This window comes from Gopherus evgoodei, chromosome 20, assembly GCF_007399415.2.
Source record: "Gopherus evgoodei ecotype Sinaloan lineage chromosome 20, rGopEvg1_v1.p, whole genome shotgun sequence".
Classification (NCBI taxonomy): domain Eukaryota; kingdom Metazoa; phylum Chordata; order Testudines; family Testudinidae; genus Gopherus; species Gopherus evgoodei.
The window spans coordinates 8,075,620-8,193,151 of record NC_044341.1 but is presented as its reverse complement, the minus strand read 5'-3'; the positions used below and the strand labels follow the sequence as shown (position 1 = coordinate 8,193,151).

General features: G+C 47.9%; 7 protein-coding genes across 13 annotated transcripts; 4 read left to right on the top strand and 3 right to left on the bottom strand.

The window, feature by feature from the left end:
* The first annotated feature begins 5,969 nt into the window (after window positions 1–5,969).
* On the top strand, window positions 5,970–23,563 carry CNR2 (cannabinoid receptor 2). 2 transcript variants are annotated; one of them, XM_030539021.1, is made up of 3 exons: window positions 5,970–6,157; window positions 8,341–8,552; window positions 20,876–23,563. In XM_030539021.1, exon 3 carries the CDS (start codon window positions 20,944–20,946, stop codon window positions 22,009–22,011), a length of 1,068 nt encoding a protein of 355 aa, XP_030394881.1. In that variant the 5' UTR covers window positions 5,970–6,157; window positions 8,341–8,552; window positions 20,876–20,943; the 3' UTR covers window positions 22,012–23,563. The 2 variants fall into 2 exon arrangements, with proteins under 2 accessions (XP_030394881.1, XP_030394880.1); XM_030539020.1 differs by lacking the exon at window positions 8,341–8,552.
* Window positions 23,564–25,251: 1,688 nt separating this feature from the next.
* On the top strand, window positions 25,252–31,923 carry FUCA1 (alpha-L-fucosidase 1). Its single transcript, XM_030539019.1, has 8 exons — window positions 25,252–25,622; window positions 26,702–26,836; window positions 27,344–27,481; window positions 28,024–28,129; window positions 28,576–28,776; window positions 28,968–29,158; window positions 29,977–30,076; window positions 30,761–31,923. The coding sequence occupies exons 1-8, from the start codon at window positions 25,267–25,269 to the stop codon at window positions 30,899–30,901; spliced, it is 1,368 nt and encodes a 455-aa protein (XP_030394879.1). The 5' UTR covers window positions 25,252–25,266; the 3' UTR covers window positions 30,902–31,923.
* Window positions 31,924–32,736: 813 nt separating this feature from the next.
* Window positions 32,737–43,255, top strand: HMGCL (3-hydroxy-3-methylglutaryl-CoA lyase). Of its 3 annotated transcripts, none has more exons than XM_030538909.1 (9): window positions 32,737–32,831; window positions 34,187–34,270; window positions 35,836–35,943; window positions 36,651–36,746; window positions 37,822–37,970; window positions 39,223–39,286; window positions 39,797–39,985; window positions 40,801–40,926; window positions 41,598–43,255. In XM_030538909.1, the coding sequence occupies exons 1-9, from the start codon at window positions 32,745–32,747 to the stop codon at window positions 41,697–41,699; spliced, it is 1,005 nt and encodes a 334-aa protein (XP_030394769.1). In that variant the 5' UTR covers window positions 32,737–32,744; the 3' UTR covers window positions 41,700–43,255. The 3 variants fall into 3 exon arrangements, with proteins under 3 accessions (XP_030394769.1, XP_030394771.1, XP_030394770.1); XM_030538911.1 differs by lacking the exon at window positions 32,737–32,831 and adding an exon at window positions 32,916–33,149; XM_030538910.1 differs by lacking the exon at window positions 32,737–32,831 and adding an exon at window positions 33,168–33,188.
* A 1,014-nt stretch (window positions 43,256–44,269) lies between these two features.
* On the top strand, window positions 44,270–55,402 carry GALE (UDP-galactose-4-epimerase). 3 transcript variants are annotated; one of them, XM_030538831.1, is made up of 11 exons: window positions 44,270–44,442; window positions 49,162–49,288; window positions 49,421–49,536; window positions 50,275–50,388; window positions 51,522–51,698; window positions 52,285–52,398; window positions 52,516–52,582; window positions 52,728–52,813; window positions 53,313–53,390; window positions 53,690–53,804; window positions 54,168–55,402. In XM_030538831.1, the coding sequence occupies exons 1-11, from the start codon at window positions 44,308–44,310 to the stop codon at window positions 54,221–54,223; spliced, it is 1,185 nt and encodes a 394-aa protein (XP_030394691.1). In that variant the 5' UTR covers window positions 44,270–44,307; the 3' UTR covers window positions 54,224–55,402. The 3 variants fall into 3 exon arrangements, with proteins under 3 accessions (XP_030394691.1, XP_030394693.1, XP_030394692.1); XM_030538833.1 differs by lacking the exon at window positions 44,270–44,442 and adding an exon at window positions 45,283–47,221; XM_030538832.1 differs by lacking the exon at window positions 44,270–44,442 and adding an exon at window positions 47,263–47,700.
* Window positions 55,403–55,407: 5 nt separating this feature from the next.
* On the bottom strand, window positions 55,408–71,172 carry LYPLA2 (lysophospholipase 2). The gene is made up of 10 exons (XM_030538834.1): window positions 71,012–71,172; window positions 65,283–65,389; window positions 63,842–63,873; window positions 62,869–62,934; window positions 60,465–60,512; window positions 60,138–60,208; window positions 59,764–59,837; window positions 59,318–59,419; window positions 58,867–59,043; window positions 55,408–58,169 (listed from the first exon to the last, which is right to left on the bottom strand). The coding sequence occupies exons 2-10, from the start codon at window positions 65,358–65,360 to the stop codon at window positions 58,119–58,121; spliced, it is 699 nt and encodes a 232-aa protein (XP_030394694.1). The 5' UTR covers window positions 65,361–65,389; window positions 71,012–71,172; the 3' UTR covers window positions 55,408–58,118.
* Window positions 71,173–73,753: 2,581 nt separating this feature from the next.
* PITHD1 (PITH domain containing 1) lies at window positions 73,754–82,619 on the bottom strand. Its single transcript, XM_030539041.1, has 6 exons — window positions 82,403–82,619; window positions 78,719–78,765; window positions 78,403–78,480; window positions 76,016–76,120; window positions 75,314–75,422; window positions 73,754–74,681 (listed from the first exon to the last, which is right to left on the bottom strand). Exons 1-6 carry the CDS (start codon window positions 82,595–82,597, stop codon window positions 74,580–74,582), a joined length of 636 nt encoding a protein of 211 aa, XP_030394901.1. The 5' UTR covers window positions 82,598–82,619; the 3' UTR covers window positions 73,754–74,579.
* Window positions 82,620–88,054: 5,435 nt separating this feature from the next.
* Window positions 88,055–112,059, bottom strand: ELOA (elongin A). 2 transcript variants are annotated; one of them, XM_030538786.1, is made up of 11 exons: window positions 111,885–112,059; window positions 104,504–104,560; window positions 101,541–101,659; window positions 99,268–100,477; window positions 98,572–98,686; window positions 97,807–97,959; window positions 97,032–97,129; window positions 94,408–94,588; window positions 93,727–93,838; window positions 92,756–92,907; window positions 88,055–91,080 (listed from the first exon to the last, which is right to left on the bottom strand). In XM_030538786.1, exons 1-11 carry the CDS (start codon window positions 111,954–111,956, stop codon window positions 91,019–91,021), a joined length of 2,331 nt encoding a protein of 776 aa, XP_030394646.1. In that variant the 5' UTR covers window positions 111,957–112,059; the 3' UTR covers window positions 88,055–91,018. The 2 variants fall into 2 exon arrangements, with proteins under 2 accessions (XP_030394646.1, XP_030394645.1); XM_030538785.1 differs by having other exon boundaries at window positions 97,807–97,962; window positions 111,885–112,056.
* Between the last annotated feature and the right edge of the window lie 5,473 nt (window positions 112,060–117,532).

Sequence of the window (117,532 nt, the reverse complement as noted above, 5' to 3'; positions counted from 1 at the left end):
CAACACTCTGGGGCCCTTAGGTTAGTGAGTTCTAATTTGGAGGGTGGAATGCCCCCTACTGGATCACCCACACTTCAGCTTACATCACAAAAGTGTTCACTGGAAGTCCTTAATTCAATCACTGAGACAGCTCAGTTGCTGTTCATTTGAGGCGGTCTGATATGATCACAGAGCAAGAGGTTTGCACTTTTTGCCAAGAGTCTATTATAAACATCAGAGGTTCATGCCTTGCTCACATTTTTTTTTGACAAGCTTGGACAAGTTGCCTAATTTAAACTCCTCCAGTCTGGTGCAGTATATTCAGATCTTCTTTCAGTGCCATGGTTGCCCTTATGTATAGCACTATTTTGTTCATTTCACTTCCGCTGGGCTACAAGCGGACAGAAAAAGCAGAACCTGCTCTCTGTGAGAATGTCAACATTAATAATTAATTTTAACCTTTTGTCTCGGGGATGAGGATTTTCCAACACAAGCCTCTTGACAGACATGGTGGCTGCTGCTGATGCCAAGGGGAAGTTCATACAGCCTCAGGTTTTAAATCCAGAACAAAAGAGAGTAGAAAGAAAAAGATGATACAATCAATTTATAAGCACTTGCTTCCACTCTGGCAAGACAATTTTACTTTATACCAGATGCCAGAAACCCTTATTAAAAGGCATAGTGTTGTCTCAGTTATATTCCTGATATAATAGTGTTTTTCTCTAATAACATTCATTCTTTTGTCAGAAACTATGATTCTTTTTGCAAATACAGGAAACTTTGTTTTATGGTTCAAAGAATCATGCTGGAAATAAAGACGCAATCTAGCAGGGATTGATTTGGGTTCAGATGCTGGCTTTCAAACTGAGGACCAGCTGCATTACTCTGGAGTCAGTCTATTCTCTCCTTGCTGTGTTTAGCTCCCTTTAATAATTATTGTTTATGTTACAGTACTGCCCCAGATGTGCTAAGTGTCTTCCAAACAGATAGGAAGAGACAGCTAAGGTTGTTACCAACTCACATTGCCAGGGGATAATTTGTAGCTCTTAAAGTTAAGATGTTTCCTAGTGATCAAGTGGGCTATTATTACCGTTCTGAAGCAGAGGTTTAGAGTAGTTCTAGGAGATGTAGGAAGTATAAGAATATACCAGGAAATACTTTACATCAGAGGGAGACAACCTGCGGCCTGTGGGCCACATGCGGCCCATCAGGGTAATCTGATTGTGGGTCACATGATATTTTGCTGATGTTGATCGTCCGCAGGCATGGCCCCTGCAGCTCCCAATGGCCTTGGTTCACCATTCCCAGCCAATGGGAGCTGTGGCAAGCGGCAGTCAGCACATCCCTGTGGCTTGCTGTTTCCTGCAGCTCCCATTGGCCAGGAATGGTGAACCATGGCCACTGGGAGCTGTTGGGAGGAGTGTCTGCGGACGGTCAAAGTCAGCAAAATGTCTTGTGGCCCGCAATCAGATTACTCTGATGGGCTGCAGGTTGCCCACCACTGCTTTATATTATTATAATATATTTGTCCTGGATGATCCCCTTTGATAAACTATGGATCTAATCCTGATCCTCTTACTCATGTGAGGTTACTCACATGAGTAGTCCCATTGAAGGCATTGACACTACACAGGGCAGGATCAGGCCCTGTGGGCCATAGCACACCATTGATTTTCAGCATAATTCCCCACTGAAATAAGTGGCATGTGCTCCTTAAAAATCAAGGACACTGAATATCCCAGTACGCAATACACACTGGAATCACTCTACCACTGAAATGCTCCCACCTCTGGAGTGCAAGGAGGCCAACAATTAGCACCCTGCACATAATGAGACGTGAAGCTAAAGTCCTGAAAATTGGAGATCCTTAAAGATCCTATGACATGTTTCTCAAGAACTGGGGTAGGTTCCCTAGTCCCTTGGCCATACTCCAATTTAGAACATTATACTGACTACCTACATTCCCAGCCCAGTTTCAAATGGATGCAATATTCTTCACTTCCTGCCTTAAAATGCTGTTTAGCATTGTATGCTGTTAAACACCTACAGGCGTTCCACTCCAGAGGTGACCTCATGTCAGTGGGTGAAGATATGACTGTGTTTGTAAGCCCAATCCTACAGGCTGATCTGCATAGGCAGCAGATCCGTACACCCACCTGGTCAGCTGAGGACAGCTCAAAGAGAGACAGGAATCCTGAAGAGTGGGGAGGGTTACAGAAGTCTAGGAGTTCTGTGAAGTGAGATCTCTTACCCTGTACCTGGGGAGAAGGTAAAAGCCTTACGTTGTGGGACACAAGCACACATCTAGCATGGTGTTGAGCTTGCCGAGGATTGTGTGAGGATTGTTTACAGCAAGGTGTGCAGGGGGAGGGAACCCCATGCTGTTACACTCCTACTGAATTCATGTTTATTGGAAGAGTATGACAGGAACATTTATTTATACCCACTGCTTAGGTGTCAGGCAATAAGCCTCATGATTACATGGCTACCAAGCTATTAGCTGATTTATTGGTGGACATGCAGTGGAGGGCTTCCGAGAACTTGGCCAGAGTGAGAGGCAGCTCTAGCCAGTCTCAGTCACCTGTGCTGACCGTCGGGAGTCCGTCCCAGAGCACTCTGCAAGTGTCAGGATCGGTCAGATCTGGGGAGAAAAGGCCTGCTGAACAGGGCAGGTGGAATGTTGAAGCATCCCTAGAGGCAAAGGTATTTCTGTGGGACCAGTCCTGCAAAACCTTGCTCATGCAGTTATCCCTTACTTCTGCAAGTAATCCATTTGTAAAACCAAGCCCTTATTTTTAATCTGATCTGCTGATTTTTCAAATTTACAATAACTTTCTTCATCAGGTTAATGTTTTTACCTCAATACAAGCAAAAGTTTGCCAAAAAATTATTTAAAATGAGAAAATCAAATCATGTTTCTTCTGCAGGAGGGCAGGGGGATTACATATTTGGAGTTTGGGAAAGGGTTTATTTTGAAGCCGCTCGTATGGTTTTAGAAATTCATGTAATAGTGTGTATGTGTGTGTGTGTGTATGTGTAGGCATCCGTAAAAGCTGAGTCCATCTAAAATAGGAAATATTGAATTCCACCTTCATCTGTTTCATAATGTAGTTTAATTTCTCTGCACAGATTACAGATAAATTGTTTCACAAAACCACATCACAGGAACTTTCATTTGGGGAGGGGGCTGGTTATATTTTTACTGCAGTTTTAAAAAATAATTTCCTGGCAATTTGATAATAAGCAAAACCCAGAAATGTTTGCCTCAGCTACCTCGACACATCAAATAAAATCCTTACTCAGGTAAAACGCAGACAAGAGGTTCAGGATTTTGGCCATGTAATATATGAGTAAGAGCCCAATGTTTCTTGATAATGTGTTGAGGAGAAGTTAACTATTCCAAATACTCAGGACTATCAGGCCCAGATCCACAAAAGTATTTAGATGCCTAACTCCCCCTGAAATCAAGGCAGGCCTAAGTGCCTGATGCTAACCTGCTGAAGTCTATGGGAATCTTTCCTCTGACTTCAACAGGCTTGGATTCAGGTCTTAAATCTTGTTCTCTTTGGCCGTTCACATAATTTTCCTTTTTCATGGCTATCACTTAATTGAGCAGCTTGAGCCTCTTAAGTTTGCTACATCCCTGGGGACCTTGTCTGCATATCCCACTTGTCATTGTTGATTCAGGAAAGGCCATGTATCTCTCTGCTTCATTAGCCCTGCAGGAGCTCAGCCCTGCTCTTATGGAGGTCAAAGGATTTATTTTATTTTTTGCCTGTCCTGGGAGCTGAATTTAAGGTGAAAACCTTTGCTCATGGGTTGCTTCTTACTTAACAGTAGGTTTCATTCCAGAGAGTCACTAAGGAGCAGCCAATCCTGTGCCAGGTTTTTAAAAATGTTCGGCACCCAGCAGCTACCACTGAGAATGGGGGAGAATAAGCTCCACATGCTCCACAGCTGAGAACCATGGGAGGTGCTCCTGTATTTGTTATTGCTTCTCAGGCGGCTCTCTTTCAGTATCCATACACTGTCACTCAAATAAATTTGTTAGTCTCTAAGGTGCCACAAAAGTACTCACTCCTGTTCTTTTTGTGGATAGATTAACACAACTGCTACTCTGAAACTCCCCAGTAGGTGGTAGCAGAGTACAGATAGATCTGTGGCCTGGATATTTTTGATAGAGGAAGACAGAATCATAGAATACTAGGGTTAGAAGGGACCTCAAGAGGTCATCTAGTCCAACCCCCTGCTCAAAGCAGGACCAATCCCTAGATTTTTAGGCTGGTTCCCCAAATGGCCCCCTCAAGGATTGAACTCACAACCTGCGGCTTAGCAGACCAGGGCTCAAACCACTGAGCTATCCCTCCCCTTGATAATAAAGGATCTCAGACAATCAATAGAAAAAGGGGGGGCCAAGCCTTATGACAGAGAAGGAAGGATGCAAAGGAAAGTGAGCAGCAAACAGGGATGTCAAGAATCCCATTTTTCCCAATAATGATCCATCAGTCAATGAATAGTGATGATTAGAATCCAAAAGCTGCTGAATCAATGTGCTGGTAGTCATTGTGGGCAGCAGAAGTTGGAAGGGAATGGACTCTTGCTCTCTGGCAGCAGAGAACAAGGCAGTAACAGGGAAGTCAGGAGGGCATGTCTGGAGCCAGGTTTATGGCAATGAGGAGTTATGCCAGTGGATGGGAGCTACAGAAAGGTCCATAGTGCATCCAAAGTGGTTTCTGTCCCATGGCAGAGGCCATTTTAGGGACTTGGGGAGAGGATTAGAATCCATCTACAGTAGAACCCTAGAGTAATGAACACCTTGGGAATGGAGGTTCTTTGTAACTCTGAACAAAACATTATGGTTGTTCTTGCAAAAGTTTACAAGTGAACATTGGCTTAATACGCTTTGAAACTTTACTATGCAGAAGAAAAATGCTGCTTTTAACCATCTTAATTTAAATGAAACAAGCACAAAACCAGTTTCTTTACCTTGTCAAATCTTTTTTTAAACTTTCCATTAATTTTTTTTAGTACTTTACATTTAATAGAGTACTGTACTGGTTTTTTGTTGTTGTTGTTTGGGTTGGGTTTTTTTATTTTATTTTTTTGGTTTCTGCTGCTGCCTGATTGTGTGCATCTGGTTCCAAATGAGGTATGTGGTTGACTGGTCAGTTTGTAATTCTGATGTTCATAACTCTGAGGTTCTACTCTATATACAAAATATTGGTAACAGTAACAAGTAACAGATCAAGATCTTCCCAAGCGTTACATGTGGCACTTACGAGATTTCTGCTTCAGAGCTGCACGTGAATTGCCCACAAAAAGAGGGGCATACATAACCTCCAGAACTAGACAGTGTCTGGAGGAGAGCCTAGTTCTGAAACTGACTGCTCTAGCAGACAAAGCACAGAATTAGTAATCAGGAAATGTATGTTTGATTTCCCCTTGCAGCATGACCTTTGGTAAATCACTTTCCCTCTCTTTGCTTCAGTTTTGCCATCTGTAAAATGAGGCTCACATATAGAGTTTGTTCAGAGACTAGTTGTTTGTACAATTTGTAGGTATAGAAGGATATATGTTGTTATTGGGACAAATAAATAGATCAGCAGTAGTTGTCTGACCTTGCCATCTGCCTACACATAAATATATATACAGATGCATCAATATTTTACATGCTGGTCATGTCCTCCCCCCGACCCTAAAAATCAGGCAAATGAAGCCTGAATGTTTCTTTCCTACAAGAAAAGAAATGAAGCCTGAATGTTTCTTTCCTACAAGAAAAGAAATGAAGCTTGAATATTTTTTTACGCTTGGAGAAGACTGAGAAGAAAACTCTCGCCAAGCAAATTGACTCCCTGCATCTGAGACAGGTTTTAAACATCTGTCACTACAGTTCTTCTAATGACCAGAAAGGCAGAGCACAAAACCCAGAGAGGAAGTGGGGTGGGAAGGAAAAACTTATTACATATTTTCTACCAAGAGAACATGAAGAAGAGTGAGAGACTGGGGAAAGGACTAACACAAACTTCTACCCAGGGGAATAATAAGCAGAGCCAGTGCAGGAGTCAGAACAGGGGAGAACGCAGCAGTCACCAGTGCACAGCTGTACAAGAAACACTGACAGCTGGAAGGCTGCGAAGTCCCTAAGGCACCTTCCGCCTTGACACCCAAGCAAAAACAGGTGAGTAGATTTCATTCACTAACGCGAAGGTATATCTTTCATGCAAGGTTCTTTTTTTTCCCTCCTTCCCACAATAAAGTATGCCACGCCTTAAAGCAGTGGTTCTCAAACTTTTGTCCTGGTGACCCCTTTCACATAGCAAGCCCCTGAGTGCAACCCCCTTAATAAATTAAAAACACTTTAAAATATACTTAACACCATTATAAATGCTGGAGGCAAAGCGGGATTTGGGGGTGGAGGCTGGCAGCTCGCGACTCCCCATGTAATAACCTCATGACCCCCTAAGGGGTCCCAACCTCCAGTTTGAGAACCCCTGTCTTCAAGTTCAGCGGTGTTGATACACACACAAGCTCTGGCAGAATTTTGCTGAGGGTTCGAAGAGGTGCATTATCATTTGGGGAGAGGGCAGAATTCACCTTAGATTGTTTGATGGGCTCCTTTTCCTGTGTTGTTTCAGACACACTGCAATGGAAAGTAACGCTTGGGGTGGGAGAACTGATGTTTATGTGGAATGCTTTCTTAATGAGAGCATTAAAGGTAGCTCTTCAAACTGCAGAGTTTACACTGGCTTGTTTTCCTCTTGTCTTATGAAGAATTACTTTAGAAACCTCAGAGTTGTTGCCAGATGTCACCCTATCCAGTTAGAAGCACCAAGTATGGTGTATGTTTGAATAGCTCTCTGAAGATAAAAAGTATCCCACAAAGGCTAAGGCTTATTATACTTCAGTATGTGTAGATTGTTGTGTAATAACAGAAGTGTTACTTTGCAACGCTTTATCGCTGTATTTCCATTTGCAATGCTGTTCTTCTACCTACATGGGACCTGAGCTTTTCTGTAAATCTGGCACTCCAGGGTCTGAAGTCAATGGGAAAACTCCAAATGACTTCAGCAGAGAAGAAGGGTGACTTTAGGCAGCTTGTCCCACAAGCTTCAAGGAGGTAGCCAGCTAGGTAATTCAACACCCTGCTGTATGCTGCCTCCATCAGTTCCTCTTCCGTATATCAACTACCTCCTTCCCAGCACCCATAGCACAGAGATCATATCTCAGCAATACTGATGGGAAGATCAGCGTGTGCTGGACAACATTAGACAGATTTTTTTCCCCCACTAAAAACATGCTGCAGTTTGGCACTTTACCAAATGAAACATTTTATAATAGCATTTCGCCCTTCTAGTGCTGTAACACTGAATATCTCATGTTAGCCTCACTGCCTCTCTGTGATTTCCGTGGTGATATCTCCATTCTACCAAAAAGGTAAATGAGCCACAGGCAAGAGTACAGCAAATGACTTGCCCAAACTCATACAGCAAGTAATATAACCCATTCCTTTTGACTCATCACACCGTTTCGTCAACTGCAAGACCATCTTTCGGCTTGTTAATAAAAATCTGATTGCAAGTTCTTTTCCAGGAAGCTCCCATAGTTCTGTAGGCTCCTCACAAAATAAGTAGTGAAACTGTCATCCTAGTAGAAGTCATTTTTTAGTTGATTTAGAAACATTTGGGGACTGGTGCCTGTATTGTGAGTCCATCACAAAGGTCCGGCGGCCTTAATTTTGCTTTTCTGATACACAATACGACTTCCATTCTCTGGATCAGGGGTCCCCAACGCAATACAACACTGGGCTCTGGGATCCAACCATACTTTAGCTTGTGTGGATTCGAGGTTCCAGAGGAATCAGTGTTGCCAAACAATATTAAGGCATTGATAGTTATAGCTGCATTGGAGGCTGAGAGGGTCTCCCTAAGAGGATGTGAGTTGAGTGAGACTCCTCCTACACAGATGATGAAGCGATTGCTTAAGGGAGCCAGCCGCAGAGATATTAATGGGGAAAAAATGATTTCTCAGATAGAAACTTCTAGGCTCCTTCCTTGTGTATGGATTGCCTTTTCCTTTTATCATAGGCCTCTGACTGCTTTCAACATCAGATTGAAATTTCTCACCCTTACCTGTAACACCCAGCACAGCTTTTCCTACCTAGGTTCTAGTCCCAGCTCTGCCATTCCCTTGCCTCAGTTTCCCCATCTAACGTCTGAATTTTTCCACCTGTGTAAAGTGCTTCGAGATCCACGGGTGAAAAACTCTATATAGGTAATAATAATAACTAATGTAATTACATCTCCTCTGTAATTGACCCCTTCCTCCAGGATTCGCCAAGTCATTTCCCTTTGCCTATTCCAGGGGCGGCCAAACTTACCAACTCTGCAAGCCATATACAACAATCTTCAGATGTTCGAGAGCCAGGGAGCACCTGCTGGAGCTTCAGCTGCGTGAGAGGCATCTGCTGGGGCTCAGGACTTTAGCCCTGCTCCAGCTGATGTTCTGAGACCTGGCAGGCGCACCCCCTGGGGCTGAAGCCCCAAGAATCCCTCCCTGCTGGGGAGAAGCCAGAGGTGATGTGTAGCGCCATCTGTCCCCTCAGTTTTTGCCAGGGTTTGAAGGCCCCACTTGGTCACATTGTGCCACCGGGCCCCCCTCTCTGCATGGCAGCTGCTGGAGCCGGCCAGCTGGGAGCTGCAGCCCTGGGGAGGGGCAGCAGCAAACAGCTAGGAGATGCAGGGAGAGCTGCTGCTTTTGCTGCTGCCTCTCTTTGAGGAGCCTCTCTTCCCTGCAGCTCCCAGCTGCTTGCCGCTGCTTCTCCAGGTGGCGCTAACACCAGGGAGCTGCAGGGAGGGGCCGCTGAGGTAAGAGGGGGTGTGTGACTCAAGCAAATGGAGAGATCAAACCTTTAAATTGTGCCCCCCAACTCTCAGCAGGCACCAGTCGTCTCTGGCAGATGCTCCGTGCCCCATCACCCCGCCGCAGGGTGGAAGCCTCGAGCTCCCCCCTGCTCCCAGTCCGGTAAGCAGAGAATGGAGGGGAAGTGGTGGTCTCTGTGAGCTGCACTTTAACTGTAAAATAGCTGCGTGATGTGGCTCACGAGCCGCAGTTTGGCCACCCCTGGCCTATTCCCTATTCTCCTTCTTCCCACAGTGTCCCTGTGCCTTTGCATGCACCGTTGAACACTTGCTGTGTCTGTACACCTTCCACGAGACCTGCGCACGGCCTGTGGCACTGTTTCAGCAGTGACTGTGCTCACAGAAACCTGGGATGCAACGAAGAACGCTGAGCGATTATCTTGTTGTTTTTGAAAGGGTCTCAGTCCAGCTTTTTCAACTGGCAAAGTCTGATTTCCTTCAAAACCACCTGTCCCTGAAGTTGCCTTTTGCAGCCAATAAGAGGGGACACATTCGTCTTGTGGAACGAACGATATGTACCCCGTTCTGGTGATTGTGCAAAATGTCCTGCACGGGCTGATTTGTGATAAGGGTTGACTTCTGTATTCAGAACGTTTGAAGATAACACTCCGGCCCCTGTTCCTTCAGAGACTTACCCACTTATTTAACTTGATGCATGGGAACATTCCTGTTGACGTGCTTAAACATGCATAGTGCATAAGACTTTGCGGGGTCAGGCCCTTCCCTTTCACCTGCATCAGTCTGTCTCTCGGCACAGCGCTCAGCGGCACTGATGCTTTCCCCAGAATTTTACTGGGCCCATGTGATATAGCTATTTCCTTTACCAGTTTTTCAGGAACAGGTTCCTTTCTAGTTCTGCGTGGGAGCTGCTGGGGAAACCTAATGCAGCTCAAAGCTCCAAGGGTGATAGGTTAAGGCTAACTTGGCACCCAAGCCTGCCGCCTTGGACCTCATTGGAAGTTTTGCCATTGATCTCAATGAGGGATCAAGCATCAAGCCCCAGTGTTTGTAGGGTAAATATCTCTGGACATGGGCTGAGGCAGGGAAGTAATGGCCCCCAGCTGTAGGAACCTCTGCTAGGGAGGATCAGCACTTATCTGCTTTACATCAGGCCTTTATTAAAGCTACGGTTCTCTTGTAGCTCCAGCTCACCGCCTTGATTTGTTACTAGAGTCTTGGGGTTATTTTATAGCAGGGATAGTCCTGAAACACGGAGTTCAGATCTGGGCCCAACTTCCCCAGACTATGGAGGGTGTTCGGATCTAGGGACTTCGTTCTGGGTCCATCTCTGCGTTGTAACTTTAGCTAATCCCAAAACGTCACAGGCTTTATTCTTCCCGTTCTGCTTCTGTGAATATTTGGAGCCAAATCCTGAGTCCCTGACCCAGGTTCCATGCAGGATGAAATCCACCTGCCTGTAGAGATGTCCAATATAAGCCCTCCTGGACTGTTATATAGGCCTTGTGCTGGGCCTCTGCTCAGAGTGAATTTCACCGTTAGTCCTTTCTCAGGCAAAACTCCCATTGTTCTCCCAGAATGGCAAGGACCCTCCAACCATGCCTGGACCCCACATGGCTTGACCGTCCCTCCACCATGCAGGGATGTGCAAGGAGGTCCCACAAAGCTGGGCTCTGTCCAGAGTGGCATAAGCTCTCCACAGCCTGCTGCCTGGGATGGTTCTGCTGTGTCAGGAGCCCTCTGTTGGCCCCATGGTATTTACGGGCTTCAGATACTCACTGAAGAAATCTCTGTCTACTGTATTATCTTCTTGTGTGTCCAACCATCCAGTTGTCCCTCCTTCCACACTCTTCATTTAGCCAACATATTCTTATTTGGCTGTTTTACTCTTTCTTTATTCTTTGGTCTATCTGGCCCCCTAATCACCCGGGTTACTCTCCTCAGCCTCATCCCTTCTACACCTCTGCACTTGACAGCTGTATGCTGTGGGCCTTGTTCAATATCCCTTGAAGTCAACAGATTGTTCTTTTAATAGACATTGGATCAGGCCCAATATAAGACTGAGTTGGATGGACGACACCTAATAGCATGGTGTGTCCTGCAACCAAAGCAACTGCAGCGTTTAGTGTGACAGGGGAGGCAGGGGTGAAAGAAACATCTCGGGATGGAAACTGCAAATCACCCGTCAGTGCTGAAGTCTTTGTGTGGAAAGGTCTTCGAGACCTTTTCCATTGTTTTCCATCCTCCCCCTGTTTGCTGCCTATGGCTGCTGTAGTCGTCTAACCGAAAACGTCATTGAGGGAGATTGCATGGTCGTCAGGCACAAATACCTGAGACCTCCAGCAGTTCATGAATCCACAGCAAACGCTGCTGAGGTCCTCTCACTCTGTGCAGCATTTCCCAACCCCCTCACTTTCCCCCACCATCAGCCTTGTTTGTATCTGTAGTATTTTGCTAGGTGTTGCAATGGCTCTTGTCTCTCCTGTGGCTTAAACTCTTTGGGCATTTCCTCTTTTCAAAGAATATTGAGGGTGTTTAGGGCCTGGGGATTTTTAGCCCCGCATGAGAAAGATGCAGCTGGTGCTTTCAACTTGAAAACATTTTCCGCTAACAGCTGAAACTCCAGTGTTCAGGGCTGGGATTCAGGGCTGCAACCATCGATGGAGTGCTATAATGACGGTGATTATTGCCATCTGAAGGCCTGTCCACAAGGATCTGGAGTGAAACCCACCAACTCACTGTGCTTAGACTGACAGACACACACATCTGATGGTCTATGCCTGTGCACAATAGATAACAGCTTTTGGTCACTACCAACATGTATTGGATGTGGTAACCTTGAAGCGAAAGGCTCCATCTCCCTCTAACAAACCTCAGAACCACCCCTCTCCTAAACCCCTTTCAGCTACTGTTGGATAATCCCTCAAGCAAGCTGGAGAATGCTCTTTCCATGGGCAGTTAACAGTTTTTCTTCCTCTCAGAGGATTTGGTCACAGCCAGCCAGGACAGTGGCTTTGTAGACTAGATAATCACAGTGGTCCATGCTGACCTTAAAGTCTATGAGTATTTCTCTTGATTGTCTTCCTGGAGATGTGATCGCTGAGTGGAGATGGAGATAACAGATCACCTAGTGACAGAAGTGGCTGTTTGAAAGTGTGAAGACATTTTACTCTCTCTCTTCCTCTCACTCAGAAACAAGCCACCAGAGAGAAGAAAGGGAAGTCCCTAAGGCCTAGAGTCTTAAATGAAGAAGTGGATTTGCTCACGTTTCCTGTTTTTGAGAGCATGCATCTTGTGCTAGAAACATTAGCCACCTTTTGGGCTGGTTAATAAAATCCAGCCATGGTCCAGCATTTTGGTGTGACCCATTATGAAGAATCTTAGAAGTGCAGCACTGGAAAATATCTAATTTCAATCTCCCCCAAAGTTCAAGGCTGCCCAGATTTAGGTTTTGGGGGCCAGATCCTGTAAGTGGGCATCATCCCATTAATCTCAGTGGAGCTACCCTGATTAACCACAGCTGGAGATCAGGCCCATAGTTCCTGTGTCCCTTTGCAACTGGAGATATGAGAGGCCTCCTGTGGGTTTGGTGCTTTGCTCCTCCTCTGTAGCCTCTTTGTCCCTAGTAGAGGCATGCACAGCAGATTTACCTGTCTATAACATTCATCCAGAGACTTTTTCAAATGGTCCTGTCAAATGCCCCCTGCAGCTCCAGGCAGAAATTTAAAATTCTCTTTCAGCTGCTCACAGCCAGCTCCAGGGGTTCTGAGGTCTCTCCAGGAAATAGATTTTACAGCCCATTCGATATTGACATCAAACTGCTTTCTGCCCACAGGTTCCTAATGTGTCAGCTACATCGTGAATAAGCGGCTCTTTGTGAGGGTGGTGACAGCTGAACTGGCTTCCTGTCTCTTACCACATTAAATCCATGCATTACCATTGACCTATATTGCCATTGTCCCCATTGCATCTCGGCTCTCCTTTCCCCCTTCTCCCCGGGGAGCTGCCCTGTAATCGTTTGATCCCGGATGTTGGCCTGGTTATTGGGATGTTTTCTGTAGGATTGTCGTGGTTTAACTGGCTAGATGTGTCTGTAAAGACAGGTGGCCTCGCAACAAACACTTAGCAGCTGCTAAGGGGCAATGCCTGAACGATTCACTTTGATTCTGCCTTTGTCTCCAGTCAACCTCTTGGAAAAGGCCCAGGAATGCAGGAGAACAAAGAACCATAGAGAGGGTTGTAGCGGGGTGAACAGAGGGTTGGGGCTGGGCAAGGGAGTAAAACACCGGCTGATTGGGGGAAGTGGCTGCAGCTGAGACCACAACCCAAACTAAGCCACTGGGCCTTATAAGAAGGCCAGGGAAGCCAGAGGGAAGGAGTCTTTCTCTGACTTGAGAGGTAGACAGGCCTGGCTGCTGGGGAACTCACCTGGGGACCTAGAGGGGGGAAGGGCTAGGGAAAGGCCTTAGGAGCTGGGAAGCCCTAGGCCAGCAGCTCCCTAGGCTGCAGGGCCTAGTTCTACACCTCCTAGGTATTGGGCCTGCAGACGGGCAGCCGGAGGGTGGGTAAAGGCAGCCAGTCCAAACCCCTGGTTGCCTGTGATGATCGGCTGATATGCCGCAGTCTGCTCTAGGGGGCGGGGGCAGGGACTAAAGGGAGACCAATAGTAGCCACGACTGAGGTGACGTGTTTGGGGGGTTCCCCTGGGGTGGGGTACTGCAGGAGGCAGCACCCTGAGATAAGGGCACCAGGGTCCTGGGAGAGACACGGGAACCAACGGCAAGCGGATCACTGGCCTGCAGAGGGCGCTCCTGGGTCAAAGAGCTAATTCCTGAGGATGACCAGCAGGAGGCACCGCAGGGGTGAGTCTATGCAGTGCTACAGAGTTTATAGAGGGACACTCTCTGAGAGGGAGAAACCAGAGGGACGAGACTCATAAAAGAGCCTGCTGGGGGTGTCTGCAGAAGCTAGGCCTGCCTAGGTCATCATCAGGGGATAGACTCTAGTGTAGCCTGTCTGTTGTTTTAAAATGCTATTTATTTTCTATTGCTTTATTCCAGCTGCTAAAGAAATCGTACTGTGATTTTTAAGAAAGCTGTGTGGTCCCCGTACACCACGGGTCACAGGCTCCTGAAGGGGAGAACTGCAGGGCTCTGTACTCAGATCTGCAGCATAAGAACAGTTGATCCACAGGGTGCTGTGTCCCAGGGCTGGGTTTAAGAATGAGAGAATCACGGAGTTCCACCCCAAGCAGTAGTGGCATTAAGCACCTGCAGTCCAGACAATAGCACTTCCCAAGACAGCAAGAACTCAGCTGCTTGTCCCTAGAGATAGATAGATTGAGAGAAAGCCGAAATGACACGTACACCCTGCCCAGTGCGATGGCATGGCTATGCATACCCACCCTGCCTAGTGTGATGGTGTGACAGCACTGATAGGGGCACAGGAATTGAGCTTGGTGGACAAACACCATCCCTGGCCCTGAGATAGGTACAGGCACCAGGTTGAATACCTCAAGAGATGCACTCAGAGAGACCAAAGGGGGAGAGAGGTGCAACGAGTCCTGTGACTGTGACACCCCCTAGCTCCCTGCCTTCCTCCCAACCCGCTTCCCTTCCTCGTCCACCCTCAGCTTCCCACCTTCATTCATGCTGCCCTGAGAACTGGAACCATCTCTCTCTCCCTGTCTGTCAAGCATCCTCAGCTGCTTCCTTCAAATCTCTGCATAAACCCCTTTTCACACCTCCTCCTCACGTTGGAGGAAACAGGACAGTTAACCCCTAATCATGGGGAGCTGGTGAGAAATCCAGCTGTTTGCTTCATAAGAGGGAAAGAACTCCTCAAAGGCTCTCCATGGGTTCTGGGAGTGGAAGGGACCGGAGAGCTGTAGGCTCCAGATATGACTGAACTCACATGCTTTGTCTCTAGGAAGTACCTCCACCCACCAAAGGAGGAGCATTGGCAGTTTCTTGTAACTTTGTCTGCCATACACAAGAGACTTTCATCCTTGGAGTGCTGTCTGTCTCTCCACTCACACACGTGTGCGCACACTCGGCGAACTCCCTTCCCCACACTCCTGTAGTGGTTTTCAAAGAGTACATTCAGTGCTAGTGTAAAAAGCTGGATTAACAACCCTGCAGGCCGAAGTCCTGGATTTCCAAAGCAAGGTCCAGCATGGGCTGTGGCATAGTGAGCTTCCCCCCATGCCTGTAAGATCAGGGACAGAATCAGAATATCTGCTGCTAGTCATCATGAGGGCATTCCAGCCCCTTGGCTTCCTGCAGGTGTTTGCTGATCTCAGACACACCTGCTCTGGAACCGGAAGGCTCATTGCATCAGTATACTGCAACTGTGATACTGTTGCAAAAAAAGCAAACATGATTCTGGGATGCATTAACAGGTGTGTTGTAAACAAGACACGAGAAGTCATTCTTCCGCTCTACTCTGCGCTGGTTAGGCCTCAGCTGGAGTATTGTGTCCAGTTCTGGGCACCGCATTTCAAGAAAGATGTGGAGAAATTGGAGAGGGTCCAGAGAAGAGCAACGAGAATGATTAAAGGTCTTGAGAACATGACCTATGAAGGAAGGCTGAAGGAATTGGGTTTGTTTAGTTTGGAAAAGAGAAGACTGAGAGGGGACATGATAGCAGTTTTCAGGTATCTAAAAGGGTGTCATCAGGAGGAGGGAGAAAACTTGTTCACCTTAGCCTCCAATGATAGAACAAGAAGCAACGGGCTTAAACTGCAGCAAGGGAGATTTAGGTTGGACATTAGGAAAAAGTTCCTAACTGTCAGGGTAGTTAAACACTGGAATAGATTGCCTAGGGAAGTTGTGGAATCTCCATCTCTGGAGATATTTAAGAGTAGGTTAGATAAATGTCTATTAGGGATGGTCTAGACAGTATTTGGTCCTGCCATGAGGGCAGGGGACTGGACTCGATGACCTCTCGAGGTCCCTTCTAGTCCTAGAGTCTATGAGTCTATAAGTATTCCATTAAATCTCTCAATAACACTGTCCTAAACCCTATCCTACTCAGAAGTGGTGCTGTTGAGACTCACTGGACCCCAATCCTGTGCTGTAGCCGATCCCCAGAGGTTCTGGAATCACTAGAGATTCACCATCTGCCTGTGCTGATCACATTTTGGGATTGGAGCCATTTTGTGGTACTGCATCCAGCTGTGGAAAGTTACGGTTCTTTCTCTGTTTTGTGACCAATATGCTTGCCTGAGTTAGATGTTAAAATGTATTTAAGGGCTTTGATTTGTGTGGCATTCTGATGGCCAAGGATGAAATCAACTGAACAGAAAATCTGAAACGTCTATAATTCATCTTCAGCACGAGGGATTGAAGAAATGTAAATCCCGGGTCCTAATCACTTGCTGTTATTAAAGATCTCAGAGAACTTCCGAACAGTTGCTGTGTGCTCTTGGGATGTAACCACATTCCAATGTGGGTTGTTGTTCATAGATTCCGAGGCCAGAAGGGACCATTGTGATCATCTAATCTGATCTCCTGGATAACCCAGGCCAGAAAATGTCCCCGAAATGATAACTAGAGCACCTCTTCTAAAAGAAAATCCAATCTTAATTTAAAAACTGACAGTGATGGAGAATCCACCACAACCATTGTTAAATAGTTCCAATGGTTATTTACTCTGACTGTAAGAAATGTACTCCTTATTTCCACTCTGAATGCGTCTAGCTTTGACTTCCAGCCATTGGATCCTGTTAGACCTTTCTTTGCTAGATTGAAAAGACCATTATTAAATATTTGTTCCCTGTGTAAGTACTTATAGACTATGATCAACTCACCCCTTATTCTTTTTGTTAAACTAAGTAGATTGAGCTCCTTGAGTCTATTACTGTAAAGCAGATTTTTCTACTCCTTTAATCATTCTCGTGGCTCTTCTCTGAACCCTCTCCAGTTCATCAACAGCCTGCTTGAACTGAGGGCACCAGATCTGGACACAGTATTCCAGCAGCAGTCGGACCAGTACCAAATACAGAAGTTAAATATCTCTCCACTCCTACTTGAGATTCTCCTGTTTATGCATCCAAAGATCGCATTTGCTCTTTTGGCCGCAGCATCACACTGGGAGCTCATATTCAGTGGATTATCCATCATGACCCCCACATCTTTTCAGAGTCACTGCTTCTCAGAATAGAGTCCCATTGTATAAGTAAGGCTTGCAATCTTTGTTTCTAGACACATACATTTACATTTAACTGTATTAAACCATACACTGCTTGCTTGCACCCAGTGTACCAAGTGATCCAGTCTGCTCTAATTCAGTAACCTGTCCCCTTCATTTATTTACCATTTCCCCCATGTTTTGTGTTATCTGCAAACTTGATCAGTGATGAGTTTATGTTTTCTTCCAGGTTGCTGATAAAAATGAATAGCGTAGAGCCAAGAACAGATCCCAGTGGGACTCCACTGGAAACACACCCAGTTGATGATTCCCCATTTACAATGACATTTTGAGACCAATACGTTAGCTGCTTTCTAATCCATGTGATGTGTGCCATGTTAATTTTATGACAGGTTTCAGAGGGGTAGCTGTGTTAGTCTGTATCAGCAAAAACAATAAGGACTCCTTGTGGTATTGCATGTGCTGTATATTTATACCTGCCTACTGTATTTTCTACTCCATGCATCTGATGAAGTGGGTTCTAGCCCACGAAAGCTTATGCTCAAATACATTTGTTAGTCTCTAAGGTGCCACAAGGACTCTTCATTGTTTTTGTTAATTTTATAGCACTCTAGTTTTTAATCAAAGTGTCACATGGTACCATGTCAAATGCCTTACAAAAATCTAAGTACATTACATCAATGCTATTACTTTTATCAACCAAACTTGCAATTTCATCCAAAAATATCAGGTTAAATTTTACTGGATCTATTTTTCCATATTGATCTGCATTAATTAAATTACCTTCCTTTAATTCTTTATTAATCAAGCCCTATATCAGTGTACAATCTACTCCCCCTAAATTCCCCTTGCAGTTTCACTTAGGGCTTGTCTACACTGGCTCTTTACAGCGCTGCAACTTTCTCTCTCAGGGGTGTGAAAAAACACCCTACCGAGCAGTGCAAGTTTCAGCGCTGTAAAGTGTTAGTGTGAACAATGCACCAGCACTGGTAGCTACTCCCCTCGTGGAGGTGGTGTTTTTAGAGCACTGGGAGAGCTCTCTCCCAGCGCTATGCCACGACTACACAAGCCACATTAAAGCGCTTTAATGGTGCCAGTGGAGACATGCCCTTAGATAAGTTATTCTTCCCTACGTGCCCAGTTCATCTCTACAATAGACTTAACCAAGGGGTACTGGCAAGTACCACTAGATGAACCTGCCAAGGAGAGGTCAGCATTCGTCACCCATGCGGGGGTGTATAAATTTAATGTCCTTCCTTTCGGCCTTCGAAATGCACCCGCCACCTTCCAGAGGCTGGTAGATGGTCTACTAGCAGGACTGGGAGAATATGCAGTTGCCTACCTCGATGATGTGGCCATTTTTTCAGACTCCTGGCCCAAACACCTACTACACCTGGAAAAGGTCTTTGAGCGCATCAGGCAGGCCGGACTAACTGTTAAGGCCAAAAAGTGTCAAATAGGCCAAAACAGAGTGACTTACCTGGGGCACCAGGTGGGTCGAGGAACCATAAACCCCCTACAGGCCAAGGTGGATGCTGTCCAAAAGTGGCCTGTCCCAAGGTCAAAGAAACAGGTCCAATCCTTCTTAGGCTTGGCCGGGTACTACAGGCGATTTGTTCCACACTACAGCCAAATCGCTGCCCCACTGACCAACCTGACCAAAAAGACCCAGCCAAATGCAGTTAAGTGGACTGATGAGTGTCAAAAGGCCTTTACCCAGCTTAAGGCGACGCTCATGTCTGACCCTGTGCTCAGGGCCCCAGATTTTGACAAGCCATTCCTAGTAACCACGGATGCATCTGAGCGTGGTATAGGAGCAGTTCTCATGCAGGAAGCAACAGATCACAACTTCCATCCTGTCGTGTTTCTCAGCAAGAAACTGAGGGAAAGTCACTGGTCAGTCAGTGAAAAAGAATGCTACGCCATTGTGTACGCCCTGGAAAAGCTACGCCCATATGTTTGGGGACGGCGGTTCCAGCTACAAACTGACCATGCTGCACTAAAGTGGCTTCATACTGCCAAGGGGAACAACAAGAAACTTCTTCGTTGGAGTTTAGCTCTCCAAGATTTTGATTTTGAAATTCAGCACATCTCAGGAGCGTCTAACAAAGTAGCTGATGCACTCTCCCATGAGAGTTTCCCAGAATCCAGTAGTTAAAAAGTGTTCTTAAAATGTAGAAGTCTGTTATGTAAAGGTGCATGTGTTGTATTAATCTGTTTATTTTAAAGTTCTAGGAGGAAATCGCCGCCAGTGAGCTTCCCCACTGTCTGCACCTAAAGTGTGTAGTGCTGCTAAATAGCTGCAACATGCCACCCCTGCAGTGTCTGCATTCCAGTGGCAGAAGAAGTGAATCTTGTGAGCACGTGAGACAGAACTTCCACAGGATCTGTATCTAGACTGTGGAATTCACTGCCACAAGAGAGAAGAATGACCACAGATCTAACCACTTTCAGAACCAAGGGACCTGATCCAAAACCCACTGAAGTCAATAGAAAGTAATTACTTCTATGGCTTTGGATCAGGCCCTAAATGAAAACTCATGGCTTTGACTTACCTGTCCCTCCATAAATTCTTCACTCACACTCACTTGCACTACACAACTAACACACAAAATAACCCATTCACCAACTCTGCTATTTTTCCTACAGCCTGGGAAGTAAGAAAAAGCAATGATTTCTAGTTTTAGATACTTGGGAAGTACTCAGATATTAGGGCGATGAAGCAATATAAGTCTTACAATAGTTGATGTTTTTTATAAAGCCCAGCTCCTTGAGTCATGCTATTACATGACAATACCAGCTGTTGTATTTTTTTTGTAAGGAATTGTTCAGCCTTCATGATCGTACAGAAAAGCTTCAAAATGTGACCTGTGTGCAACCCTAAAGGCTCAAAACCCAGAAGGCAAATCAAAAGAACTGCAAACTTATTTTTACAAATCTCATGATTATTTGTAGTCCTGACTCATGAGTTTTGAATGCTCGGAACTGGCAATTCTCTGTATCTCACACCACATAGCCTTCAGCAGTGGTTCTTAACCAGGGCTACGTGTACCCCTGGGGGTACCCGGAGGTCTTCCAGGGGGTATGTCAACTCATCTAGATCAGAGTGTCTCAACCTGGGAGTTGCGATCTCAGGGGGGTTGCAGGATGGTTTGGGGGGTGAGAGTTGCAAGTGCAGTGCTGGCATTAGGAGGTGGCAACCAGGGAAACTGCCTGGGGCCCCATGCCACAGGGGATCCCACAAAGCTAAGTTACATGCTTCAGCCCTGGGCAGCAGGGCTCAGGCTTCTAGGGTACAGTAGTCTGGAAAGGTTGAGAACCACTGGCCCACAGTATAATACGTATAGTGACCTGTCAAAGAGGAAGCTTTGTAATTACTGACCCCTTGTGGTGACTACAATGGAATCCAGGGCATTTCTGCTGAGACTAACAGCAAAGAGCTGACAAATCACCTACTCTTTTCACACAGAGACCATCAGGGGGTAATAGCTCTGGATCTCTAGCTACTTGGGACCAAGTCTGGCTCATCGTAATTTCATGGGTCATCCCAATAAAGTCAGTGGAACTACTCACCTTAGAGCAGCAGGATTTGAATTGACAGCTTAGATATGCCATCCCCTATGTCTGTCCCACTGCCACTACCCTCAGCCATCCAATCCCACCCAGAGTTACACAACTCTTTGGACAGAGAACCTAGAAATATTTCTCGCTGGTCTCTTTTCTCCTTTGTATGGTCTTAAATCCTTTGCAAAGAGGGTTCGGGGTGGGGGGGAGATAGTTTCTAACTGTTTCATGTCCCTTTAGCTGTGTGTGTTGGGTTTTGTGCTGGGTACAAATGTAACTTTTCCCCCTCTACATCTTTTTTTCAGAGCAGCATCTGAAGCTCACCAAGGGAACCCCTGCTCTTTGGAAAGTTTTTTGGTCCTGGATAATCACGATGGAGAAATGTCAGATATCCAATTGCAGCATAAATACCATGAACCTGACATGTTACATGGTCCTCAGCAGCCCCACTCAGAAAACAGGCATAACTGTGCTGTGCTCCATTGTTGGGATTCTGTGTGTTTTGGAAAACTCTTTGGTGTTGTTTCTGATATTTGCTTCCCCTAAGATCAGGAAAAAGCCTTCCTACCTCTTGATCAGCAGCCTCGCTCTAGCAGATGTCCTGGCCAGCATTGTATTTGTCTGCAGCTTTCTTGATTTCCATGTCCTCAACAGAACTGATTCCTCTAAAGAGATCTTCTTGCTGAAGCTTGGAGGGGTCAACACGTCCTTCACCGCGTCCTTGGGCAGCTTGCTGCTGATGGCATTTGACCGTTATGTCTGTATCCATCGGCCATCGGAATACAAGGTCATCGTGACAAGGAAAAGGGCTGTGGTGGCTATGGCTGTGGTGTGGATAGCTACCATGTTCACTGCCTTCCTGCCTCTAATGGGGTGGAACTGCTGCAAGGTAAACTCAACCTGCTCTGAGCTGTTTCCCTTTATTGATAGCAAGTATCTGTCAAGCTGGATCTGCCTGGTAATGATTCTGCTGCTGTGTATAGTGTACGCCTATGTCCGGGTGCTGTGGAAGGCTCATAAGCACACAGTGTACATGGAGAAACACCAAACCCAGGCTGGGCAGCGGAATGCAAAGATGAGGATGGACATCACGCTCGCCAAAACATTAGTGATGGTCCTGGCCATTGTCGTGACATGCTGGTCCCCAGTGCTGGCTCTCATGACGTACAGCCTCTTCGTCAGCCTGAATGATCAGATCAGAAAGGGATTTGCCTTTTGCAGCACCCTCTGCCTGGTGAACTCCATGGTGAATCCCATTGTCTACGCCCTACGAAGCAGGGAGCTGCGCTCCTCTTTGAGGAACACTAGCTCGCGGTTCAGGAAGAAGGTGAGCATCTCAGAGATCACCCCGGAAGCAGACAGCATTCAGAAATCCTCACAGATAGAAACCATCTGTGACGACACTGTGTGCAACACAAACATGAATCTGCTGAAAGCCTGAGCTTTGACGGGGGAAACATATGACAGATTTTGGATTCTTTCTTTGAAAAGGAAGAAAATCTAAAGCTGCTTTTCTTTGTAGCTCCTGGGAGGATTCCTGACTGAATGCCTTGCCTGGGAAATGAAACCATTTGTCTTTAATGGTGTTGTGAAACATTTGCAGATCACACCCTCCCTGTGCCTGGGACTTTACTTAGTGAGAAAAAGACATGAGCCCTGATTTGTAATGGTATTTAGGCACCTAACTCCCATTGATTTCCAAGGGAATTAGCTGTCTAAGTACCTTGAAAAATCTGGGCTGCTGGTCCCTCCCCTCTAAAGAGCAGATACACCCAACCAAAGGAAGACTGGACCAACTCTACCATACGAATACTACAGTGATAGCATAGCAGGCTTTCAGAGATACTACAGTGATGGGTGCTCTACAAACATCATGGATGGACGGATAAACAGAAGCAGTCCCCACTATTTTAGGGCAGCCCTCTCGGTTTACCAGACTAAGTCCACAACTGTGTCAGCTAGTGATCTCCTTGACCCACTCATCTTGCAATCAATTACCTCTTTCCTCCCTACTCTAAAATGAAGTTCTGGTCCAAGTAAAATGTGCTTTGATCCATGTGGCTGTAGCACAAGGCTGGTCTATGACCACTCTGCTGCTGGGACTGCAACATTTTATATGCAGTTGTGGTTAAATACGCTAAGGCATCAAGCAGACCGCGGTGGTGGGGAGAGCCCCGCTCTCCCATTAAACTCAGTGGAAGTTGAGCACCTTGCAGGATGGAGCCCTCAGTGGGTCTTATGCCCAGATACTCAAAGGTATTTAGGCTCCTGACTTCCACTGAAATCAATTGGTGCCTAAATAGCTTTGAGGAACTGGGCAGTCTGAGAGCCTCAGTGTTTAGGAGTTTGACTGTGTTTCCAGGAACATTTACAGCCAAGTATGGCTCCAAAGGAAGTGTATGAATGTGCTTTACTTTTCATCCAACTAAGGAGGCACATTTATCCCTAATGTAATTTCAATGATGGCAGGGAGTGGGGGGGGGGAAGCTGGTACAAATTACCAGGGCCCAGCAGTCCGGAAGGGGGCCCGGCTTCCCTGGCTTTGTCGGCCCTGTTTAGCCGGTCTGCCCTTGCTGGGGGGCCCGAAAAACATTTTTCACCGGGGCCCGAACCCACTCTCGGCAGCCCTGGCAGTGTGCGAAGCCCCCGGCTGCCCCTATGTGTAGGAGCCGGAGAAGGGGACATGCCACTGCTTCTGGGACCCATGTGGAGTGGGGCAAATCCCCGCTCTTGCTCCCTGGCTGGAGTACTGGAGTGGGGCAAGCCCTGGATCCTGCTGCCTGGTGGGAGCTAGAGGGCTGGATTAAAACATCTGGAGGGCTGGATGCAGCCCCCAGGCCGTAGTTTGCCCGCTCCTGCCCTAGAGTAACTATGCAGTTATATGCAGTGTTGTTGTAGGTCTATGCTATTTGTCGCCAGTGGCTGCTACGATAGAAATTAGGATGCCTTTGCAAAATTATGTTGTGACATTGCACTCTATAGGATTTTATGAAAGTATGCTGATGAGTGTGAATATAATGTAATTAAAATATACTTCATGCAAAAGGTCTCTTGTAAGGTATCATTACAAAGTTTATAATCTACTGAGTGTAGTCATCCTATTTGTACAAATGTATCACTCTTGTATCTGAAACTAGAAATATGAAATATAACTCTGAGGGCCTATTGTAATTATGCAAAGTGTGGGCCATTAATGGTGGTTTGGAATTTTGATGGCTCCCATCAACCAGGACAATTGACTGCAGATGGCTCTGTTTTACTTGTAAGTCTTCCTGTATATGCGTGTGCTGGCAAGTGGGTAATAACGTTATACAGTGACATGTGATCATGTCACCTGAACTGGAATCAATCTTTAACCTGATGCTTTTCCATTGAGAAGGAGGGAGTGGGAACCCAGAGAGGGACAAAGAATTCCCCCTTTATGTAAAAGATATCTAAGTGGGTGGAATAGAACAAAAGTGGCAGCTATCATGAGACATCCCCTAGCTACCACCTATGCTGGAACAAGGGCTGTACCGGGGGAAAGGATTGTGCCCAGACTAGGAAGGCTTCCAGTCTGTGAAAGAAACTTATTGAAACATCTCTGGGGATGAGATTTTATTTGTATTCAGTTTTATTGCTGTATTAGACTCAGATTTGCATGTTTTATTTTACTTGGTAATTCACTTTGTTCTGTCTGTTACTACTTGGAGCCACTTAAATCCTACTTTCTGTATTTAATAAAATCACTTTTTACTTATTAATTAATCCAGAGTATGTATTAATACTTGTGGGGGGGGGGGGCAAGCAGCTGTGCCTATCTCTCTATCAGTGTTATAGAGGGCGGACAGTTTATTTGTTTACCCTGTATAAGCTTTATACAGGCTAAAATGGATTTATGTGGGGTTTGGACCCCATTGGGAGTTGGACATCTGAGTATAAAAGACAGGAACACTTCTCAAGTCGCTTTCAGCTTAGTCTGCATCTTTGAAGCATGTGGTTCAGACCCTGGGTCTGTGCTGGAGCAGACGGGCGTGTTTGGCTCAACAGGACAGGGTGCTAGAGTCCCAAGCTGGCAGGGAAAGCAGGGGCAGAAGTAGTCTTGGCACATCAGTTGGCAGTTCCCAAGGGGGGTTTCTGTGATCCAACCTGTCACATATGTAATTGCACTACATGTGTTATATACTGAGTTTTAGCTGTGTTGGTCTCAGGATACTAGTGCGACAAGGGGGGTAAGGTAACATCTTCCATTGGACCAACGTGCTGCTGTGGGCGAAAGAGCCAAGCTTTAGAGCTACACCTAGGGCCGGCCTGCGTCAGACTCAGCCGGCAGGGTGCCAGTGGGTCACCCCTCAGGGTGGTGCTCTCTATGGGGCATGAGCTCCTCCCAGCCTTGGACATGGGCCCCCAGCTCCTGGGACCTGCCCTCTCCCTCAGTGCCTGAGCTGTGACAATCCCAGGGGCAGCACGTGCCGCCTGCATGCCGCAGGAACCACGTGGCCATTGCCTCGCTGGCGATGGCTTTCCTCCTCAACATCAGGCGGTCGGTGCCTCTCTAGCAATGGCGTCGCCCTTGCACATCACGTGGTCAGTGCCTCTCTAGCAATGGCGTCGGCCCTGCTCATCACGTGGACAGTGCCCGTCACGTGGTCAGCCCCTAGTTCCCTGTGTTCCCCTTTTTGGCCCGTCTCGGCTCCCGTCCCGTGGGTGGCGGAAGATGGCGGCGCTGGGAGCGGCGCGTCGGTTGCTGCTGCTGGGCGCGCTGGTAGCCGCGGCGGTCTGCGGGCCCCGCTACAGCCCGGACTGGCCCAGCCTGGACGCGCGGCCGCTGCCGGCGTGGTTCGACCAGGCCAAGGTGGGGGTGTTCGTGCACTGGGGGGTGTTCTCGGTGCCGGCCTACGGCTCCGAGTGGTTCTGGTGGCACTGGCAGGGCGAGCGCCGCGCCGACTACGAGCGCTTCGTGCGGGAGCATTTCCCGCCCAACACCACCTACGCCGACTTCGCCGCGCGCTTCACCGCCCGCGACTTCCGGCCGCGCTTCTGGGCCTGGCTCTTCGAGCAGGCCGGCGCCAGGTCAGTCCCGGCGGGAGCCCTGGGGCGGGGGGGGAGTGCGGGGCCCCTTCGTAGAGTAGCCTGGGGGATGGGCCGAGACCTGAGAGTGCGAACCAGGGCAAGGGGGCACCCTGAGGGGCGGAGCAGGGAGTAGCTCGGTGGCGAGGGGAAGGGATGCGTGAGGGCAGGGTGGCCCTGGGCTCTGCTGGGGGAGAAAGCTCTAGGAGAGTCCCTTGGGGCAGGGGTGCAGTGAGTGCAGTCACTGGTGACCTTTGTGCCCATAAAGCAGCTGTAGAGGTCGTTGGCCTGCTCCATTCTGGGATGCAGAGCCGCTGCATAGGGCAGAACCCTGGTTCTTGTAGTGTGTTTCCCTGCTGGGGCTGACTCCTGGATCGTAGCACCCTGAGGATGCATCATTCCCAGGGAAGGAACATACTTGTGGATTTTAAATCTTGCATTAATCGAAACTAGATGCTAGAGGGAACCAGTTTCTGCTGCCTTCCACCAGAGCAGATGTCAGGTGATTTACTTGAGTAGCTGCTTCCTCTTTTAGCCAATGGGCAGTCTCTTTCTAAGGATTTAGTGAGATATGGTTTTCTACAAACTTACACAAAACAAGAATGATTTGGTTTTGCAAAATGAGTCTGAAAACTATTAAGTTCACTGGAACCATGGAAGCACTTGGAAGTGGTGGTTTATCACTCGTCAGTGGCTTTAAAGTGTTTAACTTTGAACATGGATTTAGTGTTGTTGAAAGATGCCACTCTGACAGCACTAATGTTTTTTATTCTTAGGTTTACTCTTTTGCCCTTAAAAGTTCTCCCTCCACGTTGAGGGTAAGGCATTTGTTTCACTACTTGTGTTCTGTCTGCATGGGGTATCAATCTGTCACTTTTTATCAGCAATAAAATTCATTTAAAACTCGTAAAGTCTTAGGAGAGAATTTGCAAACAGGTACATTTAGAAAAGGAATCTGAGACAGCTCTTGACACCATCATTACCATGTCCTTTGCTTTGCAAGTACCAGTCTTATTCAGAAGATTTGGAGTATCTTAGATAGGTTCTATTTCCTTCTGAACAAGAGGCTTTGATTTCCACAGGTATGTGGTGCTGACTACAAAGCATCATGAGGGCTTCACAAACTGGGGGTCTCCTGTGTCCTGGAACTGGAATTCTGTGGATACAGGGCCCCATCGAGACCTAGTGGGTGAACTGGGACAAGCTCTCAGAGAAAGGTATGTCACTGCTCTTGTACGTACTGTCAAAACTGTTACCCAAGAACTGTTTCCATTTCTTGAATTAGATGCCCATTAGCGTCTCGTAGTTCTTTTTGATAAATATGTCACTAAGCACATGCCTTTCAACAAAACTGTTCTGCCTCAGGGTAAGAGAACTCATGTACCCAAATCTCCTGTTGGTTTCCTACAGGATGGCAGTAAGGTCCAGTGAATAGAGCATGGAAATCAGTTTGACAACCTGAGCTATATTCCTGACATTACCACTAACTCAATGTGTGACTTTAGGCAAGTTACTCAATCTCTGTCTCATATGTCAGGAAAGGAGTGTGATATTTACCCACTTCTAGGAAGTATTTTGAAACCTATGAATAGATAGAGCATTCTCTAATGCAGACTCAGCACTGATTACTACAATAGTAGGTTCTTGTCTTTTTTTTTTTTCCTACTGGTACTTTTTTGTTAACCCAACTTTCATCTCTTTCCTTTCTTTGTTTAATATTTAAGGAACATACGCTATGGACTGTACCATTCTCTCTTAGAGTGGTTTAATCCTCTGTATTTAGATGACAAAAAAAATGGCTTCAAGACACAGAATTTTGTCATTTCAAAAACAATGCCAGAGCTTTATGATCTTGTTTTAAGGTAAGAGCTGCAGCCTTTTAGCACCCTGAATATTACTGTATTTCTTTGTTTGGTAGAGAGATAAGGATGTGGGGCAGAGGAAGGGAGACACTTTAATATTTGCTGTTCCAATCACAAGGCAGATCTCACCTTTCTACAGTAGCAATTTGGGATTTGAGGTGGTCTAAGAAGGGGATCACGTTATTTATCTGTGCTTGGGAACACTTTTTCCTCAGTGTTATTAACTGGCCATTATGCCTGCACAGAGACAACTTGCACTTACCCTCTTTTGTTAGTGCTACACCCCAACTTTGGGAATGAATGATGCTCCCATCCTTTGCTGCTGCAAGGATCTCGCTCTTGGATGTGTGTGTGTCGTTCCCCCCCCCCCCCAACCAGGCACATTTCCTGGTTATGTCATACAATAGGAGAAGCGTATGAAAGCAAAGATAATTGAACTTCATAAGCAAGAATTAAAAACATTGCCTTGGGACAATCTTCTCTTTGGACTGGACCAGAAATGAGAGTGTTAAATTTTCTAGTAATATTTGTCTGTCTCCTAGGTATAAACCAGATCTGGTTTGGTCAGATGGTGACTGGGAGGGTCCGGAAACATACTGGAACTCTACTTCTTTCCTTGCCTGGCTTTATAATGATAGTCCTGTCAAGGTACTGCTGTCAGCATTTCCTTCATGTCTTCTGGCCATTACATAAATATGGAAAATCAGGCAGCTTCTAATACTGGCAGAATTTAAGTCAAAACCTCAGGATCAGTCGAAGCATGTAAATTGTTAAGGGCATCTAAAGTATTTATGGAGATATACTTACTCATAGAACTGGAAGGGACCCTGAATGGTCATCAAGTCCAGCCCCCTGCCTTCACTAGCAGGACCAAGTACTGATTTTGCCCCAGATCCCTAAGTGGCCCCCTCAGAGACTGAACTTACAACCCTGAGTTTATCAGGCCAATGCTCAAACCACTGAGCTATCCAGGAGACTAGCAACCAAAGATCCCAGAACAAAACACACAAACTTGTTCCTTTGAACCACTGCAGCAGAAGAATTGAGTGTCTAAGTCAAAATAGTTTCTACTCTGAACTATCTCATCACTCTAGGATACTGTTGTGGTTAATGACCGTTGGTGCAATAACTGCTCCTGCCATCATGGAGGATACTATAATTGTGCCGATAAATACAAGCCGGGCACCCTGCCACAGCACAAGTGGGAGATGTGCACATCTATTGACAGAAGATCTTGGGGCTATCGAAGCAACATGCAACTCAATGAACTCATGGATGAATCAAGTATTATCTCAGTAAGAACATTTTAATATATATAGGGGGATTGCTGGGGATTAGAGGCTGTCTACTTATCTGGCAAAACAGTAGGACAGGATGATGGCTAAAGTAGCTGGGACAATGACAATAAAGCTTTATGCAAGTGTCTGTCTTTCATAGTCAAGAGGGAAAGTAACATGAATCCACTTTACTTTCCTGTCTGTCACAGGAACTAGTGCAGACTGTGAGTTTTGGAGGCAACTATCTTCTCAATGTGGGCCCTACAAAAGAAGGGGTGATTGTTCCAATCTTTCAAGAAAGGCTTCTGTCCCTTGGAAAATGGCTGCGTGTTAATGGGGAGGCAATTTATGCTTCTAAGCCCTGGAGGGTGCAGATGGAGAACACCACAACTGCTGCATGGTAAGGATTACTTTACACAAGACCACTCTGAAAGAGCCACTCATCTCAGGCTGTGATCTCATGAGCAAAGAAGGGTTGAGCTTGCTACTCTGAGAGCACCAAAGAAAAATAAACACTAGAAAGACATTGAGTCACAAGTGGTCCTCTGCTCTCTGAGTATTGGACTGTTGTCCCCTGCTTTTAAAAAAAAAAAAAATAATCAAAAGTAAAACACTAAAGATTCAATTTGCTTCTCCTGAGTAGGAGTGTTTAACCCCATGGTTTTGGCTAAAATTCTTAGTTGCATAACTGCATTTTGTCTCCCTAAACTCCTGTGGTTGGCTTGGTGTGGGGTATTTACTTCTCAGATTCTTGTGTAATGGATCTGTGCACTGTTACCCAGCAACTGCATTTCCTCAGAGGAAGGAATGTATAGTAAGTGTGCAAGGAGACCAGAACACTACAAACCTAACCTGTTTTTAAAGAGAATAATGAAATGACCTACATGAAGCTTCACAAGAGCCTAATCTACTCTGTTGACCACAGCAGCCTAAAGCAAGGCCATGTCTCAAGGTGACCTTTGTTTTCAGGGAGCATATGTGGACTTTGTTTAGCTTTTCTCGGTCCCTGCTAACTGGATAAACATTGGTTCCAAAGTATTGAGGTATGCAAGGAAAGCAGGTGACCCCTATGTGGCTGGCTTTCCCAATAAGACTAGACTAATTGATGGGGGGAGGCATGTATTTTTTGCTTTACTTCTCACAAAGCCAGAATCTTGTCTGCCTCTCTATTTTGTGGTGATCTACACACCTCTGCACACCATCTTTATATTCCCTCAGGTACACTTCTAAAGGATTAACTGTCTATGCCATCTTTCTGACCTGGCCAGAGGGTGGTGTGTTGAAGCTGTCTTCACCTATTCCATCTCCAAGCACACAAGTAAGGAATCTGAAGAGTAGATAATGAATCTCACAAGTCCATCTTTGGTACATAAAGGCTGAGATGGCCCAATCTGGATTCCATTAAATAGCTGGTGAAAGTACCATATATGTAAAGTTATTTTCCCTTACTTCTAGTCTTGGGTCTTCTCTGTCAGGGAGAGGTCATGAAGGAATTGTGATCCCTCTTTCTGTGTGTTCACCTTGCTTTAAACCACCATTATTCTCTAAGAAACGCTGGATAGGGCTTGTTAACCTGCCATAGTACCGCCAGGCGCATTTCTTCCACAGAGTTCCCAGCCTCTATTGACTTAATTTGCTGTGAAATTAGCTGAGGCGCCCAAATAGCAGTAAGACCACTCTGACAAGGCAACACTAACTAAAAAAAAAAAAAATCTATTAAACTACTCACTGCAAATATCACAGGGAGCGGCTGTGTCATTTCCAAACCACCATTAAAAAGAATCTCCCCAGTGAAGAACCATAGGCAGATGCTGGGCCAAAAATGTGCCTTGTACAGTACTCTGCAGCTCAGTAAACTCTGGCTGGGTGGAAAGTAGTTGGGGCTGTCTCTACCCTTTGAGTGCCTGGAAGTGCATTGAACTTGCTGGCTGTGATGTGTTTAAACAGGCAGTGTGTGCATGAAGCAATAGATGACTGTACTGTTCTTTCCCTCTTTCTTCAGGTGACTATGCTGGGGTTCTCAGAGAAGCTGAAATGGGAGAAGGCCGTAGATAAAGGGTTGCTGATCACTTTGCCCTATGTACCGCCATCTGTTCTCCCAGTGCCGTGTTGCTGGACTCTCAAGCTAGAAGGTGTGGCGTGATAGTGACTTTGAAGAAAAGCAAGGAACTAGATCTTTTGATTTGATTTGTTTTGAAGGTGAAGGAATCTTAATAAATTGTTTTTCTTGCTCATCTAAGAGAATACCTTTCTAAGCCGCTCTGGCCAAGAAAACAGCTAGGTCAGTTCATCTTGGGTGGGAATGAAGGCCTGGCCTATACACAACCTTCCATCTGTCCGAGAGACGTGGCCTGCAATAGTAATGTTCTGTTGCTGGATTTTGACCGCTGAGTGTGGTCTGACTACTGTGATGAGAGATCTTTAGCTGGGCTTCTTGGCAGATGTTATCACTTTGCCACCTTTAACCATGGCACTGCAGCCTAATAGGTATGACTGTCACATAAGGTGTGTGAGAGTGTGAACAAATTTAGTGTGGGACAGTTACAAAGTTGCTTGAATTAGGATCTGCAGTCAGCAAACACAGACTGTGAATAAATGGCACTTGGTTGCTACAGCAATGGGTCCATTAGAAATGCTTAAGATTGACAAAATGAGTGATAGTCACGCTGCCAAGAGGGTGCTTACTTGCTAAAGGAGAGATCTCTCATTTTTAATTATCAAAATGTTCAAAATATAGCTGTTAACCAAACTGTGGAGGGATGAAACTATTTGTTTACTTATGATCAAGGAACTTGCCTTGGATTGGTGTATAAGTCTACACCATAGAACTAGGCAAAATAAAGCAGGAAAAAACATCCACTGCTTCCGGACAGGAGCAGGTCTCCACTGAAGTTGTCCGCTGCACCTGTGTTTCAGCTCTGGAGCGCTGAATCCTCTACTGACTGATCTGAATATTTGTCACTTAAGTAGCGTAATCTTCTTGAAACTAGTCTTTAATCAAAATGCAATAGCCTAACTATTTTCTGGTGTATGAAATTATTAAACATCCTGTTTCGGGTGAGTCCATTATGCCATTTAAAGTCTAATTGGAATTAAGCACTTTCAGATTCTTATGTGCAATGTATTTTTACATGTAAATTTAAAAAATAAAATTCTATTAAAACACTGCTGCCTTCATGTCATCTGAATTAAAGCTGAATTAAGTGTGATTACAAATATTTATAATGTAAAAAGTGGATTTATATTAATGTTTGAAGGAGATTAGATGTAATGAATTTAAAGAATGCATCTGATCTCTCTCTCTCTCTCTCTCTCTCTAATATTCATATAAATTCAGCTGATTTTAAATTCTTGTCCTTAAGATGTGGGTGTAGTTACATTTGTGGAAAGAGCTGTAGGCAGAAGGTAATCTGTTCTTATAAGTCTCTGCAGAGGTACCACTGATTTGACTTAAAATCAGTATAACGCTCTTCAGTTTTGTTAAACAAAAAAGCCCCTCTCAGAAGGATTTCATAGCAAATCCAGGTTAAAATTATGAAACTCTGTTCTCTGAGTCTGCATTTTAAGTAGAGCAGGGGCGGGTGTAAAGTGTTAGACAAGTGGTGTATAGCAACCCAAGACCAATGTGCTGCAAAGCAGAAGGTACCAGGCCCGATGTAAATGGGGCTTCACAGCAGTGGCTCTCAAGCTTTCCAGACACCTGGACCCCTCTCAGGAGTCTGACTTGGCCAGGTCCCTTTCCCTACCAGTCTGTGATTCTATAACCATGTACTTCAGCCACAGCTACAAGCTTTGGGGCTTAAGTCCCCACCTCCCCTGTGGGCAGGGGCCGCAGGGGGCTCCAGAGCATGGGATGCTGGATCAGAACAGGGCCGCAGGGGACCGCCCCACTAGTGCGGAGCTGATGCTCGCTAACAAGGCAGCGGCGTCTGCTGCTGGCAGCTGCGAGATTTGCGTCACGTGCTCAGAGCTGGCGGGGGGGTCACATGACAAATGGGCGTCTGTCACGTGAGCGTCCCAAGATGGTGGCGGCCAAGCGGGCGCTTCCGTGGTTGGCGGCTTCGCTCCGCCCGGTGAGTGACTCCGCGCCCTGCGGCGGCCCGGGCTGCCCTGGCTGCCTGCGGTCCTCGGCCTGACTTGGCCCTGTCCCCGGCTGCGGGCTGCCCCAGGGCCTAGCTGGGCCCCAGCCCTGCACTGGGGGCCCCGGGCTGCCGCCCCCTCTACTAAGCTAATGGCAGCGCCGCGGCCTAGCTCCTGTGCCGCCTTCTGTGGAGGCCGCGGGGCCCGTCTGCACTACGGAGGCCGCGGGGCCACGACCACGCTGTAGTCCAGGGCCTGGCAACCGTTCAGAAGTGCTGGGCCCAGGCTTCGCTGATTCACTCTGATTTAAGGTTTCACGCGCCAGTCGTACATTTGAACGTTTTTAGAAGGTCTCTTTCTATAAGTCTGTCATACGTAACTAAACTATTGTTGTATGTAAAGTAAATCAGGTTTTTTTAAATGTTTAAGAAGCTTCATTTAAAATGAAGTTAAAGTGCAGAGCCCCCCGGACCGGTGGCCAGGACCCGGGCAGTGTGAGTGCTGCTGAAAATCAGCTCGCGTACTGCCTTCTGCACATGTTCCATAGGTTGCCTACCCCTGCTGTAGTCCTACAGTGGTGGACAGGGGTAGTTAATCACCTCTCTGAGAAGCAGTGGGCAGAAGAATCCCTCCCTTGACCTAGCTGCCTCTACGCCGGCCGTTAGCCTAACTACAACACTCAGGGCACTCACTTTTTCATAGCCCTGAGCAAAGTAGCTAGGTTGACCTAAGTTTAAGGTGTGGACCTGGCCTAACTCTGAAACAATTCCAAATGTACACAGTGGTGCTGCTCACTGCCTGGTCAGTGGGGTCAGGGAGCAGGTATTTAGTTATGGGCTTATTGCGCTGGTCCTTTCAGCTCTTCTGGTCCCCTTTAAGGAGAAACTGCTGTATAAAGAGTAGGTCTACAAAGGGCCGTGCTGGCTGATTAAAGTGTTGCCAACTCTTTTGATTTCATCACGAGAGTCATGATATTTGGTGGTAAGCTCTGGTTCCTGGATTCATATGTGAGTGTCTCAGCTATTCTTTAAAACAAAACAAAAAAAGTTTTTAGTTCTTGTGGTTGCAGAGAAAAGCCCGAATATGTGACCCAGATTCTCCTGAAAGGTTCAGAAGGCAAAAACAAAGAACACCCACATTTATTATTTTTATTAAAAACTCATTCTTTTGGAAATTGACATGATTTGTGAATGCGTGGGAACAACAGTATTCTGATACCTTTTCTATGTTTCCTAGTATATGAAACAATCATTGACATAGTTAACGTTATGAAAAACATGAAAAATTGTTCACCTATGTCTTTTGTAAAGGGTCTTTTTTTTTTCTTCTCTCTCTGTCTTCTGTGTAGATCAGCTCTACGGCAGCTGGCTCCCTTCCCAAACAAGTGAAAATAGTTGAAGTTGGCCCCAGAGATGGACTGCAAAATGAAAAAGTAAGAGACTTTGCTCTCTGTGCCCAGCTTATGACAGAGAGGGTGTTGTAATAACTTGTTGATTTAAGGTTTCAGCATTGTGAGTCTGCTGTTTCAACGCTGCCCTGCAATGCTTGATTCTCCCAGTCAGAATATTTTGGTAGTGCACAATCTCCTCCTCCCCAAAATCCTCTTACGTTTTTCTTCAACTTCCAATACATTTATTGCCATATAAATTGCCAAATGTGTTTTGTTAATGAGTCCATTTGCCTTTGTTTCTTGAGTCATTCTCTTGAGGCATTTAGCCTAATCCAATTTCTGTTATATCCCCTATGTGTATATTGAGAGGATGATATAATTAACTCACGGGTGAGCTTGTCTTGTATTTGTATTACAAATTATGTTGAACTAGAATTCCCTCTTGTATTCAAAAAGGATTTTAGTGTCTGCTGCAGGAGGGTAGTTTGCTACTGTGTTGGTCCTGCAAAGAGTTAAGCACATGCATGACTTTATGCACCTGAGTAACAGCATTGAACTCAATGGGTCTGCCCACATATGTAAACTTAAGCTTTGCTTACAACTCTGCAGTATTGGGGCCTAATATCTAGTGTAATTAAATTCCTGAGAGAGAACAGAAATAAAACTACTGAGGACATATGCAAGGCTGCTAAGCCAAGGAGTGTTACATTCTGTCTTCAGTCAGTTGCTTTGTTTACCTGTTAAAAAAAAATCTATCAGTGCTGAATAGTATGTGAGGCATAAAGTCTGTACAAGCTAGGCCGCAGGAGTGAGAGCTTTGGTATAGCAAAAACTCCATTGTTAGCTTGTTGGGAAAGAGCCACGTTTTGTGGTTGTGATGACATAACTGTCATATATCTCCTATTAAGGGGGAAGTGAGACTTCTTTTCAGCAGCTCAACCAGAATCGATTGTAGTGCACAAAATGAAGGGAGGCCCTGCATGCACCACAACCACACTTAATAATGGCTGTTAACTCAATTGTAGCTGAACTCATTGCAGCCCGGCTAGGCAAGGGCTAAAGCTCGGCCCTGTTAATTTGCTTATCTTGTGGTTTAGGCCCTGTCCTCACAGGCCAGACCAAATTTATCATAGCCCCTTTCAGCCACCACTGTTAACAGCCATACTTAAATTCAGTTGCTTTGGCTGTGCAGACAGTGCTTTTGCTTCAGGGGGAATTAAGAGCAGTCTGCAGGATTGGCCCGTTAATTATCTGTGTGATTGGCTTCTACGTCTGAGGTTGTTCCATACAACCATGGCACAAGTGTTCTGCTTTGGATGGGCTAGCAGCAGAGTGAAACTGATGGGGATTGTTGAAAAATCTTCTCCAAATTCTGAATAGTACTGTGCTTAGAAACTCCTAGAATAAAGCATCACATTTTACTTAAATATCATGTTATAATAGATAACAGAACAAATCCTTTGATAAAGTAGGTCTGTATTTATCACTTTTAGTTTCTTCTGGGAAAGGGGTTTTTCAACCGATGTATAATCTTTTGTAGTACAGTATTAACAAGATTTGTTGTAAAGTAACTTTAATCTAGGGATGTTTCTCTTTCCTCCTTGTAGAATATTGTCCCTACACAGGTAAAAATCCGCTTAATTAATATGCTGTCCGAAACAGGACTCCCGGTCATAGAGGCTACCAGTTTTGTTTCTCCCAAATGGGTTCCTCAGGTCAGTAGCTGGGATTACTTGGGGATTTTGTGTGATCAGAAAGTGGATTTCAATATGGTTGCAGAAAATTAGCTGTTAGTCTGTTATGTTATCTTTTACACTGTTAGATCTGGTCTTAAACTTTCCTGAGTCTGGAATAACCTAGCATTGCTTCACTGGCCTGTTCTCTCTTATAGTTAGATCACTTTTAGCATTTATTATTATTTTTATTATGGTAGGCCGAATAATATGTGTATTATTATTTGTATAAGGGATTATGGTCTTATGCAGAACACTGTGTTCACACGTAACAAAGAGTCCTTGTCCCAAAGAGTTTGCAATCAAATATAAGACAAGAAATGACAGGTAGGGTCAGGGAGCATAGGGTGGTAATAAGGCAGTTATGACTGATGTAATATTAATAGGACAGACTGGAGCTTCCCTCTGAAGCCCAGTGAAGAATAAATGCAGACTCAAATGGAAACACAAGAAAAAGAGCACAAGAGAGCCCCTCCTTGAGAGGACGATTCTTAAGTGATCACTTTAAAATATCCCCAACGTTTCCAGTACAATTTTGTTTGGCTTTTAAAGAGCCATCTCTTTAAGTCTTGATTTTTTTGCTAATCCTTCGGATTCTCATTTGAGACACGGTTTTAAGAAGCTTTTTTAACTCACTGGATAAATAACCTCTTTGTATATTCTAAAGTTTTTCTCCATTTGCTGGTTAGATGGCTGACCACACAGAAGTCTTGCAGGGAATTCAGAAATTTCCTGGCGTCAGCTACCCAGTACTGACCCCTAATCTTAAAGGATTTCAAGCAGCGGTAAGAGAAATGTATCATGTTTAGGATCTGAGTTCTCTAGTGTGCATTATGCATGTCATTATCTGAGTGGGAGCACTTCAAACAAGAGGGAGATATGTAGACATTTTACTTTATAACATTTCCTCTGTTCTTTTTATATCAACGTGCAGCAGGCAGCTCTTGTAGTTTATCTAAAGAGGGTCTTTCCTAGTGGGGAACTTGAAACAGGCCACTTATAATGCAGAAATGTGTGTTCTTGATTCCTGCTCCACCCCCACTTCTGGTGATCAGTAGTCTAAACAAACCCTTCTGTCCCACAACCGAACTTCTGCAGGATATAGTGGAAGCAGAAGTAGCTTTAGTGCTGCATTTATGGCTTTGCAGTCATTTCCATGACACTCTCAGATGTCGCAGACCAAGGATTATGTTTTTGCTGCGGGGTGAATTGAGATGAGAATCTGGTTTGTAAGGGAGAAAACTGGTGGATTAAAAACAGACAGCTTTAGAAATTGCAAAGGGTCTACAGAGCATGGCTGACCAAGAAAATTAGGGGGGTTTTCAACATACTCTGTATAAAATGTCTTTGTGAAAAATTCTCCTGAGGGAAAAATACATTTGAAAATTGCAAATCCTATAAAACCAATAACCTCAGTAGAATAAGGTTTTGTTCCAGTAATGATCTGTAACTTCACCCCTGGAGTAAATAGCTTTATTCCTTCAGCATATATCTGTCACTGGTACAGGCTGCTACAACTGCACAAATTCTCATTCCATTGAGGTTATTGCTGATACATACTTGTTTGGCAAAATGTGAAGTGGCAGTATTATTACATGGCTCTACCAGCGATGTGCAAGAATCCAACTCCACAATAAATCATGCAAGTATAACAAGAATATTGATCTGTCCAAGGCAGCCAGTGATAACCCTGAGCTTAACTGCTTGGTGCTGAGTTTGTGGGAGCTGTGGCCTGTTAGTTGGATTTGACATCAATGGGAGTGGAAGATGCTCAGCACCTTGCAGGATCAGACCTTTCACAAGTGCTTTATTAGCAGCAGCCATGAGTCCTTCTGTTCTTTCTCATCTCCCTGTTGGAAGGTGGCAGCAGGGGCCAAAGAGGTGTCTATCTTTGGAGCAGCCTCTGAACTCTTCACTAAGAAGAACATTAACTGCTCCATAGAGGAGAGTTTGCAGAGGTTCAGTGAAGTGATGCATGCAGCAGGAGAGGCCAGTATTCCAGTCAGAGGGTAAGAGAGCCCAGTGCTATATCAAACCAGTTTGTTAACCTGTGCTGATGATGTCAAACCATATAGGAAAAGTAAGATGAGTGGGGCGTGGGCAGGCTTGAAGTACCCAAGGCTAATATGATTGGGGAGGTGATGACCACTTGACTGTACTGGTTTCAAGCCATTCCTGTAGCAGCAGAAACAGTGAGGACTGGGACCTCTTGCCCGTCCCATTTGCTGCTTATGACCCACCTTAAATTCCCAGGAGCAGAGGAGGGGGATTACTCCAATTTCTTTTTTTATGCTGAGTTTATTTACTTTGCTTCCTGTTGTCAGAGTAAGCCAGGAAATTGCATTGGTGCTGCCTGCATGACTTTGGAAACAAAAGAACCCTAATCCCCTTTCATTGACCAGATACCATTATTTAGTAATCTTCCTCTCTTCTACAATGGTCAAACCCTGCCGAGGTCACTTTTAAGAGTAACCTGTCCTGAACTGAGCTCCTTGCCCAATGGAAAGCAGATTTCATCGCTGTTAAGCTTCAGTTTTCTTAATGTTTTAATTAAATCTCGGGATCTATCAGAACAGTGGTTCTCAACCAGGGGTACACAGAGGTCTTCCGGGGGTACATCAACTCGTCTAGTGATTTGCCTAGTTTTACAACAGGCTACATAAAAAGCACTGCCAAAGTCAGTACAAACTAAAATTTCATACAGTGACTTGTTTATACTGCTCTATATACTATACGCTGAAGTGTGAGGCCTATATTTATATTCCAATTGATTTATTTTATAATTATATGGTAAAAATGAGAGAGTCAGTAATTTTTCAGTGTCCTGTGACACTTCTGTATTTTTATGTCTGGTTTTGTAAGAAAGTCGGTTTTAAGTGAGGTGAAATATGGGGGTACATAAGACAAATCAGACTCCTGAGAGGGGTACAGTCGTCTGAAAAGGTTGAGAGCCACTGTACCAAAGGATCCAGAATTACATTAATTAGTTTTCACGCACACACTCCCTGCAATGTGGTGTGAAGTATTCAATGGTTAGCAGAGTGCCTGACCCCAGTAATGGCTGCCTGTTTCTTTGTGCAGAGGGAATTATTACGGAGACCATAAGCCTTTGTCCACGGAATTCCACCCTTTGGCTTTTTGGAAAACTAGTAGAAATTTCCCATTATTTAGAACGCTGCATGTACTGTGACTGACTTAGCCTCTATTTTATTCCCCCACCACCTCCAAATTCTCCCTGCTAATCTCAGACTTTCACTGCAGGTATGTCTCTTGTGTTCTTGGTTGTCCCTATGAAGGAAAGATTGCCCCAGCTAAGGTTGCAGAGGTGAGTACAGCATAAATGTAGCCAGAGGCTATCTGCTCCTCTGTACGCTTGGGACAAGAATCAGGTGCCCTGAGCTGCTTGGAGGTTTGCTTTTTGCACGAGATAGAATAGCCTGCTGTTTGCTTGTGGAGACTAGATAATCAGGAGGTCAGACTAGATGATCAGATTGGTCCCTTCTGACCTATGAGTCTATGAGATGTACCTGGAAATTTAATGACCACATCTCCCACCAAGAATTAGGGGTGTTCTTGCCAATTGCCAACTCAGTGAGGAGGTGAATGCTGAGACAGATTTAATTGGAAGTGGTATTCATCACTTCTTGTCCTCAACTGTGCATATCTAGTGTTCCTGGGTGCAGTCTAATGATTGCTCTGTTCCACCCCAGAGGTGGCTGCATTTTCAGGACAAGTGAAACGATCCCTCTCTGTAGCTTGTGTCTCAATTTGTGAAGTGCATTGGGGTCCTGTTAGCGACTCTGTTTTCTCAGTAAATGTATCATTTTGGGGGTAGGTATCCAAGAAGATGTACTCCATGGGGTGCTACGAGATTTCCCTGGGTGACACCATCGGTGTTGGGACCCCTGGCAGCATGAAGGAAATGCTCTCTGCCGTCATGAAAGAGGTACCTGTTAGGGCCCTTGCTGTTCACTGCCATGATACCTATGGGCAGGCTCTCGCCAACACCTTAGTAGCACTTCAGGTAAGTGTTTCTTTACTTCAGTGAACAATATCTGTGGGTTTTGTCTCCCCTCATGTGCTGAGGATCTCTCACCCTCCCCTTTCCTGTGTGTGCGTGTGTAGGTATATATGCAAACCAAGAAAATCATGGTGGGTGTGAGTGAAAACTGTCCCAAGTCCCGTAGTTGTGCCTCGGTTTGGGTCAGGTACATCAGCACTTGGGGTTCTTCACCCAGTGGGATCCGAGTAATGGATTATGCTGGGTTCCCTATGGGCTGCAGTAACTAGACTCAATGTTCTGTGCAGTGAGCAGTATCTGAAACAAGCGCTTTGGTAAGTTTGCTGCAGCCAGTGCTTTGCTCCCAAATTACGACAGTCTGTCAAATTGCTGTAGCGAGGGAGGTGTTACTAGCACTTCACGGCCCTGAGAATGAGTTAATAGACAATCAGGCGTGTGCGCAAACTAGTACAGGATGTTTTTATCGGAAGATCATTGATACGGGCTGGTCTCGTATCTTGTGACACGTGAGTAAAACAAGCGCACGCTGGGTGCTTCACCTATCTGGGCTGCATTAGAGACCAGACTAGCGATTCTTAGGACTGTCAGTTGCCTGGATTTGGCTGCATTTGCAGCACAGCTCACCCTTGCCCAGCCAGGAGCGAGGGACTGACCGGGGCACTGTCCAGAATGCCTGTTCAGTTCTGTATTAAAACTCTTCCCTGGGCCAGAGGATGCTTGTACCTGTGGCCCATACGTGGGCAGTGTTGTTGCTCTGATTTACAGTACAATGGGACCAGAGCTGCAGACAGTTTTACAGCTGCCTGTTTTGTATTCAGATGGGTGTGAGTGTGGTCGATTCCTCAGTTGCTGGTCTCGGAGGCTGCCCGTATGCACAAGGAGCATCAGGAAATGTAGCTACAGAAGATTTGTTGTACATGCTCCATGGCCTGGGGATTCATACCGTAAGTACAGCGGGCTCACAGCTGTCGTGGCACTGCGCGCTCACACTGCTCTCTCTAATGGGGCTTCCATCAGGGCTCGATACGTGGCTTTGAAACTTAACCTATAGACACCCTGACTGGCAGACTTAGCTTCCCCGTACTCGCGTGGCTGCCACACAAATACAGCGAGCGTCTGTCTGGCTGAAAGGGCCCTTGTCTGTCACAGCAAGGATAAGGGAGTGAGTTGGAAGCAGGGAGCCTGGACTTGGAGGCGTTAAAGCAAACAGCCAGAAAACCCAGCCCACGCTGAGCGGTAATAGGGAACGAACTTCCTACATGCCACCTTTCTACGAGTGCACAGGGGAGAGAATATGGGCACATCTGATCCTTGTTCCAACTTCAAAGATCATTGTGTCCCTTCCCCTGCCTCAGTTCCTCTGGATTTAGCCTCGCTCCTTTATGGTGCCTTTGATCTTGAGTTTCTCCCTCCCCCCTTTTCCCTGAGTGCACACTAAGGAATGCAGGACTTTAAATGCCGCTGTCAGAGTTGCACTAGTGAACAGTTGCCAAGAGTCTTAGCAAAACAGCAGACCATTTTCTGAAAGTGCCCACCAGTCTGGAACGTGGTGGCGTAGTTGTGCAGCCCGCCCAGCAGGCGCATGTACAAACTCTTGTATTTCTCTCTCGTAAAGGGAGTGGATCCACAGAAGCTGATGGAGGCAGGTGTGTTTATCTGCAAAGCACTGAACAGAAGAACCAGTTCAAAAGTGGTTCAGGCTTCCAGCAGACTGTGACACGGATCAGTTTCTCCTCCGACAAGTCAGTGAAGAAAGCCACAGCGAGGATCTGGAGTCTTGCCAAGTTTACATTTGCTGTCTGGGTTGTTCTTAAATATTCCCTTTTGGGCTTTGAACTTGGTGCACGGGAGACTATATATAGTAGAATCTGCAAAGAAATGAAATAAACAAGAATGCTATAGCAGACCTCGATGAACATGTTACACATCTTTAAAGAAAGGGGAGCTGGCCTCTGACAGCGCTGTCATGAAATGGACAAATGTGTATCTGAGGGAAGAGTGAGAGGGACACCGTTGCTTCTATGCAGAGAACAGAAGGCGGTAGGCACCTTGGAAATTTCTTTGAGCTTTCTTGATGGGAGTATTTTTTTTTTTTTTTTTGGTTTGAGGTTAACCTGGAGCTCAGAAGAGCATCCACTGAGGTTAATTACCACCTCCAGGGGATTGTCATCATAGGAGTAACACTACAGTGCACCCAGTTAGAGCACTTTCCTTGGGTCAGACATGTGCTAGCTTCTCCGAACACATGGAGCAATCCTCTCCTCGCATCACAAGCAAAAGTTACGATTGAAAACGCAAGGAAGCACCTTTATTCTGTAAATCAGAGTGAATATCAAGGGTGCAGATCTAGCTTTGGATCTTAGCTCTTAGTATTTAGTAGTGGAGGATGGTATGGGTCGTAAGATGCTTTTTCAGTTAATTGTCAGTTGTGTTAGGGAAAGATGCAGATTTTATCATCTGAAATATTAGAGTAGCAGAAATCTGGTGTAATTAAACCGAGGGGGAGAACAACTTAGTACTAAATGTGTGGCAGGAAATCATATCAAGATAACTACTGAGTGAACAGCCTGCTAACGGGAGAGTGTGGATGAAGTGCCTTATGGTTACTGCACTGCAGAGAGAATCTGGACCGGGGTTCTCAAACTTCATTGCACCGTGACACCCTTCTGTCAACAAAAATTACTACATGACCCCAGAATGGGGGACCGAAGCCTGAGCCTGCCCGAGCCCCACTGCCTCAGATGGCTGAGCCCCACCACCCTAGGTTGGGGGGCCAAAGCCTAAAGGCTTCAGCCCCAGGCAGGGAGCCTATAACCTGAACCCCACCGCACAGGGCTTCAGCTTTGGACCCGGATGGTGGGGTTTGGCTTTGGCCCCGAGCCCCTGCAAGTCTTAGCCAGCCCCGGCAACCTCAGTTTGAGAACTGCTGATCTAGACCAACAGGGCAAGAAGAAATTAAACAGAACTAATGTAATTTCTGTACTTCACTTGAATTTCTCATGTCAGCTGGAATTGTCAGCCATTCAGTTTCTGCAGAACTCTTATCACTGAACAAATTATTTTTTTCATAAAAATATGGATTATTTAAAATAGCCTGAGCCAATTACTAATACACGAAGCTTGTATTGATGGCAGGTGGGCGTCTGTTTCATAGCTAACCTCTGCTCACTATTACGTACTTTCCACTGGGATGATCTTTACAGCACCTTTTTGCAAAACACGGGAATCATAAATATGTTTATGTAGCATCAATAAATTTATATTTAAAAATGACCATGTTCAGTGCCTGTTAGTGTCTAGCTGATGTGCCAATAACACCAGGTAAGTTTAAAAAGTGCATTAAACTGTTACAGCATTGATAATAGTGACATTGGTGCTCCTGTCCTGTAGTGGGGTTCTGTTTTAACGGCTTTCTGTATCTGTCCATGAGACCCAGGAATGGAGCATTTTTGGGTTGCCACTTGGCTTTAACTCCTAGGGATGGGACTGTTTTCATAACAGTGCTGTTTGTCAGTCACTGTAGTTCAGCATCAACCCCTTGGCAGTGAATGCCACTAGATGGCAGCAGCTGGCAGTCACAGCAGTAGTTACTCTCGCTCTAGCAATAGAGTTAATGTTGGAATTCAGCAAACTCCAAGGCTGGAGTGTGGGAATAAAATCCCTCTTTTAAACCTCTCAGCAGCTCTGTGGAAATACAAAACCTCTTGTGAACTAGCTGAGGGATTAGAGACAAAACTAGCTGGGGCTCTTTGCCAGGCTGATTTGTGGTTTAGAGATGGGGTGGGGCACACTGGAGTGGGTGAGGTTGCTCTTTGACTTGCTCTCCTGTGACTAGTGCCTTAGATTTTGAGCTGCCAGCCCTCCAGGATTGACCTGGAGTCTCCAGGAATTAAATGATCTTTAATTACAGATAGTCATGGGATGAAATCCCCAGGAACACTCCAACCAGAACTGGCAACCCTACTTAGCATGCAGGGCCCAGCTCCCCAGGCTGCAATACTGCACATGGCCCTGCCTGCTTGTGCTGCAGCCTGGGGCTACAAAGAATGCAGCTGCCACCTCATTGCAAAGGGGAGGCTGCAGAAATCCCAAGGCCAAGTCCTGGGGGCAGTTCTGAGTGAAGTATTGCAGGCTTCCACCCCCTTCGGAGAAAGGAATGGTTTCATCCAATGTCCCCCCTCCCCCATAGCCAGGGTGGGTTAGTCTAAATCCTTTCTCACCCTCCACAGGCAGCGATCGTCTGAGCCAATCTAGCTGCCTTCCCCGCCCCGAGCTAAGTGGTTTGATCCAGAGCTCCGCGTTTGGCTCCTTTTGGGCATGTCGCGATGCCGTACAGTGGGGGCGGGAGTGACACGTTCCCATGGGGAAGCGGCTGCGTGTCCGTGAGGCGCGGGGTGTGGCCTCGTCTCTTAAAGGGGCCGCGCCACGGGCGGGAGCCGGGAAGAGCCCAGACCGCCGCGGTGAGTGACCCTGCCGGGGACGTGGTGGCGGGACGGGAGGGGCGAGGGCACAGCCCGGGGCCCCGCCAAATGGGGGGGGCGGGGATCCTGGCTAGTGCGGGGGTCGGTGGGGTGGGGGTGCTGGGTAGTGGGTAGGGGGGCGGGGATCCTGGCTAGTGCGGGGGTCGGTGGGGTGGGGGTGCTGGGTAGTGGGTAGGGGGGCGGGGATCCTGGCTAGTGCGGGGGTCGGTGGGATGGGGGTGCTGGGTAGGGGGGCAGGGATCCTGGCTAGTCGGCGTGGGGGGGTCGGTTAGTGCAAGGGTCGGTGGGGTGGGGGTGCTGGCTAGTGGGTAGGGATCCTGGCTAGTGATGGGGTCGGTGGGGTGGGGGTGCTGGCGAGTGATGGGGGGGGCGGGGATCCTGGCTAGTGCGGGGGTCGGTGGGGTGGGGGTGCTGGCTAGTGGGCAGGGGGGCAGGGATCCTGGCTAGTCGGCGTGGGGGGGTCGGTTAGTGCAGGGGCCGGTGTGGGGAGGCGGCCCCAGTAGGGTCTGGCCCCTCCCGGAGCACCGGCACCCGTGGTGAGAGAAGTGGGATCCTGGGGCGAATCCGAACCCTGCCCCTCTGCACCCACCGCTGGCACCGGGGTATGGGGGCCATGCGGCCATGTGAGGAAGGGATCCGGTGCTGCCCACGCCGCCTCCCACGCCACAGAGAGAGGGGCTGAGCCCTGGCAACACAGGCTGCAGCCGGCCCCTTTCCAGGGGGGCTTCTGCTCAGGGAACCCCTCCCGAAAGGCAGACCCATTGCAAAGGCCATTCGTGCCTCACACCCGCCTAGGTTGCAGGCCAGCAAGGGGCTCAGGACAGCAGGGTGTGGCTGTCACTGACCTTCCCGTATCGCCTCCGGGAAGGCAGACGGGTTCCTGTCCCTCTAATCAGCCAGCAGAGTCCTACTGCCTGACCACGTGGCCCCATTCGCACACCCACTGGACAGGGAGCCTGTTGGTCCTGCCAGGCAAATTAGTTTAGTTCTGTCCCGAAACAGGGATTCAGGCAGCGGCAGCAGTGGGATGCGCAGAGGGAACAGACTGGAAACCTGCTTTGGACTCCGGGCCTTTAAGGGTGGTTGAGGTGACAGTGGGGGCCTGCAAGGGAGCCAGAGGGCCTGGCTGGGTGAGAAATGCAGCCAAATAGTAATGGGGATGTTCTAACCCCCAGGCGGGTCTGGGGCCTGTAATGAAGTTAGACCCAAGAGTAAACAGGATCAGCTGGCACTGCATATACCCATGAGGGAGCAAAGCGCCCTGCTGTGGCTTTACTGAGGGAGGTTTTATTGGACTGTGTGGGAACTTAGGCAGTCTGGAAACTGACTTGCCGGTAGCCAGGTATAAATGAGAGCTCTTCGTACGGCAAGAAAATAATTGAATTGTGTGGCAGGGAGAGGAGGGTTCTGTACAGGCAGGTGGGAGAGAAAAACAGAACAGGAGCACCCTGAAATAATCCTTTGCACTGTCCTAAGCTCAGAGTTCTTTACAAATGTCCCCTTATCCCATTTTACACATGGCGAAACAGAAGAACAGAGAAGTTAGGTCACCTGTCTAACTCCCCCAGTGGCAGGGCTGGGAATCCCTACTCCCAGGCCCCTGGGCTCCATATTCAAATTAGGTTATGTAATCTGAGGATTTGGTTTATACTTTTTTGGTCTTTTTTTCCCTTCCCTTTAATTTATTATATAGCAACATAAGCAAAAGACTGTCCTCTCCATGCAGCTGCCTGCAGGCAGTTCAGGTTTCTCTGTTACTCTTTTATCCATTTCCTTTTCCCTGGAGAAGTTTGCTGAAGGTGGAGAAAGTGCACCTGGCAGGTGGAGATTTGCAGACGTCATGTGCTGTGTGCTGCACCCCCTTCCTCCCAGCAGCCGCACCCATTGAAAGCGGATGCTGAGCTCACGTTTCAGACCTTTCCTGTAAAATAACGTAGAAAAAGAAATCAAATCAGTGAACTGCGTGAAGTGTTAGCCCAAAGGTTTCAGTTCTTATTTTGAACCAGTCCAGCGTGCGGATGGTGATGCCTTATACACCAGCAGGTAGCTCAGGATTTCAATAGCTGCTTGGTTCCAGCTCATAGGCTGGTGCCTGGATTTACATTAGGGGTATTTAAACACTCAGATGCATGGAGCAAGGGGGATGGCTTTGGAGGCCAGCCGTCCCTCTCACTGGATAACGTATGAGCCTCCCACCAAGGGACTGTACAACCTAATAAAGCAAGTGACACTAGTAACCCCGGAATTGGTGCAAAATCCATGCCGGTGGTGGTGGTATGTGTGCTTAGGTGTGTGAGGAGCTTTAATCTGGATAGTTAAATGGTGTCTGCAAAGGAGGGAGAATGGGAACTGCCTGGGGAGGGAGAGCAGATAGCAGGGACGTAACCTGTGTTGCAAAGCTGGAAGTGCCAGGTGCCAGTGAGTGCTTCACACACACCTGAGTCAGGGGCAGGTCCTGCAGCTACATATCTCCACTGGGGCCTCAGGCAATAGCTGATTGGACTGTGCTCTTAGGCGGGTTGGGACGGAGAGCCAGGCCAGACCTCGCTGTATTTCCTGGCTTTAGCCCACCCAGCCTCCTCCTACTCTCATAGTCTGTATGTGGGGCCTCCCGCTGTCCAGCCCAGAAGAAAGTGGGTCTGTTTGCTAACGGAGTCCATTGAAGAAGGAGCCCCTTGCATCACTTCCTGCTCAGGCCTTTCCCGCTCTCTTGAGAGCAGCAGGACAGAAGCCTCCTTGAGCAGGAGGAATAAATCAGGTAGGCTGTGCCAGGTTGGCATCAGGGCATTTAGAACTGAACTGTTGGCACTTCCGAGCGGCCTGTGTGTGAGGCAAGGCTGGAGTGCATTTCCTGCTGGCTGGCTGTACTAGACAGCACAGACAAGCAGCTAGTGTTTATTCCTGAGCAAAAGAGGGTGGATCTCCCCATAGACTTAGTCATTCCTGCCAGGTCAGAGACCTTCCCAGCTCCGGCTCTCTGGAGTCTCTTTCCCTGCAGGGACCTAGCAGAGGGCATATGAAGGACTAGGAAATGTGGATGGTAACCTCCGACTCCTAAGTGAGACCGCTTGAATAAGCTACACCCTGAAGAGGGAGAGAACGGCTTCGCTGAGCGTCCCTGCTGCAGAACCTACTCTCCCCACTACAGAGAGAAGAAGTGATTTGACTCTGTTGCCTCCTTCCTCGAGCTCCCCAGCTGGCGACTCAAGGAAAGAGCCTCTTCCCTCAGCTTCTCCTGTAAGGCAGGGCTCTCCACCTTGCAGGGAAATGAGGCTGGGCTTGTTTCTTCGTTTGGCTAGATATGGAGCAGGTGGTTCGCTGTCATTCCGTAGTCCCAACCTTTTCTGGTTTTGGATGGGGTTAACCTGGGTGTAGATTTATGCTGCTTTTCTCCCTCACCTGGGGCTGGAGTCTGTTGGGGCCAATCCTGCATTTGCGGCAGGTTAGGGTCGTCTGGATGGCTACCTGTGCTTTGCTGGCTGGCTCGCTTGCATGACAGAGAGAGCTTTATTTTTCAGAGCTCATCTGGTCTGGCTCAAGCTCTAATCCTCCCTTGGTGATGCCCTTGTTGGCTACTGGTTGTGCTGTCAAGCAGGTGACTAACCTCAGAATGAGCTCATGTTCGTGCAAGGCAGCATGGGCTAGTGGTCTGAGCACAGGATGGGGGAGCTAGGAGCTCCTGAACTCTGATCTCAGACTGATACTGACACATCATGTGATCTTGGGGAAGTTGCTTCCTCTGTGTGCCTCAGTTTCCCCGTATGCAATGTGGAAATAATCCCTTCTTCTCATGGGTAACTAGTGAGTGCTTGCTAAGTGCTTTGGAGGCATTGATGTCTCATAAACCCTCTCCCTCAGGAAAACTCCACACAGGAGGAAATGCTCCCAGGCAGCATGTTTTTCAGATTTCCATGTGCTTAGTAAATATCTATCTAATTGGTCCTGAATTTTCTGTTCAGTTCTGCTGATTCCGCCCATTCCCCCCCCACCTTTCTCACAGAGGCCACAACAGAAATCAGAGGGGCCCAGAGGTGGGTGATGAGAATGATCAGGTCCTGGAAAGAGAGACTAAAGATTCGGAGTGATTAGTTTTGAGAGAGGGGGGCAAACTAGAGGGAAAATTATAAAAGAATATAAATCAAAGAATGGGCAAAAGAAAGTAGATCAGGCTCTGCGATTTACCCTTCCTCATAGTATGAGAACAAGAGGACCATCAGTTAAAATGTGAGGCAACACAATTAAACCTGAATTCATTTGTACATGATGTGAAATTAGCCTGTGGGACTCATTGCCACTAGGTATCAATGAGGCCAAGATCTTAGTAGGGCTCAAAAAAGAATGACCAGTTCCTTGGATGACCATTCCAGGGGATTGGAGATAAACACTCATGATTTAGGGGATAAGACAAGCATAAAGGGCCAGATTTTTAGAGCTATTAAGGTGTCTAACTGCCTAGATTAGTGAGTTACCCTCTGGACAGGTTGCTCTCTTCAGTGATCTGGGATTGGTCATTGTCAGAGGTGGGATCCTGGCTAGATGATCCAACCTACGGGTCCTACTAAAGCAATTCCTATGCTCCATCTGTCTAATCATTTCTAAGGTTTCTGTCACTGCAGTGTCCGGCCCCCAAGATTGCCCCTTTCACTCCATTCTTTCCATTTGTCATCTCACTCAATGAGTTTTCCCATTCCCTCTTAGGTGAGGATGGCAGAGAAGATCCTTGTGACAGGTGGAGCTGGGTACATCGGCAGCCACTGCGTGCTGGAGCTGGTGGAAGCCGGCTATATCCCTGTAGTGATCGATAACTTCCACAATGCCATCCGAGGTAAGGAGAGTCACTGCCACTCCGGGCTTTGTCCTGTCATCCTGTGGCCCCTGGTGACCCTCAGTCCCACTTGAGTGCCCATGGTCAAGGCCTGATCTCTCCTGACATTACAGAATAACCTATCTTCCCCAGGGGGAGATACTCTTCCCGAAAGCCTGCATCGTGTGCAGGAGATTGTGGGCAAGAAGATTCTTTTCCAGGAGCTGGATATCCTTGATGAGGCAGCTCTGCGGGAGCTCTTTCAGAAGGTGAGCACATGAGCTAGCGGCGATCCTGCTGGGGAAGGGGAGAATATGCATTTCCTGCTGCGCAAGGTGCTGTGCTGACAGGGGGAAGCTGTTTGGAACATGTGCTGAGGGGGCTGCAAGACACACATATCCACAGGACACAGGGAGGCTTTAGAGCTGGTCAGAAAATTGTCTTTTTATTTTTCCCCTCATGGAAAATTTCAGCATTTCTGGCAAGAAATCAGAAACTTGAAAAATTCCTGCAAGAAGCAGGATGCAGACCAAAAATGTGGCCTTGGAACTGTTACAGCAGGGCCTCCTGGTAGTTTGGATGCCTCATGTCCCTGTTCTCTATGGGCTGGGTGCATACACCTCCCCTGACTCTCAACAGTCTCCCTTCTTGCTGGCTTGCCACAATGCACCATGGGAGATGCAGTCTGGCTGGGGAACATGACTCATACAGAAGAATGGGAGGATGAGGCACCTGAACTACAACTCCCAGGAGCCACTATGGTGGCATTTCCAAATCAAAATTTGGCGGTTTCAGGTGATGAGGTTCTTTTGACCAAAAGTCAAATTTTTTTGTGGCAAGCAGACACCTTTTTGTAGAGACATTTTTGTTTAGTCGAAACCCAATTTTCTGTCGAAAAACAGTTTTGACAGAAAATTTCCAACCAGTCCTAGGTGCTTTTCGCAGGTGTCATTAACCCAAGTTCTTTCTCAGCCGGCACTGACCATGGCCTCTTTGTTTCCTTGCAGCACCATTTTTCAGCTGTGATGCACTTTGCGGGGCTGAAGGCCGTTGGGGAGTCCGTTCAGAAACCCCTGGAGTATTACAAGGTGAACCTCACGGGGACCATTCGACTGCTGGAGGTAAGCATAGCCCTTGAGGCAGGGCACTGGAGTACCCAGAACGTCCCCAGTGCAAAGGACTCAAAGGCATACGAAGCTGGGGATGCAAACAGATCCCAGGAGATCCCAGGGAGCTGTGTGCACATCCTGCTTAGTGATCATGGGGAGTGAAAATCAGGGAGTAAGCCCAGCTGTGGGGGTGACCTTGTGCCCTCCATCACTCCAAGTTCCAGTCCAGTAGGGGCTCATGCAGGCTGACACCTCCCCCCATGCAGAATTACAAGAAGGGGGTATCAGGTGCATACAGGAGAGCAGAGGAGAAAGCCTGGAAGATAATTAATGGGAGGGATGGAAAAGCCCCTCTGGCTGCCTGGGAAGAAACCTCAGGAACTCTTTCCCCCTGTTCACGGTTGAATGAATATGCTTCTCTAGACTGTGGCCTTGGCCTGCTATGGTCAGCGGCGCTGAGAAGGAGGTTTCTCAGGAAAGCCTGAGCACCAGTGAGGTGCAGAGAGTCAGTAGATAGTTCTTCTGAGTCAGAACTGACCCCAGCACAGCACTAGGGGGCGCTGTGCCTTGGCTGTGGTGCAAAACCAAAGGTCTGGTTGAGTGCGATTATTAATGGTCCCCAGCACATTTGGTAAGAGTTGGGTTGTTAGCCTCACGTACATTTTGAAGTTCTGTTCTGCCTCCCTAAAGTCTCCCAGTTGGCAACAGCATTCCTCAAAGAGCTGCTGAGTTTCACCCCGGAGGTGGCTACATTTCAGTGGTAATATATGGAGATAGGTCTGTCTTATAGAGCTGGAAGGGACCCTGAAAGGTCAAGTCCAGCCCCCTGCCTTCACTAGCAGGACCAAGTACTGATCTTGCCCCAGATTCCCTAAGTGGCTCCCTCAAGGACTGAACTCACAACCCTGGGTTTAGCGAGCCAGTGCTCAAACCACTGAGCTATCCCTAGGTGGTCCGGTCCCCAGATAGGTTGGCTGTACATCAGTTTGTTTCATTCCCTGTATCAAGGGCTCTTTGCACATGTGCGCTGTTAGTGGGCAGTTCAGTACTCGCTAGCATGTACATAGAGCTTCCCACTGCCAAGCACACGGGAGAGGCTCTCCCTGCGGCTTGACACTGGACGGGTCCCTGCTTTCCCCTCTCAGACAATGAAAGCACACGGGGTGAGGGACATTGTGTTCAGCAGCTCAGCCACGGTGTACGGAAACCCTGCCTACCTCCCGCTGGACGAGAACCACCCGGTTGGGGGCTGCACCAACCCCTACGGCAAATCCAAGTACTTCATTGAGGAGATGATACGAGACCTGTGCAAGGCCGAAAAGGTAAGAAGCACCCACTCAGCCCTATGCACACCCTTGAACCAGGGAGACTAGGAACCCAGTAGGTTGGGCTTCCCCTCAGCTGGGTCCTAAGTCCGAGTATCTCCCCAGCATTCATGGCCCCACTCCATATACACAGATCTCCACTAGCCTGTGAGGAACGGGATCAGCCATTCCTGCAGCACTGCTGAAAGCCCCCCGAAGAGGAGTTAGGGGAGATCAGGGACACACACATACTGGCCCCCTAATGTGGAACCCACAAGGATGGGGATCTGTGGAGATTAGAGGCCAAGGCCCTTGCTTCTTCTGTGGGGAGCAAACTGCACGAGGGATGAATTTTCTGTCAAGTGACCCATTCCCACCTACAGGTTTCTCCGGGGACTAGGAAATCTGGGCTTTCTGTTTCCCAGCAGAACTTTCTCAAGGCTTGGGAGATGGGTAGATGAACCAGGCAATGTTCAGACATCTGTGTTCATATTCCAGGGGTCCTTTGAACAGCATGGCGGGGGAGGGAGGGAAAGGAGTGCTTCCTGGGGCCCTGTTTGCGCTTCCCAGGCAGAGTGTGTGACTGGCGCTGTCTCTCTCCCAGGACTGGAATGCCATTCTCCTCCGGTATTTCAATCCCATCGGAGCCCATGAGTCAGGAAGAATCGGAGAAGATCCCCAGGGAATCCCCAACAATCTGATGCCCTACGTTGCTCAAGTATGAACTCCCCTTGCAGACTGTCTTTAACTAGTGCTCTGTGTAAGAGCCCCTGTACGTGTTCCCTTTTTGTGTCACACAAGCAGACTGAACTCACGAGCCCGTTCCCTTATGCAGGTGGCAGTGGGGCGCCGGGAGTACCTGAGCGTGTTTGGGGATGATTACAAGACAGCTGACGGAACAGGTGCGCTGCCCAGTGTTTCTGGCTTATCTTAAACCCTGTTACATTAGATGGTGCCTGTTAAATCCTGCTCCCTGTGGCCCAGGATGACTGAGCTGCCTGGTGCATTCACTGACCTGGTTTGCATTATTCTCCTGTTTCTTGGCAGGTGTCAGGGATTATATTCATGTCGTGGATCTAGCCAAAGGCCACATCGCTGCTCTGAAGAAACTGAAAGAAAACTGTGGCTGCAAGGTAGGAAATGGCTCTAGTCTGGGTGTTGAGGATTAGCAGAGCCATGATTCACCAACATTAACGTGGGCTCAGCTGAACCAACTCCTTCGGCCTGAGCCCCCATTCCAAAGTAGGGGCTGTCGCTCAGGGGGAATTATATACACCCCTAGCGCTGTGTGATTATAAAGGCCTTATCTGTCCGTTAAAAGAGCCTCTAGTCAGGGTGAGTCTGGTGTTAGTGCCAGGGGTGGGGTTGGACAGGGCCCAGCTTTCACATGTGGCTCGATTTTGGGAACCCACCTTGGGCTAGCTGGGCCCCAGCTTTCATACGTGCAAGTGCCCGCAGCCCGTTAGCTGCAGCTGCTCATCAATCAGGCCCCATTGTCTCAAGCTGAGCACCCAGAAGTCAAGGACAGTTTGAGGGTGGGGCCCGGTGCTTTAGTGAAACTGAAGGCTAGGCTGGGTGGTGCCCAGGACCTCAGCACAGCAAGAGCCAGCAAGTTTCTTGTCCTACTTGCAGATCTACAACCTGGGCACAGGCTGCGGTTACTCCGTCCTGCAGATGGTCAAAGCCATGGAGAAAGCATCAGGAAGAGAGGTACGGTGCTCACCCATGGCCTTACCAAGCCTCCTGGCCCTGCATGAGCGACGCTTTCAAGGCCGTTTTCGAACTCTTTCCAAGGCATCTTTCTGCCCCTTATGCTGGTAAAGCAGCAGTCAGAGCAGCTGTCCCTGCTTCCAGCCTGGGGGAGCTGCTGCCTTGAGGTCTGTGGGGCCAGGTTGTTAGCTACATGGGACTGAGCCTTGTGCTGCCATCGGGACCCCCTGCCCAGCCCCTGGGGCCTGTGTGGTGAAGTTCCAAGACTGTCGCCCCCCGACGCAGTGCTTTCCTTTCAGATAAAGTACAAGATCACGGCACGGCGGGAGGGGGACATCGCCGCCTGCTATGCTGACCCCGCCCTGGCCGAGCAGGAGCTGGGCTGGAAAGCTGCCTTCGGGCTGGACAAGATGTGTAAGTGCAACCCCTCCGGGCATGCTCTGACCTACCCCCACCCCTCACTCTACCTGGGCCTCCTCTGGGCCCTCCCATGACTCCTGGGGGGAGGGGGGCCACGAGGGCATTATTCAGTCTGATGCCCATTTATCCCCATCCCCCTTTAGCTCTCACCGGAGCTTCTTCCTTGGCCCAGTCACTTAGCTTCTGCTTTGGGGGTAGAGGCTGGATGAGAAGCACCAGGGGTTGGTGCAAAGAGTCAGACATACCTGCAGGAACTAGAGGGTTTGGTTCAAGACTCTTGCATTGGCCCTGGAGGTACAGCCAGCAACCCTCCCCCCAGCAGGCTTAGGCCAGCCTCACTTTCTCTCTGTCTTGCAGGTGAAGATTTGTGGCGGTGGCAGGTGCAGAATCCCACAGGCTTCAGCAACAACTAGAGCGTCAGCCCTGGGGAGCAGCCAGGATGCTGCCGGCTCACCAGTCTGAGTCCTCAGAGAGCTGCAGTTGCTTTGTCTGTGGGGGTGGGCTGGCCTGAGTCATACTGGGCCAGTGACATTTTCCCCTTTTAACCAGGAGCTGACTTTACTCATGGAACAGGGCAGTCAAGAAACAGTCTAAGGCCTGGCCTGGCCTGGCCTGAGGGGGAAGGAAGCCCCTGGCTCTGCAGCAGCAGAGGGCTGAGCAGAACCCAGCCACACCTAGCAGAACTTGCACAGCTTAAAACATCACAGCATGACTCAGTGGAGGCCCCTGGAGCAGGAACAGACACCTCCCCCCCCTCAAGCCATGCTGGGCTCCGGCACGGAGGGGCTTGCTGCTTCCCTCATTGCAGAGATGGTCACTGAGCACAGGCCTTTCCCTCACCTACCTCACGAGGACAGGACCCCACACACACACTGCAGCTTCCTATGGGCCAGGCCATCTCTTCAGCATTTTCATATACACAAGCCCCTCCTGCCCCTGGGGTCTTAGTTCCCTGTGCATGGGAACATCTTCCCCACTCCTGGGGGGGGTTCTATCTTCCACCTTGTGGGGCTTGGGCACTGCCTTTTCCCCTCCCCCTGGAGCAGTTTGCTCCCTGCCTCAGTTCCCTCACCCTTGTCTGTAAGGGACCAAATGAGATTTTTATTGTCTGGTGGACACAGGAGCCAGGGCCTGGTGCTTATGAGTCTGTTGTGTCACACTGCGCTGAGCTAGCTCTGTGGTGTTCAATGGCCAGGCACAGGGGTGGGTGGGACGGATTGTGTAAAATCACCATCCCTCAGCCCAGCCCTTTGTGGCTGGCAGCGTTTACAAGCTCACTCCACAAGTGGCTGTGGCAGTTACTTACTTACAGTCAGACTCACTGAAGCCTGCCTGGGGCAAGGGGTTGTTTTTCTAGCCCCTGGAGCTTTTATTTATTACAGAGAAGCTGTGAGCAGTCAGGGGCCACAGTGGCCAGGCTGTTCCGTGCTCACTTCCTACAGCTCATAACTGCTGCTACTGAATAATGCATTGAGGTTTTGACTTGCCTCAGGGGCCAGTGTGAGTCAAACTGTTCCTGCCTTTGAGATGAGGTGGCACAGAGCTGCTGTGCCCCAGTATCTCACTGCATTAAAGAGACCGGCTCAATGGCATGGGAGAAGTTTCTGTTTGCTTTAATCTCATATCCAAGGGTGTGGAACACAAACCCTCCCCAAGGAAGACCGAGAACTAAAAGCCATTTTCAGGAATGGACAGAAGCTTCTTTCTCTCTCCCTGCGGCCTCAGCAGCCCCCAGCCCAGAGGAAGTTGCTGCTTACGCAGGGAGAGAGCAGCTCCGGGGAATGCTCTGAGAACAGGCCAGTACTTTCATACATAGAATGAACAGGAGGCCAGGCCCCCAGCCAGCCAGGATGCAGAATGTTCCAGTTCACAGTCACGTAGCTCAGGTAGAGCTGCCAGCTTTAAACTCCTGCAAGCTGCATTTCCCTCAGCCCAGGGAGGGGGCAGCTTCAAACAGACCCGAGGAGGAGAAACAGAAGGGCTGTGTCCAAAAGGAGACGAGCTAGTCCCGCCTCTCCCCTCCCCTCAGCTCCCCCATGCAAGCAGCGACATAAATAAATCCTTTAAAAAATGGGTCCAACCTGATTGTGAGGCTCTCAAGAGGGTTATTGCTTTGTGCAGTGCTGGGCAAGCCTAGGACACAGCTGCATCCATGGACCATGGTCGAGCCCCCTTTTCTCCTGCCTCTGGGAAGCTGCACCCCAGCCACTGGCACCATCCCTCACCTGCTCTTTCCCCCTGGGTTGGGGGGTCCCATTTAGGCTGGGCCTGAGTTGCTGCCTTCCCTGCTCTTGCTGGGGCTGCAGGCTACAGCTGGGAACTGCCAGCCCTGCCCCCACCTGCAGTTCTAGCCCTGACAGATGCTGGTTAAGTCTATGCTGTGAGGGCCTGGCTCAGCTGATGGAGACAGCGACTGCAGGAGGAATGAGGAATTCAGCCCTTAGCCTAAAGGGTTCCTTTAAAAGACATTTACAGCTTGATTTCCAGGCCCCACTTATGCTCCAGCCCAGAAGGGGCAGATAATGCAGCAGGCTGAGTTCAGGGGGGGAGCAGGCCTGTTCTGATCAACAGCAACCCCCCTGGGCCTGTTCAGGGAGAGGCTGTCCCTCAGCTGCAAGGGGGTGCAGGAGAGAAGAGGATGGATCCTCTGAGGGAGAGAGAACAGGTCTACGCTGCGGGTGCTGCTCTGCCTGCCAAGATACATCAGCCAGCACCGGATGCCACATCCCCCTATCCCTGTGCCAGCCCTAGGGGCTCAACTGAACAGGGCAGGAAGGACCCAGCCTTCCATGGAGAGGGGCAAGACCCCTCTGGCAAAGGCAGGCTCAGGTGACTTCATGAAAGCGATTCTGCCCCCAGCTCTTAGGGGTGCTCTCGCCTTCCCTGCTGGGACGATCCCTACCTGCAGCCAGCAGGCTGGTGCCTATAGGCAAGCGTGCAGAGCCCTCAGGGCTATGTGGGCATAGCAGCAACTGGCCCCAAGGGGGGCTCTGGGACTGGCAGCACCCTGGGCAGTGGGAAAAGGCTCTCCAACATTTGCCGATGAGACAGCTGAGCTGACATAGGCAATGGTGGATGCTGGTGAGGACGACGAGGCTGGGAACAAGTCTCCTGCCTGCATCTATCCCAGCCCAGGACAAGAGCATCAGCTGCAGCTTTTCCTTCTGTCCTTCCACTTGACCTGACCTGACCCTGCTGTAGCAGCAAGAGACGCTCCTGACTGGGCCGGCACCCAGGCCAGACCTCAGGGGAAATACACTAGGAAGCTGGCTGTAAACTGCAGTGATTTGTCTTTGCCTCCTTGCCTAGCTTCTAACAGTGCGGCAATGAGAGGTGAGACGGGCGGGGATGCCCCAGCACACAGAACGGAGAAGATTGTAAAAAGCAACAGGAAGAGAAGGAAATCCCTCGATTATCTCTAGAACAGCTGAGCCGCTGCGCCCTGGCAGCAGAGACACAATCAGACGCAGTGTGGAGCCCGTGGGCATGGCTGCCTTCCTGGTGGGGGTGCGTGTAACAGAGCGCATGGCAGGAGGGGGGGCGGGCATGGAGAACGTAGGTGGCTACCTTCCAACCCACGTGTGCTGCCAGCTCCCTCAGCTGTGCTGCTGGGAGAGGGAGCAGAGTTTAAGGTACAGTCCCAGTGTAGCGCTCTCTGGCCCAACAGCCCCTCAGCTGGGCCCCCCTGGAGGCTCAGGTTCAAGAGGCTGATTTGTTTTAAAAACCTCTGATTCGTCCTGCCATGGAGACCAAAGGACCGTGCAGTTGCCGAGAGGCCATGACCCCACTGGGTCACACAGCAGGGTCATCGGGCCTTTCTAGGTAGCTTTGCAAAGTTCTCGAGCTCAAGACCAGGGGAGCATGGGCCAGCAGCCCTCCCCAGATCCCAGACATCTCCTGCTTTCCAGGGGAGGGACTCCCTGCTAATACTGCAACAGGAGAGACAAGACCAAGGAAATCAGCCTGAGTTAGTGCTGAGCTCACCTCCACAGCCAGGTCGGATACAGGAAAATCAAGGGGATCGAAATCCTCAAGAGAAAAACAAGAGATAAGGCCACACTGGACTTGGGACAGTCTCTACCTTAAATAGCTCCACTCTTAACTCAGGGAGCACCGGGGAGCAACACCCCACACACCTGAGGGACCGTGGTGCAGAAGAGACAGGAGAGGGAAAGACTGAAGGGAGGGAAAACAACTGGAGTTGAGGTTGGTTGCCATGGTGTCCATTTGCAGCAGACAGGATCAGTGGGAAAGATCAGCAGTGGTGACCTTGCCTCCTTTCCCTGTGACAGTCTCGAGTGGCTCCGCTTAGATCCGGGGCAGCAGCTTCTCAATGAATTCCTTCACCGCCATCATCTCCTGGACACAGACCACAAGAGCCCGTCACACACAGGGGCTGCCCCGGTGCCTGCAGAGGAGCGTCCCTCGGGCAGGGCCTAGAGCTGGGAGGACACTGCAGGGGGTGCCTTGGATCCAGCTTTTCAACAGTCCGAGGGCAGACGCTGCCATTGCAGACAGTCCCCTGAGCTGGGTGCTCCTTGGGCAGTGGGCAGCGCAAGACCCCAACCTAAATGAGGGAACAACCCCCAAGCTAGAAGTAGAGGCTGGTGCTCCCCAGGATCATTCAAATCTAGGCTTCTACACCCTTAGCTGGGACCGTCTCCCCACTCCTGGGGCCAGGGAAGTTCGGGGCCCATAGCCACCCTCCCCCACGCCAGGCCTCATTGCAAAGGCCACTGCGCTCACCCCGGACTCGTGATCCAGAGCCATGGCAGCGAAACTGCAGCCCCAGCCACCCTCTCCTTCAAGAGGAAGATTCAGCCTTCACATGGTACAGATCCCAGCCAGCAGTGCACCACCACGAGCCAAGCAGTCCGCTGATTGGATCCCACCAGGGCACTGCATGCTGGGATCTGTAGTCCACGCAGTCCACATCTACAGGAAACGTGAGGATGGGCACAACCTGCTCCATGTTACGACTCCAGTGGGGCCGCAGGCTGAGGCACAATACCCAGATGCCCCTGACCCCAGCCGTCTGTGCCTGCAGCTGACTGACCTGAGGGCAGGAGCTGTGCATCATTCCAGGGTAGGTTTTGAATTGAACCTTCGTGGGGGTGACGACGGATTTCAGCTTCTCAGCGGTGAGGGCTCCGAAGCGGACAGGGATCATGGGGTCCATCTCCCCGTGACACTGCAGGATGGCGATATCCTTGTTCACGCCGTTGCTCGCTGCCTGCAGCACAAAGAAGGTTTAGTGGTACCAGGGCATGGCGGGATGCCTGGCTGGGGAGCAGATGAGCGATCGATGTAGTGTCCTGCCTACAGCCGACCTGTGCCATCACCACCAGTGCCACCGACTCCACCGGGGTGCTTGCTGTCCGCAGTCCCAGGTGGGGTTTGCTGAGTTAGAAGGTTCTGTGATGCCCCCCCATCTACTTCCATCCCACACAGTGCCTTAGCAAATAACAGCCCCGAGGTAGACAGACAGACAGACAGATCACTGGTACCTGAGGGAAGGCCTTGTGTAGCGGGAGCCAGCAGCTGAGAGCCACGATACCAGCCAGTTGGTATTGGGAGGTGAGCGCCGTGTAGAGCGATAAGGCACCGCCCTGGAACATACCAAGCACAGGACCATGCAGTAGAGCTGCTGCCTGGAGCTGCAAGCCCGGCGGAGTCCAACCCCAAGAGGGGAGCGACCCCTTCCCAGTGCAAGTGACACCACCTCCTCCCAGCCAGGGGCACTGCCCCCCGGTGTATAACCACATGCACAAACCGCCCCAGGAGGACAAGGTCCCCCTGCTTGGGAATGAAGCTGAGAAAGCCACGGAGTCTAACCCAGCCATCCCCCTGCACCAACACGGCCGGGGAGCTGGAGCCAGGCAATGCTGCTGTTCCTGTTGGACAGCAGGCTGGACGCAAGTCCCCGGCCCCAGCCTGTACCATCAGTGCTTACCTGGGAGAAGCCCCCGAGGATGATGCGGTTGGGTGGGATGCCATTCTTGATCTCATGCTCAATAACTGCTTTAACTGGAAGAAGCCAAAGAGAGGTGGGTTAGCTCAGGATGGCCAGGGGGTCCTACAGTGTCACGCAGGGCAGAATCAGGGCAAGGCCCCAGGTGTGTTCTCCACAGGGCACAGGAAGTCTGAGATGAGGGACAAGGGAAAGGACAGGAGGAGCAGAGGCAAAGGCAGAAGCGAGGACAGATCCTGCTCCCCTCCAGGAGAACAAGCGGCTGTGGTAAGTCGGGTGGATGGGATGAAGACAGGGCTAGACAGAGGCTGGGGAAAGGCTCTCAGCCCAAGTGGCTGCACCCTCACTCCTCTTACGGTTTTCAGCTGCTTTCTTGATTCCAGCTTCATCCTCAGGCGCGTCCGGACTCAGCCCCATCAGATCGAACCTGGGAGGGAACGCAAGTGAGATCAGCCCCCTCCTCACTCTCCCAGTGTCCATGGCACAGGAGAGTCTCAGGACCAGATACACCCACCCCCTCTCCCTTGGGAGAACTCCAGCTATCTCCCTACCTACCTTTCCCTCTCTTCTACAGGTGGCTGGAGAAAGACCCTTGATTCCACCTGCCACTACTTCAGGCACCCTCTGTAACACAAGCCATTCACATACCCCCCAAAACCCCACCAGCAGCCCCATGAACTGACCAGGAGGGCATCACCATCTTCATGTTGAGGGTTACAGGAATCCTGGGCCTGCAGAGAAAGAGAGATTAAGGCAAGTGAAACAGCCCAGGTGGGAGCCTGTCCCAGTGCAGGGGACCTGCAGCAGGAAAGGTGATCCTGGATCTACCGCCCGAGGGATCCCGCCCAGAGAGGCTGCCCAGCTAGCCCCAGATGGGGCACTTTGGCCAACAAGCTTCCAGCCCTGCACCAAAGAGACTAATCTGTAACAGGTGTCAGAGTAGCAGCCGTGTTGGTCTATCCGCAAAAAGAACAGGAGTACCTGTGGCACCTTAGAGACTGAGGGCTGGTCTACACTCCGGGGGGAAATCGATCTCAGATACGCAACTTCAGCTACGTGAATAACGTAGCTGAAGTCGAAGTATCTAAGATCGAATTACTCACCGTCCTGATGGCGCGGGATCGATGTCCGCGGCTCCCCATGTCGATTCCGCAACTCCGTTCAGGTTGGTGGAGTTCCGAAATCGATATAAGCGCGTTCGGGGATCGATATATCGTGTCTAGATGAGACGCGATATATCGATCCCCGAGCAATCGATTGCTACCCGCCGATAGGGCGAAGACGTACCCTAACAAATTGGCAGCAGCAAGTGAATGAAGCAGCATGACGCGCCCCCTAGTGGTACATCCTGCCACCAGCTGGAGGCTCACTTGGGCGGAACAAGATTTAGCTAGAGTCCCTTAGAGTATGGCTGGCTCAGACAAACACTGGCTGCCTATGGCGAGGTGTGACTGGGCCTCGCTCATCTCCACCAGGGACCAGAGAACCCAGGGAACCGGAGCAGAATTTGCATGGATCCTCCCCCGCCCCATCCAGGTTGGCCTGGGGAACCACCCTGCTGGGGCTGAACAGCAAACTCTTTCCCTCCCCGCCCTCCACATGCAGCACCCCCATGTCCGGCTGGGATCCTCCCCTTTTTAACATATGTCCAATCCTCACTGCCTACCCCTTCCCCAGCTGCTAACTCCCCATGTGCCCCCAGGCGCTCGGCCCAGCTCACACTGGCCCGGTTACACATGCAGAGGTCCCGCACATCCAGCTTCCCTCCTGGAGCAGGCAGCGTTGTGTGCTGTTAACTAGCAGCCCATCCAGGGACCCGACATTTGGGCACAGGCTCTATTCTTGCCTTTGTTTTTCTGCTGCTGAGTTGGGGAGATGCTGACAGGACAGCAACTGCTCGCTCCTGTCCCGTTAGGATGGGACACCCAGGAACGGAGGGTCTCTGCTCACTAGGATGCTGCTCCGGTGCTTCCCCGGGATGGGTGAGTGCACATTTGTGTTGCTAACAAAACAGAAGCTGCTGAGGCATCAGTGCTAGGGCCTCGCAGGGTACATCAGGCACTACTGCTTTATACTGACCTGGCCTGCTCAGAGAAGGGACCTGAGGCCAATGCTCCCTGTGCTTCTGGCTGCTCAGTGCAGTCACAGGGAACAGCTAAGCAGAACAGGGAGGAAATCAGACCCTGGGTAGCAGCATCTCACTCATTACACAGCTGCGCCTGGAAGCCAACTATCTGCTCTCGAACAGAGATGGGGGCCATTCCTGGACTCTGGAGGGGAAGGCAGTCAGATGCCTGCAGAGCCAGGGAGACATCTTCCTTGGCTGTTTTAGAATCCCTTGTTCCTCCTTCCCAAGTGCCCAGCTGAGGAGAGGTGCGCCTTGCGCTCTAGTGGGACGTGGCCAGTCATGAGACACAGGCCTTTCCAGAGTGACGCTGACTGGTCACATCACAGGCACTGGCTAGCGTGTGCATAGTTCACCCTCTGCCGGATTCACTGTCGGGCTTACTCCAGGGACAGAGATCGTGTTGCCCTCAAGTGGCTGCAGCCTACAGAGGATATGAGCCCTAATCCCAGCACAGCTGACATCAATTCTCCTTTAGTTCTGTATGCATGAGGCTTAACTGGTGACCACTGCCTGTGGCCATGGATCCATCACACAAGGTTTGAGTGCCATGTGTCCAACTCGGCCGCCCAGCCTGCAGTCAGCGCCCCCTGAAAGCTTCACCGTCACTGATCTACTGGGGGAAAGACAAGTTCCCCCTGCTGGAACTCTAGGGGAAAAGTCCACAGCAAGGAGGGGAAGTGGGAAGAGATGATGGGGCAAAGGAAAGGAACAACACTACAGCCCACCAGCTCTGCACCTCGACCAGAACAGGAGCTGGCAGGAGCACATCCTGTGAGAGCACCACCTGTCCCAGCCAGCTCAGAGTGGGAGGGGCAAGCCCTGCCTGGGAGCAGCAGAGTGGGACAGGCTCCAATGCTAATTTCCATTCAGGACAGTGACTACCTGGTGAGATATTCTCCCCCCACTAACTAGCAGACTGTTTCAGAATTCCCCCCGATAGGGGCAGAGGTGATACTTACGCGTGAGGACAGATATATTTCACATATGGGAGCCGGATGGAAGATAATGCCTCAGCCCAGCTGTGCCTAACGGGAGAAAAGAGACAGTTCAAGCCTTGCATGCTACAAACTGTGAGGCAAGGTACCGCCCTGGATACTGGCACCCCCACTCCATCACCGCCATGTCATCCCTATAGAGCCAGGCTGGGTACCCTCCTGTCCACCTCAGGAGGGGCAGATGCTCTGGAGCAGGGATCCCAATCCATTCTGCTCAGTGCACTGGCAGTAGTCCATAAAGAGCCTGGCCACACCATCAATCTCCTTGCCTAAGCACCATGATGTATCAACCCCGGCAGCACAAAGCCGCCCGTCTCTTGTACAGCTAGGCAGAGAGACCCAGAGCAAACAGTCACACAAAGCTTAACAGCTAGTAATGGAGGTGTTGTTATCAGAGAGGAAGGCATTCTGCAGAGACAGGGGCTCTGTGTATGCAGCAGCCTTCAGTTACCTTAAATCAGCCTCACACAAAGAATGATTAAGCAGCTACCTAGGCATAGAATTTACTCCCGCCTCCCACCCAGGGTAATGGAAAAACAAATTATACTTTACTAGCCTTCAAAAAAATCCTCCCACCAGGAGAGCAGAATGTTGTGAGGCGGCTGGAAATCACAAATTTTAAAGCTGAAATCCAGACAGCTGTTGGCCAGAGATGCCCACACTAGGGTCATGGGATCATAACTTGCTGCACTCACTAGGCTATTACCATCCCTTTTCCATCTGGGGAGGAGCAATACCATGCCCCTGCCAGACAGGCATGGAAATAGCTTCACTGCATTTAAATAACACAGATCCAACAGGCTTATCTGCCTGATATCTGCTCTGTGCGGCTACCAAACAATGCACTTTTCAAATCCTAGTGACAGCAGGCAGCATGGATTCTCGGAGTACCACTTTACAGTCAGACAACAAGGGCCAGTGCTCCAGAAATACTCACCCTGTGTCTCCAAGCCCATGTAAAAAAATGACCTGTTAAATTAAGGAGAAAACAAAGGTATTAGCCAGCATAACAGCTGGTGAACTTGTGGTGAAGCAGGTCTGGGATTTAAAAAGCAGCCATGTGGGGCATTATGCAGGGCCATTCAGTCACAAACAAAAGCAGATGCAACACTCTGAGCAGAAATTACCCAAGCTAATGACATGTCCCTGTGCCCTAGAGAATCATAGGACTGGAAGAGAGCTCATCTAATCCGGTCCCCTGCACTCATGGCAGGACTAAGTATTATCTAAACCGCCTGAGAACGATGCAGTGAGTTGGGACAGACACATAGATTTAGTGTTATAGGATCTATTTATCACCACCTTACGCGTGGGCACTGGCTATCTCGAGCTGTCTTCGTGGTCAAACAGCGTAGACCAGGGCTGTTGAACCTGTCACTAATGTGCCTACCCGATCATTCTGGAGAGCGCAGGTTTGAGGACTGGACTGGTGCTCCCCAGCGATTTACATTCTCCCTAAGGAAGGGGCAGAAATCTCATCACTTGCGATTTTTAAAACTAGACTAGACAGCCCTCTAGTAATGTGTGCTCAGGAGGCAACCCTGCCTGGGCCCCCGGAGATTCCAGCTACTTCTGATTCTGCAGCAGGACCGAATCTAAACAGCCAGCTTTGGGGAAACAAAAGGGTTCTCTTTAAAGGCGCCCATGAAGGGTTTGCCTTTGGAATTTGGCAGGGAAAATTCTGAAAGCACAAATGGGAGTTAAGCGCCCAACTCCCATTGACCTTCCAGGAGTTGGTCACTTAACTGCATTCTGTGCCTCTGAAAATCTCCCCGACCCCACTCTTTATTCACCCTTAGCTTTTAGATAGCGGGGGGCATTTATAAATATCAGGAATCACTACTCCACTCTTAGAGGCTTGCAGAGAGCTGCTCCTCCTCCGGTTTTATCCTTTTCCACTGAGGAAACATGGATCCAACCCCTCAGCCCAGTTCCTAGCGACACCTGAAATTGGCAAGGTTTTCTCGCTGAGGACTGGGTGGCTCATAGAGGATTTCAGCTCCAGGGCTGTCAGACTGGCAGCTTCCACTTCCAAGAAGGGAAATAAGGCTGTTGCGTTTACTTCCTCACTAGTGCTACAGCAACACCACTACGGCAGCACAACTCAGCGAAGCAGGGCTAGCTCCTTGTTCCCAGCAGGTACAACAGAACACGTGGGTTTTGTGCAGCTCCTACACAAACAGCAGTGTGAGTTTTTAATTTCAAGAGATGAAGACACTTTGAATCCAAGGGAGGCTGCCCCTCTGAGCGCATCAGTATCTCAAGATGGGCCTGAGCTACAGGACAGCGTCCCCTTTGCATTTAGGAGTGACAGTGGGAAAGAAAAAGGCCAGTTAATCCCCTAATCAGCAGATGGACAGAGCAGAGACCAGCCTTACCGCTGCAGTCTCCCGTTCTGCCCCTGAAACAGTCACCGCGTCAGCAAGGAGGGGGACGGACATGTTGTTACCACACATACACTGAAAGGAACTCCAACAGCTGGCACCTGGAGGGGAGAGACACAAAATCAAGTTGCAAATCCCAGCTCCAGTCTGAGGGGCTGGCGGTCAGATGGGGCTGGTACCGACAGATTAACACCAGCTCAAAGCCAGCTCAGCACGGTGAGGCCTGGAAGCTGCAGCCATCTGAGAGCTGTCCACTGAGGCCTGCGTGGAACAGGAGTTGAAGGGCTCAGTTCAGTTCGTAATGGGCCATGGAACCAATATTCTTCTCCTCTAAGGCTGCTCCCTTCAGGATGGGGGTGAGACACATTGGGGGACACTGGAGAAGCTTGTACCTGCCTGGACTAACAGGGATCTCGTCTCCGGGGCTCTCAACTGGGCAGCTTTCACAAGAAATAAACATGCACAAAAAAGGAAGTGAACTTTGCAATCGCAGTCCTCATGAACCCTGCACATACGTGCCGCCCAAGACATGAACGTCACACATGCCGGTCACATATTGACTAACACACTGCAGTGTCAGCAGTCAGGAGATCGCTTACAGGTCCTCAAACTACACCAACCCAGGGTTTAGACTGACCTGAGTGGACAGCCCAAAATGCATCGCCCCAGTGATGCTCAGAGAGGGTGACGTGGAGCAGAACTCCAGGCTTAGCTCAGGAAAGGCGAGAGAGCTCATATTGAACTAGTTTCAAAGCTCCTGCCTCTTCATACAGAGAGGATTGTGCATGTGATGAACTGCAAAGCCAGGACGCAGCAAACAGCACTTCTGAATTAAGCTTTTGGGGGGGGCGGGGGAGTGTTGGAAGTGAGGATAGGAAGCAGGTCCTGGGCTTCGTCATCTCTATTCTCCCTTGAGGACATCTCACCTATAGCTGCAACCTTAATAATCCCCAAACTCTGTATCTGCTGATCACTGCCTGTCAGCTCATGGCAAGGGTTTGTCTCCCCCTTCCTGCCCAGACCAGGGCTCTGCGCAGCACCTTCCAAAGGGCCTTGGGAGGCTCTGCAGGGAGGACATCTCTGGGAGCATCAGCCAATTATATTTCGTTGCAACAGAACAGATTCAGCTCAAGCCTGGCTGCTTGGGAGTCAGAAATCAGTGAATGTTCCCACTTATGGGCGGCTGATTGGATGGTGAAACTTGACTCTTGCTTCCGTTCATTGCACCTTAAGGTCAAGGTTATTGATCTCAGTGGTAACAATGCAGGGACTGGAGGAGTCAAGGGCCAGTTCTGGCTCAGCATACCTCCCTGGCTGTCATGGGAGCCATCCTGAGGAGGTCTCAAAGGCAAGCTCTGCCTGCAGCCCTCAGCTTTTCAAACAGATCAGTGACACACATTTTACAATGCTAATAAACCAGACAGCCCTTTGTTACCAGCTACGCCCACAGACCCAGCTGGATAGAAAACAAGCAACATTCATCTGCTGGTATTACAGCTACATCACCTGCAAAATCTTCTTTGCATCTATTAATACAGCCACCATCACGCCCACCTCAAAGAGCAGGCAAACACTGCCGGCACATTTAACCTCACCAAGCAAGTTTACAGCTCGTGGACGGTGCCAGCTATTGCCAATCCTGGACAATGATATTGTATCCAGCCACAGAACGGGTGTAGCGTGGGCACAGGCCACTTCCCTGCACTGTCCCGCCAGCGTCTCTTAGCTATAGCCTGGAGGGAGCTCCATCTCCATGGCCCAGTAAAGTCCTTGCCCTCTCTGCTGAAACTGCCCAGATGGGTGCCAGTCACCACCAACCGTGCCAGTGATTTTGATGATGTGGAAACCTGCCAACAAATACTAAACCCAGATCCACCAAACTCATTTCACGGAGCAACGAACAGTCATGTTTTCAGACTCTAATCAAATATTAGAAGAACAAGCTCATCAGATCTGGCACCCAAATGTCATATGAGCGGCCACAGAGACTGAACCCACATATTACTGCATTTCCCACGTTCAGAGAAACTAGTGGGGAAAAACAGCACTTGCCAGAAAGGTAGAAGACAACAGCCCCAAAGAGCCGAGTCTCACTGTCCAGTAAAGCCTATCCTGTCCTGAGAATAGCCACTAGTTGAGTACATTCAAGAATGTGAGGCACTCAGATGCTATGAAAATGGGGGCCCTACAAGAACCTAAGATAGATGCATAGATTAGTTAAAATGTGCTCCCTATATTGGATAGGGACTGATTCCCCAATCCCCACCCACCCACTCTGCTCACACGCTGTGAGGGGTTAACAGATGATATGGCAGTTCAGAGAAGCCCCCAGGATATTTAACCCTCTCTGCGCTGGGAACCTCCAGGGAGAATTCTCCTAAGCTCTCCAATGCTCTATGGTTTCGGTGGGGTCAGAAATGCCATAAAAACAGCCCACTGCTCCAACGTTTGAGCATTTATGCCTCCCAGTTAGTGCAGAAGCAGCCACAAAAACAAGACGTTAAGGGACACTCTGTCAAGCCCCAAAACGTGTTTTATGCAAAACAATCAAAAGTAAATTAAAAAAAAACACAAATGTTAAAAGAAACCTTTGCAAGATTTGGGAAATTTCAATTACTGTGGCTTTTTGCTTAAATTTAAGCAGCCCCTTGGAGTAGCCATTCAGTCATTGGCATATTATGCTCCTATATGAGACCTGAGAGAAAAACGGATTAGAAATAAAAGAAGAAACTGACCAGTCTATTTTCAAAGTCCAACTTTGGGATAAGTAGCTGGGGGCGAGGGGGATAAATGGCATAAATGTTGAAAAGTAAATGAAATTTTCAATAGTTTTTCCTTTCTAAAAGTCTCCTGTTTTATCAGTAACAAAGATAAGAAATGCATTCATTATTATTATTAATTAGAGAGCTGCGCATTTCATTGCTCAAGTAGGCCAAACTCTCTATGTTAGCCAACTTAAGCATAAGTGAAGGCTGGCAAGTAGGGTGGGGGACGTGGGTTGCCAGAATTGGAGGATGAGGGGCCCAGCTCGGGGAGGGAGGGAAGGAAACTGGCTAGAGTTGGGGGTGAGGTGCCTGAGGCGGGGGAACTGGACAGAGCTGAGGGGTGAGGGGCCAGGCTCAGGAGGGCTGAATGAGAGCACAGCTCAGCTTACACTGCCAATGAAATGCAAGCAGCTGCCTGTGATGTGTGTGGGTAGCAGCAGAAGACACCAGAGAGTTTGCCCTGCCTACAGCACCAAATAGGCAATCTGTAGGCTGGATTTTGGTGGAAATCAGGCTTTTCTGGCTTTCTGATCTTCACCAAAATTAGCGGGGTTCGGCCCATTGATACCTAAAACATTCCCTGAAAGTTTGGAATTGATCAGATATGGTTTTAAGAAGTTATCATGTCAGATGCCATCAGAGAAATGCCATCAAGTTGAGTGTAAGCCCTGGATTCACTCAACTACAGAGGTCTCATTGTCACAAAAGACAAAAATATAAGGTAGTCAGAGCCTGCAGTTTTAAAACCTACTGAGCCAAATTCATCCTTCATGTGACTCCATCAAAGTCAACAGAATTACACCAAGGGAGAATTTGGCCCCATGACTTTTATCCTTACTTTCTCCTTATAGAATTTGGCCAGGAGACGGTCACTCTGAGCTTGTGGCAACAACCTGCATCAGTTCTTATTTTATCCAAAGCAATTCAATTTCCCTAATTAATCCACTCCTTTCTACTATACAATAAAAATAATCACATCCCCTAGCTAAAACCCAGAGAAGTGCTTCACACATGGATAATCTATAACACAGCCCCCACTCAATGGATCCCCAACACCTTCCTAAAGGCGCCTAGTGTGTTTCTCTCTCATCCCTTTTTCTGGTCTCTTACCCAATCAATACCAGAGTCCTTTTTGCCTTTCCCCAGACAGAGCACTCCACGTAGGAGAGGGTCTTCTCCTCTGCCACTCCTATGCTCTGGAACAACTGTGTATCTGCTCTCAAATGTCATCCAGACACACTTCTCTCTCCTGCCTTGCCTCCTCACTGATTACTGGGTTATGACCAACACTCTTGTTTGACTGTCATTTATGGTGCTTGCTACCTTGTGCTGTGTTTTGAGTGCATACAGTTGGCAGAATAATACATTCTACACCAACTTCTCTGAGTTGTCTCCTGCAATATCCTTGCACTGACCCAGCTCCCAGATTCCCTACATTATTCCAAGTACTACATCACGGGTAGCCAACCTGTGGCACCAGAGCCGCATGCAGCTCTTCAGAGGTTAGTAAGCGGCTCCTTGCACAGACACCGACTACGGGGCTGGGGCTACAGGTGGCAACTTCCCAGTGCTCACTGTTCAATCCCTGCCTCTGCCACAGGCCCTGGCCCCAGTTCACCCCTTCCCCCAAGGCCCTGTCCCTTCCCACCCCCTTCCCCAAGCCTAGGGTGACCAGATGTCCTAATTTTGGGGGCTTTTTCTTATATAGGTGTCTATTAGCCCCCACCCCAGTCCCAAAATTTTACACTTGCTGTCTGGTCACCCTACCCAAGCCCGCCATGCCCTCGCTCCCCAGAGCCTCCTGCATACTGTGTGAGGCACAGGGAGGGAAGGGAGGCGCTGATGGGTGGGCGGCTGGCAGGCAGGGTGGGGCTGCTGATGTATTACTGTGGCACTTTGGCAATGTATACTGGCAAATTCTGACTCCTTCTCAGTCTCAGGTTGGCCACCCCTGTGCTTACCATGTCTTCTCTCCCTCGATATGATCCCCATGTCAAATCTCTACACTTCCCCTACCCTGAGCCACCAAGTGCTTCGTTAGCCTGCAGGCACACACAACATCTTTCCCTATATCATCATATACAGTCAATTGCAACACCTCTCTACCAATTTCCAACAGCACAACACCCTCATACCCCACACAGATTGCACAGCTCATTCACAGAGCAGCTCTAGTAGCTTCAATAGCACATCCCACCACATGCAGCTCATGAAATTCTTGGGGCCATTTCCACCTGACCCCATAGTCCAAAACTCCCCTGCCCTCCTCCCCACTCCCATTACCATCTTCTGAGACGTGTCTCAGCCCCAGCCATCACCCTCCCATCTCAGTGTGTCTCCGAAACTAGATCAAGGTCCTATCTCTGCCTCCCTTCCCCCTATAGCCCATTCTCCCTCCACAAATACTTTGGCCATTACCCCCCACCACACTGACCCTTCCCCCATATCTCCCCCCCCCGCTTCCCACAGTAGCTCATTTCCCCCCAACCCCTCCCTCATGTCTCTCCCTCCCCACAATAGCTCGGATCCCTTCCACCCCCCACTGACCCCTCCCCACAATAACTCGGTTCCCTCCCCCCCACTGACCCCTCCCCACAATAGCTCGGTTCCCCTCCCCCCACTGACCCCTCCCCACAATAGCTCGATTCCCTTCCCCCCCCCACTGACCCCTCCCCACAATAGCTCGGATCCCTCCCCCCCCCACTGACCCCTCCCCACAATAACTCGGTTCCCTCCCCCCCACTGACCCCTCCCCACAATAGCTCGGATCCCTTCCACCCCCCACTGACCCCTCCCCACAATAACTCGGTTCCCCTCCCCCCACTGACCCCTCCCCACAATAGCTCAGTTCCCCTCCCCCCACTGACCCCTCCCCACAATAGCTCAGTTCCCCTCCCCCCACTGACCCCTCCCCGCAATAGCTCGGCTCCCCTCCCGCGGACCCGCCCCGCTCCGCACCTCTCTCGCTCTCTGCCCGGCTCCCAGACACACTCTCCTGCCTCTCCGACCGGAACTTCCGCCAGCCGACCGGTCGGGGCGCCCGGGGTCAGCCCACCGGAAGTGACGACAGGCCTGGCACGAAAACCGGAAGGGGCGTCATCTTGGTCCTTCCGGGGGGCCGCTGGGCCTGCGAGGGGGCGGGAGTCCCCCGGGGAGCCTCCCCCCCGCCCCGGGGGCCAGAGGACCCCCCCCAGCACCCTCCGCCCCGCGGGGAGCCCCGCCCCTCGCTGGACGGGACCGGCCCGCGGCGGCTGAGCGCGAGCCCTGCGGCTGGGCATCAGGGGATACGGACACCTCCCTCCCCCCCCGGGGAGCGGGATCAGGGCCCCGAGCCCGCCCTGGGGTTCACTCCACTGCCCGCTGCCAGCGGCCTGGGAGGGGGCAGTGTCCTTCCCCCCCACAGCAGGCGGTGACCCGCAGCCACACATGGGGGGTGGGGCAGCCCAGAGCCCAACCCCTGGGGGAACCAATGAGAGCCGGGGACAGGCACGTGAGGAGGAAACTGGGTCAGCAGAGCCCAGGCTGTGCCTGCTGGTTCCACCCCACAGCCTCTCAGCTCCCCCTGCTAGTCACCATGCCAGGAGGCAGGGAACAGCTTTCCCAGCAGAAAGGCAGCTTTGGTGCCTGAGTCAAAGAGTCATTTTCCCATTCAGGACTTTGGGAGATAATCCCTATTCTTGTCAAGCAGGTTCTCCTAGCCCACACGTTGATATCTGGGCCAAGGCCCAATGTGATTTATCCAGAATAGGCCCTACTAAGCCTCAGGGACTGAATTCTCTCCCCCACCCCCCCATAATCAGCAGTTACAGTTTGTGGGAAACCCTTTTCTATTACATTCTCGGTGTGTTTTAGGTAATGGTGCTGAAAGTGCCAGCAGTATTTTGGGGGTGGGGGATAGCAGCTATTTCCTAATATAAGTGTCCGAGTGGTAAGAAGATATTAGGGCAGCAATTTGAGAGCGTATGGGGGAAGATAAATAAGGAGCAGCACTGCTTGAGCAAGCTGGCGGAGCTATTTCTTTGCTTTAGAGAAGATACTACTCTCTCACACCCTCCCCCTTGGTTGTCAGCATTTTTAATTCTTAAGTAATGCAGTGACAGTCATCAGCACAACTGTAATTTTTTTGATTGAAACCCAGACTACCCCCCTCAAAAGGACAAAGTTAATATTACAGTGAAATTTCATCCTGCAGTTTCTGCCCTCTGATTATAAAGTGAAATTGCTGCCTCTGAGAAACAGTTCTCTTCATCTAGAGCAATGTTTCCCAAACGGGTTTTATGAACCCCTGGAAGTTCACAAAATGTTACAGGGGGTTCTCAGTGAAAAATTCCCAAATGGCAGACAGAGCTGGCCCTAGGGACCCCAAGAAGGACAGGACTCCTTATAAGAAATGGAAAGGGAAGTGGATATTTTTTTGCTGTTTTTTAAAATTAAATAGGCAGCTAGTATTGTTTTTAAAATTATGAAGAACAAGTTTAAGCTTTGTTGTAACGTCCATTGTTTGCCTGGAGCGTTCAAGACCTGAATGCTTGCGTAGGAGGAGCTCTGAGCTGGCTTCTTAAATACCTTCATGCTGTTCCACATCTGATACTCCTTGATGAAATATAGGAGCCTTATCTTTGAATAAGCCTGTTATAAAAGTGATACAAGCTACAAAAGTGAGATCTTTGAAGAGTGTTGCCATTTTCATAATGCAATAAAAATACTGTAATGTTAAATAATACATAGTGTGTTATAAACATGTCACAAAAACAACTTTTATATTTCCAAGATCACTGCTTTTATAATTTATACTCAGGTAAAAGAGAAAATCCCTGGAAATATTCATTTTTAAGAGGGGGTTCATGAGACTTGACATTTTAGTGAAAGGGTTTCCACTGGTTGTTAAAGTTTGGGAACCACTGATCTAGACTAATGGGTAGGATTAAATTTGCCAAAGGTATTTTAAATCCCTTCTTGAAGCAGAGTTAATGCCATAAAACTGCAGTTTAAGGCAATTTTGAACTTAGATTCCAGCCACAAAAGGTTAGTTGTAAGTCACCTCGGCACACTGTTATAGTTACAGCCTGCTCTTAGTGGGAGTTTGTGCAAAGGTATGAAAAAAAGCTTGGATATATATAACTGCAGACAATTTCAACTGGATGTGTCACAAAGCAATTGAGAGGAAGATCTAATGTTTTCCCCATTTCTTGAGCACCACAGGAAACAAACACAGATTGCAGCCTGCCACTTCAATCACTACCAGATGTCAAAATCATTGAGGATACAAGACTACACAAGTCATATATTTTGATTACCCCAGCTGCCAGCCTCATACATATGCCATGAATGGGATGTACAGCTAGATTATCATCACAGTTCTTATTTCTGCACATACTGAAATAAACCTGAGGCTGTTGCTCCAGTGGTAGCTAATTACTACCACTGCTTTGGACCTATAAGCCTGCACACTTTCTCTCACACCATTTTTCATAGTTGGCTGCAGAAACTTTTTATTAGGGCTTAGCTATAGCCATTAATGGTGAATAAAGAGGTTTGGGGCTGGTAGATTCATAGCTCTTTTGACTGTTACAGCATGGTTACAATGGTGTATTTAAAGATAGGATTGCCCACATCTGAGAGGTACATTCAATTGCATTAAACCCTTTCTGCAACTAGACAGGTACACTGCTACACATAAGTCAAGATGGACACAAGAAATGAAACAAATTACATCTGCCATAGATTTATTAGGAAAGATTAGTTACATTCCTTATAAAGTTGTGCCTAAAGGAACTCCTAGGTCTCCAGGTTTGGCTTTTAACATGGAGTAGAGGCTTTATATCTTCAGCAAGAAGCCACAACTTTAAATGTGCAAACAGTGCTCTGAATGCTTTCTGCAAAGCCCCCTCAACCATACAACCCTGTATTTTCACTTTTATGTATGTTAAGGATCCAGCATCTCTCCCAGTTTTAGATTTCCCTCAGAATTTACATTTCAGGGGAACAGAATCTCAAGATGCAAGTTTCAGTTTACAATTCCTTTCTCCTCACTACAGCAATAACCCTATATCAAGTCACTGTTAGGCTCAAGCTTCACACAGCAGCACCAATTGTTCAACACCCAGGGACAGAGTAGCAATCAGAGGATGTTTCCCTGCGTTGTTTGCCTCGAATAACCAGCATTTCAGACACAAACCAATCTTGAAGCTTGGGGCATACAGAGTGAGAGGATATGCTTTTATTTTCAATTGGCAACATAAACAATTAGGCCACTAGGTTGCCACTGTGGAGGAGACACACTCCACTATGTCAAGGCCTGATTCTTCAGAGTGCTGAAGCACCCAACCGATGATTGCCATTAACAATCAATTAACTTTATAAAGAGATTTCATGCATTGGCACTCTTCTTCCCAGGGCAAAGACAAAAAGATATAAAAGCTATTTCACCACTCTCTCCAGTGCCCCAAGAATCTGTTCTCTTCAAATCAGTCCATTAACTCAGTGTATTGATAATGAAGCCTTTGGAAGCATCCTGGTGTTACTGTTAGGAAATGAAGTGGGTTTCCGGCATGATCTGATCAATTTTGTGGTCAGCTGGGTTTGCTGATGCTTCATAGTTGCAGATGGTCACTTCATGTCGATAAGCCTGAATCAAGGCAAACATATTTGGTCCCATTAAAGCTCAGTTTACTCCACCAAAAAAAAAAAAAAAAAAAAGCAGCAATCTGACCTCTTCCCATTTCACTTCTGTCCAAAGTAGTCTCTCCCACCCTTCCCAAGATCTACCTAAACTGAATTTGGTGCCAGCCATTGAGGCCCAGGGACCTGTCCCCAGCTCAAGGAATGCTTTACATTACAAATCATGCCTCGATTGATGCCAAACTTATGCTATGTCAATGTTTTAAATCTGTAGTTGCAAGACTGCAGCTTCTTCTGCATGTACCTGGTTCTTAACAGAATCATGCCTGTGACAAAAATATATGCTTTAAATAAATCCAACAGCAATGCCAGCACCTCCCACTTCTTAACAGGTAGCTTCCCAGAATCACAGCAGTTCAAGTTGGATACAGGGAAGGAAACTAACCAAGCATTATTTGGGTTCTGATTCAGTTCAGCAAATTAACTCAGTTACTGATCAGTGAAAAAAGCTCTCCATAGCTCTTTCCAAGTTTCTTATAAATAACCACACCCAGACAGACCCAACTGTATAAGTTGCAATTCAAGACGACTTCTGCATTTGTGATGCGTTTTGCTCATTTTATCCCCGCTCTCACTCACCTCTGTCCACTCTCCCCTCAGGCCTATATAAAAGATCTTTGTTGTCTCAGCTCCAAAATTCTTGGAAATGTGGATGGAAAGATGGTAAACGTTTGAGAAACGAGCAATTCTGGAAGAAAAAAAACAACAAACAGACTGAGTTCAGCACGTAACCAGTCACCCAGGAAATAAATCCTAATTTCTGGAGCAGTTTCTGCACTGAAGAGGATGAAGATGTTATTTGAAAAGGAAAACCTACTGGGGTGTGGAGACTAAGCACTGCCATGTAGGAGACCTGGTGTCTTAGCCATTCACTCCTTGGATCAACAAGAACTGGGAGGGAGGGTGAAGGAAGCACCTGGTGTGTCTGACATGCGACTCCTCTGGTAGATTGGAGAACAGTAAAAGGTGCCTTCTTCAGCCCTCCTTGGTGTAAGACATGGAGGAGACAAGGCATTGAGAATTCAGTCTGGGGACCCTCCAGGATGCAAGACCCAAGAGCTTCCCTCCCCAGGGAAAAGGTCTTCAACACCATTTAGGGATAGGTAGAGTTCTCACTCCAACACGAGTGTTGGGAAGAGCCAGAAAAGGCATTTCTAACAGTTGAATAGATTATGAGTAGGCTCTGATAAAAGGAACACAAACTCATTGGCTCCAGGAGGAATGAACTCCAGTGCATCCCTAACAGATGCACCACAGAGAAGGGAAGAGCCTGTCTCATACTTTGTGGGATACTCCAGTTCTCCTGTTAGATCTCGATTCAGAGTGAACATCTGATCTGGTTCTCTGGCTGTGTCATCAAATGACATGTGAGGAATGTTCTTGAACCTGGGAGTGGAGAAAAACAACAGTGGTTAAAATGCATCTTAGCTAATTGATTTATCTCCCTTCTCCTCCCACCACTGGCTTATTAAACTGACTGTGTCATGTGGACCACACACACACACCTGGATCAGCCAAGAAAACAGCACTTGCATCATACCAGGAATTGTTTACTACTTGTAGTGTGTTGACAAGAGCAAGGAACAGAGCTGTAGATAAGACATGTGCCACCCACAGCACTTCCAGTACATATCCTGCTCTACTCAGCACTGATGAGGCCAAAGCTGGAACAGTGTGTGCAATTCTGGGTGCCACACTTTAGAAAAGATGTGGACAATTTGAGAGAATCTAGAGCAGCACAACAAAAATGATAAAAGGTTTAGAAAACCTGATCTCTGAGGAAAGGTTAAAAAACTGGATATGTTTAGTCTTGAGAAAAGACAACTGACAGCGGAACCTGATAACATATTTGTAGACTGTTAAGGGCTGCTATAAAGAAGACAATTGTTCTCTATGTCCACAGAGGGCAGGACAAGAAGAAATGAGTTTAATCTGCAACCAGGGAGATTTAGGTTAGATATTAGGAAAAACTTCCTAACTACAGGGGTAGTCAAGTTCTGGAACAGGTTTCCAAAGGAGGCTGTGGAATCCCCATCACTGGAGATTTTTAAGAACAGGTTGGATAAACATCTGTCAGGGTTGGTCTAGGTCTATTTGGTCCTGCCCCAGCACAGATGGCTGGGCTTGAGGACTTCCCACAGTCCCTTCCAGCCCTACATTGCTATAAATTCTATAGAGAGGGGTTAGATTCCAGTGCATTAGAGATAGAGCAAAGATGAGGGGGAAAAGCTCCCTTAGTGGAAAGCCAAGTGATGATTAGGGCCCTGAATAAGTCACAATTTCACAGAAATTGTAAAATTAGCCCAATACCATAATTTTTCTAACATTCCTGCTTTTGCCTCTGAGCTTTTAGAAAAACCACCATATCAGGCTGCTCCTGAGGCAGTAGGCTGGCAACAATTGCCTGGCCCAGGGCAGGCCCCAGCTCATCCTGAGCTCAGCTCCAGTCCAGACCACTGCTGCTGCTTCCTGTCCTGCCAGCCAGTTGGGAGGTGGTGTGGCACTGACAACCTGCAGCAGTTAGGAGCCCTGGCCTGCCTCATGGTGGTCCACTGCAGGCCTTCAGGGGACACCGCAGCACCAGCTGGCCAACAGCTGAGACTAGGATCTTCTGTTTGGAGCACAAACAGGTCTGTGAGGGGGCTCTGCCCCAGCAGGGGAATAAGCCTGACACCCCGCTACACACACACTCTCTCGCTCTCTCTCCCCCCACCCTAAGTGGTGGATCCTGGTCTCAACTCCTTGCCAGCTAGCACTGCAGTATCTCCCCCGGGGTCTACCAGAGCCCCTAATCCCAGCGTCCTGTCAGTGCCACACCACTTCCCCAGCCAGGGCAGGAAGCAGCAGCAGTGGCCCAGGTCTCAGCAGAGCACAGTGTGATGTACAGAGCCCTGCAAATCTGCAGATATCTGCTTTATATCCACAGACCATGTTTGTGGGTTGGATGCGGATACAAATTTTGTATCCATGCAGGGCTCTAGCGATCTAGGCCCCAATCCCGGACCCAGACTAGGCTAGAACAGAGGGACGGTGCCTAGTGATGAGACATCCCCTTCCCCCATGTCCCACATTCCTACCTCCTGAAATAGGACCAACATGCCGTTGAAAAAATGGCAATAGTTTGTGGAGGAACTCAGCAGCCATGCACATCCCGTGAAATTCAAACCCCTGCCTGAGATGCTGCCACGGATTAACCCCCCCACCACCACAATTTTCACAGGGCCTTAATCATGCTTATCACCAGATAATTACATTAATATTAATTTAGTATAGGAGCTTCTACTCAGCAATATGAAAGGGCAGCCTAGCCTGAAGCAGGTATTCCTGGTTTCTGCTTTGGACTGACACCAACGCCTGCTCTGGCTTTAGTGTCCTTTTCATCTGTAAAATGGGGATAGGAATACTGAGGTCACTGGGCAATGAGAACTTTGCAGTGGGAAAGGAAAAGCTGAAGTATTTAATTTTTTACAAAAAGCAGTGAGGTGAAAAAATACAATCCCTTAGTATGAGTCACTCTAGGGTTCAGTCTCAGACCATCATTGACGAGATGGTAAAAACACTGCTTAGAGATTTCAAAACCCTGCCCTAAAACAGCTGCGCAAAGGGATACTCTGTACAATATCTGCCCAACATGAGCTTTCCTGGTGGCCACGCCCAGTTCCACTTACAGTCTCATCTCTGACGGGTGTGTATCATCATCCTCTCCCATCACAATTATCCCTTTTAGCTTCACATTGCCTGTAAACCTGCCATGAAATACAGAATCAGTGACTTCAACTCCACTATCTTCCAGTTAGTCTTGATTATGCATCACAAATTCAGTAAATCTCAGTCAAGAAGAGCTGCCATCACCCAAACTTGTTTTCTAGTTTATTTCCCGAGAGCATACAAGGAAGACTATTGTGAGCAAAGAACCCAGCTACAAATAAAACTAAGTGCATCAGGTGCTAACAGTGCATGAAGTGGTGCCAAGCAGGTACTTACGGGATATTAAACAGAAGTTCTACTTCATCATCATCACTTTCGACAAACTAAAAGATACAAAACTGGATTAAAAATAATCCTTTAGAAGCAGATAATGAAGATACTCTGTAATGCCATATATTACGCTTCCCATGCACTTCCTTCTGCATCAGTTCATATCTGCATTCCACTGGAAGCTTTGTGCTAACACACGTACTGTAGAACCATGTTAATATGCACTACTTTATTTTGGGAACTATGAATGAACAATACAGACAATGCATTATCCAATGAACTTTGTTTACACTGAAAATTATAGTTCAGTTGTATTTTATACAGATACTCTGCATACTAGTAAGTGTTTAATGTATTCAGTAGGAAGAGATTTAATTCAATAACCCACTGAAGCATCCACTAGAAAGTCTCTGTTGAGGCGAGAGACACAAAGCCTTTTTTTGTTATGGCTAATGTCATGCTATGCTAGGAGCACTCTGGCATAGGGCACTGGCACTGTTGGCATAGGGATGCCAGTATGCCATACCAGCAAGTGCTCCTAGTGTGAATTCAGCTGTACCAGTAAAGCTGCACTTTGTACCAGTACAATAAAACCACCTCTACAAGCAAAACAAGCTATACCAGTATAACTGTCTATTCGTACTAAGGGCTTCTGCCAGCACAGCTATATTGGTCAGAGATCACACTCCTGTCTGACAAGCCTGTGCCAGCAGAAGTCTATAGCACAGATATGACCTTAGGCCATGTCTACACTAGGCACACATGGACAGTATTGCTGTACCTCTATAGCCAAGTGCTCTTGGTGTGGATGCAGCTTAAAGGCAGAACTGCCCTTTTACTGGTATACATTATTCCGGCCTTTCCAAGTGCAATTACACTATACCAGTAAAAAAAGAAAAAGAAAAATCACCACCACCACACTTTCATATCCACAGTGGGGCTGTGCTAGTATAATTATTTTGGTAAAGTCACCCCCCGTCCCCCCGCCCAACAAATACAATTATGCTGGTATACAAATAGAATGAATGACATCTAGTCAAACAGATCTCCACACCAAACTACAGGTCAAACTATACCATGCGACTGTACTGAACATGGGGCTGTAGAGCAGAGACAGGCCATTGGCTGTGGCTAACAAAGACAGATTGGAGGCTGCCCACCACAGATGGTGGAGTAAGACATTACACATGTCACAGAGTGTCAAAATCACAAATGCGAAAGGAAGGGAGCTGACAGAGCAGGGCATGTTAGAAATCACCAGCAAAGAAACAAGGCTCAGGGGGTTGGGACTGGAACATTCAACGCCAAACAAGCATTGAATCAGGTACCTGAGGGAGCAAAGAAAAAGCAAAGAAAACCAAGGAAGAACTGGTATGGTGAATGTGCTGGCACCATCTGGGAAGCAGCAACCAGAATCAATAGAGGAACCGAACTCCTGAAGGGTCAGTGTCCCAGGTGGAACTAAGCTCTTGGAGCGTGGCCCTTCATTGCTGGTGCTTCGAGGCCAGGACACTGGAGACAGCCTGGAATTTCTCAGCCCACCCTGCCCACTTTCCCCCATGGTGTAACCCACACTGCCGGCTGAGCCCTAGGTGCCCAGACCCCCACCAGAGAGAGCACCAGGAGCAGCCGCAGAGCTCAGCCCGCACAGGGGCTGGAGGCAGGCAGGGATTGGACGGAGGGTGGCAGCGACAAGGGTGGGGCAGGGGAGGTGATCGCTAAACTCCCCCACACCCCAAGGGATTCTCTCTCAGCCCTGTGTTCTTAAGACTGGGTGGCAGGGGCCCAGAACTGGGCTCCCCTGCAAGCAGTCACACCCATTGCCATCCAGGACATGGGGGACCTTAGGGACTCCCTAGACTAGAGTGACACCCATCTTCACTGGTACTGCTGGTACCTGTCGTCCCCCCTACTGCCTATACCTGGAGCCACAGTCCCTCATCCCTTCCTAGGGGGCCCAGGTTTCTGTTTTTTGACTGGAACGCCTGGTCAAAAAGGGATCCTGGTGGCTCTGGTCAGCACCACTAACCAGGTCATTAAAAGTTCAGATAGTGGCACTGCAGGGCAGGCAGGCTCCCAGAAGCAGCTGGTATGTCCCTGCAGCCCCTAGGTGTGCAGGGGTGGCCACAGGGGCTCCACATGCTGCCCCCGCCCTGAGTGCCGGCTCTGCGCTTCCATTGGCTGGAAACCACAGCTAACAGGAGCTGCGGGGGCAGCACACTAGGAGCCAGAAGACCATGTTGGCAGCTTCCCAGGAGCCACCTGAGGTAAGCGCCGCTTGGAGCCTGCACCCCAATCCCCTACCTCAGTCCTGAGCCCCTTCCTGCACCCAAACTCCCTCGCAGAACCCACACCCCTCGCTCTCACCCCAACCCCAGTCCTGAGCCCTTTCCCGCACCCAAACTTCTTCCGAAGCCCAAACCCCTCAGCCCAGAGCCCCCCCTACACCCCAACTCCCTACCTCAGTCCTGAGCCCCCTCCCACACCCAAACTCCCTCCCAGAGCCCCCCCACACCCCTCAGCCCAGAGCCCCCCCCACACCCCAACTCCCTACCTCAGTCCTGAGCCCCCTCCCACATCCAAACTCCCTCCCAGAGCCCACACCCCTCAGCCCAGCGCCCCCCCCACACCCCTACTCCCTACCTCAGTCCTGAGCCCCCTCCCACACTCAAACTCCCTCCCAGAGCCCACCCCCCTCAGCCCAGAGGCCCCCCTACACCCCAGCTCCCTACCTGTCCTGAGTCCCCTCCCACATCCAAACTTCCTTCCAAAGCCCACACCCCTCAGCCCAGAGCCCCCCCCACACCCCTACTCCCTACCTCAGTCCTGAGCCCCCTCCCACATCCAAACTCCCTCCCAGAGCCCACCCCCTCAGCCCAGAGCCCCCCCTACACCCCATCTCCCTACCTCAGTCCTGAGCCCCCTCCCACATCCAAACTCCCTCCCAGAGCCCACCCCCCTCAGCCCAGAGCCCCCCCCACACCCCAACTCCCTACCTCAGTCCTGAGCCCCCTCCCACATCCAAACTTCCTTCCAAAGCCCACCCCCCTCAGCCCAGAGCCCCCCCCCCACCCCAACTCCCTACCTCAGTCCTGAGCCCCCTCCCACATCCAAACTCCCTCCCAGAGCCCACACCCCTCAGCCCAGAGCCCCCCCACACCCCAACTCCCTACCTCAGTCCTGAGCCCCCTCCCACATCCAAACTCCCTCCCAGAGCCCACACCCCTCAGCCCAGCGCCCCCCCCACACCCCAACTCCCTACCTCAGTCCTGAGCCCCCTCCCACACCCAAACTCCCTCCCAGAGCCCACCCCCCTCAGCCCAGAGCCCCCCCCCCACCCCAACTCCCTACCTCAGTCCTGAGCCCCCTCCCACATCCAAACTCCCTCCCAGAGCCCACACCCCTCAGCCCAGAGCCCCCCCACACCCCAACTCCCTACCTCAGTCCTGAGCCCCCTCCCACATCCAAACTCCCTCCCAGAGCCCACACCCCTCAGCCCAGCGCCCCCCCCACACCCCAACTCCCTACCTCAGTCCTGAGCCCCCTCCCACATCCAAACTCCCTCCCAGAGCCCACACCCCGGCCCCACAGCCCAGCCCGAGCCCCGACACCCACCCGCGCCTTGGGGAGCGCGCGGGGCCTGGAAGGGGCGGGGCCGGGGTGTCAAGTCGGGACCCCCCCGGCCGGTACCTGGCTGCGGTCCCCCCGCTCCTCCCAGGCGCGGAAGACGCGCGCTCCGCTGCCCTCCCGCCGCTCGTTGAGGCACTGGAGCCGCTCGCGGTCGATGCGCAGGTAGAGGCCCCAGGCCAGGCCGCGGCGCTCGGGGGGCTCCTCGCGCTCGGCCCCGCAGCAGCCGCCCCCGCCGTGCCCGTGTCCGTGCGCCATGGCCCAGCCGCTGGCGCGCGGGGGCGCGTGCGACGTAAGAGCGCCACCGCCTCCTCACGTGACGGGGAGGGAGGCTCGGCCGCGGCTGCTCCTCCGTCACGTGATGCGCCGTGCCCCCCCCCACCCGCCGCCGTTGGTCCAGCCATGTCACGTGGTACGGGGACGGGCTAGTGCGGGGGGGGGGGCGCTGCTAGGGTGACCAGATGTCCCGATTTTGGGGCTTTTTCCTACGTAGGCTCCTGTCCCGATTTCTCACACTTGCCGTCCCCCTAGGGGCAGCAGGGGTCAGGGGTCAGCGGAGCTGGGTGGGGGGCAGCAGGGGCTATGGGGTCAGTGGAGAGGGAAGCGGGGGGGAGCTGGGTGGGGGGCAGCAGGGGCTATGGGGTCAGTAGGGGGGAAGCGGGGGGCAGCTGGGTGGGGGGCAGCAGGGGCTATGGGGCCAGTGGGGAGAGAAGCGGGGGGGGCAGCAGGGGCTATAGGGTCAGTGGGGAGGGAAGCGGGGGGGAGCTGGGTGGGGGGAAGCAGGGGCTATGGGGTCAGTAGGGGGGAAGTGGGAGGCAGCTGGGTGGGGGGCAGCAGGGGCTATAGGGTCAGTGGGGAGGGAAGCGGGGGGGAGCTGGGTGGGGGGCAGCAGGGGCTATGGGGTCAGTGGGGGAGGAGCTGGGTGGGGGGAAGCGGGTAGTGGGGGAGGTAGCAGGTGCTTGGGTTGAACTCAGCAGACAGGAGGGCAGTAGCTGCCCATAAGTCGGGGGGCTGGGGGAGGGAACAGCAAATGCGCAGGGGTCAGCAGGAAGGGGGTGGGGCAGGGGCAGGCAGGTACTAAAAGTTCAGCAAAGGGGCAAGGGCAAGAAGGTGGCTTTCTGCAGTGGGGTGGGAGGGACAGGCGAGTGCCAGGTACTCAGCGTTTAAACCCTGATACAGGTGTATCCCATGCACTGTTACTGCAGCTATTCGTGTTGTCATGGGGCCTGCACTTTACTGCTCCTAAGCTCTTTCTGTCCCTGCTAGAAGGTGGCAGTGAGTTCTTCAGCATGTGGGGAAGGAACTGAACTGGTGACAGGAACTAGAGCAGCCTTCTTCCTGTTTTCTACTGGCTCAGATTCCGTGGCTGTAAACGGAGGCTAACAGCATTTCTGTCAGGCTAGATCGGTTACGGGACTAATAATCATCCCCACTGGTACAAGCTCCATCTCTGAGAAGCTTAATTCAGTAGTTAGTAGAGGCTGGCCTGGGAGATGCTGTACAGAGTGGTGCTCTGGTCGCTTTAGCTCTGAATAGCAAAACACCTGTAGGTTAAGGACAGACAGATTAGTTGTGTAACCTGTAACATTTACAGTTACACTTGCTAGGGGAAAAGGAAAAAGGTTTCTGCTCCAGCTACTACAGCTGATACCCTGCTCAGGGGCTAAGGGCAAAACGCAGTTTTCTGTACAATTTTGCAACTAGGCTAATGGATCGGATTCTGCACCCAAGTAATACGTTAGCAACTCCACAGGGTTAGAAATAACCAGGGGCAGAATCCAACTCACTGTGGAGGTTCACATGTTCTGTAGTTACCAACTTAGGCAGGAGTCCAGATGGGATAACAGATGAGCCTGTTGTTAGTCTGTTGTGTGGCAGTTTCTGATGCTGCCAACTTAGCAAACCAATTTCTAATGTTGTAAACCTAACTCCATAGGTTTTAAATGGCAGAGTGAAACACTAGCTGGAACTGTTGTTCGGTAGGACAGCAGTGCTGCTTCTTGCCAGTTGATTCCTAGTCACCATTGACAGGGACAGCTTTTTAATCAATTTTTTGTTTTGTTCGATTGACTTCAGAACCTTTTTGTGCCGCTCGGAGAGCATACTCCATCTGGGAGAACAGTGATCGCGTCACACCTTTGTTCCCAGCTCTGGCTGCACATTAAGCGTCACTGATACTGACAGGAATGTGCAGAGCTCTGGAAATGGTGTTTTTGTCCACTGGTTGCTGAAAAGCAAGAAGAGGAATCGCATGCAGGGGACTAAATTGGTCCCTGGTGGAAATACGTACTTCAGTAACGTTATATTAAAGAGGGATTTGGCCCAAGTTATCCAGACCAGAGCTGTAAACTGTTGGATTTTTAAAGGGACACACTTGCGACCACTGGCCCAACTCAAACTAACTTCTTTCTCAAGGGGAAAATATTGGGTAAGCCTGGACTGTGATTTGAGAAGGGAATGAGAACACAGGCCAGTTCCTGCTGACAGTTACACCTGTGTAGCCTTATTGACTTCAGGGAGAACAGATCTTTGCACAAGACTAGATTTGGGTCCCTTCTGCTTTTTCAAACCTGGTATAAGCAGAATCTCATTCACTTTCCTCCTCTAAACTCTGAGCACTTTAAGGACAAAAATAAGCAAGTTCTGCTTGATTTACACATGCAGGAAGCCCTCCTTTCATTCTACACCAGCCTTAAACAAACACCAGACCTGCTGTAACAAGGGTGTCACTACAGCAGCCTTGGTTGGACTGTTCTTTTGAAAGATCCTTAATGGTCCTTTTAAGCTGCTGATTTTCAGTGAAGTCTTTTTGTTCAGGGGGGCAGAGAACACACAACAGGGAATAGCTCTGTTTTGTCACCTCTTAGTCATTCAAAAGCTGAAAGGCTTTAGCTTAAGTTTGTTTAATGTTTGTACAGTGATTTTGAAGAGCTAACATAGCACAGAAGTGCTAAATATTATGACTGGGCAACCATCTAAAGATCTGTCACTTCTGGCTGTGACCTTTTTCTTACAGAAAGCATAAAACAAACAAATGCAAACTGTAGGGGGCTGGTGCACACAGAATTCATGCTTAAAAAAAAAGCTCATGTCAGAGCTGCTGATCACACGTTCTAGAATAGATAATACTTAGTCCTGCCATAAGTGCAGGGGACCGGACTAGATGACCTCTCAGGGTCCCTTCCAGTCCTGTGATTCTATTTCATGATTCTAATTGTGGAAGAGCTTGGTGACAGAATGGCCTGATGTGGTGAATCACGGGAGATTAACTACACAAACTGGGTATCAGCCCACAAATAATGTTTGGGTTCAATGTGAAAACAGGAATACATTCTCCTCAGCCAGTGCAACGCGGGGAGGCAGCTTTCAGGGCAAGACAGCCTCAAAAACAATGCCACCCCAATGTAATTTCCCCACTCCTACTTCCTCTACTTCAATGGATTTTTACAGCTGAGTGGTTTTCTTTTACATAATAAAAGCTGGCTGCCTCCCAGACTGCAGTCAGAGTGAGATGCGATGTGTGGTGTAGAGGCCATCGCTTGGGGAAAACACCGGCAGGGCTTGGCTTTGCACTGTGCCAGGGGAGAGCTGAGGATAGAAGCACAAGGTGGAAAGAGGTGAGCAGGATGGGGAATGCTGCAGTGTTCATCCTCATACAGACGGGCACTTCAGAGGCCTAAGAGGAGGACAGCGTAGCATCCCTCGTGTTATTCAGAAGTATCTGAAGAATTGGGTGATGTGAGAGTAGAATAAACTTGTTAATTTTACATAAATATGTATGTAGCTAAATATGTGATGGCTTCATAATTTTGTTTGCAATATGTAATTCATACTTAGGCCCCTCATAACCTTAATCTGACCCTGGGCATACCTCTAGGAGTCCGTGCACCCCTGGTGGAGACCCACTGAACTAGGTATCAGCCACTTTCAGCTATAAAGACATTCAGCTGCTTCATATGTTCAGTGCCCTCCACCCCTGCTTTAAAGCGAACTGCAGTACTTTGGTATATTAGGTTGTTCAATCTGTAACAGCCCTACAGAATGGTTACTGTGAACTGCAGTGTAAAGGCCTGTGACAGATATAACAATATCCTGGATAAATCTTATTGAATCAACTTTAATATATTTTAGGTCCATTGTATGAAAAATGCATTTGTTTGTGTGATTGTCATCGTACCTAACTTCTTCAGGAGAAAGAGGAATATGAATGTAAGTCCTCTGGTTATCAGAGGTTTGAAGCTTTGCCCCAGGGAGGGAATCTATTGTCTGGCTGATTACCCACCCCAGTCTCTTCAAAGGTTCACACTGGGTTCTCTGAGACCAGCAGACAAAGGATTTTGGGATAAATAACCTGAGTTTAAAGCCAGATCTAGACTAAAAAGCTAGGTTGACCCAACTACACTGCTCAGGGGTATGAAAAATCCACACCCCTGATCACTGTTTAGACAACACAACGTCCCGTAGAAGAATTAATCCATCTCTCCAAGAGGTGCAGCTGCCACCTCTTGGGAAGATGGATTAATTACAGTGACAGGAGACTCCCTCCCATCACTGTAGTGGCTATGCTGAGGCACTACAGTGGTTTGTGTTGCTTTAGCTTGAAGTGTAGACAAGCCCTAATACTCAGGGCCTTCTTTCCAATCCAGCAAAGGGACAGGCTCTCTGGTCTCTGGAAGGCCCATAGTCTGATGAAAGGATTTTTGCCTACTGAAGCCCCATAAAATTGGGTTCCCCTTCTGAACAATGCATGTAGTTAGCTTAAAATTGCAGGAAATCCCACTTAGGGGTTTGGAGGAATGCTCCAGCCAGAGCCCCTGTTGGAATTGGACGGGGGGGGGGGGGAATCTCTTGTACACTAATTAGCATGTGTGTAGGTTCTTTTATTGGTTTTAATGTTTTCTCTGTAGTGCTTTTACCTTAATAAAACAGGCTTGCTTAGCAAGAGCTGGGTGGTAACATAACCAGGGCAATTACCCTGTGTACTGGTCTCTGAGGAGAGGAATGAAGCAGGCTGCTTTAGGCAGACTATTTTTTGCTGGGCATAACACTAAAGGCAAGGAACTGTTCAGCCTGGACATACCCCGATCAGAAAGGAGAGACAGATCCCCATCCAAGAGAGGCAATGGCTAGGGAGCCTGCAGTGGGTGCCCCTTGCTGGACCACTGAAGGGAAATAGATGCTGTTGTCCTGAACTGTGACCATGCCCAGCCCTGCAAACCCTACTCAGATGCTCACTCCCTCAGAAATAGTCACGTAAGTAATAGATTGCAGGAGCAGGCCTTCCCAAGGGGAAGTCTGTTTCTTTTCTAAGCAGCCCCCAGGCAGACTCATGGTTCTGTCCCTTCCTCTCTTACCAGCTATTTCCACATTACACCTGGACAGGCCATTTTCTTATATTGCTTTAAAAGATGCTTGTTAATATCAATTTATGATCCTTGGTTCAGGCTGTGGCAGATAAAGAGGAAAGGATCTGAAAACATGACAACCACTTAGATTATGTTGCAAGCCCAGGATTTCACACTTCTTTGCCAAAGCTTTTCAGTTTCCATCCATGTATCTATAGCCTCTAGAGAAGGGACATTTGAGAATGAAAAGTAAACAGGAAATAGGGCTATCAGATTAAAGAGCAAACTTCAGCTCATCAGCAATACCAAACAATCATACTTTCTAATTTGTTATTTCATTATGTTCAGTTATCACCCAGAGCCAGAAAGGAATAGACAGACACTGTCCAGTGTTTTGGCTTTTATTGAGACATGATTTTCTTCTTTTCATATAACTTATCTAATTAAAATATTAATCTCCATAGTTACCACAAAAAAGTAACATAGAAAATTGTATATACACAGTTGGGGATCAAAGTACAAATGCAAATCAGCATAACTCTCCCTCCTGCCCACGTCACTCATCCCACCCAGCCAAAGCACTCAAGGGAGGTGTGGGGGAGGTGGAGAAAGGAGGTGTTGGGTCCTGGATGGTTTCTTTGCACACAGTATAGCACAGAAAATTGCACAAGTTTAACATGTTGAATGCTGGAAGAGACTGGAAACTGAGCAAGCAATTTTACTCTACAGTTGGCTTAGTTCGTGTCTTACTAAAATAATTCCTCCCCCTCAGCAAAAAGAATTCCAATTCTTTCAGCCTGAGAGATTTAGTGTCTGACTGAAAAAAAGAAAGAGCACCTTACAGGGGCGAGATGAGTGTTGGTCTCATGTGAAGAAGGATCTGTTCCTCATTGAGAAAGTGGATTGAAATATGGGATTAGAGGCAACAATATTTGTATTGTTTCTTTCCCCACAAATCCAGCAAACTAGGCTAAAATACTGACAGGTGGCAGGGTCTGCAAAGAGAGAACTAGTTTTAATGGGACGATATACCCACTGCACAGCTAAAAGTAGTACCCACAGTCCAGACATGGATATCTAACTGTAATAATGCTAGGTAGCAATTTAATGGGGCCTGAGAGAATTCTCAGATTTACAAGGTTCTTTAAACGTGGCTCCATTGTGGCCCAGACACAGACGAGTCTTCCCTTTTCCCCACACCCCAAGTAAAAAATAGAAATAAATGGTAGCACAACAGTTGGCAGAAGATTATATATTGTTACCTAATTAAAAATACAGCAAATTAAATACAGCAAAATGCAAGAGGAAAAAGGCATTATTTTACAGCACAATACACACTGAAATGCTGCACAGTAACAAGATTAAAGCGTCTGGGACTTTAACAAATTTACGGCACACGAGATTCTGAGAAAACTCTTCCAAGATCTTCAAACTTAAAAACTGGGGCTTCCATGATGTTCAAATGCCTAAATAGACAGAACCCAAAGCATAAAGGGTTCCCTTCCCCCACCCACCCCCAAGTCCTCTGTGGTATATACTTCACAGCAAAGTTCCCTCAGGCCAGCATACACAGCTAAGTCCACTTGTTCAGGGTTTTCCAGTCAAGAAAAGATGGTCATGCTGTTGACCAACTACCACCAAGAGCAGCAACCAGCCCTGCCTCCTTTCCTACAAGGAGAGCAGAATATCCTCCAGAGTCAGAGACAGCAGTTGCATTTACGAGCACTTCAAATGGGTCTTAGACCTGGACAGTTTCCATTTCCAGATCCAGTTACAGAGCCCATCAGATAGGCTTAATCCATCAACAGCAAGACCGGTTCCCTCAGAGCACTATCAGCTCTAACCCAGTCCAACCTCTGCCAGCAGTGCTCCAGGTAAACTTGCTTTCACATCTGTTGAGAGAGAGTCAGTGCTTGTGCTGAACTGGCAGCCATAAGAAGGATTTTATAACCTACAGTGACTTCCTAGTAGTGTCACTCACTTGAAACTGTGCCAGAAACAGCTGCAGCCACAGTGAAATTCTGCTCATTTAACTGAAATCACAGTCCCAGCATCCTTACCCACGACCACCTTCATGATGGAGTTTTGCTCCAAAGTCCCCTAGTTACTTTTCAACCAATCTCAACAGAGGCTGCTCACTCAAAAGTTAAAGCCTCACCCCTCCCTTCCACAGCTGGGATTTTTCCCTCAGACATTAGGTGCAATCACCATGGGGTTTGAATTTGTATTGTAGAGTTTGCACCAACATAAGACATGATTCACTTTCCCCAGGAAGTGGTTTTATTTAAAAAAAAAATAAAAATAAAACACACTAAAGCTTTTGCTTTTTCCAGCAGTAATTTACCGGGGAAAAGGCAGGATTTAAGTGCCAGCTTTTAGACTCAGAAAATCCTTTCCAGTGCTGTGTGATGCTTGGGAAACTAGATAAAGCTGCTTCCTTCTGCTAAAAGAAATAAAACAAATTCCTTAATTGGTTTCGTTAAAATTGTTTTGGCTTCCAGAGTCCGAGACAGATCTAAAACCCAAAAGAGCGATTAAAATTTCAATTTCGGCACAGTGATATTTCTCCCAAAGAATTCTTGTGTGTCTTTCCAATAAGCTGAAGAAGAGAACAACAGCGGGAGAAGGGACCTCAGCAGTTCTCAGAATTCCCACACAACAGTTTTAAGCATCTGTACAAGGAGATCAGAGAGGTTGAGAGCTGAGATTCATGAACGTACACAACTGGAGAGTGATGCCTCAGACCTGACCCAGCCTGTTGAAGGACTGGTGAGCAGATTGGCCTCCAGCATTACCTGTCCCAGATAGGAGCTGACATGTAGTGGGCATGAAATCAAGGAAGAGGCTCCTATTGTAACGGCGTCCACATGGAGGGAAGTGGCTCTAACTCAAGTAATCGGGAAAGAGGCAGGGCCCTTCTACCAGGAGTGGGATGGGGGTGGGCAGGTGACAAATAATATCTGGGGGAACTATTAAATTAAAAACATTTTGTAAATTTATTAAGAGGTTAAATAGCAACATCAGTCTCTGGACCTTCCCTTCTCAGCAGATACCAAGACTTCACATTTTCTGAAGCTTTTATAATTCTGAACATGGTGTTTTTGATAGAAATTGGAGGCAAGGCAGGGGAGGTAGAGAAAGGGACTGGAGGGCTGGCTTGAAAAATACTGTGCTGTCATCCGTGTACAGGTTTTTTTAAGCCTCTCACAGCTGCTGCAGCCTCCGTGGAGCATGTTGAGGAAAGGACTCAGAGCTCCTTGGGTGCCTTCCTTCCCCTCCACCTTCAATGCCGCTCCCCCACAAGAGAGGAATTCCCATCTCTCTCCTGGGCAGCTTATCTTCGAGAGAACCTGTTTTTGAATGCTTTGATAGTCTTTGCCATCATGGGTGCAATTTCTGAAACAAAGGGAAAAAAACAAACTAAGAGTAGTGGTACAAAGAATCAGAAGAACACAGAACCAGTTACCTAGTTGCATCTCTCATGATTCGACTGGAATCCAAGTACACCTCTACCCTGATATAACATTGACCCAATATAACACAAATTCGGATACAACGTGGTAAAGCAGCGCTCTGGGAGGTGGGGCTGCGCACTCCAGCAGATCAAAGCAAGTTCAATATAACGCGGTTTCACCTATAACGCGGTAATATTTTTTGGCTCCCGAGGACAGTGTTATCGAGGTAGAGGTGTAGCATAACCCAACGTTGTCTCAGCCAATAGAATTGGAAGCTACATGGAGAAGACCTATTGGGATCTTCTATTTCAGTCCCAGGCCAGTAAAGAATTGTTCCCTACAATACATTCTCCAGTGCTTTATCCAGTCTAGCTTTACATGATTCAAGTTAGAGTCCTGCAAATCTGTGGATATCTGCATTATATCCACAGACTGTGTTTGCAGATCAGATGCGGATACAAATTTTGTATCTGTGCAGGGCTCTAATTCAAGCAATGGGGTTTTCACTACCTCCTGGGAGGCTATGCCACAATCTGAGCATCCCTGGGAAAAGCAAGGCCCCACTGCTGGAAAAGGGATTGAACTAACTAGGAGCCATACAGTCCAAGGTTCCCCCATCCGCCCTGTACTAACTGCACAATATCAGCATCTTTTAGTGCTGCCTTTAAAAGAAAGGCTGGCCAGCATGCCAGAGGAGTTGGAAGAAGAGCTTTACATTTTTGGAAGCATTCAAATCATGTGCCACCCTCAGAATTTTCCAAAGAGCAGCAGACTTGTTAGCTCTGACTGACCAAGAACCTCAGCTGGTCAACTAGGTCTTTCCACTGGTAACACTGCAAACCTCTGAAAGGCATTTACCCCCCTCGTTTGTCAGCCATAAATCGAAGGTGCCTATCATTGTGGTATCTAAGCAGCAAATGTACAGCAATGCTAGAAGAGGCCTTGGGGCTCTCAGCTCACTCTCCAACAGGCATCTTCCTTCTGCCAATTCTTTTCTCTCCCCCTCCTCCTCCTCCTCCTCTCCATGGTCAGCTACCCAGGAGACTGATGCAGTTATCAAAGGAAGATTATTAAATTGGCGGGATTTGCATTTTAAGCTGAACACACTCAGGGCTGGGCTCAGTCTGTGACCACAATCCAACAGACCTCACTTAAATCTGGGACTAAATTCCAGCCTATTTTTGTTAGCAGGTTTAGGGACGGCACCTGCCACAGCTGAATGTTTCAGACACCCAAGATGTAGTAATTTCTCCTTGCAAGACTCCTGAGACAGCTTGGTATTGTCAGTTTTACAGTCCGGGAAACTGAGGGAGGGAAATTGACTTCCCCCAAGGTTGCCCAGCAAATATATGGCAGAGGTGGGTAATGAACCCAAGTCTCTATTCCCAATCCAATGCATCCACCACAAGACCATTTCTCTCCCTTTGCAGCAATTTGACACATTTTTGCCACCCTTCCCTTTAACAGGAGGGTTGGAAAAGGAACACCCCTCTCTTGAGTCAGCCTCCTGCTAACTCTATATCAATCTCTTCCATGCATGATCAGTCAGTGGTTAAAGCTCATAGTAACGACAGCTAGAAATAACTAGCACAGACACTGATGCCTGCATCACTCACTCTTCACTGGTGGTTTCCTGGGGTCGTAGCCAGAGGTGGTGCTGCCTGGGGATGGACCAGAATGGGCACTGCTGGTGCTGGGCCCATCATAGGACTGCTCCTCCTCAGACTGGGCATAACTTCTACCGGGTGTGAACAGGACTGGTTTTATCCTGCAATTCAGAGAAATATGGAGGAGATACAAACAGCTTCAATGACGGAACCAATTCATTTCCATGCCATGCGCAGGTAGGTGCTGAGTGGATATTCTCTTCTCTCTGTCCCAACCACACAATTTGCTGCACATCTGAGGTGGAACTCCACAGCAACATGAGTGAATTGCACTTATTACGTTGCAAACAATTCATCTTCAGTGTCCAAGGAACTGGGGATCATTTAGCCTCATTTCACAGATTAGGAAACAGGGACAGAGATTACGAGACTTGACCAAAGCTACAGAGTTAGTCAGGAGAAAAGCCAAGATTAAAACTGACTCCTAGTCCAGTGCTCGAACATTAGACCAGGCCACTCTCAGCATTGTGTATAGCTTTCCTACACGTTCAGTGGCTGCCAAGTAACATTTCACAGATAGAGGGGACCTGAAAAGTTCTTTCCCAGCCCAGGCCTGTGTTGCAGGTTTCCAGTTTCTCTTGCCAGAACTGATGGCCTAAATTACTCCTGAAGCAAACCAGGGAACTGGGAGAGCTTGAACTCAAGAGCTTGGCAAGTGAGATAGATGCTTGTCTATTGTTTAGACTTATATACATGCCATCGATTGCTACTGACTGACAAACCTCTCCCTCCCCTTTAGTGACAGAGAGAAGGATCTGAAGGGAGGGGGAAAAGCTCCTTTCTCCTGTTCCCTTCCCTCCAGCCTCCATAAGACAGGAGGGATTATTTGTGCTCAGGGGACAACCTGCTGGATTTCTCCCACTGCCCAGCCCTCTAAGGAAAGGTCCTGACCAGACAGGTGGGGGATGTTTAAGACTCACTTGATCTTCTCTGGTACAGCAGCTCCTCCAGTTCCAAATTTCTCTTGTCTCCTCCGCACATCCCGAGGGGGCTTTGCTGCTGAATTGACAAATGCCATCTTGGCCACTCTGCCTGTGGAGGGAGAGAACACACAACCTTTAGGATCCAGCCACAAGTGGGTCCTCTGAACTCACTGTCACAAAGCAGCGAGCCCACCTTCATGCTCTCTGGCGGAAGAACCAGCCACCACATCCTTGCCCTTTCATTCCATTACATGGGGCAGAGTTCCCTCCCTGACCCTGTACCCCTCGAACTTCATGCTTGAGATAGGCCACACTGATAGACCTGTGGACAGAGAATTTCAGAACAGCCCTGGAGTGCCCTATCAACATACTTCGATCCCAACCTGGGGGAATGACCCTAAGAACGAAATGAGATTTCAGTCTCTGTGACCTCTAATGTCCTCACAGGGAGGGACAGTAGGCTGTTTTGCTATGGAACAAATCTCCTAGGAACTGAACTGAGGCCCGCAAAGCCAATTAAGTGGCCCCGTCACTCAGACAAAAGTGATTTGGGACAACTTCTAACCTGGGCCAGATTAACCAGTCACCTAGACAAACATCCCTTTCTTTTCACTCCAGCACGAAGAATCACAACCCACCCCATTCCATCGCCCCTGCATCACCCAGTGCCTGCTTTACCTTTGGGTTTGTTGGCATGAGCTGAGCGGATGTTCTGTGTTAACATGAGCAGCCGCTGTTCTCGGGCATCGTGGAGCCGAAGGTACATCTCCCTCCAGGACTCAAACTCTTCTGGCTTCTCCTTCTTGAAGTCCCGGATGCAGTGATTGTGCCACAGCTGATCTGTGTCCTCAATTAAAACCTGGAGATAGACCCGTGAGTTACCTCAGAGACAGTTTTCTGGGATCTCTCTGAAGAGCACAAGTTCAGACCGTTAACCCATGTGCCAGCTAGTGGCCCTCCTCCCTTCACATACCATTACCCCCAGTGCTATTAAGTAGTTCACAAGTCTAGCATGTCCCATCTACATGAATCAAGCAGTGAGGGAATGACTCTTCTCAAGAGGTTCAGCTAGGTTCCCTATCACACTCAGCTCATCCAAATTTACAAGGCTGTGTTACGCTGCCCTCCTGCCATCTCATCCAATATAAGACTGCAGGGACCTTAGGCAAAGGGCAGAATTTCACTGTAGCCTCAGTATCTAAGCTTATTCTCTCCCTATGGGGCAGTAACCTATTTCACATCACAAGTTCTGCACAGCAAAGGGCCAGAGCATTAGCCCAAAGATGCGGTGTCAAAACCCCCTGTTCCCTTCCAAAAAGTAGAGCTGGAAACTTGGCCACAGCGAAGGAGGAGCTGATGCGACTGGCTAGATTTTCCACAGACAATCCACTGCAGAAGACCTGGGACCCAACCAGTCGCATTTAGTTCAAAACCAGAACATTTCCAGCCTCACAAGGCACTTTCCCTATCAGATAGGCCAGCAAGACTCTCCCGCTGGCATTCTGGTCCTCTTGCTGTTAGTGCTACTGAACACTGTCGTATTCACATGCAGCTCTGAGAAGCCAGGCACATGATCCTAGCACAGTGAGAGTAAGCACCATGCTGGGAGATCCTAACAGGTGGCCTGGCAAACCACTGCCACTGAGGGATAACTGATTTCAGGGCCAAATTCCAGAGAGCCGGAAGCTGAGAGGTCATGAAGGAGATACAGATTTCAAGACAGATAGGAGATGGCTGATTGGGTCCCAGCAGCCTGGGACCCAAGTAAGGCTAATTTTAACAGTAACCCCTGCCAGAAGCACCTCATCTGTGGTGTGGGATATCCTCATGTGAAAATGAGCCAGAAAGAGTTAAGCAACCAGCAGGCTAACGTGACCCAGATCAACCTTTAAGAGCATATCAGAGAAGAATTGAAATGGTAAACAGGGCCATTTCTTGTAGATGGTTATCAAAGCCATGTTAGATAGATCAGAGTGTTTAAAACTTTGTATTGTCAAAGAATTAGAAGTAAATATTAATTGTATTTGTCTGTGTTTACCTATATCTGTTAGAAACTTCACAGTGTGATCTCATTAACTGGTAGATGATAAACTTCTCTTCGCGTCTGTTACTATGTTCCATTAATTTAGAGATCAAGAGGGAATATTAATATTTAGATGAAACTTGGGTCTAATAATATCAAGTCTATATATATTTCTCTGAAGTTTGTTGCAAACTGTCTATGAACTGCTTGAATGGATAATTACCTTATGCTGATGAATGCAACTAATTACTTATGTATACATAGGAAATAGGTTTTGCTTTAAAGCCACAATGTATAGTACCTATTCTTCACCCAAGAAATATCGGCTGTGTTATCTGATGTCAAGAGGCTAGCACAGCCTGCCAGAGATCTATAAAAGAACTCTGGGGCCTGATCTTGTCATCTCAAGCCCGCCTGAATCTTATGGGGGGGGGGAGGGGGAAGGGAGGGCGGGGTGAAGTTGCCAGACTGGGAAGCTGAAGCCCTATCTTGATTACCCTGCTATTTCTTAGGGAGAATGTATACAGCCTCTGCATATGGACTGCCTGTTGTTTTATAACCAATGGAATTGATTCTGAAAGAACATTTTGCAACTCAGCAGTTCACCATCTCTACTATGAAACTGACCTAAAAACTTTATCATTATACATACAGATATGAATCTTTTAACCATGATCACCCTTTCTTTTTAATAAATCTTAATCTAGTCTAGTTAGTAAGTGGCTGTAAGCGTGTATTTGGGTAAAGTATGAAACATTTCATTGACCTGGTGGGCAATATGTCTGATCCCTTGGGATTGGTAGAATTTTAAATACGGTGAACCAGATTTTAAGTAATCCTCATATTTGACTTGACTGTCTGGGTGGAAGCCCAGGGCTGGACTGCTTTAAGGGAGCTGTATTTTTGACTTCTGGGTAACCAGTAAGGTATTGCAGAAACTGTTTTGGGAATATAATTATTAGAATAATCCACCAGTTTTGGGAATTGTCTGCCCCATTCTTTGCAGTTTGCCCTGACTGAGCAATCGCAGGTGGGCCTTCCAGGCACCATGGTCGCACCTGGAATACCAGCTGCTAATAGGGAAGCAAGGCTCGGTGACAGGAGATAAATCGTGGCCAGAATGAAGAGTTGGGGGACCTCTCCCAAAGCCTTTCAGCCATGGTCCATGCCTTCTCATGAACGTTTGCCTCCTCCCAGTGAGGACAGAATGTTACCCATCCATGGAAGTATCAGCATTCCCCTCCTGCCCAGCTCCTGCCTCTGAGTTGGAGACACCTACGTGATTACATTCCTCAATGCGATACAGTTGATCAGGGGTGCATCTCTCCAATACTGGCTCCAACACTGAAAAAGGAACTCCACCGACTTCATAGATTGCTACAGGAGAGCGAGAGAGAGACACCGGCAATGGTTATCTGACTCCTTTGAGCCTGAGGGAAAGTGTTTAACAGAGCTTACCAATAAAACACATGGGGCACTGCAGCCACCACAGAAATGCAGACGGTCATGGCGGCTGTTGAATAGCTCACAGGAATAGTACACAGCAGTTTAAAACAGGAAGGGAAGGAAAGGGGACTATATTGCATCCACCTGCTGCAGACACAATTTACAGGCAGCAGAATTTGAGCAAGTCATTGGGCCCAACAGCTCTATTCCTGCAAGGGTGCTGTGGGCAATCTTAACCATATGTGGTCACTTGTCACACCCCTAGCCAAAACCCCAATTCTACGCCTTATTTCTAAGAGTGCAGTGCTCCACAGAAGTAAGAGCACCCTCTATTAATTCCTGCAGCAGGCATGTTCCTTTGCGGTCTTCTCATCCTAGTATTAGCCTATCCCATTCCTGCTTAGCTTGCTAAGTGATATGGCTGTAAAGCGTACAAAGCCAGGTGCTCCCTGGAGATATAAAAGCAAAGTTAACAACACACTGCACTGCATGACACCTAGGAGTAGCATTCCACCGGTATTCAGAACGAGGCCAGCAGAAATACAGAACTCTCCTCACACTGACCGTGGATAATTACACCTTTAAAGCAAAGCGGGAGTGATACTCACAATCAATATTGTTGTTGAGGACTCTGATGCACTGCTCATATAGAGACATCATCTTGGGGAGGTAGGCAGATTTAGAGCCCGAATACACTTGCATCTTGGAATTCAGCCTGCGTCCTGTAAAGCCAGCCTCACCCTCCTCAATGGGCGAGGACACTGCTGTGATCAGATGACAGATGGGAAAGAAAAGAAGTAAGACCAGCATCATGGTTTCACCTGAGCGCTAAGAGCATCTTGAACTGCAGAGCAAGTCCTGAGCAATTATTGAGACAGATCAAGGTTAATACACCAGGCACAGAGGCACATTAGTAGCCTGGTCAGCCAGCCACTAATGTGACCGCAACCCCTTTACTTGTGCCTGAATTGAGTCATGCGCCAAAGGACAGATAATCAAAGCTTGTGCTTCAGAATAAGCCAACTGCTTCAGGGTCAGGAAGGACTCTCCCCTGTCCCTCCCAAAATGTACAAAGTGGGGAGGAGGAGAGTCATCTTCTGCTGAAAGATCAGGTATTGGCCCCTGCCAGAAGCAGAACAGTGGCCCCTGAGTATATAAGGCCTTTAGTCCCCTGAACATTGCATTGGTACTGAGGCTGGATAGGGAGACGTCACACTAAGTTAATCACAAGGAGCTTTAATTCAAATGACATACTGGATTCTACAGATGGGGATTAATCGCAGCAATATCTCCCTCCTCCCCTACCCCCATAAAAGCACCCAAGGACTCTTCCAGTCCCAAAGATTCTGCCCCATCCCCTGACCAGCACATACTTTTTCTCTTTGTCTGGGAGAAGGTAATCAAGTCGAGAGAGGGAAGTGGGCGATAATTGGCCTGAATTGCAGGCAAAGGGATATCTGGTAACGTTGGCATCACATCAATGGGGATCTGGAGGGAGAGAAAGCACAAAACTGAGCAGAGATAAAAGAGGGAGATAACACGAGCAGAAGCTGGTAGATGTATTCATTTAAAACATTTTAATAATCCACATGACGATGATCAGCCTGCACCAGGGCATAGCCTCAGACTGAGATTTCAATCCTGTCCATGTTATCGGTGGTCAAGCCCAAGGCAATTTCAGCACAGAACACAAGCATGAGCCTCCTAGCATCCCCGCGCTCACTAACATGAGAGTCACTCATACCTGTACATGCTACATAGTATTGTGCTCAATGACACTAGTAAGAAGCTAAATGTGAGATGGATAATCTCACCCAACAGCAGAAATGTCACTCAGAAGGAGGCATTACAGAATGTGGTCCCATGGAGTACCTGATGGGACATCCCTACATATCAGGTTTCACAGCTCCACAGAACACCAGCCTGATGCTAAATTCAGTATCTGAGATGGCAAAGAGGACATGAATTAATCCTAAACACCTGCCACGTAGGGCAGAGAATGCCTGGTATGGAAGGTGGCACTTATCAATGCCACAGTTTGTTCATATTCAGACTCTCTGAGATCTTACCTTTTTTGGTTTGGATGTCCCAGATTGCTTCTTCTCTGCCCTTTTCTCACCTGTCTGCTTGTGACTTGTATTCTTTCGGCTCGAGTCGGAGCTCTTGGTGCTGGCCTTAGATCCATTTTGCTTGCCATGCCCTCTGTTTCTCTCAGGGGCTGGAGGAGCAGGGGATTTAACTACTTTTTTCTTCTTTTTCTGGGGCTGGTCATAGCTGAGGTATGACTCAAAAGACATTTTAGGCTGCTCATATTCATCCTCCACTTCCACCTCCCCAAAACCCGGTGAGAAACCCACAGATTTTTTGTCTGAGTCAGAGGCTTTGGATTTGCCCTCAGTAGTCTTTAAGCTGCTAGAAAGCCCTTTCTCTTTGTTCCTGTTTGAGGAGTTACCCTCTAACTTCCGTTTCTCCCGATCCACGCTGGATATCTCCAGGCTTAGCCTGGACTTTTCCAGTTTGGCTTTCTCAGAGTCCCGGTGTTTTTGCTTCTTATGGTTGTCAACAGCCTCCTCCAAGTGAGGTTGTGACTTTTCTTTCCTGGAGCCCCCACTTTCTCTTTTCTTCTCTCTCTTGGTGCCGTCTAAAGTCCTGAGCTTCTCCTTGCTGCCACCTGGAGCCTCTCGGACCTGCTCCTTGAAAGAGGACTTGTGCAGTCTTTCTGGGCTAAAGGCAGAGGTCCTCACCTCCCCCTTGGTGTCCAGTCGCTGCTTCTCCTTGTGAGAGGACTTGTGCTCTTTGCTCCGAGTCAGGTTTCCTTTGTCTTGGGATTCGCTGGGATTCCTTTCATGGCTTCCTACCAGCTTGTCCTGAAAGCTGTGGCCTTTAGTAGCTTTCCGATGAAACAGTGTCTGCTCCACCTCTTGTTCCTCAGAGGCAGAGTGATCCATGTACAGTTCCTGAGGGCTCTCCCTCAGCTCAGGTGACAAAGCGTGCCCATAGTCCGAGTATTCCTGATCTGAGGAGTGCAATGGGGAAGCTCTGCCCCAGCCCTTGTCCTCCTGGCTGCCACAGTCGATGGCCTCATGGGCTCTGTCAGGCTCCGAATACCTTTTGGCCTTCTTCTCTCTGTAGTTTGGCTCACATGATTGGCTGCAGGAAGGCTGGAATGCTTCCAAATAGTCCTGCTCAGCTTCCTCGTCCTCTTTTGGGGAAGGCTCTCGCTGCCGTTTCCTAGAACTGCTTTTCTCATAGTCACGTTCTTCTGAATCAATGTTATTTCTAAGAGACAAAGACGCCCAAAAGTTAGACAAAAACTCATCAACAAGAATAAAAAGGAGCAACTTCCTGAGGACAGTATGGATGGGAACCAGGTACACAGAGGAATAAGAGCATCTGGAGGTTGAACACAGTAAAAACATTGATGATTCTTTCCTGTACAATGTTCAGGGTTTAGTGGTAGCGTCTCCAGTACAGAAATCTCCCAGACTTAACTTACCGGGACTGAAGATTTCCCAGCAATCTGAGAGAGAGCAAAGCAGCTGCCTCAAGACAGAGGAAGAATGCATGGGGCCATAATGAGCTACATTTTCCTAATTACACACACCAACATGCAGGGCTACAGCAGCCATTACAATCCAGTCTCTAGTACCACAGAGTCATGAATTAAACCACAGAAGAGGTCAAGTCAATCAGCCAATCCTTCTCCCAGGAGCCACAGCACTGTTCCCACAACACACTTGCTAATATTAACCAAAGGGCTGAGTTTTCATAACAGCTGTTTTCACTGGCTCTCAGAAACAGGATTTCCACTCTGCTTTGTGCCTATAAAAGCAGCAAAAAGAGTCCTGTGGCACCTTATAGACTAACAGACGTATTGGAACATGAGCTTTCATGGGTGAATACCCACTTCATCGGACAAAGGTGCCACAGGACTCTCTGCTGCTTTTACAGATCCAGACTAACACAGCTACCCCTCTGATACTTTGTGCCTATAGCTTCCTCTCTAGTTTTCCAACATTAGGGAAGTGAGATGTAGGGTTTGTCTCCTGCTTTCGTGAAGACATTTTCTAGGTGTCTAGTGTCACTCTCTCCATCACACTACCGTTTTCTGAAAAAAAAACTTTACTCCAACCTGAAACTGCAGTAGTCAGCAATTCTGTGGCCACCGTAGGCAGGAAACTTACCCCACAATGAGGTAAGCACCTCATGCAGAGTTATCACTCTGATGTTATTACTATTTTGAAGCCTAGCCTTATTTGCAGGGCCCCAGAAATCTAGCACCACCTCCACTAGGAGATTTAATGCAACCTATCCAGCGAGACAAATGGACAAGCTAGCTTACCGCTCTACTTCTTGAGGGACTGGCACCAGCTTCTTCCATCTGGCTACTAAGTTCTTGGCAAAGTCTCCCACCAGCTCATGTTTCCGTAAACCATTCACAGTCTTCCCAACACCAGTCTCCTGCAAGAAAGATGCAAGACATCAGCTGATCTCTGCAAACCAGTCAACATTCTCAGCATTGATCATCTAAAAACAGGTTTGTCAAAGTCAAACTCTCAGATCCACTTGGTTACCTAGAACCCTCTTCAAGTTAACAGCCCAAAGAAAGCTAGACTAAATTTAACCATTTCAGTGCTACCTAACCTACCAGATACACAGGCAAAGTGTCCTTCTATTGCATCATCAGCTTCCAATTTGGCAACAGAAAGTGAGCAGCCATGGCAAGAGTTCACCCCAGGCCATGTTAGAGTTGTTATGAAACTTTTTAACTAAAAGGGTTTAAATAAAAAGATCTGGAATTCCACCAAGGTCCAATGATAGCTTTAGGGGGGGACCAGCAACAAACAAATGCAAACTCAAATAGACTGTTTTCAAGCAAACACCCTTAAAAATATACGATAAGCAGAATGGTTTCGCTCAAATTTCTTCCAAGAGGTGTCAGTGTTTAGGAACACAGAATGCAACTCTCACCAACCATTTCAAGAATGCTGATGAGCTCACCATGGTGCAACAGAGAGCTGCCCAAACCAACTGATTGTTTAGGTAGGAGTTGTACCAGACTTGTGCTCAATATTTTAGTAAGGAGAAAGAAATTCACATTCAGTTGATGGTGATGAGTCAGAAATGTTCCATCACGGTGCTAGGAGGTCATCTGTCTGATAAGCCACAGGAAAAAGGGTCATGACCACTTTCAGATATTTATTGATTTTAAGTAGGGCTTTCAAGTGATTAAAAAAAAAAGCTACAAGTACTGTAATGCAATCTCTTTATCGTGAAAGTTGAACTTACAAAAAAAAGTAACTACGTTCAGAAATCAAACAAACAATGTAAAACTTTAGAGCCTACAAGTCCGTTCAGTCCTACTTCTTGTTCAGCCAATTGCTCAGACAAACAAGTTTGTTTTCATTTGCAGGAAATAGCTGCCCTCTTCTTATTTTCAATGTCACCTGAAAGTGAGAGCAAGCATTTGCAGGGTGCTGTTGTAGCCAGCGTCATAAGATATTTACATGCCAGATGCACTAAAGATTCTTATGTCCCCTCATGTTTCAACCACCTTTACAGAGGACACATGCTGATGACGGGTTCTGCCTGATAACAATCCAAAGCAGTGCAGACTGATACATGTTCATTTTCATCATCTGAGTCAGATGTCACCAGCAGAAGGTTGATTTTCTTTTTTGGTGGTTCGGGTTCTGTAGTTTCCATATCAGAATGTTGCTCTTTTAAGACTTCTGAAAGCATGTTCCGCAGTTCGCCCCTCTCAGATTTTGGAAAGGACTTCAGATTCTTAAATCTTGGGTCAAATGCTGTAGCTATCTTTAGAAATCTCACATTGGTATCTTCTTTGCATTTCGTCAAATCTGCAGCGAAAGCGTTCTTAAAGTGAGCATGTGCTGAGTCATCATCCGAGACTACTATAAGATGAAATATATGGCAGAATGCGGGTGAAACAGAGCAGGAGACATACAATTCTCCCCCAAGGAGTTCAGTCAAAAACATAATTAATGCATTTTTTTTTTTAAATGAGCATCTTCAGCATGAAAGCATGTCCTATGGCCGAACCATGAAGGGGCATACGAATGTTTACCATATTGGGCACGTAAATACCTTGCAATGCCGGCTACAAAAGTGCCATGCGAATGCCTGTTCTCACTTTCAGGTGACTTTGTAAATAAGAAGCAGGAAGCAGCATCTCCTATAAATGTAAACCAACTTGTTTGTCTGAGTGATTGGCTGAACAAGAAGCAGGACTGAGTGGACTTATAGGTTGTAAAGTTTTACACTGTTTTGGTTTTGAGTGTAGTTACATCACCAAATAAAATAAATAAATAAATAAAAATCTACATTTGTAAGTTGCTCTTTCACAATAAAGAGATTGCACTACAGTACTTGTATGAGGTGAATTGAAGCATACTATTTCTTTTGTTTATCATTTTTACAGTGCAAATGTTTGTAATAGAAATAATATAAAGCGAACACTGTACACTTTATATTCTGCATTGTTATTGAAATCAATATATTTGAAAATGTAGAAAAACATCCACAAATATTTAATAAATTTCAATTGGTATTCTATTGTTTAACAGTGCAATTAAAACTGCCATTAATCGTGAATAATTTTTTTAATTGTGATTAACTTTTTTAAGTTAGTCACATGAGTTAACTGCTATTAATCAACAGCCCTAATTTTAAGGTCTTGAGGCCATTATGATAATCTAGTCTGAACCTCCTGTACAACAGGCCAATAGAAATCGCCCAGGGATTCCAGCATCAAGCCCAATAACTTGTGGTTGAACTAGATCATCTGTTTTAGAAAGCGATCCAATCTTGATTTAGTGACTCCAGGTGATGGAGTATTCATCACATCTCTTGGTAATCCACTGCAACAGTTGATCACTTTCAATTTACACCTTGTTTCCAATTTGATGCTGATTTCAGCTTTATTTGGCTAGTCTAAACTGGCAATGCTAGAGTGCTGCCACAGCAGCGCTTTAACGTGGCTTGCGTGGTTGCGCTAAAAACCCCCACCTCCACGAGGGGCATAACTGTCAGCGCTGGTGCACTGTCTACACTGGCACTTTACAGCACTGAAACTTGCTGCACTCAGCGGGGTGTTTTTTCACACGCTCGAGCGAGAAAGTTGCAGTGCTATAAATTGCCAGTGTAGACAAGCCATACATGACATTTTCCACAAGAACTGAGTGTTAGCCCCAATATCCTGATCACATTTCAATTTCAGGAGACATTTGGTTATTCTGTTCCATGAAGGGTACCATAAAAATATAAGACTGTTATAGTTCTTACCACAAGGATGTCAACCGTGATAGGCAACTCAGAAAGTCTCTTCAGGCTCTTCAGCAGCTGCAGAGACAACAAGAAAAGTGTTTAGATTTATCATACTAATCACATACTGAGATTAGAAAGGAAGAAAATTCGGCACTGTATGGGAGCTTGTTCGAGATGTCTGAGCAGCAAACGTCTCTTAACTCATATCCACAAACAGCTGTTATCTGACTTCAGATCAAGCTACTAAGGTGGTGAACATGTAGAGGACTGATTCAAAAATGTACCGTTTTGTTGCAGAAAGGCAAGGCAGCAAGGCACTATGGATGCATCAAAGCACTGCTGTCATTTGAGACTCTCAATGTGCATTTTAAGCATTAAGCCTCAACACTTCTGTGAAGTCTTCTCTCCATTTTACACCGATTATGTTATCTAGAGTTACACAGCAAGTTTGTAAAAGGGCTTGATACAAAACCCAGGGCCCGCATGTTCAGAAGTGTCTAGTGATTTTTGATGCCCACCTGGGGATCTCTTAAAGGGCATGTTAAAAACGTGCCTGAGCACCCCGCCCTCCAAGAATCAGGCCCCTTTCAAAAGTCTCAGTGTCCAGCATCTAAAATTGAGGCACTATCATAGCACCTATACACTCCCATCATAACTCAGTTGTGTTGTGTGCCATTCAATCACAAAAGATGACATCCATGACCCAGAAGCACTTACCTTTAAAATTAACATTTATCTTGGGGTGCAATTAGACATTCTACTAACCTCAGCCATTAGAAGTATCTTTCCAGTGCCAGATTATAAATTATACATTGATCATTGAACAAAATGTGTTTTGACATACATTTGAAAGAGGCTTTGACTTTACAAAACTTAACATAAGGAAGGCAGGAGTTCATCTAGCCTAAAGAACTAATGGGATGGCCTCCGCTCACTGCAGAGGGCTGATCACCACTTCTCCATGATTCATTTAAGGTTTAGTTACCATGGCTGAAGGTTAGTTTTTCCTGTTGGTCTCAAAGTATTTAAACCAATCATGGCTTTTTAGCACTGTTGTTCTGAAATACTGAAGGGGACACTGAATTATCCCACATGTGCTCCAACAATAATTAACTGATTCTTAAATTCATCCTACCTGCAATGCCACCCAATGTATACATGCAGGTGAAGGAATCCCATCGGATCATAAGGTCTGGAGCCTGGATATCAAGCATTGGGATGGAAGCTATACCTCCAGTTTTGACTGATAAGAAGATTTACATTAAGGAGACCAGTCATCTGCTCTCCCAAGAAATGGACAAGAAAGGTGACCTGAACTCCTTTCAGATCCTTTAGGTTGCTGCTAATTAAGTAGCAGGTGCTACTGTTGAGTAACAATGTTCCTTCTTCCTTCATCCCAGCTCTAGTACCATGACACTCCTCAACGGATAGTTTGGGGAAACAAGGGCCTACTGAGCCCTTGACTGTTGCTGCTCCACACAAGGATCTCTGACAAAACTGGGTACCAACATGGCAGGTCAAGTTTGCATCTCACATTTGATGGCCTAGAACAGAGGTCGGCAACCTTTCAGAAGTGCTGGGCTGAGTCTTCATTTATTCTCTCTAATTTAAGGTTTCGCGTGCCAGTGATACATTTTAATGTTTTTAGGTCTCTTTCTGTGTCTATAATATATAACTAAACAATTGTTGTATGTAAGGTAAATAAGATTTTTAAAATGTTTAAGAAGCTTCATTTAAAATTAAATTAAAATGTAGAGTCCCCCGGACCAGTGGCCAGGACCTGGGCAGTGCGAGTGCTACTGAAAATCAGCTTGCGTGCTGCCTTCGGCACCCGTGCCATATGTTGCCTACCTCTGGCCTAGAAATAAGTGCTACCTAAGTGCAACCATGAACAGTAACCAGCCCTCTTGTAGATCACAGCAATGTAACGAGATACTCTAATCACTCCATCTAGTTACAGAGAAGACAATATTTTTAAAAGGGTCCCAAATAAATCAGCTAGGAAGCTGCCATCTTGACAGTTTGAGTACGACATGGAGAATGCATCTCCCATTAGAATGAGCTCTGCATTCCTTAAGGCAGTGGACAACCTGCAGGAAGAAGCAGCAGCCAGCACGCCCCTACGGCCCACGCCACTTCCCTCAGCTCCCATTGGCCGGGAATGGTGAACCACAGCCACTGGGAGCTGCGGGCAGCCATGCAAATGTAAACAAACTGTCCGGCGGCTCACCAGCAGATTACCCTGATGGGCTGCGTGTGGCTCATGGGCCGCAGGTTGCCCACCACTGCCTTAAGGTCTACATCAGAGGGCTCCTGCCGAGAAGGACCTGTTCAACTGCAGTGTCAGCTAAGAATATGTCTAGACTGGAAACTTCAAAGCGCTGTGGCGGAAACACTCAGACTTGCTGTGCTCAGGTGGGTGATTTTTCACACCCCTGAGCCAGCAAGTTAGAGCGCTATAAAATGTAAGTGTAGACAAGCCCTAAGACACCAATCTCAGTTAAGGAATCATAGCAAATTATAGCTGGAGAGATAATGGAACCATTCAGACAACTGCTTGGGCATTTAGGATTATTCCCCATTGTACATATCCTAGGGGTTTGGCCTATCTAATTTCAAACCTCTCAGGCAATGGAACATCCACCACTTTCATGGGGAGACTATTCAGAGACCTAAAAGATCCCACAATTAGGAAGTTTTCCCTTTATATTTACTCCAAGTTTTTCAATAATTCTTTCTTGCAGCATCCTAAGCAATTCCTCTCACTCCTTGGTTATTTGTAGCTTTTAGGGCCCTGCCTTGATAAGCAAGAAGGGTGCATTTTTCAATCAGGTTAGGGCTGGTCTACACTACAGGGGAAAATCGATCTCAGATACGCAACTTCAGCTATGTGAATAACGTAGCTGAAGTCGAAGTATCTAAGATCGAATTACTCACCGTCCTCACGACGCGGGATCGATGTCCACGGCTCCCCATGTCGACTCTGCAACTTCATTCGGGTTGGAGGAGTTCCGGAATCGATATAAGCGTGTTCGGGGATCGATATATCGCGTCTAGATGAGATGCAATATATCGATCCCCAAGCAATCGATTGCTACCCGTGAAGATGTAGCCTTAGTTTAACATGCTTGGAAAAACTCCTCTGTTAAGATTTGAGGGTTTTTCAATCATGCTAAGCTAACACAAATCAATATAACAATTGAATCACATCCCTCTTTGCCCATCAAGGCAGTTTTCATTTCACTAAGCTTTCAATATGTACATATATAAATATACGTTACATGCTGTTTTCATAATCTGTAATTCAGCAGGACAAGTTGCAAACTTTTATATGAACACTGTCAGACGCAAGACTTTCTTTTGGTTACTTCTGTTGCCAACAGCACCTTAGGGTACGTCCACACTACAAAGACTATGCTGACATAGCGCAATAGTGCAGACGAAGCCTACGCCAACAGAACGGGTTCATCTGTTAGTATAGGAACACCACTTCCTTGAAGTTAGCTCTGTCAACGGAAACCCTCTTTCATGACACAGCAGCATCTATCATGGGGGTGATATCAGCATAGCTATGACTGTCAGGGTGTGTTTTTCCCCTGACAGCCGTGATCGATGTAGCTATGCCAACATAACTTTTCAGTGTAGGCCAAGCCTTAGACTATTACAGACAACCATTTTAGCAACCTAACTCACTTATCACTATATACATATTATTTGCGTATTTACCACTGTCCAAGGAGAATGAATCACAAAACAGTTTCAGTCTTGTGCCTAGACTGTAAGATCTCTGGCACAGGGACACCATATTCAGGTGTGTTTTTACAGCACAATTGTGGCCTTAAGGTACCACAAAACAAATCAAAATGAGTTTCACTTCCCAAGTCTCACTCCCTACCACAACACTGCTGTTGAAAACGTGTGGAGAATATTTAAGCAAAGCTTTTGGATTTTTTGCTTAATAAATTTGAGCCTAATCTAACAAGTACCCACCTCCGTAGTAGTACTGTGAAGCACCATATTGTTTATTTTAATTGAACCGCTCATTTTCCTTTTTAAAATGTCTTTTAAATAACTAGACCACTGCAATGCTAACAAGGCAAGTATATTTCAGATTATTGCAGCATAGCCTCATCCCATTCTCTTCAACAACATTTTATGTTGCTTGTGTGTTCCCCTCTCTCCTTTCAGCAGAAAACAAGCAGCTTTGAAGTGACACAAAATACACAATACAGCTCCAGTGTAACTGTTTTAGAGTTTTCACCCCTTCCACTGGAAAATATGATTGCTTCCAACCCATGACAACAGCATCCAAAGTCTCCCACAGAGCACTCTGTGCCAGCACTCTGAGGTTGTCCCAAAAAATAATATTAATATTTAGCACTTTTCAGGAGTAGAACTCAGAGCACTTTACAAAAGTGGATAAACATTATTATTCCCATATTATAGATAAGCTGGGCCACCAGCCAGTAACCAGATGTTTCAGAGAATGGTCCAAGAAACTCTGAGCTGGACAACGATGTCTCAGTTTCTCTATTTGTAAAACAGGGATAAAACTCTCAGAAAGGTGTTGTGAGGATTAATGTTACTAACACCCTGAAACTATGAATACTATGAAAAGTGTATCACATGTTAACTCCAGACAGAAACAACAAGAAAATAAACCCCAGAAAAATGCATTTTCTCACTGATGCATGTGCACAAAAAGATCTATCCCATAAAGCTCATGAGTAATATCCTGCAATGCCAAAATGAGTTGTCACACACAGTAAATTGTGTAGATCTTCATAGTATAAACTTACCTCTCCTTTCTGACATGATTTGATGAGCAGTGAAATAGTTAAACCTTCAAGTCTCAATATCAGCTATCCTTGAGCATCTGAGTTAGCACTCTGAGATGAGTAGGACAGTTCATTTCTCTCAGAGTTAAGGTTGTTTTACTCAGTTTCTTGAGCAATTAAACTAATTAGTTTAAAAGGAGATTTAATTCTACCCGTGCAAAATTTTTGTGTAGACCAGCACTTACTGTTTTAGGTTTTGCAGATGCAGAAAACATAAAAACATGAACCAAGTGCATGCATTTCCACAATAACAGATAGAGACTTTCCCCATCCCGATCCTGCCCCCCAACGAAAACTTGTATTCCAGAGAACAAGGTAAGAGCATAAGTGAGGTGCCAGTACGCAGGGTCAGTCTGAGTTCTGCATTTACAGGTGGAGAAGAGGCACAGAAGCCTTGTCTATAGCAGGAATTATCAACTGTTGACAATAGGAGCCAGCAATGGATACAGCTGAATTGGTGTTAAGCACAGTTTAACTGCAAGGACAGATCAGAGTGAACCGAGTTCCCCAACTGTTGCTGACAATGGATGTCTGCAACATAAATTTTCTTAGTGGAGACAAAGCTACACAGGCTAAACAACTTGCCAGAGATCACAGAGGGAGTCTCCAAGTCAGAGCCAGAATTAGAACCCAGGAGCTCTAGGCTTCCAGGTCAGGCCACGACTCTCTAGAAAGCAGAGCCCACCATGGCTTCAACGAAATTGCTTTAAATTCACCAGAGCAGCATCAGCCGGACAGCCAAAGCTTTGGTTTACCGTTGCCTTTCACTGTGATCACTCCCAGAATATTACATTAGGAATGATGGGTTTCCACCATAACTCTCAGCATCACTGGGGAAGGACCAGCTGTACCTTCCTGAAGCAAGTTCACTCACCAGATCTATGTTATTTGTTTCACTAACTACAGTCCATATCTGACATAAAAAACAGCCACACACACACACACAGAATAACCCATCCCAGAGGGGCAGGTATTCCTCCTGGAGTCCATTCTGAAATCCTATTGAATGTATTCCTTGTTTAAAAGTATTTTCGTAGGATGCAAGTTAGGAGCCCAGGTGTCTCCAGAGCCTATTTATCTGGTTAGGTCCTGGTTATGGACCCCTTAAAAATATTGCAAGCACACTCAGAAGCGCTGCTACAACTTCCCCACTGCTTGACACATACTGAACCACTTGTGCATTCAAACACATGTAGCCCATTGAAGGGTCATCCCTAGCGGGACCACCCCCACTGTCATACGTCTCAGATCCAACTCCTTTCAGCCAGCTCCTCTTCCAGAGCCCCCTCTGCTAGAGCCTCTCCTGGCCCCCGCCCCATGTATTCCCTATAGCTCCCCCAGAAGTCTTCTCAGGAGCTGAGCCAGCCCCCTTTTCTAGATCCCTTCTCCTCACGTCCCCAGCCTGAGACCCAGGAAGGTGGACCACCATTGATTCCCTGTGGCCCTGGAATGGGACCCCAGCCCACCTTTTACATTCACAGCAGCCCTTAGAGGAGAGCTCAGGAACTGTCCCTCCCCTGGATCCCTGCCCCAGTGACCCTTGGAATGCCCCCCCAACACCCCTCCCATGGATCCCTGAGCCCCCCTTCGCCCCATGGCCCTTGGACGGGCCCCCCAATCCCCCTCCTATGGATCCCTGAGCCCCCCTTCACCCCAGTGACCCTTGGAATGCCCCCCCAACACCCCTCCCATGGATCCCTGAGCCCCCCTTCGCCCCATGGCCCTTGGACGGGCCCCCCAACCCCCCTCCTATGGATCCCTGAGCCCCCCTTCGCCCCGTGGCCCTTGGAAGGGCCTCCCAATCCCCCCTCCTATGGATCCCTTCGCCCCGTGGCCCTTGGAAGGGCCTCCCAACCCTCCCTCTTTTGGATCCCTGAGCCCCCTTTGCCCCGTGGCCCTTGGAAGGGCCTCCCAATCCCCCCTCCTATGGATCCCTGAGCCCCCCTTCGCCCCATGGCCCTTGGACGGGCCCCCCTCCTATGGATCCCTGAGCCCCCCTTCGCCCCATGGCCCTTGGACGGGCCCCCCTCCTATGGATCCCTGAGCCCCCCTTTGCCCCATGGCCCTTGGACGGGCCCCCCTCCTATGGATCCCTGAGCCCCCCTTCGCCCCATGGCCCTTGGAAGGGCCCCCCAACCCCCCTCCCATGGATCCCTGAGCCCCCCTTCGCCCCATGGCCCTTGGACGGGCCCCCCTCCTATGGATCCCTGAGCCCCCCTTCGCCCCATGGCCCTTGGACGGGCCCCCCAACCCCCCCCTCCTATGGATCCCTGAGCCCCCCTTCGCCCCATGGCCCTTGGAAGGGCCCCCCAACCCTCCCGCCCCTGGATCCCTGAGCCCCCTTTGCCCCGTGGCCTTTGGAAGGGCCCTCCCGCCCCTGGATCCTCAGCCTGGCAGTGGCCCTCGGACGGCCCCTCACTCCCCTGCGTTCGCCTCAGTTCGGGGTATTCGCGGGGAGGCCCGTGCCCTCCCGCCCCGACACCGGCCGGAGGGGTCCCTGGCACTCGCTGCCCCCCAGCCCGCCTCCCGCTCACACTGCCCCCTCCCGTCGGCGCCGTTACCTTCTTGGGTTCCGAACTGCCCGAGAGTCGCGACTGCAGCTTCCCCACAACTTCCAGCACCGATTCCGCCATTTTTACTGCTGGCGAGGCCTCCGTGGCGGAAACGGCTTCACCGCCCTCCGACAACACTGAGCTTCCCCGGCCCTCGCCGCCATCTTCGCTCCTGGCAGGAAACGGAAACTAGACGTCTGGTCAACAGCCAGTCGCCATCCTGAGTACTGGCAAGGAAGCTGCTGCGCCGAGCGGTCAGCCGCCATTTTGGATACTGGCAATAAGCTTCTGTATTGAAAGGACCCCCTGCCATCTTGGATAGTGGCAAGAAGCTCCTGTGCTTAGGGGCAACCGCCATCTTGGTTGCTGGCAAGAGGCTTGTCTACCACCGTGGACTACTGAGTGGCCAGCTATCCCCTTTCTATTGTTTTTTAAGTGGCTCCCTCTCAAACCCAACTGAGTTCACTGGGGACTATAAAGACACGTGCCATCTCTCATATCTGTATCGACTGGGGCACCAGGAGGCCCATATCTGCACTGCTGCCCCTGTGCCATGTTGGACTGAGTTACCATGGCACTGCTACAGGGTGGCACCCCAGGGACCCCCTGCGAGTTATTCCTGATAATGTGGTTCCCTCCCCCTCTCCCAACACACAAAGTCTGGGGAGAGGTGGAGATGGGTGTGTGTGTGTGTGTGTAACATCTCATAATGACCTCATGGCTTGGCAGGCACAGGGATCACTACACACAGGCTTGGCAGACTTCAATTGTTTTCATCATTTTGACAGCGCAAATATTCATTTTTTAAGCATTTTAATTAGATTTTAATCTATTTAAATTTTCACATATGTAGGAAATTTGGTGCGCGTGTGGGGGAGGAATATCAGATAGTAATTATTTCCTGACAGTCCGTGCTGAGATTCAACAAGCTGAAACTTTATAACTGTTAAAACACAAAGTGTTAACATCATGTGTCAAAATACACAAAGTAAAGATCCTGAACTCAAACTCTAATAAGCTCTCAAACAGCATTTTTTCTTACTTTGCCTACCTGTACACTGGTATTATTATCAATAGAAACAGCTTTTCATCGATGTATGTGTGTATGGTGAAACTGACATTCACCAATATTTACTGATAAATATCTAGTCCCTCTAAGCCTAATTACATAGATAAATGAATAGCATTGGGTGCCAGTTGCAGGGAACAATCACAGAATTAGACCTATTCAGCCCAATCTGTCATTTTATGTATCAATGCTCAGACCCAGAATCACACATATAGGGCAGCAGGTTGTTCTAGGGTTACAGGAATTACTGCTCTGGTCCAGCAATTATATTCCCAGACCAAAAATCTATGCTAAGATGGAGTCAGGGTTAAGAGTATGTATCAATAGCTAAAGGGTAAAAATAGGTTGTAATTATCTCAAAATCAAAATTTAAAAACCCATGAAATTCAGAGTTAAGGTTACACTTAAAAAAACTCTAAATATGTTAAGGTCAGAAATACACAGTTATGGCATAATACACAGTTAACAAATTTAACTCAGCCTAATAATGACCCCATGAACAGTACAATTTACAATTAAGGGATTTTAAAAGCAAATTCATTTTTTTCATATTTCCCTCATGGTGTTAATAATCATTAATAAAGTATCTTAATTACACACTTAATTTCTTCAATACAGCCTGTGCACAAGATTTCAGATAATCTTAACTATATGACAAGTTTGAAAAGTCTGTCTTATTCCCTTGTTAAGATCATTCAGGACAAAGAAACATCTGACACAGATGTAACATTTCTTAACAAAACATATTTTAATTAACGTTAAGTCTTAAACAAATACATTACTGACTTGTACATTCTCACAGAAATAATTCAGCACTCATAAAGTACATACTATAAGACTGGGGAGAATACATTGTGGTTTTTATACAAAACAAGTTGATCCCTGCTTTAAGTACAAAATGGAACTCAATCTTAACAATTGAGTTGCAACCACTGAGACCCAGATCCTCAATGGGAGTTAGAAGGGTTGCCATCCCTTCAGGATTGTCCTGGAACCTCCAGGAATTAAAAGGTTAATCTTTAATTAAAGCTTATGTCATGTGATGAAACCTCCAGGAATACGTCCAACCAAAATAGGCAACTCTAGGAGCCAGGCACACCCGACTCCATAATGTATAGATATTCATTTGCTAGTATTGTACATATCAATGTTCATTACACATACTGAAAGAGAAGACCCTATTCTACAATGTCTCAAGTTACTTATGGCACTGCATGTGCGCTGTACACGGCACTCAATTTTCAGCTAACAATGTAGATTTTCTTAATGCTTTTAACAGCATCCACTCAGGCTGTATTCAAGATTTCTTAGAGTTCTCAAGCTCATAATGATGCTAAGGTCATTTCCAAGAGAATTCCAGGCCCCTTTGCCACTGTTTAAACTTTGCAGAAGAGTGTAAATTCTTTGCTGAGCTCTGCACTGGCCTATGCAGCATTTTCAGGTATCTTATTAAAAGGCAGATCCCACCAGTCTTGAAATTATTCTAACTGCCCAAGAAAGCCATCACAATTCTAAACGTTATCCTTTTTATTTAATTCATGCGTCTACAAAGTAGATAAAAAAGCTACTGTTCCTATGGGACTTTTACTCTCTCTCTATTAGCTACTGCACAGCAATTTAACACATACTAGTACCTGAGCTGCGTAGGGCTGGGATGAGTACAAAGAAATTGTTAAAACAGCCATGTTACTTTTAGCTCCACTAAAACACAGGGAAGAAAGTAGTTGGAAAAATGGAAAATAGAAAAAAAGGACACAATCTGTGAAAAACTGTGTTTTCAAGCTTCCTTTATATTGCAAACAATAACATTAAATTAGATGGTTATAAATGACCTCACACTGGATTTAACAACCAAGTGACAGTCCAAGTTACACAAAGTATGATCAAAAAGAAATGCATTCAGAAAAGGAAGGCCGATACTTTCTGCCTTTCAACCATCCTGGTCTTTCACCTCAAAAGTCACTGCTGGCCTAGCATTGTCATGCCACTGCCGTAGCACCTATCACTGCTGCTTTGCTCTGGTTCATATACATGACCACAACTAAATCCACCACTACGTTGTCTTAGATTGTCACCAGATTTAGAATGCCATATAAGAAACAGAGTCATAATCCAATGAGAGGAATATATTGAGGTAAATCTTTGCTCAGAAGTCGAAACACTGGGCAATGTAACATACCAATAGGTAAATACAGTTCCCGCTGCTGTAGCTGGGAGTTATGGTGGAATATGGTGAGAAAAATAATGACATTGGAGGAATAATATAAATACCTCTTAGTATGAATATTCTTGACAATATTTGATACCATCAAATGATTAAGAGAAGGTCTGATCATTGGAAAACAGTTATGAAGAATCCCTGGGCTCTAATTCTGTTGATCATTTATCTCATTCATTTAAGGGGGTCAGATTCACTCCTGTGCAAAGGACAAGGCCCTTGCATAAATCCAACCTGAAGTCTCAAAACAGGGCTTAAGCAGGATTTTAGTGGTACATAGGCCTCATGCCTGAATCATGGGGCTGAATTTCAACCCAGAACTGCCTGGGCTTCAAACAGACATTATAAACTCTAACAGATAAAATACTCATCCCTAGAGCTAAGAAAATAGCATTAAAATGGGCTGTGAAATTTCTGTTCGAATCTGGAAACAAATTTCAGCCTCTTTTCCAATTTGTTTTAAGCATCCAAGCATCCAAATGTGGCTGGTGCAAACGTGTGAAAAGCAGATTTTTAAATAGTTGCCAAAAGCCAGTTTTAATTAGATTTGTAACCTCTCTGGCTCAGGGGCTGTCTTTTTGGTCTGTGTTTGCACTACATACCATGGCGTCCTTAGGGTGACCAGATGTCCCGATTTTATAGGAACAGTCCTGATTTGGGGGTCTTTTTCTTATATAGGCTTCTATTACCTCCCACCCCCATCTTGATTTTTCATACTTGCTGACTGGTCACCCTAGGCATCCTAGCTCATGACTGGGGCTCCTAGATACTGTTATTATCAACAATAATTAATAATAATGTTGATTGTCCAAGTCACAGTTCATGTCCATCACCCTGACACAAACTGTGATTTGTTTATTCCATTCCTGCTTGTCTGTTTAGGAGATTATTGGGCCAGATTCTCAGATGGTGCAAATCAGAGGCACACCACTTAGGAGCTGTCCTCCTCCTTCCCGTGTCCTCAAATGGCCTCTGTCCTTGATCAGTCCCTTCTGGAGTCACTGCCACTCATTTTCACTTGTGGTAGGTGGCAGATTAGAGAACAATCTGAATTTTTTTGGAAGCTCATCCAATTTATTTGCTCTAGATTCTGGCAGCCACTGTCGTGCTGAACTTGGCTGGAACTGAGCTCCCCCTCTTCCTGACTCTAGCCAGGTCTCTCAGGTCTGTGCTGAGGACAGCTGCCCCTGCGTCACCACCAGAAGGATGCTGTAAATGCTGATGTGATAAGAACAGCCAGCTAATCTAGCAGGGTTGGGGGAGGGGTGGGTAGAATGTTTCATTTGGAAAGTTTGAGGGTCTCTCAACGGCTCTTGATGTGCAGAGCACAGAGCCTCTGCCCTGGTCACAGTCCCCATTGGACTAACCCGTTTTACCACCAAGGTAAGGAGCAAAGAGAGCTTCGTCTGAATGGATCCTGAAAGCCAATATTTACCCTTTCAAGTTCAATATTTACAGAGTGATTTGCTTGTGTGGGTCATTTGAAATGTTTAATTTGACTGTAGATGGCAAAGAATAGCACAGGGAATGTGTCCCTGTGGTGGTGGTGGTGGGTTTAAAAAGTGGAGCAAGACAATTTATTGGCATTTAAATTAAACCTGGAGTTTTGGCTTCCAAATAGTTTGCCAGGAAAGTATGTTTATTTTGTAAATCACATTGTTTTGTGTTATTAGACCACGTTGAAACACAGCTGGGTGGTATTAATACTAGTTGACAGTGACATGGGCAATTTGATCAGACACCAAGGAAAATAATCCAAACAAAATACCTAAGGAGGAAGAAGAGTATATTAACCAACTACAGGTGAATCTTTGTTTTGTGTTATTAGACCACGTTGAAACACAGCTGTGTGGTATTAATACTAGTTGACAGTGACATGGGCAATTTGATCAGACACCAAGGAAAATAATCCAAACAAAATACCTAAGGAGGAAGAAGAGTATATTAACCAACTACAGGTGAATCTTTGCTGTTAACCTGGTAATACTCTCAGTACCGAGATTAAATTAGCAACATTTTGAGAGAAGGGATTACTGATTTAAAATAAAATAAAATATCCTTACTTCATTTTCTGTCGGTGCCCTTTCACGCAGGGCCGGGCAACAGAATTTGGCTTGCAGGCAGCCATGGTAAGACACAGTCTTTTGGCTTCTTTAACTTTCATAACATGTGGGAATGGTTTCAAACAGCAGTGCCCTCATTTCCCATGCCAAGCAGCCATTGGGTTGGCCATTTAAAATGGGTTGGCCATTTAAAAGGAAGGGCTGTGGTTTTCGGGTTAACGTGCAGCCCAACATTCCCCCCCCCCCAATTCTCTGGGATGATCGCTTCACCCCTCCCCCCACCACATGGCTAACAGCAGGGAATATT

What these genes read in the sequence shown, in the direction of transcription:
- CNR2 (XM_030539020.1), top strand. Translation starts at nt 20,944, where the DNA reads ATGGAGAAATGTCAGATATCCAATTGCAGCATAAATACCATGAACCTG.
- FUCA1 (XM_030539019.1), top strand. Translation starts at nt 25,267, where the DNA reads ATGGCGGCGCTGGGAGCGGCGCGTCGGTTGCTGCTGCTGGGCGCGCTG. An exon ending in CTTTATGATCTTGTTTTAAG is followed by an intron (nt 27,482 to 28,023) that starts GTAAGAGCTGCA and finishes TCTGTCTCCTAG; the next exon opens with GTATAAACCAGATCTGGTTT. An exon ending in TTCCATCTCCAAGCACACAA is followed by an intron (nt 30,077 to 30,760) that starts GTAAGGAATCTG and finishes CTCTTTCTTCAG; the next exon opens with GTGACTATGCTGGGGTTCTC.
- HMGCL (XM_030538909.1), top strand. Translation starts at nt 32,745, where the DNA reads ATGACAAATGGGCGTCTGTCACGTGAGCGTCCCAAGATGGTGGCGGCC. An exon ending in TTAAAGGATTTCAAGCAGCG is followed by an intron (nt 36,747 to 37,821) that starts GTAAGAGAAATG and finishes CCCTGTTGGAAG; the next exon opens with GTGGCAGCAGGGGCCAAAGA. An exon ending in ATGGCCTGGGGATTCATACC is followed by an intron (nt 40,927 to 41,597) that starts GTAAGTACAGCG and finishes TCTCTCGTAAAG; the next exon opens with GGAGTGGATCCACAGAAGCT.
- GALE (XM_030538831.1), top strand. Translation starts at nt 44,308, where the DNA reads ATGCCGTACAGTGGGGGCGGGAGTGACACGTTCCCATGGGGAAGCGGC. An exon ending in TGATGCCCTACGTTGCTCAA is followed by an intron (nt 52,399 to 52,515) that starts GTATGAACTCCC and finishes TCCCTTATGCAG; the next exon opens with GTGGCAGTGGGGCGCCGGGA. An exon ending in AGAAAGCATCAGGAAGAGAG is followed by an intron (nt 53,391 to 53,689) that starts GTACGGTGCTCA and finishes CTTTCCTTTCAG; the next exon opens with ATAAAGTACAAGATCACGGC.
- LYPLA2 (XM_030538834.1), bottom strand. Translation starts at nt 65,360, where the DNA reads ATGTGTGGTAACAACATGTCCGTCCCCCTCCTTGCTGACGCGGTGACT. An exon ending in TCCTCGGGGGCTTCTCCCAG is followed by an intron (nt 59,420 to 59,763) that starts GTAAGCACTGAT and finishes GGTATGTTCCAG; the next exon opens with GGCGGTGCCTTATCGCTCTA. An exon ending in TGCACAGCTCCTGCCCTCAG is followed by an intron (nt 58,170 to 58,866) that starts GTCAGTCAGCTG and finishes GTCTGTGTCCAG; the next exon opens with GAGATGATGGCGGTGAAGGA.
- PITHD1 (XM_030539041.1), bottom strand. Translation starts at nt 82,597, where the DNA reads ATGGCGCACGGACACGGGCACGGCGGGGGCGGCTGCTGCGGGGCCGAG. An exon ending in CACCCGTCAGAGATGAGACT is followed by an intron (nt 76,121 to 78,402) that starts GTAAGTGGAACT and finishes CTCCACTCCCAG; the next exon opens with GTTCAAGAACATTCCTCACA. An exon ending in TGAGGGGAGAGTGGACAGAG is followed by an intron (nt 74,682 to 75,313) that starts GTGAGTGAGAGC and finishes GCCTTGATTCAG; the next exon opens with GCTTATCGACATGAAGTGAC.
- ELOA (XM_030538785.1), bottom strand. Translation starts at nt 111,956, where the DNA reads ATGGCGGAATCGGTGCTGGAAGTTGTGGGGAAGCTGCAGTCGCGACTC. An exon ending in CCTCAACAACAATATTGATT is followed by an intron (nt 97,130 to 97,806) that starts GTGAGTATCACT and finishes GCTCTCCTGTAG; the next exon opens with CAATCTATGAAGTCGGTGGA. An exon ending in TCATGCCAACAAACCCAAAG is followed by an intron (nt 93,839 to 94,407) that starts GTAAAGCAGGCA and finishes CTCCCTCCACAG; the next exon opens with GCAGAGTGGCCAAGATGGCA.